The following is a 144,179-nucleotide window of genomic DNA, read 5'->3' on the forward strand; positions in this document are numbered from 1 at the left end:
TATATCTCGGTTCTTCCCCACTCCGGATTTAATCCAGCCCTTAGTTTATCGGTTTTCCAAGGGTAGATTTGCATACATTGTTGTTTATGTTCATGCCTTAATGTTCTTCTCCGTCATTCTATGAGCTAGGCTATGTGTATAAAGAGCTTTTTGTATTGGACAGTAGGCTACTGTGAAGTACTGTGGATGCCACCTGCGAGGAATTATATGGACTCTTTTATCTCCTTACAGGTATTGAGTGACAGACATTCATTTGTACATTAATGGAGCATGATGACAGCGAAACAATAGTGGTTGTGATGAGTGGGCGAGGCTCCTCCTGTCATCTAAGTAGAGCTCCTCTCTCCTCTGTCTCCTCACCCCACCACGGTGCCGAACCACACACACCACATGACCCCCATAGGGAGAAACATGTGGAGGACAGCTTTGCATGCCTTTCATGCAATGGAACTCTCGCATGGTGTATCAAAGCACTAGACTACTCCACCGACTGTGGACTGTGCTTTGGTGCGCAAAGAGAAGATACTTACAGTGGGGGAAAAAAGTATTTAGTCAGCCACCAATTGTGCAAGTTCTCCCACTTAAAAAGATGAGAGAGGCCTGTAATTGTCATCATAGGTACACGTCAACTATGACAGACAAAATGAGAAAACAAAATCCAGAAAATCACATTGTGGGATTTTTTATGAATTTATTTGCAAATTATGGTGGAAAATAAGTATTTGGTCATTAACAAATGTTTCTCAATACTTTGTTATATACCCTTTGTTGGCAATGACACAGGTCAAACGTTTTCTGTAAGTCTTCACAAGGTTTTCACACACTATTGCTGGTATTTTGGCCCATTCCTCCATGCAGATCTCCTCTAGAGCAGTGATGTTTTGGGGCTGTCGCTGGGCAACACGGACTTTCAACTCCCTCCAAAGATTTTCTATGGGGTTGAGATCTGGAGACTGGCTAGGCCACTCCAGGACCTTGAAATGCTTCTTACGAAGCCACTCCTTCATTGCCCGGGCGGTGTGTTTGGGATCATTGTCATGCTGAAAGACCCAGCCACGTTTCATCTTCAATGCCCTTGCTGATGGAAGGAGGTTTTCACTCAAAATCTCACGATACATGGCCCCATTCATTCTTTCCTTTACACTGATCAGTCGTCCTGGTCCCTTTGCAGAAAAACAGCCTCAAAGCATGATGTTTCCACCCCCATGCTTCACAGTAGGTATGGTGTTCTTTGGATGCAACTCAGCATTCTTTGTCCTCCAAACACGACGAGTTGAGTTTTTACCAAAAAGTTCTATTTTGGTTTCATCTGACCATATGACATTCTCCCAATCCTCTTCTGGATCATCCAAATGCACTCTAGCAAACTTCAGACGGGCCTGGACATGTACTGGCTTAAGCAGGGGGACACGTCTGGCACTGCAGGATTTGAGTCCCTGGCGGCGTAGTGTGTTACTGATGGTAGGCTTTGTTACTTTGGTCCCAGCTCTCTGCAGGTCATTCACTAGGTCCCCCCGTGTGGTTCTGGGATTTTTGCTCACCGTTCTTGTGATCATTTTGACCCCACGGGGTGAGATCTTGCGTGGAGCCCCAGATCGAGGGAGATTATCAGTGGTCTTGTATGTCTTCCATTTCCTAATAATTGCTCCCACAGTTGATTTCTTCAAACCAAGCTGCTTACCTATTGCAGATTCAGTCTTCCCAGCCTGGTGCAGGTCTACAACTTTGTTTCTGGTGTCCTTTGACAGCTCTTTGGTCTTGGCCATAGTGGAGTTTGGAGTGTGACTGTTTGAGGTTGTGGACAGGTGTCTTTTATACTGATAACAAGTTCAAACAGGTGCCATTAATACAGGTGACGAGTGGAGGACAGAGGAGCCTCTTAAAGAAGAAGTTACAGGTCTGTGAGAGCCAGAAATCTTGCTTGTTTGTAGGTGACCAAATACTTATTTTCCACCATAATTTGCAAATAAATTCATTAAAAATCCTACAATGTGATTTTCTGGATTTTGTTTTTTCATTTTGTCTGTCATAGTTGACGTGTACCTATGATGAAAATTACAGGCCTCTCTCATCTTTTTAAGTGGGAGAACTTGCACAATTGGTGGCTGACTAAATACTTTTTTCCCCCACTATAGTTAAAAATAAATCCTTGAATGAGTAGGTGTGTCCAAAGTTTTGACTGGTACTGTATGTGTTTATAATGTCACCGTCTTCTGTTCCCATTTTTTCCTCTCAACCCTCCTGTTTTATATCTTAGTTGTGCAGCCCTAGTTTCTCAAGCACACTGACTCAGCAGAAATCAATTGCCTTAATAGCATGGACCCTAATTACAAGGGAGAAAGAACTTCTCCAAGCAATATCTGAAAGTTTGTTACATTTTTTGTGTGCAATATAGTGATTAGCTAGCTAGAATATTTTGTTTGTGTTTATTTGCCAAATGGAAAGTATTATTTTTGCAAGAAATCCCATTTCATATGCATTCAATGCAGTTTCTTCATCAGAGTAAAACAAACACATTATTAAAACAGGCAGCAGAATCCCATTCTGATTTGATTATTTGATGCAACCTACCATTTTCCCCAAAGTAGTCAAACTATAAACAATGTTATTTATGAGCCCACATCTCTGTTCTAAACGGAACAAAGAGAGTAGTGCTAGACAGTAAGAATCATGTGAGGAATGGGGGAGTGTGCTCCGGGACGGAGAGAGAGAAAGAGGTTCAGAGGAAGACACCAGGGGATATCTGCACAGAGAAGCCTCAGTGGAAAGTGTGACTGGGAAACTGAGGCTCTGAGGTAAGTGTTCAGGCTCAGTGCTAGAAAGGGTAGTATAGTTCTTACCTTGATTGAATCAATTGCTCTGTGTAACTAGCTGCTGCACCCAGCCTCCCCTGGGTGACAGGGAGGCCGGCAGAGAGTGAACCTATCCACCCTGTCATGGCCGCCAGAAAACAGGGAAGATTAACAGTGTAATGCATCATAGCTGTGGGCGACCATTGATGTGTAGAAGACTGTATTTATTGACTCATTGACTGTATTGATTGTCTCAATTGATGAAAAGTCCAGAGACAGTAGTAAGACAGCAGACAGAAGCACAGCAAGCTATGCAAAAAGGATGACGGTTCTTATTTCATGGAGTGAAACATAAAGTAACATTTATAGAAAAGCAGAAAAGCACTGTAAAACTCTGTTATTATAATCCGTGCCATGTATACAAACTTGGATGAGGATCAGCACAAGTGGGTTACGATGCGATGATGTGCATAATGTTTCCTCAACAGACAGACTTATATTCCAGTCAGATACATGATACTGTCATAACAATATGGGAGATTTACTGGGTAAACCTGTGCATAATAGCATTTTGTCTGAAGCAAATCATCACTTTGACATTGACAATGCTGTTCCAGGTTTACTTAATTAATCCATGAATCTCTTAATGACAGAAGACTGCGTGGCACCAGATGTTTGTTAACACCCTTCTGTTGGGTCCTCCTCTGTTGTTCTTCACCTCATCGACTTAACCATAACAGGAGAACCCTATTGGCTTGCAAATCTCACTACACATTTTGTTTTGTAGTAGTTCTGTCACATTTATCATATAATAGCTCTATATAAAAAAGTTTTTAGAATAGTTTCCTTCATTTATAATATACTTTGTGCACACCTCAAAATACTGTTACTTCAGATTAGTGGGCATACTTTGAATGGGTGTGACATTTACAGTAATCCCTTGATGTTTGTAAGAAATGCATTCTAGTTGATACAGTATACTGTATGCCAATTCTAGCCTCACAAATGATGATATACAAAACAATTTGAAATATATGTACTGTACATTTGTTTAAAACATGTTATTTACGAGTGCAGGTCAACAAAAATATGGATTCTGAGTAAATTAAAGCTATGCCTTGGTAAACTTGGATTGACAAAAAAGGGATTGTCTCTGTTTATAATACATACATGGACAACCTCAAATACGACATGAGTGTCATGTCAAGGGATTATTGTACTGTAAGACTCATTTATTTTATTTTATCTCTACAGCTGAATGGGAGTGTTGAAATAAATCATCCAGTATACTTCATGGCCTCAGTCATCTGAGTAGTATGACTGTTTTGTACTGTACGCTGGTGGGTGTGGGTGAGAGGGCAACAAACTGCATGAAAACTAAAGGGAGAAGAAGCAGGCAGAATACACCCTTAGGGCTCAGGAGGTAAGGACACTTAACTTATCGCATGCATGCATCGTCATAGTCGACATGATTCATATATCAGCTCTATGTTTTTAAAACAAAAGGAATAAAATAATCTCCTCTTCACAAATATAAATATTATTTTATGTATAGTATGTACAATAATGTTTTGCCACCATCAACAACATTAGTATTGAGGGAGAGAATAGAAGCATGTCAGTAAACTATTTTTTTCTATGGATATAGACACTTTTGCAAAGACAGCCATGATTGATTGACGTACTCAAGCACTCTCTCAGAGGATGAAGAGGTAGGGACAGACAGTAGTTGTGTTATTGAGAAGGCTGGTGGTGTAGCTGTGGCTGTGTCATGGGGCAGCAGTCTGTTAGTTCTGAGAGCTCCAAGAGTCACTGCCCCCCTCCAACTCCCACTCAAAGTTCTGGCCAGTCATTTGGTAGAACATCATGTTAAAGGGTTTGAAGAACTTGTGCAGTCGGCGGATAACGTCTGGGTCAATTTTAGGGTGAGTTCTCCCCTTAGATTTGCCGAGACATCTCGGGGTGCTGCTGTCCTCTGGCTTCTTGAGACAAGGAAATCCCTTAGTTTTGTTGAAGTAAAAGTGTTTATCCGTGACGATCCGCTTGAGTCCCAGAAAGTCCTGTACCTTGCCCATCTCGCCAGCGGGATCAACGATAAGCCTCTCTCCACTGACAAAGTGCATCTGGGCGAGAGGGAAGTACTGCATCCACGTCTCCAAGTGGAGTGCGTAGATCCCTATACGTAGAGCACTCCACGACGCATCTATTAGGCCCAGCGTCCGGTTCTTAAAGGCCAAAACCTCAAAGGTTGGGATCTCAGGTTTTTTGGACAGAGTCTGAGTGTAGTCTGAAATGGCCCTGGTGACGGGGTTGCGGACCACGATGATTAATTTGATGTCCCTGGCCATCGTGTGGATGCGCTTGGGGGCGTGGCTAGTCACAAAGTAGCTGGGTGTCTTCTCCATGGTGATCTGTCCCTCCAACGTCGAAGGCATCAGGTCTCTGTGAACACAAAGCAGCAGTTAGCTCAGCTCCGTTAATACTGAACTCTCTGCACCTACTGCAACACAAATGAGGTACTCAAGGACAGGGTACAAGCAAATGTGGTATTTATGGAGCAATAAATCATTTGAAATTACAAGTGAAATAAATGTTATTATCACTGGACATTATGTAGCGAGGAGAAACATACAGCTTATTTAATCCGTGGAGTAATATGTGCAAGATAAAAGAAACAGAAGATGTAACGGCAAGTGAGCAAGTATGCACATTGCCTAATTGGCTCCATCTGTGTTACTCCAGGAGCTGTTTTGGAACTTTAATAATGAGTTCACTGCATATCATTAATACTGCTGGTGCCTGGGGTATTGTTTTGTCATACATTTATTCTGTGTGCCCCACACTGTGTGCCTGCCTTGAGTTTCATTCCTTAGCATTCACTTCACCTTCTGCATTGTGTGTAAGACACATTCATTTTCTTTCCCTCTATCCCATGTTTAAGGTTAGAGGCTGTTCATTGAAGGGAATAGTGATTAATTATGAGATTCTTTGTGATCATTTGTGGTAGAACAGAAATGCCCCTGCCTTGAGAGATTTATCTCAGGGATAACGGGAAACCATTTGCCAGTGCTGCAAATATTATGTTCAACTTTGTCTCTGAGACTAAGTTGGGGGATAAATCAATGTGGAAGCAAATGTAATTCATACATACAAAAGAGAGATTAGTTCCTACAGTTTCTCTTTTTTCTCTATGGATACCAAAGCATTATGTTTGCCTCAAGCAAATCGATATTAAATGTTTACATTGTTTTTCATTGCAATCCTTGTTCTATTTGTTTAGACATGATTATGCTCTAAATTGGCCACCTTAAAACCTGTGAATTGTATAGCCTTTATATACTTACACCAAATAGAAATATGAAATACAATACAAGTTTATGAACACGTAATAAATGCTATTGATTTGATCATATTTTATAATCTCCTTGCTGTATACAAGTAATTATAATCTTAGTCATGCTATATTTTCTTTGAATTTGTGAAAACTAAAGCTCATAATTGTTCCATTCCTTCAAAATAAATGATTCCACTTTCACAGATACAGAGTGTACGGTGTTCTCCATAAATCTCAGATAAAACAATTGTTTTCTCAATTTAGATTGTCATCAGCATAGACCTAAGATGGTACAATATAGCCACATCAATCATTTGCATCCTGGACACATTCTAAATGAACTGTTCTCTTTGCAAATAATCAAATTTACTGGGAGAAACACATCGTGTTACAGTGAAGGAAAAAAGTATTTGATCCCCTGCTGATTTTGTACGTTTGCCCAATGACAAAGAAATCATCAGTCTATAATTTTAATGGTAGGTTTATTTGAACAGTGAGAGACAGAATAACAAACAAAAAAACATGTCAAAAATGTTATAAATTGATTTGCATTTTAATGAGGGAAATAAGTATTTGACCCCTCTGCAAAACATTACTTAGTACTTGGTGGCAAAACCCTTGTTGGCAATCATAGAGGTCAGACGTTTCTTGTAGTTGGCCACCAGGTTTGCACACATCTCAGCAGGGATTTTGTCCCACTCCTCTTTGCAGATCTTCTCCAAGTCATTAAGGTTTTGAGGCTGACGTTTGGCAACTCGAACCTTCAGCTCCCTCCACAGATTTTCTATGGGATTAAGGTCTGGAGACTGGCTAGGCCACTCCAGGACCTTAATGTGCTTCTTCTTGAGCCACTCCTTTGTGGCCTTGGCCGTGTGTTTTGGGTCATTGTCATGCTGGAATACCCATCCACGACCCATTTTCAATGCCCTGGCTGAGGGAAGGAGGTTCTCACCCAAGATTTGACGGTACATGGCCCTGTCCATCGTCCCTTTGATGCGGTGAAGTTGTCCTGTCCTCTTAGCAGAAAAACACCCCCAAAGCATAATGTTTCCACCTCCATGTTTGACGGTGGGGATGGTGTTCTTGGGGTCATAGGCAGCATTCCTCCTCCTCCAAACACGGCGAGTTGAGTTGATGCCAAAGAGCTCCATTTTGGTCTCATCTGACCACAACACTTTCACCCAGTTCTCCTCTGAATCATTCAGATGTTCATTGGCAAACTTCAGACGGGCATGTATATGTGCTTTCTTGAGCAGGGGGACCTTGCGGGCGCTGCAGGATTTCAGTCCTTCGCGGCGTAGTGTGTTACCAATTGTTTTCTTGGTGACTATGGTCCCAGCTGCCTTGAGATCATTGACAAGATCCTCCCGTGTAGTTCTGGGCTGATTCCTCACCGTTCTCATGATCATTGCAACTCCACGAGGTGAGATCTTGCATGGAGCCCCAGGCCGAGGGAGACTGACAGTTATTTTGTGTTTCTTCCATTTGCGAGTAATCGCACCAACTGTTGTCACCTTCTCACCAAGCTGCTTGGCGATGGTCTTGTAGCCCATTCCAGCCTTGTGTAGGTGTACAATCTAGTCCCTGACATCCTCGGAGAGCTCTTTTGTCTTGGCCATGGTGGAGAGTTTGGAATCTGATTGATTGATTGCTTCTGTGGACAGGTGTCTTTTATACAGGTAACAAGCTGAGATTAGGAGCACTCCCTTTAAGAGTGTGCTCCTAATCTCAGCTTGTTACCTGTATAAAAGACACCTGGGAGCCAGAAATCTTTCTGATTGAGAGGGGGTCAAATACTTATTTCCCTCATTAAAATGCAAATCCATTTATAACATTGTTGACATGCGTTTTTCTGGATTTTTTTGTTGTTATTCCGTCTCTCACTGTTCAAATAAACCTACCATTAAAATTATAGACTGATAATTTCTTTGTCAGTGGGCAAACGTACAAAATCAGCAGGGGATCTTTTTTCCCTCACTGTATGTACATATCGACCCCCCCTCACACCACATGCACACATACATGGACACTGGCCCTCAATTCTGGCCTGGTAATGTCATTTCTGTAACAGTATTGCACTCCTGATTGGTAATTTCCCCCTGGATTCTGTTTGGCTCAAGATACTATAGAGGCTGTGGCTATTTCTTAGGCTGTAATGGGATTTAAAACATACCTACAGATTGCATAGTGACTGGAAGGAGTATTAGTTTTCATTATATTCCATCAATGTTCCACACTTCCTCAGTGGGGTGGGTAATGAATGGCTAAAGATTTTTTTCTCCCTTCAAGGTCTTCAGCTGATGGCTATTTAAAGTCTAAAGCATGTTAGATGGCAGTGAGGGTCATCACTGTGTCTGAGAACTAAAACACAGAGAGAGCAGAAACTCAATAAAACACACCACAATGAATCACCTTGAAACAACCTATGTACTGCACATCCTATATAGAAACATAAGGACAAGCTAGCATGTCTCAATGGTAATGTGTCATGCCTCTTTGACACAAACATCCCATTGACATGACAGATAAATGATGCTCAATGTAATTAATTTAAAAAATTAAAAATTAAAAAAATATGGAGATTGCACAACGCGGAACTTCGGCGATACAGATTGAATCCAGTCCTATCTAACATAAGTGTAAGGACTTCACTCACTTCCTGCTCCTGACGAATATGGGGATGCAGTGGTTATATATAGTACATGGTTGTTGTGCTTGTATCAACTTAGACAGGAGGAAGAACTGTGTGACTACTATGAGGACAAAGCTGCAGTTCTCAATATGAGAGGGTAGAAAAGGTAATTTCAATAAGTACTTTGAAAACATGCTGTTCTGAAGTAGTACATTGTAAACAGGAAAAACAGATTTTCAAAATGCATTTCCTTCACTGCCTTGAAGTTTAAAGCAATTGAATTGCTTCTCTTCATGATTTTTAATATACAGAGGAAAAAAGAGGACGACAGCACTGATCATTACTGCCAGGTGTTTCTCATGCAAATGGAATGTCCTTTGAATCCTCCATCCAATAGATGGCTACAGATGTTGGGCCAGACTCAGACAAACACCTGTTGTAATATAGTTGCTTTGCCAAGTCGGGTACCACTATTAGTGTACTGTGAACTGGGTATAGGTTCACTCCACCAACCATCACAGCTTTAAACCATTTCACATAGAGACAAAACGAATGCTAAATTCACATGTCTGGAGCAGTTACAAAAGATTCAGGAAATGCATCTCTTCTTTCAATACGCAGACTACCAACAGTGCCATTTCATGACCATCTCTAAAACGCCTACTGAGGAAGTATTCTGCTACGCTATGAGTGGGCTCTGGAACATGCCCATGCATTTTCCTCAATGAATATGTTTCATTACGCCCTGTCAAATCCGTTAAAGAATAACATTTTGAGGCATGACGAGTTGGAGGATCATATTAATTTGCATCCCAGATACTAATAAGGCCAAGCTGTTTCTTGGAGCATAGAAAGCATTGCTGCTGAGAGGCTTGGTCATTTCTAATAAACCACTGGCACGGTAATAAAAGCTGCTCCAATCTCTCATTTGGCTTCATCATGGCACTGGTACTGAATCTAACTCCACAAAGCCATGTCATGTCAATGGCATTTGTACAATCTCTGAGCAGTCCACACACAGTGGGTACTATCCAGGGAGAAAACAACATTCATTTTTTTCTCATGAGGTATACTGTAAATGGACTTATTCTTTCTTTGTTAGTGGATGAAGGCATTATTTTGAGAAGAAAAGCGGGGGCATGGTGCAAAACACATTTTTCTGGCATACTTCCATCTCCCAGCTTCAGGAATTTTACTTGGTACGTGTAATGAGCACAACATTGGCGTACCATTTGCTAGTGAGAAAAGAGGGAGAGGTGAGTTTAATTAAAACATAACACAGCCTCCCTGCTGTAAATAAGCCCATTATACTGCAGAAGAACTGTGTGCTTCAATGAAACAGTTAAGGAGAGAACTGACAGCTGGTCCTGATCAAAACCTTTTCCCACTCTCTTCTTGAGATCCCCTGAAGACCATTCCACTTCCAACAGCCTGGCACTTTCTCTACCCACAACAGCAGACTGCTGCACTGAGATCTGAAGCAATGTTCACATGCCCTTTGGACATAGAACATCATGAAATAAAACAAAGGCGAGGAAAAAAAACCTTTATGGATCCTTGGAATATCATAATAAACTGCATGATTAGGCCATTATTATTATACATTGGCCAGTAAATTAGCATATTTTTCACAAGATTAAAGCCAGAGGAGCAATCACATTTCAAGGATTCAAAAGATATTATCGGCAGCTTTCAAGTTCATTTTCTGTGTCACTCTTTTAAGTTCAGTGGCTTAGATCAAAACCAAAACCGTACTCTGCAGATCCATCCCTAAGCAAATATTATTTTCAAACATTACTGTTTTTCTCAGCACTCAAATATACAGGTGTACAATACTAGGAACCTAACACTCATTTGAATACGTATGTTGTTACTTCTAAATCTTCCTCGCTTTGTGTTTGTTTATGTGCATTTGAATGAGAGTGCTTCAGGCTACACACATACAATTTGCTCACAATAGCCCTCTATATTATATGATTGGTGTTGCAATTACAACAACAAGCAGATGTGATGGCCTGTATTCTGCTTCAGAGCACCATAGTGAATAAACAAGTACAAATGATCAGTCTCCCTCGTTGTCTCTCAATGTAATTTATTTACCTTTCCCAAACACAGTCAAAATTGTATTGGAATAAAATAAAGCCCAAACAGTAATTGCTGGTCACACCTGAGCATGTCAGAAGCAAAGAGTAAAATGTACATCCAGGACATTTTTGCAGATCTGGTTCAGTTAAGCAGAGCCAATTAACAATATGACAGATTGCATGGGAAAAACTGCTAGGAGCACTCATCCTGCCACTAAGGAGATTTGGCTGCAGTTGACCATGGATGGATAAAACTCAACACATCTCTCTCATACTAAGGCCTCTGCATGAGTGACAAGAGTGAAGGACATCTATTAGTGCGTGGATAAGCAAGTGGGCATAAAATATATAAAACCACTTCACATCAGAGAAAGCCCCATATGGCTCACACCACCCTCCGAACGAAGTGACATAAAACCATCCATGGATAACACTCAATTTGGGTTACCCATACTGTAAGACATTGTCACCAACCCAGAGTGCTGTTAGACAGTACAGTGCACACTGTAATTTTACTATACATGTTTTGCTATAGGAAGTATTAAGTTGAATTCTTGATCCAGGAATCATGGAATCAAAAAATCTAAGTCTGAGTGTTGAAAAAAAGAGGACTGAGCACGCCCCCATTCTCATTGACGGGGCTGTAGTGGAACAGGTTGAGAGCTTCAAGTTCCTTGGTGTCCACATCACCAACAAACTATCATGGTCCAAACACACCAAGACAGTCGTGAAGAGGGCACGACAAAGCCTATTCCCCCTCAGGAGACTGAAAAGATTTGGCATGGGTCCTCATATCCTCAAAAAATTATACAGCTGCACCATCGAGAGCATCCTGACTGGTTGCATCACTGCCTGGTATGGCAACTGCTCGGCCTCCGACCGCAAGGCACTACAGAGGGTAGTGCGTACGGCCCAGTACATCACTGGGGCCAAGCTTCCTGCCATCCAGGACCTCTATACCAGGCGGTGTCAGAGGAAGGCCCTCAAAATTGTCAAAGACTCCAGCCACCCTAGTCATAGACTGTTCTCTCTGCTACTGCACGGCAAGCGGTACCGGAGTGCCAAGTCTAGGTCCAAAATACTTCTCAACAGCTTCTACCCCCAAGCCATAAGACTCCTGAACAGCTAATCATGGCTACCCGGACTATTTGCCCTGCTCCCCCACCCCCACCCCATCTTTTTACGCTGCTGCTACTCTGTTAATTATTTATGCATAGTCACTTTAACTCAACCCACATGTCCATATTACTACAACTACCTCAACTAGCCGGTGCCCCCGCACATTGACTCTGCACCGGTACCCCCCTGTATATATAGCCTCCCTACTGTTAATTTATTTTACTTATGCTCCTTTTTTCTCAACACTTTTTTGTTGTTGTTTTATTTTACTTTTTTATAAAAAAATAAATGCACTGTTGGTTAAGGGCTGTAAGTACGCATTTCACTGTAATGTCTGCACCTGTTGTATTCGGCGCATGTGGCCAATACAATTTTATTTTATTTTATTATTAATTCAAATGGCTTTAGATTCTGAATTGTACATTTGAGTCATTTAGCAGACGCTCTTATCCAGAGTGACTTACAGTTAGTGCATTCATCCTAAGATACTGTAGCTAAGTGGGACAATCACATATCTAAGTACATTTTTCCTCAATAAAGTATCCATCAGCAAAGTCAGTGCTAGTAGGAAAAAGGCAAGTGTGAGTGTTAGTTCACGAAAAGCAAAGACTGAATGTCATTTAGATTGTAGAACATAGCAATAGCTTGTTCGATTCTCTCAGCTTATGCCAAACCCATAATATCCCCCACTACTCCATGGAAACTGCTTAACTTCAACAAGTGGAGTCCTGATATTGGCTTGAGTCAGCAATCCTAGCCAGAACTATATTTGTCCACAGCACTGCTTTATCCAAACTAGAATTTGGAGCTGGCCAAGACTCAACTCACGCTCTGTGACTGTCAATTTGTTTGTGTAATATGACCGATGTGATATAGCCTCTCGCCCACAAACTTAATATCAAACACTTGTTTGCTGTTCATAGTGTATGGATTTAATAAAAAATTATGCTGATGATATCCCTGAGATCATCTGCTCCAAGTTGCAGATAATTCTATAGTTATGATAAGTTTTGGAATTGTCATCATCATCATTCTTAATCATCGGCCTTAATCATCGGCCTTAATCATTGGCCTTAATCATTGGCCTTAATCATCAGCCTTAATCATCGGCCTTAATCATCGGCCTTAATCATCGGCCTCCAATTTACTGTACTGTTTTTCTTCCTTCCTTTTTTATTGTGTTGTAGTGGGTGTTGATGAGTGCTTACAATATAGAGGTTGCATTGCTTTGAATGTAAATCCACCAATGAATCACCATTCAATTTATTTCTGACTTGTCAATTGTTCCCCCAGTCTTCAAATGAGCTCATGATTCAATGTACTTTCTTCATCTGTGAGAAAAGAACTGGCCTGCAGGAACCTTCAAACATTTACCGTGTTGCTGAGGCATTATTTTGTCGTTTAAGGTATGAAATCAGGACACGTCAAGTTAGAGAAGCTACTGTAGATTCCTTTCATTTATGATCAATTTCATTGGGGGTCAGAATTTCACATATTTTTTGTCAGTTTAACCTGCTTTACCCCTAATCATGATATTGAACCTCCAGTTGTCCTCTGGTCTCTTTTTGTTGTTGATTTATTAATTACCCCCAGGATATGGAGTCATTCATGGAATCATGTACATGGGATGATTCACAATATTCTTCGATTTTTGGTGTCTGGGTGAGATCACACAGAGGTTAGTAGACACACAAAGATGCCTGTGCAAAGAATGTGGAGATAATTCACTCACCTATCAATCTTCTCCATTAAACCAGCATGATCAGTTCAATAGAGCTCCGAATGACACTTTAAATATTGAAAGCTATATTGAGAATTATGAATACGGTTTAAGTCATAACTGTCTCTATACTCTATTAAAGCATGTCATAAAAAATGTATAAATCTCTAAGTTTTGTATACATTATTTCTAAGTGTGGTAGGCTATAGCCTTCCCTTCAAAATCTTGAGCTCTTTTCTGCAACTATTTATAAAGTTACTCAGCAAAGGGCTGCCAGCAAGCCTTTAAACATGCAGTAGAAGGTGGTCACTTAGAATGAAAGCTATTTGCTGCAATCTGAAGATGACAGTATCTGTCCACGTTAATTACGGTATCGGAATACTATTTCAGAATCCTACGCCACTCACAGAAGCTCTTCATATGCAGGAGGCTCCTCAAAAATATATGTTTGACTAAATTAAATATATGAATGGAAGGTATTTGTTTCCTAAGCAGAAGAGGGGTGAACCTTGGTCAGAAGATAATTAGTTTTTATCATGCATTTCTGTTGCAGTGGGAAGGAAGACCATTCCTGTCAAAACATGTCAGCACTGTTCAGTAGCTCATTTGAAATGTCTGCTCTTTACCTGCCCACCTATTTAAGTAGATTTTTCCTATATTATTTGTATTAAGAAAGTTACTTAGACATCTGTATGCGCGGCTTAGTTTCCCTGTCACAAAAAGAGCACACCAGGCCTGGGTTTAAGGGGAAAAGCAACATGATTACACCCTGGTGTTTATTCCGGAACATCTGGCCACAAGGAAATAGGCTGCTAAGAATGTTATAATCATGTACAGAAGGCCTAAGCCGCTCCATTAAGGACTAAGCTGACCTATCAGTGGAACCTTTGCTAATCCAAATTGTGCTTTAGCTGGCACAGATTGCTCAATTCAACCAGTGAGCTGAAAATACTCTGAAATGGTGGACCTGGTTTGTGAACGGCTATAGCCATTTATACAAATATTTATCCTTTCGATTATCTCAGTACACAAAGGCCAGTCTTTTTTCTTTTGATATACAAATGTTCATTTGATGGCATATACAGTGGGGAAAAAAAGTATTTAGTCAGCCACCAATTGTGCAAGTTCTCCCACTTAAAAAGATGAGAGAGGCCTGTAAATTTCATCATAGGTACACGTCAACTATGACAGACAAAATGAGAAAAAAAAATCCAGAAAATCACATTGTAGGATTTTTTATGAATTTATTTGCAAATTGTGGTGGAAAATAAGTATTTGGTCAATAACAAAAGTTTCTCAATACTTTGTTATATACCCTTTGTTGGCAATGACACAGGTCAAATGTTTTCTGTATGTCTTCACAAGGTTTTCATACACTGTTGCTGGTATTTTGGCCCATTCCTCCATGCAGATCTCCTCTAGAGCAGTAAATGTTTTGGGGCTGTCGCTGGGCAACACGGACTTTCAACTCCCTCCAAAGATTTTCTATGGGGTTGAGATCTGGAGACTGGCTAGGCCACTCCAGGACCTTGAAATGCTTCTTACGAAGCCACTCCTTCGTTGCCCGGGCGGTGTGTTTGGGATCATTGTCATGCTGAAAGACCCAGCCGTGTTTCATCTTCAATGCCCTTGCTGATGGAAGGAGGTTTTCACTCAAAATCTCACGATACATGGCCCCATTCATACTTTCCTTTACACGGATCAGTCGTCCTGGTCCCTTTGCAGAAAAACAGCCCCAAAGTATGATGTTTTCACTCCCATGCTTCACAGTAGGTATGGTGTTCTTTGGATGCAACTCAGCATTCTTTGTCCTCCAAACACGACGAGTTGAGTTTTTACCAAAAAGTTATATTTTGGTTTCATCTGACCATATGACATTCTCCCAATCCTCTTCTGGATGCACTCTAGCAAACTTCAGACGGGCCTGGACATGTACTGGCTTAAGCAGGGGGACACGTCTAGCACTGCAGGATTTGAGTCCCTGGCGGCGTAGTGTGTTACTGAAGGTAGGCTTTGTTACTTTGGTCCCAGCTCTCTGCAGGTCATTCACTAGGTCCCCCCGTGTGGTTCTGGGATTTTTGCTCACCGTTCTTGTGATCATTTTGACCCCACGGGGTGAGATCTTGCGTGGAGCCCCAGATCGAGGGAGATTATCAGTGGTCTTGTATGTCTTCCATTTCCTAATAATTGCTCCCACAGTTGATTTCTTCAAACCAAGCTGCTTACCTATTGCAGATTCAGTCTTCCCAGCCTGGTGCAGGTCTACAATTGTGTTTCTGGTGTCCTTTGACAGCTCTTTGGTCTTGGCCATAGTGGAGTTTGGAGTGTGACTGTTTGAGGTTGTGGACAGGTGTCTTTTATACTGATAACAAGTTCAAACAGGTGCCATTAATACAGGTAACGAGTGGAGGACAGAGGAGCCTCTTAAAGAAGAAGTTACAGGTCTGTGAGAGCCAGAAATCTTGCTTGTTTGTAGGTGACCAAATACTTATTTTCCACCATAATTTGCAAATAAATTCATTAAAAATCCTACAATGTGATTTTCTGGATTTTCTTTTCTCAATTTGTCTGTCATAGTTGACGTGTACCTATGATGAAAATTACAGGCCTCTCTCATCTTTTTAAGTGGGAGAACTTGCACAATTGGTGGCTGACTAAATACTTTTTTTCCCCACTGTACAGTCAGTTCCAGAATTATTGGCACCATTGATAAAGATGAGTAAAAATACTGTATATATATATTACAAATACTGAGATATATTACAAATACTGAGATATATTGTATGCTACAATGTTTTGAAAATTATATTATTTTATACTAATACAATACTATAGAAGAATTCTATAGGAATTCCTATATTCCTATATTTTAATTATTAGCATGATATAATTTGGACATTTCATAGTTCTTCCACAGCTGTGTAAAGTTACATCACACACGGATGTACTGAGTGACTGTCCTTTCACAGGCACAGTAGATCTAAGTGAAGCAGAGGAAATGCATGGTTATGTAAGAACGACAACTATGTTTACTTACATCTGGTTAGTGCAGGGATTGTTTTTCCTGGTAATGTCTGACAAAATGGTTTGAGATTATTCAATATGTATGGGCAGATGTGTTGTTGTACTGAGTTCTGGACGTTCTTCAGGGAATAGTCTTATTACCATTACTCTATGTGGGTTGGTGTATGCAAGCCTGGCTCTTTATGGATGGGTTGATGCAGTGTTCAGTTTGAGTACATTTGAGTGAACTGGCTACTTTAATTTTCTGTTGATATGATATATTTAATTGCAATCTGATCTCAAAAGATTGATTCTATAGGAATCCCCATAGAGATTCCACACCTGCACAAGGCAGGAGATGTGGATCAGAAACAGGGCACACTAAGGGAGGGAACGTTGTTCCACAACATAAGGGCAAGAGGGTTAACAACACTGTCAAAATAAACAACTCAAGAGAAAAAAATGCTATGGCCAGACCACTCGATTTAATGTCTCTCTCTATGCTGGACAGGGTTCATGTAACACTAACAGTGTTTTTTTCAGTCTAGGTTCTATTTTCATGTACAGTGCCTAGTGAAGGTCTACACACCCATTGCACTGTTTTTGCATTTTGACATCATGTTATGGTATGCTTGTCACCGGCAGACACTGGGGAGTTTATCAGGATCCAAATAAATATGAAAGGAGCAAAGGTAAAAAGTGAGAGGAAAATCCGCACCAGTCTTCTGAAAATCTTACCCTGGGATAGAGTTTTATTTTTCAGCGGGACAACTACACACATTTTATGCCAAAGACACACCAGAATGGCTTTCCAAGAGGTGTTGAGTGTTCCTGAGTGGTCTAGTCTCAGTCCTGACTTAAATTTGGTTTGAATATTGCTGTCCATCAATGACTCCCAACAGAATTTACTGAGCTTGAGCAATTTTGACAAAACCTACTCTCAGACCATAAGAAACAAGATTCTCTGGTCTGATGAAACCAAGATTGAACTCTTTGGCCTGAATGCCAAGCGTCACGTCTGGAGGAAACCTGGCACCATCCCTACAGGGATGTGAAGACATGCACAATCAAGACATCTTCATTTCTTTTTAAATCACCATTTTCATATCCCTGCAGGGATGGTGCCAGGTTTCCTCCAGACGTGACGCTTGCCATTCAGGCCAAAGAGTTAAATCGTGGTTTCATCAGACAAGAGAATCTTGTTTCTTATGGTCTGAGAGTAGGTTGTGTAGAGTAGGTTGTGTAGATTTGTATGAAAACCCTCAATTTCTTTTTAGATTTAATTTTAAGGCAGTAAAATGTGAAGACTGCAAGGGGTGTGTGGACACACTAGGCACTGTATATTTTATGTTTCTCAGGATCAAAACCTAGCATCTGCAATCCAATTGAACTGTGCTCAAGTACGCCACTTGCAACCATGTTATAAAGAGAATCTTAGACAATATTCCACATTGGTAATAATAAATAATAATATGCCATTTAGCAGACGCTTTTATCCAAAGCGACTTACAGTCATGCGTGCATACATTTTTTTTGTGTATGGGTGGTCCCGGGGATCGAACCCACTACCTTGGCGTTACAAGCGCCGTGCTCTACGAGTAGAATGCTGTAGCAGAGCACTCAGTACAGATTGTTGTTGAAGTTCAGCATTATATCTCCCCAACAGAATGCTGAGCCAACTCAATATAAAGTCATTCTTTATCTTTGGGAAAAGAGACAGGGAACATGTCAGCTGTGAAATGGCCATCCCAAGTCATTGAGCAGACTCACTGTTTCCAATGCTAAAGATGGGTGGAGATAGGTTTGTTATCCTGGAATGGATCTCAGTGCATTCCTCAGAGGCCGGCCTTTGGCCAATAAGCAGCACTTCCAATAAACCACTGTACACATCCTTAATCTCCCCAGCAGAGGTAGTCTGACACTGTGGGTGAATCTGCCATAAACACACATTGCAAATGCAGGATAATGTTTTACAGATATACAGATTAACTTGTGTAATCCCGCTGCCAAAGGGAGAGCTTAAAAAGGAACGTATCAAACGTTTATGGACGAAATACAACCCAAATATTAAACCCTCATCTCAGCTCCGGGACTTTTTTTCTCTTGTTGCTGTAATCTCAAATATTGCTCTCTTCTAGGAGTATCTGCAAGATCACTGACAAATCTTCTCCCTCTCAAGAGAACTGAAAATCTCCCTTTACTGAACAAAACGGGAAAAAATGAAACAGTTGAGGAACTTTACCGACTCGTATAAGACACTGTGTCCATGGAGACAAATGACTGTGATCCCGGGGTTAAAACAGTGCTAAGTAAAAGCAGTGTTTCTCTGACCACAGCTGAAATAAACTATTTAACAGCACATTTCACCAAGGTTATGGGAGAAAATGAGCGTGAGGGTAAATCTTTTCCAGAATGTCAGTGGGCTGGCTCACACTGCCGAGGCTAAACTGAGTTATTCACCATCATCAGCAGCAGTTTTACTGTCTGAAATGCCTGACTATTATTCTAAAGGACTTTTGATGGATTTGAGTTGTGCCTAAATGTGCCTTTTTCACCAAATATTGGTGTTAAAAGGAAGTGAAGTGAGTAAAGCTAACTCAGCCAAGCGAAGGCTTAGAGCCAGGATTTTGCGGGATGAAAAAGTGCTCTAGTATCAGCAAGCATTTCCTAACTGGAAATAAGATACATCTCCAGACACTGATGGAGGATCCTGTCCTTCGATCACCAGCTGCACAGCCAACCTTGAAAAACCTTCATTTAGCAGGCAGGGCGATATAAAAAAAAACTTTAAAGAAAAGTGAAATGGTACATTTACAATTTTCCATGACAGTTAGCTCCTTGAAAGGCTGGATTGAATGAATATACCATGAATAGTATAATAGACAAGCACCATTGTTTTCTATAAACGAGTCTTAATTTTGTGTTTTGTATATTTTCCTCAGCTAGCTACAGTACATTACACAATTTCCATTTTATTGGCCTATATTCCGCTTCTGCAGAAACAAATATTTAAACACTGTTCAAGTAAATGTGTTGACATGGCTAGTGGCTCTGAACTTTCACCGATTTCACGATGCAACTGAATGTCTGTACTTCTGTAGAGTGTCAGTCTATTCCTTCTCCTGTTACAGTGGGGGGAAAAAGTATTTAGTCAGCCACCAATTGTGCATGTTCTCCCACTTAAAAAGATGAGAGAGGCCTGTAATTTTCATCATAGGTACACGTCAACTATGACAGACAAAATGAGATTTTTTTTCTCCAGAAAATCACATTGTAGGATTTTTAATGAATTTATTTGCTAATTATGGTGGAAAATAAGTACTTGGTCAATAACAAAAGTTTCTCAATACTTTGTTATATACCCTTTGTTAGCAATGACACAGGTCAAACGTTTTCTGTAAGTCTTCACAAGGTTTTCACACACTGTTGCTGGTATTTTGGCCCATTCCTCCATGCAGATCTCCTCTAGAGCAGTGATGTTTTGGGGCTGTCGCTGGGCAACACGGACTTTCAACTCCCTCCAAAGATTTTCTATGGGGTTGAGATCTGGAGACTGGCTAGGCCACTCCAGGACCTTGAAATGCTTCTTACGAAGCCACTCCTTCATTGCCCGGGCGGTGTGTTTGGGATCATTGTCATGCTGAAAGACCCAGCCACGTTTCATCTTCAATGCCCTTGCTGATGGAAGGAGGTTTTCACTCAAAATCTCACGATACATGGCCCCATTCATTCTTTCCTTTACACGGATCAGTCGTCCTGGTCCCTTTTCAGAAAAACAGCCCCAAAGCATGATGTTTCCACCCCCATGCTTCACAGTAGGTATGGTGTTCTTTGGATGCAACTCAGTATTCTTTGTCCTCCAAACACGACGAGTTGAGTTTTTACCAAAAAGTTCTATTTTGGTTTCATCTGACCATATGACATTCTCCCAATCCTCTTCTGGATCATCCAAATGCACTCTAGCAAACTTCAGACGGGCCTGGACATGTACTGGCTTAAGCAGGGGGACACGTCTGGCACTGCAGGATTTGAGTCCCTGGCGGCGTAGTGTGTTACTGATGGTAGGCTTTGTTACTTTGGTCACAGCTCCCTGCAGGTCATTCACTAGGTCCCCCCGTGTGGTTCTGGGATTTTTGCTCACCGTTCTTGTGATCATTTTGACCCCACGGGGTGAGATCTTGCGTGGAGCCCCAGATCGAGGGAGATTATCAGTGGTCTTGTATGTCTTCCATTTCCTAATAATTGCTCCCACAGTTGATTTCTTCAAACCAAGCTGCTTACCTATTGCAGATTCAGTCTTCCCAGCCTGGTGCAGGTCTACAATTTTGTTTCTGGTGTCCTTTGACAGCTCTTTGGTCTTGGCCATAGTGGAGTTTGGAGTGTGACTGTTTGAGGTTGTGGACAGGTGTCTTTTATACTGATAACAAGTTCAAACAGGTGCCATTAATACAGGTAACGAGTGGAGGACAGAGGAGCCTCTTAAAGAAGAAGTTACAGGTCTGTGAGAGCCAGAAATCTTGCTTGTTTGTAGGTGACCAAATACTTATTTTCCACCATAATTTGCAAATAAATTCATTAAAAATCCTACAATGTGATTTTCTGGATTTTTTCTCTCAATTTGTATGTCATAGTTGACGTGTACCTATGATGAAAATTACAGGCCTCTCTCATCTTTTTAAGTGGGAGAACTTGCACAATTGGTGGCTGACTATATACGTTTTTCCCCCACTGTATATACGGCACTTATTTACAAAATAACAGTTTAGCAACTAACCCCTGCAAATATTTGAGAAAATAAGATATCCTTTTAAATGAATGAAGATAATTTAGGAGGGGAAAGTCATCTTACTTGTGTGGTAATGAAATGATGGCCAATGGCATCATTTCCACTGATGCTGATTTGCCTTCCTATAATACATGCAGATATATTCAATGTAATATTACAGCCTCCCTCTTATGCACCATTGTAGTTCCATCAGCCTCATTTTAAACACTCGACCCTCAAACAACTCCCTCATGACCCACTTTAGTTTTCCTCAACTGCTGTGAGAGTCTCTTTTGTTTAAGGATGATCCACTGCCTGTCAATTAACCTGAGTGTCAGAATCACTGTATATAATAACAGATCTCAAATCTGACCAAAGGTTGTTTAATGTGATCAAACATTATGGAGAATTTGATGACTTTATGAGCTAAAGAAAAAACTATCCAGGAATTGTGAACTTCTTTTCTTGTTCATTACATTACATTGTCTACATAATAACGCCTTGGCAGGAATCATTCTGCTGATCAGATAAACCACTTCCATAGCATTTCTGAATCATTGGGAGCAAGGAAGGTTCACTAGAAGCTTTGTACTTTACACTTGGTACCTGAGAACTTCCTATAACCTCAGTCATCCCAGTGCCAAAGACCATCCCTGGGCCCCATTAAATTGAGAGAGACCGGGTACAAAGGGATAAAACATCGTGGTAAAGCCCTGGAAAGCTCATGGGGACTGCTATCTGTGCTCCAGCTTGGTTACTGGAGAGCACTTAACACTCATCAGGAACATGTTCCCCATCCAGACTATTGTTATAATAAGACCCTGTTTCTGAGACCACAGCACATGTCAAGCCCCGTCATGCCGCGGAACTGTAGGCTATAAGAATACATTTACATTTTAGTCATTTAGCAGACGCTCTTATCCAGAGCGACTTACACTTAGTGAATACATCTTTTTTTTATATACTGGCCCCCCGTGGGAATCGAACCCACAACCCTGGCGTTGCAAACGCCATGCTCTATCAACTGAGCTACATCCCTGCAGGTCATTCCCTCCCCTACCCTGGACGACGCTGGGCCAATTGTGCGCCGCCCATGAGTCTCCCGGTCGCGGCCGGCTGCGACAGAGCCTGGATTCGAACCAGGATCTCTAGTGGCACAGTTAGCACTGCGATGCAGTGCCTTAGACCACTGCGCCACTCAGGAGTACGATTTGCATTCCATGAAAGTTCAATGATAGTTCATCACCATGCACCTCTGACTGTAGAAGGGCAGTATCCCTCCATAATAATGATATCAGGCCTATTCCTCTGCAACCAAAGTATATATCTATCAATCAATCACATGTATTTTATAAAGCCCTTTTTTACATCAGCAGTTGTCACAAAGTGCTTATACAGAGGGGTACAGTATACAGAGGGGTAAAGGGTAAAATTATCCAAATAATTTGCTATGAACTGAACTGTATATTTTTACATTTACATTTTAGTCATTTAGCAGACGCTCTTATCCAGAGCGACTTACAGTTAGTGAATACATATATTTTTTATACTGGCCCCCCCGTGGGAAATGAACCCACAACACGTTGCAACCGTTGCAAACGCCATGCTCTATCAACTGAGCTACATCCCTGCCGGCCATTCCCTCCCCTACCCTGGACGACGCTGGGCCAATTGTGCGCCGCCCATGAGTCTCCCGGTCACGGCCGGCTGCGACAGAGCCTGGATTCGAACCAGGATCTCTAGTGGCACAGTTAGCGCTGCTGATGCAGAGCCTTAGACCACTGCGCCACTCGGGAGGTAAACCAGTCAGCTATTCCTTGCTGTCTGGTTCATGAACAACATTCAATTAAGTACCGTGATCTGATGATTTGACACAGCAAACTGCATTGCGGCTTTCTGGTGTCTCCCCTACTGTGAGGAATCCTAAACAGATGTTATTTCAAAGAGAATAGTCTTTATAATGAGGGAGGAGGGAGGGAGTGGAGTCAACCTAGATTGAGGACGCATATTTTTATTTTCCCCTGTCTGAGAACTTGCAGACTTTAGTTTAGAGTAAATGTGGATTCTTCATTGAAGATTGATCATAATGAGGAATGCCAATACCACATTTCAACATGACACAGGGGGTGGTCTAAATGGTCAGCATGACTGGGTATACATTTGTCTGGTTGCTTTTAAATATATGTGACCTCTAGCTATACTATAAGAAACCTAGATAGAGCTACTCTCCCTGAAATAGAGCTACTCATCCTGAAACTCCCCATGAAAATGGCTTCAATGTCTACGTGGCTGAAAATTAAACACTCACTACAGCAATGCCCCATGTCTTCATCAACACTACAGTAAGTGGTCCATCTGTATACGTCATTAACTGCTGGGCTTTTTACTGATTTATCATCTAGTAGAAACTTCAGAAAAGCAACAGCCATTACATAAGAGGTAAGATGACAGCCCTTGAACTCCTACTGAAGGCTGCATCTGACACAGGTGGTGTGTTGGATGCATTCCTGCTAGGAGAGGAATGAATACTTGCTTTGAAGAATTTGGTTGGGGCCATCGATCCATAATGCCTCACAGAAGCAACTGAAAATGTGGACCAACAGGGAAGTTAAAGGACATCTGCATAGCACACAGCTTTGTATATTGATTGACTAGACAGACTTTGTTTACTAGCAAAGGGTGGTGTGCAGCTAACGGCAAATAAGTGTACACACACACACCAGTGAATTTTTTAACCCCACAGTTAGCTAAGATGGTTAGCTAGCTAGCGAAGGTTGTGTACAGTTAGTTTCGCAACCATTTAGCGATAGTGAAGCCCCCGCATGCATATTCACTTTCCATGTAATCAAAGTAAAAGTAAAGATTTTGGGTACATTTTCCTTCTAAATTGCCTCAATCAATCCTGTCCTGACTCATATCTTGTATTGAAAACAATCTCAAGCATTCACATCTACTGATGAATAACATTGGTTGGTGTTATTAATGTTTTTAATAGACCGTTTTTATATGTGAGCACAGCAATTAAAAGCTTGTCGAAGGAATTTTCCAGGCAATGAATTCCCTGCTTGCTTATTTCACATGATCACATCTCAAATGAGAAGATTCAAAACTACAGGCAGAAATATCATCTGCTGTACACGAGTGGTAGTTGTTTGCACCGTTCAAGATGGAATCAACATACATAGAGCATTGTGAGCTTGCATAATGTGTCTATTGATTATCCAAGACTGTGGTGAACAATTCAGTTATGAAGAAGGTAGGAGCATGACACGTCCATGCAGGGTTTGTGAGTAAATGGCTTGGCTGTTCACCAAATGAGTACAAGGGTATTATGATGAGGTCCAAGCTCCTGATGGGCTCATTATAAATGGTTTCTACATTAATTCTTGCCTCACACAGGCAGTGAGCTATTACGAGCTTATTTTCTCCCTTTAACTATTCATTATTTCCATCGCACAGTACTCCCAAGTGTCCTGCCTCCTCACATGTCCACAGCATGGTTAGGGTTGAAATTAGCATCATGCAGCTTGGAATTCTTTCACACCATTATACCCAATGACCATGTGTAACGGAGTTAAGAACGTACCGTAAGCACACTCCACAGCTAGCTTGAAATGTCACCGATGGAGCTATCGAATTCGATAGCTCAAAAAGTTGGTACGTTGTCAATGAGGGCGTAACGTGTGTCTGCGAGCAGAGAAACACTGGTTTGAGCCCAGTATGGGGACAGGGACAGTGGAGGAAGCTAAACTGTTATCAGCACACTGACGTCCGTTTCACATGCAGCAATACATTACTTTCCGTGGAATAATTATCTCTCAGTGCATCAGTGCTGCAATCTACACCAATATAGTGTCTGAATCTGTGGTTGTATTGAGGAGGAGTTTGGATTCATAGCAATGTTTATTCAGGTGTCTTATTCAGGGCCGGCTCTAGCCTTTTGGGGGCCCTAACCGAGATTTGGTTGCACCCCCCTGTAATTCTACAGATTTTGCCATAGGTCAGAGAGGATTTTATTAGAATTTTATGAAACATTTTGCCAGGATTTATGCCATGCTATTGATATCTGAGTGAAAGTGACTGACCAAATTAATGGGGGCCCCCTTGAAAAATTGCTGATGCACAACCACATTTCGAACTTGCACCTTGTCTATTCGATTATTGTCTCTCAACAGCAGGTTTTTGGCTTATGCCTAGAGCCGGCCCTGGTCTTATTAGTATGTTTGTACCACAGGAGGCTGGTGGGAGGAGCTATATAAGGACAGGCTCATTGTAATGGCTGGAATGGAATAAATTGAACGGGGTCAAACACATCAAACATATGGAAACCACGTTTGACTCTGTTCTATTTATTCCCTTCCAGCCATTACAATGAGCCTGTTCTCCTATAGCGCCTCCCACTAGCCTCCTCTGGTTTGTACGGTACTCAAAGCCATTCTGTGATTTTATTTGACCATTAGAACAAGAATACTGCAATGCGGGTTCAATTTCCTTGAAGACATTACTACAGCAGCATGATACAAGTTCAATGGGAGGTCTGAATCTGCCTTTCATTATTGATGTGACAACAGCCCCAGTTGGACAGTGCTGAAACCACATGTTGCCCTAATGTGCAGCTGGTGACAGTCATACACAATCGGACCTTATACACATACTCACTAGTGATGCTGTTTTCACACAAACAGTGGTGTAAAGTACTTAAGTAAAAATACTTTAAAGTACTGCTTATGTTGTTTTTTGGGGTATCAGGGCCCGGTTGCATAAAACACCTTAAGGTGAATTCCCCCCTTAAATTAAGTGAAAAAGTTAAGGGTGCCCATGAGGTCCCTTTACTCCTTCATTCAGTATGGATATCAATTTGTGGAGGTGAATGTTGCTTTCATCTGATCTGTTTACAAAAGGAAAACCTCAACCAGCTAGCTATTTAGATAAACAATGGAACGTGCACAATCCATGGCTACAAAGCTAGCTGGCTAGTTAGCTATACTGTAGCTACTCTGTAAGCTAGCTTGATGTACTAGAAAGTAATACAAAAAAGTTGATAAAAAAAGTAGCAAGAAACGTGGTTTATTATCTTCTGAAGCAATTTGGTTATCCTGTCTTGATTGTAGAAGTTCTATTTTTATATCTCACAAAACGAAAGAGATCTCTTTGACGAGATGTCAGTGGTAGCCATGGTAGCCAGATACTCTTTCTGCCATACATGCCTTCAAACTACCATAAAACCCCTTAAGTATGCCCTTACCTAAGGAAATATTTGAGGGGCTCTATGCAACGCCCTTAAACAATTCCCTTAGGTAAGGGAACATTATTTATTAAGGTAAACCCTTAAGGGAAACACTTCAGATGTTTTATGCAACCGGGCACTGTACTTTACTTTACTATTTCTATTTTTGACAACTTTTACTTTTACTCCACTACATTCCTAAAGAAAATGTTGTACTTTTTACTCCATACATTTTCCCTGACAACCAAAAGTACTCGTTACATTTTGAATGCTTAGCAGGACAACAAAATGGTCCAATTCACAGACTTACAGTGCCCTCCACTATTATTGGCACCCCTGTTTAAGATGTGGTCGAGGACTTCCAAAAATTCTCCTTTTTTTTTTAAACAACATAGAACCCAAATGCAAAAAAAGAGAAAAATCCAACCTTTTATTTAAGTACATTACTTTGGTGGTAAAAAAAAAATCACACATTTAGAAAAAAATCAACTTGAAATCATGTGTCCCACAATTATTGGCACCCCTAACAATTCCGCTGAAAATTTTAATTGATTTTTTTTAAAATATATTTTTCTGTAGTTGCTAAAGTTGGTCAGGGTATCTAGGAACTTTTAATTAGTAATTCATGACTTCCTGTTTCCCTGGGGTATAAATATGACCCTAAAGAGGCCTAATTCTCTTACCCATTTGTCAACATGGCAAAGACAAGAGAACACACCATTCAAGTAAGGCAGATTTGTGTCGACCTTCATAAGTCAGGCAATGGCTACAAGAAAATAGCCACTCGCCTTAACTTGCCCGTATCTACAGTCAGAGGAATCATTAAGAAGTTTAAAACAACTGGAACAGTGACAAACAAGGCTGGAAGAGGTCCCAAGTTTATCTTGCCACAACGCACAGTGAGGAGGATGGTAAGAGAAGTAAAAAAAAAGTCCTAAGCTCACTGTCACATAATTGCATCAAAGAGTGGCATCTTGGGGTCACAAAGTCTCCAAAACAACCATCAGACGCTCTCTACATGCCAACAAGCTGTTTGGGAGGCATGCAAGGAAAAAGCCTTTTCTCACTAACACTAACAAACGTAAACGTCTGGAGTTTGCTAAGCGGCACTGGGACTTCAACTGGGATTGTGTGCTTTGGTCAGATGAGACTAAGATTGAGCTTTTTGGCAACAAACACTCTAAGTGGGTCTGGCGTAAAACAAAAGATGAGTATGCCGAAAAGCACCTCATGTCCACCGTGAAGTATGGTGGAGGATCTGTGATGCTGTGGGCCTGTTTCTCTTCCAAAGGCCCTGGGAACCTTGTTAGGGTGCATGGCATTATGAACGCTTTGAACTACCAGGACATTTTAAATAAAAACCTGATGGCCTCTGCCAGAAAGCTGAAGATTGGTCGTCATTGGGTCTTTCAGCAGGATAATGATCCAAAACATGTGGCAAAATCTACACAAAAATGGTTCAGCAGTCACAAACTCAAGGTCCTCCCATGGCCATCTCAGTCCCCAGACCTCAACCCAATCGAAAACCTGTGGGGCGAGCTAAAGAGGAGAGTGCATAAGAGAGGACCCAGGACACTGGATGATCTAGAAAGATTGTGCAAAGAAGAATGGTCAAAGATCCCTCTCTCTGTGTTCTCCAATCTTGTGAAATGTTATAGGAGGAGATTAAGTGCTGTCTTGTTGGCAAAAGGGGGTTGTACAAATTATTAACATCAGGGGTGCCAATAATTGTGGGACACATGATTTCAAGTTTTTTTTCTTCTAAATGTGTGATTTTTTTTTTTACACCAAAGTAATGTACTTCAACAAAAGGTTGGATTTTTCTCTTTTTTTGCATTTGGGTTCTATGTTGTTTAAAAAAAAAGGAGAATTTTTGGAAGTCCTCGACCACATCTTAAACAGGGGTGCCAATAATTGTGGAGGGCACTGTATCAAGAGAACATCCCTGGTCATCCCTACTGCCTCTGATTTGGTGGACTCACTAAACACAAATGCTTTGTTTGTTAATGTTGTCTGAGTGTTGGAGTGTGGCTATCAGTACATTTTAAAAACAAGAAAATCGTGCCGTCTGGTTTGCGTAATATAAGGAATTTGAAATGATTTATACTTTTACTTTTACTTTTGATATTGAAATATATTTTAGCAATTACATTTACTTTTGATACTTAACTATATTTAAAACCAAATACTTTTAGACTTTTACTCAAGTAGTATTTTACTGGGGGACTTTCGCTTGAGTCATTTTTTGTGTGTATTTTACCCCATTTTTCTCCCCAACAGGCTCAGGAGGCGAAAGTAGAGTCATGCATCCTCCGAAACACGCCTAACCACGCTTCTTAACATCCGCCCGCTTAACACGAAAGCCAGCCGCACCAATGTGTCAGAGGAAACACCGCTCAATTGACGACCGATGGTCAGCCAGCAGGCGCCCGGCCCGCAACAAGGAGACGCTAGAGCGCAACAAGTAAAGCCCCCCCCCTCCTCGGCCAAACCCTCCCCTAACCCAGACGACGCTGGGCCAATTGTGCGCTGCCTGATCACGGCTGGTTGTGATACAGCCCGGGACCGAACCCGGGTCTGTAGTGACACCTCTAGCACTGCGATGCAGTGCCTTAGACCGCTGCGCCACACAGAAGGCCCTTGAATCATTTTCTATTAAGGTATCTTTACTTTTACTCAAGTATGACAATTGGGTACTTTTTCCACCACTGCACACACACATGCACACATGCACGCACGCCACATGCACACACACACACACAAGCTGTTTTCATCCCATCCTATTGCAAAGTGTAATTATTCATGCTGCTTAAGTGCTCTGACCCAGACATTGGAATCATTTGTTAGATGGAATTTGCTTCAAAGAGAAAGTCAGTGACTTGGGTTTTTAGTTTCTCCATATAGTGAATACAATGGACTTGAAATTGCTACTTGAGATGAGATCCAAAGAGAGAAACTGATTGAAAGAACAATTTTGGAGCACCTTCTCTTTTCTTCAAGCACCTAAACATTCAATTTACCAGTCAGCCCAGACACAAGAGCAGCACTGACTAAAAATATCCTATACTGATGTAGGATCTTCATTTTATCACCGTGATGCAGGATAACATTCCTGCAATGCAGGACATTTTAAACTTGTAGTGTATTTTACATAGCCGCGGGAAGTAGCGGTGCTGAGGGTGATGCAGCACCCACTGAAAAATCAGAATAATAAAAAAATATGTTTAAAAAAAAACATGTTAAACAAAATACATATACATATATATATATATATATATATATCACAAAGGTAGTGCACTGGCGGACCGATAAAGCCATCTGTAGCGCGGGCAAAAACATTTTTGCAGCACCCCCACCCACAATCTACTTCCCGCGGCTATTGTATTTGAGGTTTAAAAAGGCTTCTGAAGTTTGTAATTTCCGCTGTGTAAATTCAGACTTGATTTTCCCTTACAATCCCTACAAAAAAATCTATTAATTATAATCCACATAATAATTCACATTTCCTGTTGCTGCAGGATCATTTTCCTGCTTTAGCAAACTGGCTCAAATTAAGATCCTTTAAATTTCCCCAACATTTGATCACTTTTTATAATATTCTCATTCAACAGCCTCACTCACAGTGATATTTCTGATCTGACAGCTTGCATGCATATTGCATAAATCAGCCATGGGCAATTTGCTCATCATTGACCAAAGCCCCCCATCTCACCCTCCCTCTCCTCTCTCCTCCCTGTCTTCCCGCTCCCATATGAGATAACACAGCACAGGGCCCTTTGGGTTCCTGATCCTGACACTGAAAGCTGAGTCACAGAAACTCCCAGCTCCTGTATGCCTGCCTGGCTGTCACTGGCCCTGACGATGACAGAGAAGCATAAGGCTGCAGGCCGCTCACACATTCCCCCTGCACTGAGTCTGCTGCCTCAGTCTGTGACAGTCCATCTCATGTGGGATGAGCTATGTTTGAAGGCCCTGGGAGCAACTCCTGGCTGTCTAAAATAGTGGTATGGGGAGGTTCTGAATACCTGTCAAGCTATGCCAAGCTGTGTGTCCTTCACTCTAGCTATTTTAACAACCCTAGACTTAACTAGCTGTATGTACAGCAGGGATCATCAACTAGATTCAGCGGCGGGATGATTTTTTGTTGAGCGGATGGTCAGGGAGCCGGAACATAATGACAAATAATTTGTAGACTGCAAATTGACCACAAGAAGCCCAAAAATATATAATATTTGACTAAAACATAATCATTTCAAACCTTGCACACATTTGTATACGATCACGATCATGTGTGCGAAGAATTGGGAACACATTTCTTAAATTAAAATCACTTGGAGCTGATTTCCTGGTGTATTTACAGTCTTATGTCCAACAATGAAAATGTAATATTTTGGACACACCTAATCATTTAAGGGTTTTTCTTTATTTTTCCATTTTTTTTCCATTGTAGAATAATAGTGAAGATATCAAAACTATGAAATAACACATATGGAATCATGTAGTCACCAATAAAGTGTTAAATAAATCAAAATATATTTTATATTTGAGATTCTTCAAATAGCCACCCTTTGCCTTGATGACAGCTTTGCACACTCTTGGCATTCTCTCAACCAGCTTCATGAGGTAGTCACCCGGAATGCATTTCAATTAACAGGTGTGCCTTCTTAAAAGTTAATTTGTGGAATTTCTTTCCTTCTTAATGCGTTCGAGCTAATCAGTTGTGTTGTGACAAGGTATACAGAAGATAGCCCTATTTGGTAAAAGACCAAGTCCATATTATGGCAAGAACCACTCAAATAAGCAAAGAGAAAAGACAGTCCATCATTACTTTAAGACATGAAGGTCAGTCAATACAGAAAATGTCAAGAACTTTGAACATTTTTTCAAGTGCAGTCGCAAAAACCATCAAGCGCTAAGATGAAACTGGCTCTCATGAAGACCGCCACAGGAATGGAAGACCCAGAGTTACCTCTGCTGCAGAGGATACGTTCATTAGGTAACCAGCCTCAGAAATTGCCTCCCAAATAAATGCTTCACAGAGTTCAAGTAACAGACACATCTCAACATCAACTGTTAAGAGTGGACTGTGTGAATCAGGCCTTCATGGTCAAATTGCTGCAAAGAAACCACTACTAAAGGACACCAATAAGAAGAAGAGACCTGCTTGGGCCAGTGGAAATGTGTTAGACCGGTGGAAATGTGTCCTTTGGTCTGGAGTCCAAATCAGAGATTTTTGGTTCAAACTGCCGTGTCTTTGTGAGACAAGTGTGGGTGAACGGATGATCTCCGCATGTGTAGTTCCCACCGTAAAGCATGGAGGAGGAGGTGTTATGGTGTGGGGGTGCTTTGCTTGTGACACTGTCTATATATATATATATAAATATATATTTATTTATTTATTTAAATATTTTTATTTATTTAAATATTTTTTGTTCAGAAAACATTGGGAGGCCAAATGAAACCAGTTGGGGAACCCTGATGTACAGTATTGTTTGGTCCCACGCATCTCTATCCCATAATGTTGTTAGGGCCATTGGAGTTGTGTCACCTGTGTTATTTCACACAACTTTCCTTAGTCACGTTTTGCTGACTGAAACTATTGATAAAATATTTACATTCTGTTGTGTTACAGACTGAATTTAAAATGGATTAATTGAGATTTTTTTGTCACTGGCCTACACACAATACCCCATAATTTCAAAGTGGAGTTATGTTTTTCAAAATGTCTACACATTAATTAAAAATGAAAAGCTGAAATGTCTTGGACTCTGTGTGTAATAATAGTGTTTAACATGATTTTTGAATGACTACATCATCTCTGTACCCCACACATACAATTATCTGTAAGGTCCCTCAAACCGAGCAGTGAATTTCAAACACAGATTCAACCACAAAGACCAGGGAGGTTTTCCAATGCCTCGCAAAAAAGGGCACCTGTTGGTAGATGGGTAAAAATAAAAAGGCAGACATTGAATATCCCTTTGAGCATGGTGAAGTTATTAATTACACTTTGAATGGTGTATCAATACACGCAGTCACTACAAAGATACAGGCGTACTTCCTAACTCAGTTGCTGGAGAGGAAGGAAACCGCTCAGGGATTTCACCATGAGACCAATGGTAACTTTAAAACAGTTACAGAGTTTAATGGATGTGATAGGAGAAACCTGAGGAGGGATCAACAACATTGTAGTTACTCCACAATGCTAACCTAATTGACAGAGTGAAATGAAGTAAGTCTGTACAGAATAAAACTATTCCAAAACATGCATCCTATTTGCAACAAGGCACTAAAGTAATACTGCAAAAAAATTGTCAAAGCAATTCTCTTTTTGTCCTGAATCCAAAGTGTTATGTTTGGGGCAAATCCAATACAACACATTACTGAGTACCACTCTCCATATTTTCAAGCATAGTGGTGGCTACATCATGTTATGGATATGATTGTAATCATTAAGGACTGGGGAGTTTTTTTTAGGATAAACTAAACAGAATGGAGCTAAGCACAGCCAAAATACTAGAGGAAAACCTGGTTCAGTCTGCTTTCCATTTGACACTGGGAGATGTATTGACCTTTCAGCAGGACAATAACCTAAAACACAAGGCCAAATCTACACTGGAGTTGCTTACCAAGAAGACAGTGAATGTTACTCAGTGCCGAGTTACAGTTTTGGCAAGACCTGAAAATGGTTGCAATGAGCAACAACCAATTTGAGCTTGAAGAATTTAGAAAATAATAATGGTTGCACAATCCAGGGGTGGAAAGCTCTTAGAGACTTACTCAGAAAGACTCACAGCTGTAATCGCTGCCAAAGGTGATTCCAAAATGTATTGACTCAGGGGGTGCTTTATTAGTGCTTTATTTTTCATATTTTTTTATTTATTACAAATGTTAGAATTGTTCTTCCACTTTGACATTAGAGTATTTGGTGTAGTTCGTTGACAATTAAATCCATTTTAATCCACTTTGTAGCACAACAAAATCTGGAACAAGTCAAGGGGTGTGAACACTTCCTGAAGGCACTTTCTCTCTTGGGGATATGAATCCATATCATGAAGTGTCACTCCCGGTAGACTTGTGCACATCTGGATTCATATCCCCCAGAGAGAAAGTTGCACATCTGAAGGACTCCCTAAACAATTAATTACCCCACAACCAAACTAACTTCATCCTCCACACATGGATAGAGGAACAAGGTGTGTGTGTGTGTGTGTGTGTGCATGTGTGGGTGTGAACTAAGTCTAATAAACAAACAAAACCTGGCATAAATGAGACATTGCAAAAACGCCTCATGGCGGCCATTTTCCATTCTGTCATAATCAACTAATGTATTTTGCGTCATATCTCCTGAACCAAACATGATAACACAGAAAATGTCATGTCTACCCCTATGTTTTGATTATTCAGATTTTTATATAATGGTAGACTGCCATGTTAAGCCATGGGAAGAAATCCAATGAAATCGCAGTTGCTAACAACATACGTTATATAATATTATTTATGTTGTATACAGAGCCATACAGTTGTCTACTGCTGTCGTCTTTCCCCTGGCTGTTAATGTGGATACTGTGTGACAATGTCAATTCATGGAACACAGGAAGGCCTTTGAAATTATCTGGACCCAAGCACTTTGTGATTTCATGGGCACATACAGTACCTAAAGTGCTTGTCGGTCCCAAATGCCACTCATCACGCCTCAAAATTATATTTCAGAAGAGAACATTTGCATTTTGGAGCAATTCACAATTCTCCTTTATGATTGCACTAACAGTCAAGATAACATAAATCAAGCTCATTTTGAGATGTTCATGAAGGAAGGATGAGAAAAGGAGCTTCCCACAAAATGATACTTTGGTGCAGCACATCAAAATCAATGAATACAAAAGTTATTTATATAGCCCTTTTCACAACAATGAGTATCACCGAGTGTTTTACAACAACCCGGTCTAGACCCCCAAAGAGCAAGCAGCAGCAAAGGGAAAATAAAGAAAAGATGGATGGAACCTCCTTTAGCTGAACCGAGTAGAAGGTTGGAGTGCATATGACCATCTAGGCCAGACAAATTGACAATTTAGGCAAGAGAGTATGGTAGAGTATGTGACCATTAATGAACCAGTTGTTCATTTAGGCGATATTCACGGCATGGATGACCAACAGGGTCATAGTAGATCAGAGTGTACAAGACACTTTAGCCAGAGGGTTGTCCACATAAGCCGACAAAGATCTCATATTCTAAATAGGCCTCAATCCGCTCAATCCACTTCATCCCCATTGGGACATAAGTCCATAATGAGTCTATATCTGGGCATTCTGAGAATGTGGCCAAGCCATCAGAGTCATGCTGTGACATTTTGGCAACTGGTCTTCTTGTATAGCTTACAGTAGTAAATGTTATTTGTCCACAAGACGCAGCAGATTCTCTTGAGACAACCACTGCTGAAAGACTCCATCCTTCTCATGTTGTTCTTGACAACAGGGCAACACTCCAAATGATACAACAGAACAGATTTTACTTTGCTGTTCTATTCTAGGTGGATATTTGTTTTGAGGCTGTGCTGCTCAGATGTTTGGCAAATGCACAATGAGAGATTGTTGTCTAGAGATCTTCCAGCTGGGAGAACAGTCCACTCAATACCGCTGGGTTTGTATGATTGGTTTTGGTCATGATCCAGTCAATGTTAATAAGGAAGAGGATAGGAGAGATGAGTGACCCCGGGCCTGTATTACTCCAAACTGCACAGGGAACCACATAGAGAGGGTACTGCAAAGAGAATATACATGAAGAGGTCCATAAACTGCTTCTCCAATAGAAATCCTCCATCACACAAAAGTTTTAGAAAACCTACTAATTCAAGGGTTTTTCTTTATTTTGACTATTTTCTACATTGTAGAATAATAGTGAAGACATCAAAACTACTAAATAACACATATGGAATCATGTAGTAACCAAAAAAGTGTTAAACAAATCAAAATATATTTTATATTTGAGATTCTTCAAACAGCCACTCTTTGCCTTGATGACATATTTGCACACTCTTGGCATTCTCTCAACCAGCTTCATGAGGTAGTCACCTGGAATGCATTTCAATTAACAGGTGTGCCTTCTTAAAAGTTAATTTGTGGAATTTCATTCCTTTTTAATTGGTTTGAGCCAATCAGTTGTGTTGTGACAAGGTAGACCAAGTCCATATTACGGCAAGAACAGCTCAAATAAGCAAACATAAATGAAAGTCCATCATTACTTTAAGACATGAAGGTCAGTCAATACTAACAATTTCAAGAACTTTTAAAGTTTCTTCAAGTGCAGTTGCAAAAACCATCAAGGGCTATGATGAAACTGGCTCTCATGAGGACCGCCACAGGAATGGAAGACCCAGATTTACCTCTGCTGCAGAGGACAAGTTCATTAGAGTTACCAGCCTCAGAAATTGCAGCCCAAATAAATGCTTCACAGAGTTCAAGTAACAGACATATCTCAACATCAACTGTTCAGAGGAGACTGTGTGAATCAGGCCTTTATGGTCGAATTGCTGCAAAGAAACCACTACTAAAGGACACCAATAATAAGAAGAGACTTGCTTGGGGCAAGAAACATGAGCATTGGACATTAGACCGGTGTAAATTCGTCCTTTGGTCTGGAGTCCAAATTGGAGATTTTTGGTTCCAACCGCCGTGTCTTTGTGAGACACGGTGTGGGTGAACGGATGATCTCTGCATGTGTATTTCCCACCATAAAGCATGGAGGAGGAGGTGTTATGGTGTGGGGGTGCTTTGCTGGTGACACTGTCTGTGATTTATTTAGAATTCAAGGCACACTTCACCAGCAAGGCTACCACAGCATTCTGCAACGATACGCCATCCCATCTGGTTTGGGCTTAGTGGGACTATCATTTGTTTTTCAATAGGACAATGACCCAACACACCTCCAGGCTGTGTAAGTGCTATTTTACCAAGAAGGAGAGTGATGGAATGCTGCATCAGATGATCTGGCCTCCACAATCCCCCGACCTCAACCAAATTGAGATGGTTTGGTATAAGTCAGACCGCAGAGTGAAGGAAAAGCAGCCAACAAGTGCTCAGCATATGTGGGAACTCCTTCAAGACTGTTGGAAAAGCATTCCAGGTGAAGCTGGTTGAGAGAATGCCAAGAGTGTGCAAAGCTTTCATCAAGGCAATGGGTGGCTATTTGAAGAATCTCAAATATAAAATATATTTTGATTTGTTTAACACTTTTTTGTTACTACATGATTCCATATGTGTTATTTCATAGTTTTGATGTCTTCACTATTATTCCACAGTGTAGAAAATAGTAAAAATAAAGAAAAACCCTTGAATGAGTAGATGTTCTAAAACATTTGACCGGAAGTGTAGGCGATGTCATCGTGACGTTAGTTAGTTAAGCTCATGCACAGAAACACGTAATCAGGTCGAATAGTCGTTTCCCGCCGGTCTGCGCATGTGCAGGCCATCAAATCAAAGGCAAAAACAAGAAGTGGTTCTCAACAGTTTGACAGAGAGGTTGATATTGAATGGATGGACAAATATATATTTCACAAAGACAAAAATTAAAAAATATCTGTTTTGACTCAAATTAAAACGATGTAGTAATGACATATTCAGCTACTTGAGACATTGGCTTTAATCTAGGTTGTGCCTTCAGAGAAAAGTAACAACTAAGGAAGACATTTTCACTCTCCCATTGACTCCCCAAACCCCTGTCTGGTCTGTGTCACACCCTGGCTCTGGGACTCATTATGTTGAGCCAGGGTGTGTTCATTTCTATGTGTGTATTTCTATGTTGGTGTTCATTCTAGTTTGTTGTATTCTATGTTTGCCTGAGTGACTCCCAATCAGAGGCAACGAGTGTCAGCTGTTGGCTGGTTGTCTCTGATTGGGAGCCATATTTAAACTGTATGTTTTCCCTTTGTGGTTGTGGGTTTTTGTTCCGTGTTCGGTCATTGATACCGTGGACGTCACGAGTCGTGTTTTGTTTTGTATTTTGACGCTTTAACTAATTAAAGTCATGTTTGTTCATCACGCTGCGCCTTGGTCTACTCCTTACCTCGACCTTGACAGAAAAACCCACCATGCAACGACCAAGCAGCGTGTCCAGGGGCAGCCCTTGGGGTGGACATGGGAGGAAGCGCCGGGAAAGGCCCTGCGAAAGAGGAGCAGCGTGTCCAGGAGCAGGCAGCCTGGACATGGGAGGAGATATTGGACGGTAAAGGGTCCTGGACTTGGGGGGAAATCCTGGCCGGGATGGATCGCCGGCCATGGAGTGAGACAGTGGAGAGGCGACGGAGAGAGGAGCAACGGCGTGATCAGGGTCGTCGTCGGACGGTCGTGAGGCAACCCCAGAAAATTTTTAGGGGGGGGCACACGGCATGGACGACGGGGCTGACGGAGGAGAAAAGGGGGCGGATCCAGAAGGCCACCAGGCCAGGGGTTCACCGCCCTGTACGTCCTGTGCGGATGCCTCACACAGAGTGTGTGAGGGTAGGCATTCAGCCAGGACGGGTGGTGGCCGCTCTTCACTCCAGGCCTCCTATCCGTCTCCACAGCCCAGTCCGGCCTGTCCCTGCTCCACGCACCAAGCCTACGGTGTGCGTCGCCAGCCCGGCCTGTCCCTGCTCCACGCACCAAGCCTACGGTGTGCGTCGCCAGCCCAGCCCGGCCTGTCCCTGCTCCACGCACCAAGCCTACGGTGTGCGTCGCCAGCCCAGCCCGGCCTGTTCCTGCTCCACGCACCAAGCCTACGGTGTGCGTCGCCAGCCCAGTCCGGCCTGTCCCTGCTCCACGCACCAAGCCTACGGTGTGCGTCGCCAGCCCAGTCCGGCCTGTCCCTGCTCCACGCACCAAGCCTACGGTTTGCGTCGCCAGCCCAGTCCGGCCTGTCCCTGCTCCACGCACCAAGCCTACGGTGTGCGTCGCCAGCCCGGTCCGGCCTGTTCCTGCCACCCGCACCAAGTCTACGGTGCGCGTCGCCAGCCCGACCCGGCCTGTTCCTGCCACCCGCACCAAGTCTACGGTGCGCGTCGCCAGCCCGACCCGGCCTGTTCCTGCCACTCGCACCAAACCTACGGTGCGCGTCGCCAGCCCGGTCCGGCCTGTTCCTGCCACTCGCACTAAGCCAGGGGTGCGAGAAGTCAGCCTGGTAAGGCCCGTTCCTTCTCCACGCATCAAGCCAGGGGTGCGAGTCGTCAGCCTGGTAAGGCCTGTTCCTGCTCCACGCACCAAGCCTACGGTGTGCGTCGCCAGCCCAGTCCGGCCTGTCCCTGCTCCACGCACCAAGCCTACGGTGTGCGTCGCCAGCCCAGTCCGGCCTGTCCCTGCTCCACGCACCAAGCCTACGGTTTGCGTCGCCAGCCCAGTCCGGCCTGTCCCTGCTCCACGCACCAAGCCTACGGTGTGCGTCGCCAGCCCGGTCCGGCCTGTTCCTGCCACCCGCACCAAGTCTACGGTGCGCGTCGCCAGCCCGACCCGGCCTGTTCCTGCCACCCGCACCAAGTCTACGGTGCGCGTCGCCAGCCCGACCCGGCCTGTTCCTGCCACTCGCACCAAACCTACGGTGCGCGTCGCCAGCCCGGTCCGGCCTGTTCCTGCCACTCGCACTAAGCCAGGGGTGCGAGTCGTCAGCCTGGTAAGGCCCATTCCTCCTCCACGCATCAAGCCAGGGGTGCGAGTCGTCAGCCTGGTAAGGCCCGTTCCTCCTCCACGCATCAAGCCAGGGGTGCGCGTCGTCAGCCTGGTAAGGCCCGTTCCTCCTCCACGCACCAAGCCAGGGGTGCGAGTCGACAGCCTGGTAAGGATCGCTCCTGTTAAGTCCAGTCCTGCTCCAGCCGGCGGGGCCAGACTGGACCAGGGGTACTATGGGGGGTGTATTGGAGGGTGGTGGTCAAGGCCGGAGCCAGAACCGCCGCCGAGGAGGTATGCCCGCCCAGCCCTCCCCTGGTTTGTTTAGTTGAGGCGCGGTCGCAGTCCGCGCCTTTAGGGGGGGGTACTGTCACACCCTGGCTCTGGGACTCATTATGTTGAGCCAGGGTGTGTTCATTTCTATGTGTGTATTTCTATGTTGGTGTTCATTCTAGTTTGTTGTATTCTATGTTTGCCTGAGTGACTCTCAATCAGAGGCAACGAGTGTCAGCTGTTGGCTGGTTGTCTCTGATTGGGAGCCATATTTAAACTGTATGTTTTCCCTTTGTGGTTGTGGGTTTTTGTTCCGTGTTCGGTCATTGATACCGTGGACGTCACGAGTCGTGTTTTGTTTTGTATTTTGACGCTTTAACTAATTAAAGTCATGTTTGTTCATCACGCTGCGCCTTGGTCTACTCCTTACCTCGACCTTGACAGTCTGTCGTGTCTACTCCAGACGTTCCCGGTAGTATTGGCCACTTGTAACTCTGGGGTTGAAACCTCTGTGGTATTACCCCTGAGCTTCACTTTCAAACATTATGTTAAAACAAAAGTGTAATCCAATTTTCAAATCAACAACATAAATAATATTATATTTGGTAGGTGGTCAGAAACTGCGATTTCATTGGATTCCTTGTCATGGTTTACCATTGCAGTCCATCACTATATAATAATCTGAACTGTTTAAGGTGTTGTACATGGTACCATTTTAATTCCTTACCATCAAAACATGGGGTTAGACATAATCTTTTTGTTATCATGTTTGGTTCAGCAGATATAATGGAACATACATTGTCCGGTTTTGGCGGAATAGCAAAATGGCGGCCTGGAGTCGTTTCTGATGTTGTGTGTGCATAAAGGACAATTGTGAAGTGCTCCAAAATGGAAATGTTCTCTTCTGATATCTAATTTGAGAAGTGGTGGGTGGCATTTGGGACTGACAAGCACTTGAGGTACATATGTGCCCATGAAATCTCCAAGTCCCTGGGTCCAGACAATTTCAAAAGCTTTGTGTTCCATGAATTTACACAGTGTCACACGGTATCCACATTCACAACCATGGGCAAGATGACAGCAGTAGACAACTGTATGGCTCTGCATGCCACAGAAATAATATTCAATTCTGTATGTTGTCAGAAACTATTTTATTGAATTTCTTCCCATGGCTTAACATGGCAGTCCACCATTATGTAATAATCTGAACTGTTTATGATGTTGTACATTGCACTGTTGTAATCATTGACCATCAAAGCATAGGTGTAAACATAAGCTTTTCTGTGTTATCATGGTTGTTCTACAGATATGACGGAAAATACTTTGTCCGGTTATGGCGGAATCGCAAAATGTCCGCCACGGCTGTCTGGAGTCTTTTTTGATGTTGTGCATGGCATCATTGTAATCCTTGACCATCACAACATATGTATAGACATCACATTTTCTGTGTTATTATGTTTGGTTCAGGAGATATAACGCAAAATACATTATTTGGTTATGGTGGAATGGAAAATGGCCGCCAGGAGGCATTTTGAGATGGCTCAATAAGTGAAAATGTTCAGGCCTCCAAACTGTACAAATTTCATGCTTTAATGAAAAAGTGAACATATCACCTAAAATTTGGCACATTGCCTGGACTATTTGGTATGATGCTGCTTTTACCGTCTCTCACTCTTTTCATTATCAAAGTCATACTTGTTTAGCTGGTGTTTATGTTCAACAGTCTCTAAGGGTTGAAATAGATTATGGAAGAACACTAATGGTGTCTAACTATTTCATAATAACTATAAGCATAATTATGAGAGTAGAAATAATTACAGGTACAGTATACACAACCAGCTAGCCGTATAAATCATTTTGACATGTTTTCAATGGACTATTTAACAAATGTAGATTACAATTACAGTGTGTGCACAGAGTAAAATGCATTTAGCTTGTGAGGGTAAATTGATTTTAGTCAGTATTATGGAAATTAAAGGATTACAGGATATTTCTGATTTGGGTTAATTTTTTGTCAAAATGTGAAAACACATGAGCACATCAGTAGCAATGTTTGTACCTACATAACTGACATCACTGCATGTAAATGGCCACTTGGTATAGGAGAGAAATGCATTGGTTTCATTTCATCATTCTATGCTAAATACTATGTTATCTTTGCCTAATGTCTGTTGCAAATGATTGTCAGTTGCAAATGATTGTCATTCCCTCAGAGTACAGCCATTTCTAAAGCTTGCACAAAGAAGACTACTGCCAGGGGAAAAAAACTATTACCCACATAGGCAGAAGTGCTTTGATGGGTGTCTTCGTGAACTTGTGAAATCTTGTGAACAAAAATGGTGAATAAAATGGCAGTCAAAGGCAGTTAAATGTCATCTGAAAAATGGCACAGATCAGGGCCCTAAAACTTTCTTGCGCCCAATTAAATATAAATATGCCATGGATTGATATGAGAGCCATCAGGTTCAGAGCACTTCCATTTTACAGCAATTAGTTTGCAGAAGACTGGGAGCTTCTCCGACTGCTGAGCAGTTCAGCTTCATGTGAAGAGTTCCACAGACCTGTAACATGACATCAGTTAGTTGGAATCAATGTCCATGACCTTTGCTACCTCCAATATTGCTTGAGTCCTTTATAGAATTGTAGCGAGCACATGCCACGGGTAGGGGTTGAACCAATGTGCCAATCTGCCAGTCATGATCCCCTTTGCTCATTGCTGCCCTTCATGCCCTACAATACATGCCCTTTATAAACTGGCAAAATAAAGACATGCCACAGATGACCTTTCTGAGGCTTTGCCATGGACATCTAAATTGACCTGCAGACACTGTTCTTCCTCTCGCCTCTTTTCTCCTGCACACTAAACAATTCATTTCTGATGAGTCCCTTTCATATGCCACATCGCTTAAGCACAGAGAAGCAGGATGGTGGGGGATGGGGGGGCAGGAATTGCTCACATGAAAAGAATCACACAGATTGCCCCATGAAAAATGCACTTGGTGTTGGATAAACTGATGCCAGAACTACCCTGGCTCAGTGTGGATGGCACTCTGGAGAGAAAGGAAAGACAGAAACAAACAATATCATCAAAAATGCATGATTGTCTTTTCTTCTAAAACACAGTATTTGACCAAGTAAATGGTTCCTTTACATGGTAATCCAGAGAGACACAGAGACAGGGCTATGAAAGAGAAACAATGCACAGAGAAGGAATACACAAGCCCTGGGAGAGTCGCGACTGAAGGAGAGCTACAAATGCATTTTAAACACAGTCATTACTACTTTTACAGTGTATCAGAAAGTTCAAAAAACAGAAACGTGTGATGAAAACATGAAATGACAAGACCTTTTAGTCAGTAGGCTTCATTTACTCTGTGGAAATGTAATGTCAAAAGAATTCAACTGAAATATTAGCTATACAGTGTTATCAAGTCTACATTTCTGAGAACTAATCAGAGATTCTGTGCACAAACCACAGGCACAAATCTGGGCCTCTCCGACGCAATTCGCATAGCACACATTCAAAGTCACTTCTATAAGCCAGGTCATTTGAAATGCTACATCATTGAGGTCAGAATTCAATTTTCCTGCTTTGAATGCAGTCAACTCTTGAATGGTTAATCAATTACAGTTGCTTTACAATTTAATCCTCTTTACATAATACTGTAGCTAACTGTCTTGGCCTTCCTCTTTACAGGCACAAGAGTGGCTGAGCACTGTGCACATCCTTCAATGTCAGTGGGCAGCACAGACTTTTGTTTGAAGAGGTTTGTTTATTTATTGCCACTTTATAGCCAACAATATCTCATATCCATTAACGCAAGATTTGTCAGCCATTACGAACCATAATTGTCATCATCATCACCTTCATCATTATTAATGATAGCATATTGAAACCTCACTACCATCCAGTAGTAGTTACTTTGGCCGTCTTCTGTGTTCTCCAATTTGCTGTATAATAATGAGACATGCTTGTTGTATTTTCCCATTAACTGCAGTTAAAAATATTCTTTCTCCTCATGTCATCTTCAATAAGCTTGACAGAAAACAACCTTGTCACAATTTTCTTTGTCTTCTTATTTCCTGATCAACATTTTACAGTTGCACAATATATGGCTTTTATATAAAGTGTTTCCCAGACAAAATCAAGCCTGGTTTCTTTCATCTCCGGATGAGACATAACCCTTGTGCAATCCTGCTTTCAGACACTGTCTGAAGTGTACAGAGCTCCACAGAGCTGTGGGACTTATTTACCTCTCTCCTCCATCATCTACATGTCAAAAACACTTTTAAACTCTTATCACTTAATCTGGGGGAAATATAAATGAAATGGCGCTTCATTATGACAGCAGCGGCGAGCATGATTAAAGACTGAGGAGCACACTGACATTTCTCTTGACAAGTGTGGCCTTGGAATCAGCTAAAGAACAATATACAGTATACTCATATTTTTTCCCTTATTTAAAGTCTCATCTTTACTGGGAGAGACAGACCTATTGTGGGGGACATGTTTAAAGCAAACTTTCATCTGCTCAGAGTGGTTTCCACAGTAACAATAAGGAGAGGCTCACATCACAGCACATTTTTGAAAAATTGACTGAGATATTGGAAGAACTTAATAGTGGACCCAAAAGTAATCACCAAACCATGGGGAAACCAAATGTAATTCAGGTTTTGAATGTGTTTTTCAGAATACTGTTGATAAAGTCGGGTAACTGTGTGTCTGTGGTGTGTGGGTGAATTAGACTCAATAGAAGTATCAAATCTGTATTGAAAAGGGAAGCATAGGCTAGTTACGCAAACATGCTGTCAGTATGTACATACTGTACCATGTATGAACTGTAGAATGAATGGATTTCCAAGGTCGCTAGCAATTGTAATCTATAGAACATTTAATGTATTGGAAAAAGGTGGGAGACAAAAAATTTAGCAGACGCTCTTATCCAGAGTGACTTACAGAAGCAATTACGGTTAAGTGCCTTGCTCAAGGGCACATCGGCAGATTTTTCACCTAGTCGGTTCAGGGATTAGAACCAGCGACCTTTCGGTTACTGGCACAACGCTCTTAACCACTAAGCTACCTGCCGCCCTGTACGCTCTCATCCTGTGAACATTACTAACTAACAGCCATATCTGCAATGACAAATAGTCATGAACATTCTAAATGGAGGGATCTGAGAGATGAGCAAATTATATAAAATGTCTGGCAAAGTGCATCAATGCTTCTCAAGCTCATAATAATTATAATAACATATATTTTTAGCAGTGTTTGAGCAAAGTACAGTATATCAATCAAATTCACTAACATATAATCAGACTGTACTGGTCACATCTTGAGCTTTTATCAATAGGTCACATGGACTGGCTCTTAAAGGACTGAATGGGAAGCATTGTTTCTGGATGATGTAAGTTTATCTTTGTTTCAGTTTGAAGCAACATGGCTTACAATGACCATAGACAGGTTTATGATTTATGCAAGAGTGCTTTCTTTGCCATGAACCCTATTGATTACAGATACCATTCTCATAATGCCTCTTGAACTAAGGTACCAAACATATTTACTAGAATTAATAGGTTATTCCTAAAATGGAATTGAACACCTTATGAAAAGACACCATATCAGGCTACCACTAAGTGCCTCTTACCTTGCTTTTGACTGAATACCCAATTTCCTACTATGAATTTTAATCAGGTTTTATGTGAAAATGTTCATTTACTAATTGTGACAGTCTCATAAATAGAGCATCTGGCTGTTTATGCTTAAAACAGAACAACAAATGTATATTAGATTACGTATCTCTCCTGCCTCATTTGGATGATAGTGTGCTGACTTAATCTGGACCCCACAAACCAAACGACTAATGTGTCAAAAGGCAAAATGCTTAGAGGAATGGAAAAAGCTCCCCCCTGGCAGGCACAGCACTGAGTGAGTTCTCACTGGTCACAATGAGTCGTCAGCAGGGGAGTTGTGTGTCTATGCGAGGCTTTGTAAATAAATAAAAACAAGTCAGGGTCTAATTAAGCTCGGTATAGCAGGGGTTTGTTCAACTTGTACAGCTGACGCTAATTAAAAGTTAGCTCGCTGAACACATCAGATCCATTTTAATTCATGCACTTTAAATAAAAATGACTCCACAGCAGACTTGTCATATGCGTTGAGTTACCGTGGACCACGACTCAATATGAATAGATTTAACTCTCCAGAAGATTAAAACTGGTCCCCAAGTGATTCATATCTTCTGGAGTACAGTAGTTATTCTCCAGCATGCATTCTGAGTATGTACAAAGAAAACTGTTTCAGCCATTAATAATAAATCATATACAGTCGGAATGTGTTTAACATAAAATGGTGATTAGATTAGAGTCTTAATCATTTTCACCTACAGTTGTTAATGATTTTACTGTACAGCCAATAGAATGTAAAGGATTGCATGTGGTACATCTGTTTTCAGATTCTATGTCAAGGATTATGTTGGGCATAGAGCAAGATTTGTTATAGCTCATATTTTCTCCTAAATCCAACTGAAATGGCTGTAATCCTTTTCCACTTGCCTGTTTAGGAGGTTTAAAGCAATGAAACCATGTCATTCAGCTGGCACATGGAATGACGAGTTGCCCTCATACAGTATACATCATAAACTAGTATGTTAACATGCACACTAATCATTCAATATTAAACTGATTGTGGCAGTATGCCCAGTATGTCATTAGTCATGTAAACACCTTACTCTGCTTATCTTATCGGCATAAGGTCATAATCGAATTAAGCATACACCGATTAAAACACCTGGTTTTCTGAACAATCTTTCAAATTATTAGGACATGTTCATCTGAGTTCCAGCAGTGTATTTGATCTGTGCATGTGCCAGGCAGCACCAGCAGCACAAGCCTCCCTCTTATGTGCGAGTAAAGTGAGTTCGGAAAAACTGAAAGTATGCATCTTAGAAATAGTTTTCCCATACAAACTTTATATGTCCGAACTCAGAATGAAATAGGCTTCCCAAAAATAACATAGTCGCTGTGGTAGAATGTTTATTTGATGTTTTTCTGCATTTATCAAAGTCCCATTAGGTTGCCTGATTTCAGATGTATCCATGTAAACAGGATTATTAGGGAAATCGTTCTTCTATTATATTAATCTGACTATTTACAATAATCGTATTATTGTGTGCATGTAACCATACTCACTGACTATTTAAGATATGTGTACTGATGTTCATACTGTATGTGTGTATGTACTGTATATAGTGTATGTGAAGCCCTTCAGTATGTGTATATTTTTCTATGTTTTGTGTATGTACAGTATATGCAATTTTTTATATTCAATGTGATTTTCATGTGGACATTGTATTTTTTCTTTACCCTTAAAGTCACTGTAGGTTTTTCCATAAAGCAGGGTGTAAAGATAAAAGGAAACATTTACATGGCACTAACCATTAGAATAGGACCTTTCTCACTAATTGCCAGAATGTCAGCTTGGGAAATTGTTTTATCTCAAGACATGCCGTCAGAAGTCCCAGGTAAGACAAACATCCCTTTTTAGTGAATTATCAAAGCAGTTTGGCGGTGATATACCATCATGGACATTGACAAGCTTCCAATTCAACTACCCGGGAAATAACATTTTCATAGATAAAGTGAAATAAAACATAAAAACCACCCACTAACTAAGAGGCAGTAAGCATCAATCATTTCAGCTGCAACATCTGGAAATGGTGGAGCACAACTGAGCTCTATTCTATCAATCCTCTAAAATCCACCAAATTCAGGGAATTTAGGACAATAATCGCCAAGCACGACCACTTTCATCCACTATTTGTCTGTATCTGTCTGCTTTTACAAAGCATTATGGTCCAACAGTGCTCTTAGCATATACAGTAAATCCCAGTTCCACAGATCAATGCAGACCACCAGGTGATGTGTGGCTAAGTCTGTACTCGTTGACATTGTGCAACTACAACAGTCAATTCACCAGAGACCTCTCTCGCTACAGGCGTAATGTTTGGTCTAAACCTTAGTGCAGAGGCTAGCTCTCTACAGCGAGCAGTCATGATTTGATTTGACCATAAAAACAGACAATAATTATTATTAAAAGGAATGACAGCAAAAGCATACACTTAACTAATTGAGCGTGATGAGTATCCTCAAACCAAATGAGCTATGACTAAACGTCTCCTTGGAAATAGAAAGCTCAATTTACTACGGCAAGCAAAGAGAGGCATGACATTGTGCACCACATCCGATAATATACAGGGGCATGCTGCTCCGTGTCAGTTACATAAACACAGCAATCAGTGCAAAACTGAGTGCCAGGGAAAAACCTATGTTGCTTAGACATGTGGTGCTAAAATAGGAATTTTAAATGAGGTGTGTGTTGTGTATGACCATCCTCTTCATCACTGTGGATGCAGTGCCTGGTGTTCAACTTTAAACAGCTAGAGCCACAATCAATCACAAGGAACTTCCAGTAATTAAAATAAATGTGTCACTAAAGCGCCTGCTGTCAAACATCTGAGATGTGTCTTCTGGTATGAAGCATGAGACTGAATTGTTCTACATATTTCGAATGCTGCATAACGCTGTATTTGTTCTAATGCTGTATTTGTTCTATCAATTTCGCTCCTTGGCGACAATGAAAGGCTCTAAAAATAGACACAGCGATCAAAGGCACATCTGGGACTGGCAACGAGGAAAAATAACTCATCATCAGTCAGAAAAAGAGGGGCTGTACGAGTTCTTTCAGAGAGCAGAGGATAGAAAGCTAGCTGTTCCTCACACATCTCCTCAGAGAGGCAGGTGTTCCGCATCACCTGAGGTCACCAACACTCTCCCTACATGGGCCTCCATGTTCTCTGCAGGTATTATCAATGTTTAAAAGCTAAACAAGATGGGGAGAAAGAGACGGGGAGAGAAAAAGCAAGGTGTACATACAAAGCTTGAAGAAAAAAAGAGAGAACGCAAGAAGGTAATATAGTGGGAGAAAGAGAGAAAGAGGCAAAGATTGAGCAGTTGAAAATTAAAAGGAAGAGATGAGATTATTCCAGAAATATAAAGTAGGTCATACATTTTCCACATTTTGCGTTGTATAAATCTAGCAAATCAGTAGGCAACTTCTTCTCTCTCCGGTTAAAAGCTCAAATACGACGTAAGTATGAAAAATGTATGGCTAAAAGAACATAGCCATTCCCAGAATGCTTGCCTTAGAGCCCGGAACAAAAAGCACCATACAAAGTGTCCCTTCATAGCCTGGACATTGAGCTAAAACTGACAAGCAGCACAGTGAATAACTAACTGCCTTGCAGTGCACAACTGTTGTAATTAAATACTCTGTCACTAAATATGCTTAGGACTTAACTGCTCCCCAAAGCTGTGGATGAAGAATGTATTGCTAGAGATTTAGAAGAAGCAATATTTTGGATACAACTCTGCTACTTTGATGTCAGTCAGACACAATGTATGACAGAAGGCTGTGTGTGTGTGCTTCACAGGGGAGAGACTGTGGATGTGTGTTCTTCACATATGGTGTGTGTGTGTGTGTGTGTGTGTGTGTGTGTGTGTGTGTGTGTGTGTGTGTATGTGTGTGTGCTTCAGAGAGGAGAGTCTGTGGGTGTGTGTGCTTGACAGAGGGATGGAGTGTGAGTCATAATTGAGATCCAGAGCCCTGTGGCATCCGTCATGTCAATCACAGCCATCAGTTAAGAGCTGGTTGGGAGGCACACGCATTACTGTACACACATATAGTTTTCACAATGGGCTCTGTATTCATGTCCAGCAGCCAACAACACACCAATGATAATATGGAGCTTGGAAAACTAATTTAAGACAATTGGAAAAAACGTAGCATAAAAAGGTCAAATATATTAGTTTACCGATAATGTAAAGAAATTACATGTATTACCCTGTTATAACTTGTGTAAGACAGTAAGTCGAGGTGTTAGCTTTAGTGTGAAACATAACAACGTTGAATCATTGGAATCAGTTGTGGGTCAGTGACATGACATGACCCAGCCAACATAGCATGCAGCGCAAAGCTCAACCCCATTTTAATTAACACTTCCATTACAGCGCTACAGCACAGCTAGCGACATTGCATATCTCTTTCATGATACAACTTTCCGAGCCCTCAAAGTAGCCTAAGTGGTATAGAAGCACAGCATTCATTACATTACTCAAGGTAGATGTAACCTTGTTTACATCCACTGGAGATTAACATTGGAGCAATAGTCTCTCGTCAAAAAGCTGCCTCATTACCGGTGGCATCATTAAACTGAATGCTCAGACAGCAGCAGTCAGCCATGTGACAATGGTGCCAGGAACACGAGGTGACAAGCTCATCCTTAATGACAAATGTACATCTCAAAACACAGGCAGGCCACTCTGTGGTTCATTTGGAGGTGTTTTATTTATTAATTTTTTATAGTTTCCAGTAGTTGTCAGTATTAGCCACGTCACATTCCTTAGCTAGCGTAGCGGCCTGTGAGCGGAGCGGAGCACCCACTGTGCTGTAAACGAGATGAGACGAGTCCTGTTGAGAGGAGGCTGTGCAAGCTGTCCTCTTTTGTGTGCCGCTGACCTTCTAATGATCGCGTCACCGACATGGGACGGCAGCCCTTGTCTGAAAATGCAACGCAGGACAGTGTCTGAAGAAGGAGACAGGCTACCGACGGTTAAGTCTAGCCTACAGACTACTAATTTCATTTAGCTCTTTGCAAAGCTGATAGTGAAATCTGTTAGACATTGGGGAGGCGGTTGGCTTCCCCTCTTAATTACCTGAAAACACTGCAAGCCAAACAGTTCGGCTATACCCTCCAGATTCTTTGATGGCAATTGCCGTCAAGTAGGCTAACCCCTCTAAACTGGCGCATGGATTTCTAACTAATCCGAGTGGGAGGGGAAAGCCTGATGGATAGTGGATGGAACTGAGAAAACCAATTTAGCTGGGGCTTCAGTGTGTCCTAAAGCAAACACCACCCCCACCCAATAATGTTCATACACTTGTCTTTACCTTAGAAGTGAAACTACCAGTGATTTCACTGTGCTGTTTTAGTTGTTAAAGGACAGGAAATATCTTCACAGAGGGCACTTCTCATAATAGCCTGAAACACTCCTATTAATAAGCCTGGGCATTTCTTATGGAAATACTGTGTTCCGCCATGTAAGCAATATGCCCCGGGTGAAAAGGCAATAAGCTAAGGTTTGCTCAAAGTTTATGCCTGCTCAAGAATACACCTAATGGCATGGAAACAAGTTAGGCCATGGCAGTTGTTTCTTTAGGGTGTTTGTGTTGGTAATGGTCTCCAGTGGTATGGGAAGGAATTATTAACGAGGTCACTGACTCTCTTTATCCCTTTCAAGACTCCCTGTATTCCATCCATCCTGACCTGATCGATGCAGCTTTAAAGTCCACAGTTTCATTGCTAGTTTCTTAAATCCTTTTTTTTTTCGTTTAATGATTCTTATCTCATGAAAGAGGGTTGTTTGTACTATTTTGGGCTGCAATCTGTCCTATGCACGTCTTAGTTCATGTATTTTATTTCTACTGTATCTGACTAGTATGTTTGTGAAACGTAGAGAAGTTTTAGTATCAGCGGAAGCTAATGATGAATGGCACTTTGGAGGCATCCTATTTGTCTCCTTTATCAATGTCATCTTTAGTTTTTCGGAGATGTTCCCTGCACTCCAGTCCACTCGCTCTCCAGTAGTGTCGCTCTTGAGATAATGTCACTGGAAGGGCAGAGGGAGCACTTTCACCTCCCCTCTGTTCTTGAGACGCTCTTCTCTTTTCATCAAGCACCCAACCAGACATGGACAAGCATGTTTAAAGGTTATCAGTGGCCTTCACAGATCTCTATCAAAGATAACTCCCCTAGCACACACTTTGTAAACAGAGATAAACAGCAGGGTGACATGGCAGTAAATGTACAAGAGACAAGAGGCAACAAAACTAACTTTCTGTTTCAAATCATAAGATGTCAGAATTCTTTCCAAGGAGTGTTGCTAATGCAGTAAACAATGCCCTCAAACCCTGACTAAACTGTTTTATTTTCTGAACCCTGAAACAAAATATCTCTCAGGAGATGGGGGAGGAAAAAGGAGGTCTGTACTCATTTGATTTAGAGCACCGACTGCAGAGAAGAAACTTGAAAGATGTACATTTACAAGAGTGAAGTAAGGTTTCCCCTAGCACACAGTAAATAATCATTTTACTGAAAAAGATACGTAGAACTAGAACCACCAAAATCCCCTTTGGGGGGCAAGTTGGACATCTGTGACACATAGCACAACTATGCAAAGAAACCTGTGGTGAGAGAAGCTGAGAAGAGAAAACAAATCACATTTGTGGGAAACGAACATTGAGTGTTTTTATGTCAATAACAGTCCATCTGATTGCCTTCAAACCTGCACTCCAGACATACTATCCATTAACATATAAATATTTTTTAAGTAAAATGCCTGTGAAAAAAATTATAAAAGAGATTATCTCAATAAGTAAATGCTTACATTTGTCCACATTATTTGCATATCCCACAGAGAGTGGGGTCACAGCCAGGGTCTGACATTATCAACAGCAACCCTGGAGCAATTAGGGTTAAGTGCCTTGCTCAAGGGAACATTGACAGATTTTTCCTGGGATTTGAACCAGCGACCTTTCAGTTACTGGCCCAACGCGCTCTAACCACTAGGCTACCTGTAATATTGATGATGAATTGAGTATTGGTTTTAAAATTGTATAAAAAGAAAAAAAGAGCTACAGCAAATATGAGACCTTCGACGACTGCTAAAATCAAAATACACAATGGTTTCAAAGTCAATAGTAAGAGGTGAAAAGGCCTTTCCTGTGATAAATGAAGTTTACCCTATCTGATCTCTGACATGAAATGACATGGTCCACGCTCCTTGCATTTAACAGTTTATACGGACTGTGGTTTCCAATACGTTCACCAAAGTAAAAGGGGAGAGAAAGAGAAAACCAGCCAAGCATTTTATAGGCAGAGCAAATGGCTTGGCCACATGGCGTAATGCTCCCTTCCTGGAGTAGTGAGCACGTGTACGTGGAAAGTAGCAGTGCTTAAGTACACACGCGTCGCTGTTTTTATTTCAGCTGAGTCAGAGGCTGAATCGATGCAGTTTGACAGGTGATGCACTTGGACTAAACCTGCTAAGAATGGCCTCCGGACACCTCTTGAATATTTGAGGTGTAGGGATCCTGGGTTAGAGCATACAAATACCCACAATGCTCCTTTCCACCTTGGTAAAGGTGGACTTCAGTACAATGGGCCTTCCATGTGCAAATACAAATGAGTCAACTGTTTGAACATCTAAACAGGAAGACAAAATGAATGTTCCAGGACAATCATTCCTATCCAGCTTGAAGGACCAGTGAGAGCTGTAGAGGGCTTTTATACAATAAACATCCACAGCGTATCACTAGCTGATATTGCCCCATCTATTGTTCCCGCTTCACTCTTATTGGCTAGATGCTCATGGTCTGTTGCATGCTTAATTAGATAGGCCACGTGAGTTAATTCGTTTTGTGATGAAGACAAAAGCCATAGGTTAGGGGTCACTCTATCCAATACAACTCATCTAATCTGAGGGTCCAATGGAGAAATTAATTGTCTTAAAATCATGGATGCCAGAGTATTGTGTGGATTACACTAATCTACCTCATACGGCTACTTGTTTCAAATGACAATAGAGAGATGAACGAGAGTTAGAATGAAGTAGTCATAACACATGTTCATTACTCAAAATGATGCAGTGTAATTGAGAGTATTACTGTTTGTGTTCTGTGCTAGTGTAGTCAGAGTGCAATCTAATTTCTCCACCCATTTCAAGTGAAAATAGGCGATTCAAAGGTACACAGACTGTCTCTAATTTGTGTTTCTGTCATGCCTTACAGTTAACATTATTTAATAAGTAGCATGTGCATATATTTACTTGAATTGGTAACATATTTTCACAGGATTTTAATACATTACCATTCATTATAAATATTCAGCACATGCAAATAGCTCTCCACAGTAACTATAAGCTAAATATTTGGTTATGCCAGGGATGTATTATACAGTGCTGTTTATTATACACCATAGAATCGTGAACTATAAGCAGCACATACATTTGGTCATAAAAAGGATCAGTGCAACCAACTGCACAATCTCTGCTTTAAAGGTTGGAAAATATTGCCTGGAAGCCTTGCAGTGACCTCACTTTGTGCAGGTTGCAGAAGTAATTTTAGAGGAATTCAAGTCTTCACAGTAGAGCAAACTTTGTTTCGCCCAGGCAGAGATTTAAAACACTAAAGCTAAAACGTCCTAAAACACTTTTACACTTGCTAGATACTATCTGAGACCATACTCTACTGATGCTTAACTGATGATACAAGTCTGACATTTTGGCCAGATGGCATCTTTCATAATCCCAAAGCTATTGTGATTGGCTGAGTAACGGGCCATGTTATTTTTCCTCTGATAACGGAGTCGCCAAAGAATGGAACGAACCTTGCAATTACCAGATTACGCAACACACTGAACAAAAATGTATAAATAATAATTAGACCAAAACACATCATGGTGCCACATTGTTGACAAAAAAATCTGCTCTCTTTAAACATATTTGGCTGCGACTTCAACCCAAAGTGCTGCTTGTGCCATGGTGGGCGAGGGACTTAAGACTGAGCCTTGGCAACAGAGATGAGGTTGAGGAGGCTGTTCTAGATCAACCAATGACGATGCTGCTGAACAACACACTCAGCGATGGGATGGCAACATCAGTGCAGTCATGCCAGATGACAAACACTGGAGACAGCGTGTGCAAATAACCAAACAGCAGGAAAAACCTTGAGAATCAAATTCAGCTAATCTTCCTGCAGATTGCTGTGAGGCAGGCAGTGCATGAGATTGCCTATCGTCTGCGAGTTTAATTAATTGTCGTAGAACTCCCGACTTGTATGCTTTCCACCCAGGATAAGAACAAAAGACCAAAGGATAGGAGGGGAGGGTTGTCTCTCCAATATTGAATATTGCAGAGCAGACTATGCCCCAGGAATCACTAATGAACTTCATCCAGTTTCATTCTAATGGTTATCAGCTGTGATTTGATTCCTCCGGCCTTTGTGTGTAATCATCGATTGTCCCGAGAAAGGTGGGGTGTATAGAGCCCAGTAAACAGCAGATAATTAGTATTGCTGGACCTTTGACAGGATTATACTCAACACATCTTTTATTAGCCTGCATGAATGGAGGAGGGCGGTATTTATTTCCACACGTAGAGAGATAACGCTTGCTTCCACCATAAGTTCTATCCTTATTTTCTTTCCAGGATGTATTGCATGACACAATTGAAATGATTGATCTAAATAAAACTTATCAAAAGTGACGCTGACACATTTAGCCATGGGGAAAGAATATAAAAGCACTTGCAGTTGAATGCCAATAATGCAGCAGGGAAAAAATACACATTATTTTAAGGGCATTAAACATGTTTCTTGCTATGACTCAAGAAATAGATGCCAATATCAGAGTTCCATGCTTTCAAGAACAGTGGGGGAGACAGTGGTACTGGTCTCTCTCTTTTTGTTGTTGTTGAAATAATGTACTGCATCCATTCAAATGACATTTTCCACAGTCTAATTTTACCCTGTAATTACATATCCCTGTATTCATAAACATCAGCTGTCCCTCTCCTGGGGGGAGGGGGGAGGGATGAGCACAGTGTGGTCCTGAGTAAATGTTCCATCAATGTTTAAGCAACACACAATAATGCAAACACTGATTACTGAACTCACAGCGGGTGGGTTTCACAATGTACACTTTGTGCAACCAGAGCATTAATTCACCATTATGATTCTCACACAGTAGGAGCACATTAGTCACAGGGTTAGAGTGTCACTGAAAGCTCTGTTCTTAATGAGTGTTGTTTGGTGGGGGCGATGATAATAATGGTTATTTTGCAGGGTCTGTTGTTGTTTAATGTTTATGGCGGATGGAATTGTTCCTTCGCTCTTCATCATGAAAATGTGTCCTTTTTAATTATAAACAATGTTCAACATGACTTCCCAGCAGGACAAAGTGGTGGGTTGATCTGACCTATGCACTTGGGAGCACTGGGGTCATGTCCTATGATTCACTGATGTCAGTGGGCCTGACTGTATCATACTCATAGCAGGGGGCAGGATGCAAGGGTTAGAGGGAGGGCTGACTCATCTGAAAGCTGATACTCTGTTAATGGCCGGCTACTGTGGTGCCGGATCACTTCCTACAAATGTCACCTCAGTAAGCTGCCTGAGCCTGGCACTCTGCCCCCTCCGGCCATACGACAGAGTTTGAGTCAGGCCAGGCAGGGGCACACTCTGTGGGGCAGCAGACACTGTGCCCTAGCCCCTACGGCTCTACTAGTGGAGAGTGACTCACACCGTGGGAAGGTGGACAAACAAATATCATTCCCACTGCAGGCAAGTACATAACAAACAGAAATCTCACCAAACTTGGCCCACTATATATCTGTGTCTTACGCAGACCAAGTAAGACAGAGAGAGAACCTCCAACTGAACTCTTTCACCTTCACACTATAAAGTTCAGTTTGAATATCCACAGAATTGTGCAGAACTGAAGGTCAATTCTTGAATCCTTCGTCTCCAGCAGCTAAGAAAACTGCTTTACCTGTCCTCGAAGAACAACTCCCACGCGCACAACTCAAGCCTCTAGTGGGGGCGGCTAAAAGAGGCCAAATCACTCCCCTGATGTCTCAGAGAGTAACAATGTTTTCAAATCCTCGGAGTGGAGAAGGCAAAACATCTACCTTTCACCGTTCTACCTGATGCATTATTTAACCGTGTCTTAATGGCACTTAGGAGGCACAGAGGATTGAATAAACTTCAAGAGTGCTCTACCTAATTAAAACAACCTTTTTATTTATGCACACGGCTGTTGAACTTTTACAAGCCTGGTGGAGATCCAGGTAGTCATGGAGGCCAGCTCTGCCTGCACTCCCTGATGGATAGCCAGCCTCTAGGCTCAGCTGTCTCCCCCGACACAGGATAGCCCGATTGATTACGCCTGCTGCCAGTCTTCCTGAGAACTGCCAATACCCCCTATCAAGAGTCAGACGTAGAAGGCCTTGCCAAAATAAAGGCATCAAGTGTGTATCTAGAATTACCAAGCCTACCTCCCCCAGACAGAGGCATGGCCAGCAGATGAATCCAACCGCTGACTGACAGAGGATAAGCCCTGTTCGCCTGAAATTTCATATGCTCCCAGCTCCACTGTCCTGTTAAATATAGGCCTCATTTCCAATAGATTAAAGTCATCAGCAGCTCGGTGGCGCTTTCAGTGACGTTAAAAGGGAGAGGGGAGATAAGCTGGCAAAGTGACCGGCTGATAAGGAGCTATCCATGCAACACAAGGAGGGGAAGTCTTTTCAGTCCCTCTGAAGGTATGGGGATAATTGCTCATCACTTTATGTCCCCTGCTATGTTAGATGTGGGTTTAGACACATTGTAGGAGCCTGATACTGGTGTATTCTTAAGAAAGGAAACATAGAGTTCATACAGCCTGTGTCTCTACCACACAAAGGAACGTTTCCACTGAGAAGATAGAGCCAGGTGATTGTTCATTTTCAATCTGAATATGAGGGACAATGAAAAGTGAACTCAAAAAGGAAAGTATATATCGAGACAACATGCACCTCTTTTCTGCAATTAATTCTGCCACACAGCGTTTACCATAGCATCTAAGACTACAGTGAGCAAATTGTTGTATAATTCCTCGCTAAAAGTAGACAATCTTATTTTCCTTCCACCGAAACTGCTGCATAATCACATGTAAATTAGCTCGGAGGCTGTAACCGCTGACATATTTGAATGGCATTCTTAAATCACAGAGGAGCAGTTTCAGTCTCACATCACTTATTCCACCATTAAGAATAACAACAGATCAGGTAGAAATAAAAAAGTGTTAAGTCATTAATGCACCATGCAGCTTGGAAGACAAAATTCAGTTCTTTTGAGGTTGAGATGAAAGATCTGACATTTGTTACAAACTCTGCAATGGATGTTATAGGGGGTATTCTTTGAGTGAATCCCTCTTTGTGCTCATCCTGTTTATATATATTGTGCTCTAAGTACTAGAATTGGATTTTCACAATCTGTTCCAGGTGTCCCTGAGATTTTCTGTAGTAGGTCATGCGTATATTATGAGGGGTAGTTGGATGATCAGTGTAGACACATCCACCGCCAGCCCAGGTAATGGGAAACCACATGACCCATTGTAACGGGAGAAACCAAGCCTAGATACAGCAGAGAAGTCTCCTTTCCCTGCTCCTTACTGCTGTGTCTCCTGTTGACAGCGTATCAGTAGGCAAATCAGCTTAGTCATTGACCCTGTGCCCTCTGGTGCTCATTAGGCCTGGCTTTGACAGTGATGGAGGGGTGGGCTTGTCCTGAAGTCTGCTATTGACACTGGAAAAACGTGTCAGAGCTGGTGGGTGGCTGGCGAGATTAGCGTGCAGCCAGACAGCTCTCTGGTGTATCATGCCCCGGGCAAGCTTTTGCCTTCTGCATGAGGGGCTGCTTTGGGACTTAGTGGGGAACCCAACACCCCCACCCCCCTGCCCATACTATCTCCGCTCTTGTTACCCTGGATAATGGAGGACAAACTAGAATCGGAGAGAGTGGCTACACAGAGTGATGTCATGTGGCTCAGGCAAGCACTCAAGGCATTATGGGCCCAACGTGCTGAGTGCACTGAAATGAGAGAGAATCAACTGGAGCTTTCTGGCAGTTTCCACAGCATGGGCACACGTTGGAATGGTACATCAGTACCAGAGTACTGGGACACACATCAAACAGTGATCTCTGAAATGCTATTTTTTACTGACTAGTCCTAGGCTAATCCCTGTTTTTATATAGTACATATGACACAATATTCACCAGGATTGCATTACATGAAATTAAGCTCAACTGACTGTAGGGTAGATGTATGCGGTTTCATATAAAAGTGAGGGAAAGCTTGACATGGTGTGTTTGAACTCCTCCTCTCACTTTGAGGCTGCCATTTTATGCTCAGCAGTGTCACAGATTATGGCCCACTTTGATTTTATCATTTTAATATCATCCATCGGCGATAATTGAAAGTTGGCTAAACAGCTCTCCCAGTGTGAAAACTAGCCGAGATCAGTGGAAAAAACAGTGGCTCGCAATTGCATCATGTGCTACATGTGTGTACTGTAAGCACTGTTCTCTTTAAATCAGCCTGAATTACTTTGCATTGACAGTGTAAAAAGGGAGGTTACCCAATACATTCAATGTCAAGTAGTGGCCAATGAATCAATCAATTATGGTAACCATGCCATTAACATCAGTTTACTTTGCCTTTCTTAATGGCTAAATGGTTATATGCTTTATCATTAGTCACTGAGATATCTTAGGTTGGCACATTTCAAATGAATAAAGACACATTACTGTCATCAGGATTCCTGCAACTTGAGTGAGACCTCAGTCAGGATTAGTGGGAGTAAAAAATCTGTTTAGTTTCACAGCAAGCAAAATTATTTTCAGATTCGCAAATTTCCCCCGTCTTTCTATGGATCCCACAAGGGGATTCACAGAGCTGATACTAGCTGCAGAAGCTGACGCATTCAGATTTTTCTGTGCTACTGTTAACTGCACTTCTATAAATACTCCAACGTGCAACGTTAAGACAAAAGGCTTCATGCAATAGATTCGACGACTTGATTGATTGCAGTATAAAAAAAGGACGAGAAAAACAGACCAAGAAGAAAGGCAGAAAGAATGGAGACTTCAGGATCTAAAGATAAAGCGTGCAGGAGGAGTCTTTCTTGGAATATGTGGGATGTGTGGCTAATTTCATCATTTTCTAGGGGCGGGTGTGAACGCTATGGAATGGTGATGCTTCACCCACATACAGTGGGGAAAAAAAGTATTTAGTCAGCCACCAATTGTGCAAGTTCTCCCACTTAAAAAGATGAGAGAGGCCTGTAATTTTCATCATAGGTACACGTCAACTATGACAGACAAAATGAGAAAAAAAATTACAGAAAATCACATTGTAGGATTTTTTATGAATTTATTTGCAAATTATGGTGGAAAATAAGTATTTGGTCAATAACAAAAGTTTCTCAATACTTTGTTATATACCCTTTGTTGGCAATGACACAGGTCAAACGTTTTCTGTAAGTCTTCACAAGGTTTTCACACACTGTTGCTGGTATTTTGGCCCATTCCTCCATGCAGATCTCCTCTAGAGCAGTGATGTTTTGGGGCTGTCGCTGGGCAACATGGACTTTCAACTCCCTCCAAAGATTTTCTATGGGGTTGAGATCTGGAGACTGGCTAGGCCACTCCAGGACCTTGAAATGCTTCTTACGAAGCCACTCCTTCGTTGCCCGGGCGGTGTGTTTGGGATCATTGTCATGCTGAAAGACCCAGCCACGTTTCATCTTCAATGCCCTTGCTGATGGAAGGAGGTTTTCACTCAAAATCTCATGATACATGGCCCCATTCATTCTTTCCTTTACACGGATCAGTCGTCCTGGTCCCTTTTCAGAAAAACAGCCCCAAAGCATGATGTTTCCACCCCCATGCTTCACAGTAGGTATGGTGTTCTTTGGATGCAACTCAGCATTCTTTGTCCTCCAAACACGACGAGTTGAGTTTTTAACAAAAAGTTCTATTTTGGTTTCATCTGACCATCTGACATTCTCCCAATCCTCTTCTGGATCATCCAAATGCACTCTAGCAAACTTCAGACGGGCCTGGACATGTACTGGCTTAAGCAGGGGGACACGTCTGTCACTGCAGGATTTGAGTCCCTGGCGGCGTAGTGTGTTACTGATGGTAGGCTTTGTTACTTTGGTCCCAGCTCTCTGCAGGTCATTCACTAGGTGTGGTTCTGGGATTTTTGCTCACCGTTCTTGTGATCATTTTGACCCCACGGGGTGAGATCTTGCGTGGAGCCCCAGATCGAGGGAGATTATCAGTGGTCTTGTATGTCTTCCATTTCCTAATAATTGCTCCCACAGTTGATTTCTTCAAACCAAGCTGCTTACCTATTGCAAACACTGGGTATTGTCTTCGCTCTAATTCCAGGCTATCTGTTATTAAACCAGCATGACAGACCGGGAAAATGAATCTTTCTTCTGTGACATAGAGAGGAATGTGGCAAGGGAAAAGGAGAGGCATATTCGGAGCAGGTGCATAAAGGAAGGCTAATTTCCCTTATCTCACCCTACAACAGGGATTTTAATTGGCCATTCAACTATTCAATTACAGAGGATTTGAATAGCACTTATTTCTAATATTTGACCTTCTGTTTTAATGACAGGTGTGAAACCCATTAATAGAAACCAATCTTGTTATATCACACTATAGAGCATAGTAAGATATGGCTACAGCTGAGATCAACAATGAAGAATAAGGACTTTTTGAATTTAGAAAAGTTCAGTTCGGACTTGCCGACTTGCCAGCAGACCTGTTAATTTGGGGCTAAAATTCATCTCTTGGCAAGACGTCTGAGGTTAAATACAACAGGCTTTGAGTGCTTGACCGGGTGTCACTGACTGCATCTGCATGTCTCTGTGGGAATGAGCTCTTACAGTGTACTTTAATCACCATGTGTACTTAGTGTACTCTAGTCTTAAGCAAACGATCAGTACATTGCCAGTTATAGTAATATTGGTATGGTGCATTAAAGGGCTGAGAAGGTGTCTTTTAAATCACTAGTAAAATTATTCTAGACCCACCATTACTTGCAGTTCATACATGTCTAAATTAATTCCGAATTGACTCCCGAATAACAGTCTTTGGCCAGAACCAAGCCTGCTGTGCCAGTAAAACTGTCAATTTTGTATTATTTAGATTGCCAATGAATATTGAAAACATGGGCCAACATCCAAGAAACACTAAATATTCGTCTTTAACCTTGACTAATGATTCTGAGGAACAATTTGGTTTTCATCCAAACATGAATGACTCCAATGAAACCATTCAGGAGGAAAAATCATGTAGCTCACATGCAATCAACAAATTCAACAACCAAGAAACATGCCAACCAGAAAACATTTCCTTCGTCAGTTTGGACCAGTTCAAAACATGTATGTTCCTAACTTAACCTACTGTGTGGCGAAAAAAACAATTCCATTGTCACGCATTTCCAGACAAGTCTTCTGACGGAACTCACTTCTGACAGATTAATGTGTGGCGTTTCGGCAGGTGTGAGCTCAACTCGCAAAAATGTCATCGGGTGAGATCAGGACTGGCATGGTAGACTCTCAGTTCTTTCCCTTAGTGTTGGGTTAATGCAGCTGTGCCACTAAAGCTGTCAGGGCTTGTAATATCACTGCAGATGTACAGCTGCCAGCACTAAAAGGCTATTACTGGTGCTACTGTGAAACTCAAATATGTACAGCAACAAATATGATGGCTTGAGAGGCAGGGATACACCCAGAGTGACAGCCAAGATGTGATGGGAAAATATACAGTGACAGAAACTATGCATAATAACATACTGCAGTTCATGTCAAACAAAACTAGAATAAGATTCAATCATTTACTGTACTTACGCTCATCTTGTCTTAAAATAGAAAACAAAACACCCCCTTACTTATCAAGCAAAACAATTGGTTTAATCTATATCTATTGTTTATCAATTAGTCTAAAGACAGACCATAATCTGAACGGGATGTCTGGTTCCTTGTCACAACAAATGCTTTGATAAGTATTCAACTTGACTTTCCTTAGTATTATTTCATATTTTAAATCCTACAATATTCACTCTCCATCCAAATAATTTCCACATACAGCACAATGCCACCAATTATACAAACAGAGATGGTTGTTAGCGTATATTAGCATTTAATTATCTTGTTAAGCACAACATGATGGAATATTAATTTGCAGCCTTAGCATTCTGAACCAGCGCACCACGCTCCATGACATCTAATTAGTCAAAGTCATTGTGCAGGTTAGTCAGGTCACACAAGTTTTAGAAAGGCTTTCATTATCGTTCTGATGCTGATGCTAACCATGATCTGTTCTCCAGTCTACACCTTCATAGTGGATAGAGGATACAGTAAGAATGTAATGACTTGAAATGTGAAATGACTTCTGAAAGCTAAATATCATACTGTCAATATCTCCAATATTTCATCTGAAAGTGGAACACAATGCTTTTCCCAAGATATGCATACTGTTGAATGCTAATAGCATAACGCGTAAGCTTTGTAGCTAGCTATTTCCATTTCCACAGCATAAAGACATGGTGAAATTGAAACATAATGGACAGGCAAAACCAGCCGAGGAATGGCAACATGCCCTAGAGTGTATTTTCTTCCTCTAAACCATGAGTTTCGTTATATCCTTTATGAATCAGAGGCCCTCTGAGGAGAAGACAAAGAGGACTTACTATATTCAGTACAATGTAGGTCATGCGCCTTCAAGCAACGGTCAGGCACCACAGTGGATACTACGGTCATGCTCTGGAAGAGAATCAGAGAGTACCCACCAAACCCACTGAGAACAGCTTGGCCTTTTTATATATTGTTAAAGACATACAGTAATAAAACAAACAACCCCATGTAAAAACTCACATAATTATATTAGGCTGTTATGTAACACATATTTATCCTTGTATTTCAATTTTTGGACCCTACTCGTCTGTGCAGAGATGGAAGATGATGCTTCAGTTATTGTTTTGTTTGTATTTACTGTGTAGTAGAAGTGTATTTAACAATTCCAAGGGTTATGCAATTTATTGTTAAACAATAAAACACAGCCATCATTTTATTGTTTCAAGTTGAGTTATATCACCAATACGGTAGTGAACCATAAAATCAAAAGAGCTTGATTATATTAAATGTAACATTGTCCTGTAAAGTCCACAGTAATATGTTTAACTATAATAATCTATTTTAAGCCAGCCTCATTTTAAAGAGCAACGCAACTATCTCCTAGTTGACAGGGAGCGGTCAGAGCAGACTGACTGGGGGCTATCAGAAATGATGCAGCCGACTGACAGGTATCAACATACCAAGGGTGAACCAGCAAGTCAGGCAGGGAATATTAACATCTCTCATTACCATACTAAAAGTGTGTGTTAGGACCTAGGCTAAGCAACTGCCACAGACCAGAGCAAGGTGGGCGCCCAAGGTCAGAGTCAAAGCCTGATCTTCCACACTGAATCTAAATCAATCTAATGAGATAATATTAGACAATCACATGTTTTTATGAGGAGAGTCATGATCACCATTAAAATGGTAGCAATCAAACAAGGATGACATGCTACTTGGCCTGCGCTCTGCAGATCCATCCCTGAGTGGTGAAGTTTCCAGTAGAGTAGGCTTTACAACTGAGACTGATAAATGAATAAGCCACACTCATATAAAGTTTATAGTCATGGCTGCTCCTTGTTTTCCACCAGTAGTCTGAGATCTTAGTGCTGGAGAGTTGTGTGTGACACGACATCAGCTTCTCCGTGCAACACATGAGTATGAGTGAGCATTCACAGTATAGAACTATACTATAGTATAGGTAAGGACCTAGTGAGCCAGATAGAAAGTATAAGTCCGTATGTTGTGCAGTTATCATGACTCCCCAATCCGTTGGCAGAAGCAATGACTGGAAATCCGTGTTCAACACATAGAGACCAATACAGTCTGATACTGTGACACTTGAGATGTTGTGTAATGTCTCTAAGGAAAATATTATTTTTGCATGTGTGTTCTGGATGTTCAGTGCAATTCCCCTTTAGTGGACATGTTGTCATGACGTCCTGTCAGTTTGAGGAATGGCTCACCATTGTAATGCCGATGGGCAGTATGAATTGGTTGCACAGCTGGAGTTATGTTAAGCGTAAAGCGAAGTGACAGAAATGCTAATCAAGTATCAAAACTGACACCGCATTCCCATCGATGCACATCAGACCTTCAATGATTTATTAGCCAAAGTGAAAGCATGTGTCAGTGTTGTGAGTGTCTCGTGGGTAAACCCAGCCCTCGCCAAGGTGCACCACTTAGCCACTCCCCCCATTCCCCCTCGAGCGTGGTCAGCACTCTCCACCGGGGCCGCTGATAGCGCCGCTGAGGAGTAACTCTCAATATAGATGAGATGCACGCAATCTATCCACCCAACTCACTCCCTGTGTACTAAATGGGCCACTATGAGAGTACAAGGAAGTAGAGGGTGTGTGCATCCCACCTCAAATGTGTTCCACTGCTGAGTAAGTATTTTTGACCTCTTCTCTCCCCTGTCTCCCCTTCCATTGGCTGTCCCTGGATCTGAGAGGGGGATAGAGAGCTATAGCAGACCCCAATTATCTCAGCGTCATTCACAATCCCTCATTCACCTCCCCAATCGCCGTCCACCCCTGCATTCATTTTAGGCAGGATATTCCTTTCAGAGCCTTGGGGATCCGGAGGTGGAGAGCTTAAACACTGCACAGCTCCACTGAATTTGGCAATAGAACCAAGGGGATGAAACTTAAAAAGACAGCTGGCTCTGCTTTTCCCATACTAAATATGATTTGCATTGTGGACAGAGTGAGAAAGGTTTCTGTTTGCTGTGTCTCCACTCTGTTGTTGCCAATTAATACTGAGCTTCTTTGTGAGGATTCTGGAACGAGGCCTGGTTTGATGCATAAACAATGCTACGATGCATAATTTAGATTGGGTGTTAAAAAAAAGAAAGGAAACATGAGATCCTTTTACTCTCCTGGTTGTCTCAGAATTCCTTGCTGTTGACTATAAAGCCCAAATCTAAATAATGAGATCACTTACCATTGAGCAGCTGAGGACAGTTTATTGGGATATTGTTATGCTAGCACAAACACTGCGAACCGAATTTAAGGATTTGCATGAAGTGCAATTCTTAATACCCTCATATTTCATCCTTTAGCATCCATCAACCAAATGTATGCCTAAATATGTAAGAGATATAATGACTTTGGCTTCCCCCGTATGCATTAAAGAATATTCACACATAGTGATAAATATTGGAACAGCTGGTTTCTGCATAATTCATATGTCTTAACATCTGAGAGAATGGCCGCCCCCGCCAAGCCGTTTTATTGGTTCCCCCCGCAAATCAAGACCAAGTCCCTGCTGCCAAGCTTTGCAGCCATAGCGGGCCTGTTCATTTTTAATAGCGAGGGGAGAGAAATAGAATTCATAATGATGTTGGTTATTTAGTGGGGCAGACCAACATGTTGCCTTTTTCCTTGAGCAAAGTATGAATCATCACAGACTTTCCACATCGAAAATACTCTCATTCAGCACAAACAAAAACACACAGACAGACTGACAGGCTGACACAAAAACATATGCATGCACACAAGCAAGCACTAACTCACGCACATGCACGCACGCGCACGCACGCACGCACGCACACGCACACGCACACGCACACGCACACACACACACACACACACACACACACACACACACACACACACACACACTGAATTCTCCAAGGACTATTTGAGTTGAGTCCACCACTACCTTTGATGTTGATCACCATTAAAAAGGCTGCTTTGTTTATGTGTGTAATTAACACCAAGTCTTTGATTACTGACATTTTTAGAACAGGAGAGAAATTTGATATGCCATTCCTTATGAAGTTCTCTTTCTCCACAACATAATCAAGTGACACAGGGATGTGCAAAATCTCAATACTTTTCAATCGCACACAATACCGTCCTCCCTCACTCCTGCTCTTTTGTGACAAGAGGACCACACTGTTGAAATAGTCATGGTCTCCTGTGAGTAAGGTGAATGCTTTTCTGTGTTATGGACAGTGTGAGCCATTGTTGCATGAGAGTAGCCCTGGGCAGTTCATGCTTTCATAAGGAAAGTGAAGGGGAGAATGCAGTGTATAAACAATATGAAGAAGGGTATAAGAAGAGGACTGTGCATTTCCACTGTAATTTTTGTAATTGGCAACACTGTAAATCACAAGCTCTAACAGAGAGCTTCTTGAAAGGTTTTTACTCCCTAGAGTATCTGTTGCTCAAATATGCTACCTGTCTTGCCTAAATACAGACATATGCCTCAGTGATTCAGCATTACCGGAGCTCTTTCTGCCTAGAAATCACTACCGTCCGGGGTTTATACACCTTTATTTAACCTTTATTTAACCAGGTAAGTTCTAATTTACAACTGCGACCTGGCCAAGATAAAGCAAAGCAGTGCGATAAAAACAACAACAACACAGAGTTACATATGGGATAAACAAAAAAAAACGTACAGTCAAAAACACAATAGAAAATCTATACACAGTGTGTGCAAATGTAATAAGTTATGGAGGTAAGGCAATAAATAGGCCATAGTGCAAAAATAATTACAATTTAGTATTCACGCTGGAGTGATAGATGTGCAAAAGATGATGTGCAAATAGAGATACTGGGGTGCAAATGAGCAAAATAAATAACAATATGGGGATGAGGTAGTTGGGTGGGCTAATTACAGATGGGCTGTGTAAAGGTGCAGTGATCGGTAAGGTGCTCTGACAGCTGATGCTTAAAGTTAGTGAGGGAGATAAGAGTCTCCAGCTTCAGAGATTTTTGCAGTTCGTTTCAGTCATTGGCAGCAGAGAACTGGAAGGAATGGCGGCCAAAGGAGGTGTTGGCTTTGGGGATGACCAGTGAGATATACTTGCTGGAGCGCATACTCCGGGTGGGTGTTGCTATGGTGACCAATGAGCTAAGATAAGGCGGGGATTTGCCTAGCAGTGATTTATAGATGACCTGGAGCCAGTGGGTTTAGCGACGAATATGTAGTGAGGGCCAGCCAACGAGAGCGTACAGGTCACAATGGTGGGTAGTATATGGGGCTTTGGTGACAAAACGGATGGCACTGTGATAGACTACATCCAATTTGCTGAGTAGAGTGTTGGAGGCTATTTTGTAAATGACATCGCCGAAGTCAAGGATCAGTAGGATAGTCCGTTTTACGAGGGCATGTTTGGCAGCATGAGTGAAGGAGGCTTTGTTGCGAAATAGGAAGCCGATTCTAGATTTAACCACAACATGATTAATTTACGATCACCGGCCAGTTGGTTTCATATATTTAAAAAAATCGAAGTAAATGGCTCTAACCCATAAGGAAGGCCTTTAAAGATAAGTTACAGAAGGGTTAACAGTTATGCAGCTTTGATTGTTGGCGGCACCTGTGGCGAGTGTAGTGGCCAATTCCCAATACCTAATAAAAAGGGAAGGTTGGTTATGAAAGGTCTCTGAGAAACACTTCAAATACAGTGATGCCTTTACAGTAAATGTAATAGGAGGACGGGCTCATTGTAATGACTGGAATGGAATAAATGGAATGGTATTAAACACATCAAATATATGGAAACCACATGTTGGACTCTGTTCCATTTATCCCCTGCCTAGGATAAACAGCTGATGATTCTCAAATGCTGTAGTCATGACAATAAAAATATTGAATAATGAAGGCTTTGCTATATATACCCTTGTGCTATATTTACAGCCTGAATTATAAGTAAAATGTTTACATTGTGTAAGGAACTAATTTTGCCACTATTGTTGAAAATGATGTTGTGCAGTGCCCCTTAGAAATGCAAGGGGTTTGACTGCAGTGGCACCTGAATGAAATGTGCTTGTTGGATCAAGTTGATTATTGAGGGCAAATTTTTTAAAAACATTTTAGTCATTTAGCAGACGCTCTTATCCAGAGCGACTTTCAGTTAGTGAGTGCATACATTTTCATACTGGCCCCCTGTGGGAATCAAACCCACAACCCTGGTGTTGCAAACGCCATGCTCTACCAACTGAGCTACAATAACTGAGCTACCAACTGAGCTATAATAATTATCCTGTCTGACCAAATACGCATCATTTGATGAAAGGAAATCTTTCGTCATACTGCTGCAAAGCCGAGATGTCATTGGAAGGAAAGGGATGTCTGAGAATAGGTTATTTCCAATTTACAAGCTTTTTCTGTATGGTTTTGACGGCTTCTTATCAGGTAGATATATTTAAGTGATAGTCCCTAAACACAACACATGACTCTCCAAAGCCAAGATGCACAATATCAAAGATTCTGGACTGATATGCTTCTGACTGTCACTGTACACGTTTTGTCTTTTTACAAGGCACAATTATCGAACCTCACTGACGAAAGAAACCCCTTGAGATTGAGCCTCTTGTTTGGAGGAAGAAGTCCTGTGAACAGCAGGTCAGGATAAACAGGCTTTGCTACAAGCCTTTATTAGATCAATAAATAAGTTGATGAGTGACTCTGTACATACAGTACATACTCTAAATACAGTACATATAGTATCTTGCACAGACATACCATACGCATCAGACGATATGTGACGGAACGCTAGCTAAGCTATCCTACTGGGAATAGTACCTCTAATTAGTGTTCACATGGCCCATGTTTTGGACATGTGCTGGAGAGAGAGGGAAAAAAACCTGGCTAGTCTTTTCTAGAGATATCCTTCTTCCCCATAATAAATCTGTCCACGTCTCCCATCCAAACAGCTCCAATATGCCAGGGAGAGAATTTACAGTGCATCTCTGATTTGTTTGCTGCTATTAATGGAGCAGTGAGGAAGGAAGTGGTCTGTGGCTGCCAGCGTAATATCTGACCTCTGAGAGTGCATTAAATCAAGGCATTAGGGGCCGCTGTAATAAAGAGGACAGCCAAGGAAGGCAGAGTGCGCTGTCCAAAACAAACATGCCCCAGCCGGCACAACACGAGGATGGGATCGTAACCGCAGGCTGGGCTGATATGGTTTTATAAGGGGTGCTTTGGTGACAGTCAGTCAATCCAGTGGGTTGTCAGTTATGGTTGAGTACGAGCCAGATAGAAGAACCAGCACAGGGGGCAGCATTGTAGAATGTAAAGCAATGCATGGCTGATGCTGGGGCCAGGAGTTTTCCTAGCCACGTGACCTTTTTAGGAAATCCTCCTGTCCCTATTGAAGCCGTATTTGAATATATGTTTCTGTATAAAATATTTACTTTCATTATAATAAGGAAATACATTATCATTGATGATTATTTTCATCTAGGAGAGGGTGAAGATGACTATTTGGTGTATCTTACCCTTTGCCGCATGCACAGGTCCACAGGCCTGACTGCATTTTAAATAACTGTGTCTGTGCCATAGGAGGAACAAAATTACATTCATTATCACATCACGACTGCTTTGGTGAGTTTCACAAATTGACAGACCATGTGGTGGACTTTTCTGTGTCTTTCAGACTCAGATAATGGACAAGTCTGATAGAAAAAGGCCCTTCACTCGTGAAACAAAAGGAACTAAAATCAGGGAATGCGAGGGCCATGTCTGGCTCTGTGGGGCACCATTTATTTGAGGTGGGGGGCATGCCCTTTCAATGTCAAGGCTTGTCTGAACACTATACTGTTTTTCACTGATATTCATTACCATACTGTGGTCCTCTGTAGCTCAGCTGGTAGAGCACGGCGCTTGTAACGCCAAGGTAGTGGGTTCGATCCCCGGGACCACCCATACACAAAAAAAAAATGTATGCACGCATGACTGTAAGTCGCTTTGGATAAAAGCGTCTGCTAAATGGCATATTATTATTATTATACTCCTGTATTACTAGGGCTATTCTTTGAATTTTGCCTTTCTGTAGACGCTGTCACAATATGAAAAAGGAATTTACAGGGGGCACATCATTTTAACTTACACTGCAATAACCTAAACTCAACCTACACTTCAGCTGCAGTCTGATGGTGGCCTGAGTGGACTGGTTTATAATAACCTAGATTTAAAGGGCCAATCCAGTCGTTTTTATCTCAACATTCAATCATTTCTGGGTAAAAATTAAGTACCTTACTGTGATTGTTTAAATGAAAATGGTAAAAAATTAACAAAAATAGCTTCTTAGCAATGAGACATTTCGCAAGCAAGAATTTCGCTAGGACTGTCTGGAAGTAGTTTGAGTGGAGGGAAAAGGGAGAGCAAGAAGCAGCATACAGTATTTCAACCATATCTAAGGCGATTTTACCAAAAAGTTCAGACATCTACAAGTAAACTGGTGCACTCAGTCAAGCAAAAACATATATGATTCAATTGTGAATGGCATTTACGGTGGAGACACGGTGTGGCTAATCTCAGTGCGAAGGCTCCCGGTGAGAGCAGTAGTCCAATGGAGCTGTTACGTTAAAACAAAAAAAGGCCCGATGCCATCATGCACTGATGATGAAATACTTCAACACGGATTATTAGAATGTAGTAGAACGAAGACAATTTGGGAACTAATGCAGTTTCCATTCAAGTTTAACCAAATGCCATACTGTATGGAAAAATTCATGGAATATTCAATGAGATCTACAAAGACCTTTTCCGCCTCATTATATTTATAGTAAAGCTCCAAAACAAGAGATGATGCAAACAACTGTCTATATCTCCTGAAAGGGAAGATAATCCGAGTTATGATTTTAAGACTGATCTTTTTTGTTAAGTCTGAGTTGGGGGGTGGAAAACTGAAAAGGTTTGGAACTATCTTTATTTTTGGTCTTTTACCTAATTTACCGCCTGGTGATGTCACCAGACAGTCCAAAACTGCATCCCACGAAAACAGGCTGAAATTTCAGGCGGTATTTTTAAACAGCTCTTACACTAAAAGAGCATTATCATCATTTTCACAATTTCACAGAATTATTCCAACCTTATAGTATGGAAATAAACAGTGGGGAGAACAAGTATTTGATACACTGCCGATTTTGCAGGTTTTCCTACTTACAAAGCATGTAGAGGTCTGTAATTTTTATCATAGGTACACTTCAACTGTGAGAGACGGAATCTAAAACAAAAATCCAGAACATCACATTGTATGATTTTTAAGTAATTAATTTGCATTTTATTGCATGACATAAGTATTTGATCAACTACCAACCAGTAACACTTCCGGCTCTCACAGACCTGTTAGTTTTTCTTTAAGAAGCCCTCCTGTTCTCCACTCATTACCTGTATTAACTGCACCTGTTTGAACTCGTTACCTGTATAAAAGACACCTGTCCACACACTCAATCAAACAGACTCCAACCTCTCCACAATGGCCAAGACCAGAGAGCTGTGTAAGGACATCAGGGATAAAATTGTAGACCTGCACAAGGCTGGGATGGGCTACAGGACAATAGGCAAGCAGCTTGGTGAGAAGGCAACAACTGTTGGCGCAATTATTAGAAAATGGAAGAAGTTCAAGATGACGGTCAATCACCCTCGGTCTGGGGCTCCATGCAAGATCTCACCTCGTGGGGCATCAATGATCATGAGGAAGGTGAGGGATCAGCCCAGAACTACGCGGCAGGACCTGGTCAATGACCTGAAGAGAGCTGGGACCACAGTCTCAAAGAAAACCATTAGTAACACACTACGCCGTCATGGATTAAAATCCTGCAGCGCACGCAAGGTCCCCCTGCTCAAGCCAGCGCATGTCCAGGCCCGTCTGAAGTTTGCCAATGACCATCTGGATGATCCAGAGGAGGAATGGGAGAAGGTCATGTGGTCTGATGAGACAAAAATAGAGCTTTTTGGTCTAAACTCCACTCGCCGTGTTTGGAGGAAGAAGAAGGATGAGTACAACCCCAAGAACACCATCCCAACAGTGAAGCATGGAGGTGGAAACATCATTCCTTGGGGATGCTTTTCTGCAAAGGGGACAGGACGACTGCACCGTATAGCGGAGAGGATGGATGGGGCCATGTATCGTGAGATCTTGGCCAACAACCTCCTTCCCTCAGTAAGAGCATTGAAGATGGGTCGTGGCTGGGTCTTCCAGCATGACAACGACCCGAAACACACAGACAGGGCAACTAAGGAGTGGCTCCGTAAGAAGCATCTCAAGGTCCTGGAGTGGCCTAGCCAGTCTCCAGACCTGAACCCAATAGAAAATCTTTGGAGGGAGCTGAAAGTCTGTATTGCCCAGCGAATGCCCCGAAACCTGAAAGATCTGGAGAAGGTCTGTATGGAGGAGTAGGCCAAAATCCCTGCTGCAGTGTGTGCAAACCTGGTCAAGACCTACAGAAAACATATGATCTCTGTAATTGCAAACAAAGGTTTCTGTACCAAATATTAAATTCTGCTTTTCTGATGTTTCAAATACTTATGCATGCAATAAAATGCAAATGAATTACTTCAAAATCATACAATGTGATTTTCTGGATTTTTGTTTTAGATTCCGTCTCTCACAGTTGAAGTGTACCTATGATAAAAATTACATGACCTCTACATGCTTTGTAAGTAGGAAAACCTGCTAAATTGGCAGTGTATCAAATACTTGTTCTCCCCACTGTATATAAAACACAGGAAAATCACACTTTTGACTGCACTGGGCCTTTAAGAGTGTTAGGGCAGTGCCGTGGGATGTCTAGCGACTTTTTGGTTTGGCTTTTAATATTCACTCATCTCGAACACACAACAACAGCACACACTCCTCTCACAGCTTTAGAATTGGGTTAGCCCAACAGACAGGTGAGAGGGAGACTGGTCATATTACACCTGGTGTAGCCTATAAGAGAAGATGCCTCAATCCTATAACATCAGCTAGAATGCAGACCGACCCATCAAGCAGTCAATGGCTGACTGAATGAACTAACCAAACACAGCTTCTTTGTTTTGATCTGATTCCGCCGTGAGCAACCATCAGTGGTTTGTAGGCAGTATTCAGTGTTTTACACTGTCTTGCCACCACAAACCCCCAAAAAAACATCAAATGAATGTGTTTGTGCAGATCCATCTGTGTGGAGGGAAGGAGCCAGCTAAGTGAGTCCCAACCATAAAATAGTGTGAAGAAACACATGCAACATTAGTAGCAAAGCAAATTAAACTATCTGTTATTAAACACAAGGTGTAAAATTCATTCCTCTGGCATCGCTCTGTTGGTTAACTAATTATGAAACCCTGAATCGTTTGTTGAGTTTACCCTAGGTGCATTGAGTACGTGTTTAGTCCTGTAAAAAGTGGGTTTATTACTAAACAGCTCTAAGAGCGAGTGATTCAGCGTGAGGCTGAGACCAAGCAGAGCCAGGGGCTGCTGGGATTGCTTAATTTATATTCCACAGATTGCATCAGAAAATTGTGAGACTTAATTGGAGACAATGTGGCCAGAAACAGATATGGAGAGACATGTGACTACAACAATGGCATCAAAGATAATATTTAGCTAAAAGCCTGTGTTAATGATGACAGCAACAACCCTACCAAGCTGTTCTACAGAATGACATCCCTATAATCATTAGAAAAATACTAGCCCTCACGACTATCCCCCCAAATAAACTTCAGTCGGGTTAGATATGCTCAATTGACTTTCCGTTGGCACGTCTACGTTTAGAATCAACAAGCAATTGTTATTGCAAATGCTCCCTTGCATCCATCTGAGGACATGTTGACAAAGCTTTCATTTATGACTGATTCCCCAGCCCAGCGAGCATGGCCCCAGCGTGACGTTGATTAGGTGGCTTGTACGAAATAAGCTTGAGAGGCCCAATTCACTGCAAACCTATATTCATTTAGTTCTGCAGATTTATACTGGCCTGCTATCTCGGCAACAAAATCCAGCATGACATGAGAGTGAAATTTGCCCTTTTGAAAAGAGGGTTAATCTTTCTTTCTTTCCCACTGCAACTTCAATCTCACTGTGGCCAGCATGCCTCCAATGATCTGGGGGCCACAGCCAGTAAATGAAATTAAATAAACCCATTAGTTACAGCACTGTTACCTTCTCACCTCTGCCCAGATGCGCTTTCATGGTAAGTTGTCCCTTCATAAAAAATAAAAAAAAGGGACAGAGTATAGGATTGTGATGCCAAAGTGACCTTGACAGGGAGGCCTGTCCTCATTGTTCATCACAGAGATCAATTAAAATAGCCTGTTTCAATACAGCACAAGCCCAATATGTTCCGCAGGTGTCTGAAGGTAAATGTATGCTTATTGAAATACTTAACATTCTCCTTCCTCGAATCGTGCAGATGTGAAACAAATGGGAGGTCGATGGGAGTGGAAGGCGACCGTGAGCAGAGTCATCCCAGGCATAATGAAAATGAACGGGGTGAATAACCGAGTGTAGCTTACATATCTAAAGATAAACCTCAGACAAAAATACAGAGTCTAATCAAATCAAATCAAATCAAATTTTATTGGTCACATGCGCCGAATACAACAGGTGCAGACATTACAGTGAAATGCTTACTTAATCCTGCTACAGCCCTGGGTATGGGATGGCATGTTTTCACTCCTCTCTTTTTTCCTGCTCTGAACCATATCTTGTGACTATACTGTAACTATAGTTTGACATCTATGGGATATTTAGAGAAAAACAAGACCATGGGAAACACGTGATTGTATCTGTGATGTCTGACTGTGTACCCCTTTGTACATACCCCCATACATTAAGGATTATAGGATATGTAACTTTTCTTTTAAACACACAATCATCTTTAACATGATTTCACTGAAACACATTTCCTCATGTGTCGCCCTGCACACGTGTGTGTGGCTGAGCATGTTAAAGGCATAAAGAAAAACTATCAGCCACATTAGCTAAGAGTTGGCTTCACATGGTTGGGAGGAGCTAATGTCCCCATTAAATAGGCAGAGCACGTCAATTTGCCCCTAAATCTCTAATGCCAATAATCCAAATTATCCAGGAAAAACAATCACCTTCTGATACACCAATTAGTAATTAGCATAATCCCTAAAAGCAACCTTTTGCATTTCATCGGCTTAGTCCAAGTCTCAAAGGAGCTTGGCACAATGCCGCAGCCTCTATATAAAAATCACTTCCACCAGCCTATACAGAGGATAGAGGACAGCGTTCTCATGGTGAAGGACTGATTAATAAAGTATTCTTGATACAGATGGTTGAAACTTGAGAACCTAAATACTTATAAAGGGTTTCTATAAACAGAACTCCCAATGAAGATTTCCTACTTGAAAATCCCAATCAACACAGAAAGGAAAGGAAAAGGTGCATACCTAGTCCGTTGTACAACTGAATGCATTCAACTGAAATGTGTCTTCCGCATTTAACCCAACACCTCTGAATCAGAAAATCATCTCAATGTAAGGACTGTGTTGTGCGTAGTTTACACGTGTAATACTCAGCTCCTTCATTGTTTCACACTGTGCTAAAATATTCTAGCGGAATACCCCATGGTGATTTCAGGCAAAGAAAGAGTATGAATAAATAAACAACATAAAGCGATGAGAAACTTCAAAGGCAATGGGACAATCACAGCAAACAAGCTCCTGGAAGCCAATGAATGTGTTGGTCTTTGTTTGTGACAGTGACTCAGGGGTGTAAACAGAGGAATTAGCTCACACCTCCGGAGTCTCAGCACATCGCGCTGCCATAATTGAATTAAGCCTGTCAAGATTGTTGTGAGCTGTGGATGGCGTCAGTGATGAGAGGTGCATGTGGGCTCACAGGACCCCCATATATTTCTATAGCTAGAACTGCCTTTTCATTCTGCTCTGTTCTTTGGCGAGTCTTTGAAAAAAAAGACAATTGCTTTCCATGTTCATAACACCATCCCATTCCAGACTATATCTCAAGTTAATTTCTGCATCTTGATACGGCCAAGCTGATGTATTTCCTATGAATACGCTCTGTGTGTAACATGTCATGGGCATGCAGGCGAAATAATGCTACTGGTGGAGCGTGGAGGGAAAAGTTATGATCTCCACTCTCCCCACATCCCTCAGCTTAACACACTCCTGGAGTTCATGTCAGGTTATGGCCACATATTTGAAACATGCTCCCAACAGCCCTTGTGTGACGTCTTGGCTCCATGGCCAGCCCTGTCAGAGAGAACCCTGCTCTGACTGAACCAATGCATCAGCTTGCTTTTGGGTCTGTGTCATGAGACTGCATCCCTCACAACCGATAAGGGGCATGCATGCACAGCACCAAGTGCTCCAGGAGAGGCAAAATGAAAATTGGAATCTTGACAAGTATGATTGACATGCTTATTTGTCCCAAAAGGAAGTCTTATTCAGAGATATTTAAAGATGGCTGTAAAGCAGCATTCTGCCGAATGGAATCATTGTTCCTTCTGACTAGATGCACATCATGGCAATTCTGCAGCAAGTAAATAACCCTGGGAGATAGGAATCCTTTCAAGCTTAAAATGACTTGAGCTTATACTTTATTTTTGGTGCAAAATAAATCATTTAACAGGCGAGACTGGGGCTGTCATTTTCAGGCAATCCATCTATGACATGGAACTGAAATAGGAGTCTAAGAATTCCCTGTTTTCCCATTGGCGATGGAATGGAGTAGAAGGCAGAGTAGAATTCCATCCAGTTCTATTTTGACAGACACAAACCTAAAGGGAGGCTGTGCCTTGATGGCAACCATACCCCACTGCCAATTCATTGTGTTGGCAAATTGAATCAGCAAATTAAATTCTAAGCTCAAGTAAAGTAAACTTTACTGGAATTGGAGAATGATCATTTAGGTGTTTGGTTGTAGCTTTGTCTACGACACAGAATAAGAAATGAATGTCAAAGAGAGAGGGTAAGGTATTGCATGTGAAATAGCAAGTAGAATGAAATTGTCTGCACTAACCCTCTGCCAGAGTGATCGTTCCTCTCTCTAAGCCACAAAGGATGCAGCACTATTACTTCTATTCATAATGTTTATATCACAATAGAAATAGACTAAGGCTGACCCTGGAGTAACACAAAACTAATTGAGTCCACATTCTCCCAACACAAAACACTGATTCAATTACATATATATACATTTTTTCCTAGGCAGTGCAATGCTGTGTGGATGGTGTTCATGACTAGACTTATTTTGATAATAGCTGCTGATATGGTTGAACTGGAAAGATAAAGTGTTGTGAATTGTTCCCACAGTTCCACTGTAGATATACATACACACACGGTAGCTATACACACCTAAATATCTAGCTAGAGGATATTTAGCTAGCTACCGTGTAACAGGTATCGTGTATGTGATTATACACAAGAGTAAATGGCTACAAAAACCTGCCATTCACGGTTGTAGGAACTTGCTACAGAGTGGGTTACATTAGGTTATTTAAGCGTGATCCAATATCCATATTTATCCAGACTGACAGTAATTGGTGGTGCAGCAATCTGAAGGTTCTGATTATTCTCCTTCATATAATCAAGTTTAACAGCCAGACAGAGATGACACAAAGGCTTTCTGCTGTCTGTGTCATAGCGCTGTGCCTTGTCTGCATCCAGTCAAAGGCGCTGGAACAGGAAATAAATATGTTTCTGTTGTGGACGCTGGTGGAATCTGGGCTCTGTGGTGCTTGGGAGTTGAATGTAGAAAAGGGGAGGTGAATGTTGAGACCGACCTGACTGCAGCGGTCCACTCTCTTGACAGGCACTGGGGCATGCTGCTAATTAAAAAGTTGAATTCCACGACTGACGCGTTGGCATCCCAGTACCCAGAGGTGCGTCCTTGCGAGCCTTGGCGTCACCTAATAAGGTATAGGCAGATTACGGCTTGCCGGGGAGAAGCAGAGGACAGCAGCAGCAACACAGGCCCAGCTGGAAGATGGAGGGATGGTCTCCAGCCTGCTGCTCAGGGATCTGGCCCACCTCCCTCCATCCCATCTCCCCGCTGACTGGAGTCACGGGCCCCTAGTCTGGTGGCAAGAGTCAGGGAGCTGAGCTGTGGAGCGGCATGCTGAGGTGGGAGCGCAGGGGTAAACAAGGGACAAATGCAGGATTTAGACTCTGATGCTACTCTCAGCAGTAGATCGCTGTCTCCGACACACACTTCCTGTCAGAGGGTCCTGTCTTACTACACTGAAGGGTGCGGATAAAGCTGGGGCTGGAATTCATGTTATTCTCCTCAGAGTCCCCCACGGGCCTGCAGCAGTGAAAAGACATGGTGCTCTGACATGGTCTCTACACTACCAGCATTTCATATTTACAGAAAAAGAAGAAGCAGCAATGTGGAAATTCTTTCCTTAAGCTTTTTCCACCATTCAGTGGGAAACAAGAGAGCCTCGATAACAAAGTAGATAAAAGAATGAGAGTACTTTATTGCATGGCCTTGGTGGAGTGTAGAGCCTGCACTGTGTGGGCTTCAGAGCTGTGTAGGTCCATATTGATCAGAATGCATTACAACTCACACAAAGAGAGACAGTCCTTGGTGATGGCAAGGCTGATTCTTTGGCATCTTTTTTAAAGGCCACCTCATATAAAAGCCAGCAGGCAGCAACCAAGATGGAAAAAAGCCTCCACCTAAGGTGAAATAGCTTGGGGAAGGGAAGCACTTTCAGAACACTGTGCTGCACTTTATAAGCACCACTGTAATTTAACATTATTGTTTGTCACATTGTGCAACACAGGGCCATAGCCTTGCAAAGGTACAAAACAGCTCAAAAGATTTACAGTCACATTGCCTCAGCTTTTATCTCTTACAAGGTCAAGGTGTCATTCTCCCAACACAATGATAAGGGTCTCGGAGACCTCAGAGCCGCTTCAGAGCCTTGCGTTTCATTGACAGCTCACACAATATGATCTGCAGCACAGTAGAACAACCCAAATAATCTTCCTGGAAAATCAATTGTATTACAAGCAATAGAGTTGTTCATAAATACCAGCTCAATGAATCGTCTGTTGTTTTGCAGCACCTATTTAAACACAAGATAGGCTTCCAGGCAGCGGCGGGATTCTAATGATGGTATAGCTATTATTACACCCAGAAAGAATGACCTACTCGATAAAGACAATAGCTTCTTTTCAAAAGCGGTAAGGAGTTTAACAAGGCATGAGGTCCTTCCCGACAAGCCTTTTAAACATTGTGTCACCCGGTAAAATACACCAAGACGCTGCATCATATTTCAAGAACAAGAAGATTAACTTACTCCTTGTGAAATATATGCCCAGCGGATGGGGTATAAAAATACGTTTTCACTTGATATTTCTACCAGATGAATTCTGTATGCATACCGGGATTCTGGAGCACTGTATAACTGCAAGCACAGAATAGCTCTCTCGGTGCACACCTCTTCAGGCTGTGCATTTATACTGGCTTCTTTTAAATATTTTACAACGGTACCACATTCATCCTCTGCCAGTGTCTAACACTCCAAACCACCACAAAGTATGAAATGGGTCACCACTGCACAACCAAATTGATTCAGTGCTTTTGATGACATTATTGGACTCAACCTCCAAAGCCACTGTTAAATGGTCGTGATCATGATTTCAGTCATAGGATTAGGCACACAGCCTACACAGTAGGCCTGCATACAGATGTAATGTAGTATATTTTTTTAAACAGCAAATATCCACAAAAATGACATGAATTGTCTGTAGCATCGGGACGTGGGCAGATCACGTAGCTCTGAGTGTAACCTTTTTTTCCTTGTCACACTACAACACTGTTCACATTTGGCAGACAGAACAGTCACATTGCTATATCGTCCCCATGGGTGTAAAAAACAACCCTACCTGATACTTACATTTCTGCATACGTCATCCTGAGGTTAACATTACTCAGAGGACGAAACGCAGAAATAAATGTTAAGAGCGCTTAAGGGATTTGGTTGGCTCAGGGGCACTAAAACACACAAGCACACTTTGGTGTTATTTATGTAAGCCTGTCATCTTGTCGTCTAATGAGCCTGACACCGTAAGTGTAATGAAACGTCTCACATTAACACGGGCTAAATGAATAGCCAACAGCCGAGGAGAGGAGAGCATAGCTCCCATCCACACTGCAATGAGTTGAGACAGATGGTCCTCTGTATACCCAAAGCCCAGAGCCACTGTACTAAACTGGATTCACAGCCACAGCACCTCATCGCTCTGGGCACAGGCACAGTCAGGGACTCTGTGTACTACTGGCTGGCTTCATTTTCATTCTCTGCTCACTCAGTCCATTTGAAAACCAGCATTCCCCTGGTCGGTCAGACCATTATCTTGCTAGATGCTGGCGCTTTATTGAGCGAGTGTCACTGCCAAACAGAGGGACAGAAGAACCCTCAAACAGACCGTGGTTCAATGCCATGATTGTTTTTCTTTTAAAAAACTGAAATAAATCACAAAGGAGGAAGTGAGATGTGCAGTGTTGGAAAACACATTTAAAAAAAACATGACTGGGTGATGAACCTGACTGGGGGAATCTTTACCTTGAATGTATTGCATGTGAGAAGACATGGATGGCACAACACTCAGGATCAGTAGAGACACATCTGGATTAGCAGATCAAAATGATGATCTCTCTACCCCCATGCAATCATATAGCAAAAGGCTGGCAATATGGCTTTTAGATAGATGGACTTTAATAGGCCTTTAGCTACATGCATTTGGTTTCAGCTCTGGTGGACATTACACAGCATTTGCTAAATAAACTCAATATTCCATAGTTGGGAACTAGCTAGTATCAGATGAAAATACACAAGGAAATACATTTGGTCGAAATGAGGCAAGATTGTCTATATTTGGGACACCATTAGAACATGGGGTACAGTATGAATACTAACTCAACATCACATCCCAAACCCAGAGTACACTGCTAAGGTACCAGACCTGTTGCACAGGGGCAGTTCTAAACACCATAGAAAGGTAATACCACAACTGTAGGGGGATCTGAATAAGCAAGAGCTTAATGGAATACATTGTTCCAATAAATGCACTCCCACGAACACCTGATTGACTGAATAGTTTGGCTATTGCTGTATGCTATATTCATATAAATTCATACTATGATAAAACACTGTATATTATTGTAAAACTAGGTTCACTGTTCTTCAGAAGCAAGACATAAAGGTATGCTGCATAAAGGCTACTTTGTTCCCTAGGTGTGGTTTCTAAGTGATGTTAATATTTTAACTTATCATCCAAATCAGTCTAGCTCTCATTTTGATGCAGTGGAATATATAGAAGGATTAGGCTATCTGATAAACTGCTTTGTATTGTTGGATGTAAAACAAGTGGGGGATATTTTCCTAGACTAGAGACATTTTTAAGCAGAATTACCTTGGCAGATACCCATCTAATAGTTAGGCTATTTTTAAGCAGAGTTGTTATTTTTATTATGATTATGATTATTATGATTATCATGAATAATGGCATTGATACAGTGGTATAGGCATACTTATTATTATTATTAGAGATAATCAAATGTATCTAATATATCAACTAATAGAGACTACCAACACCTTTTATGTTATGTGGGGTAGTGAGACCTCTGAACCAGATAGAGTGAAGTGAGAGTGGATGCGCGCACCTGTACCAATCCAGCCCTTTCTCGTAGTTCCTGTCGAAGAAATGTGGCTCATTCCCAACGGCTCTGATGTCGGGATGGACCCTCAAAGCTTCGAGCAGAGCCCTGGTCCCTCCTTTTTTCACACCAATTATTATGGCTTGGGGTAATTTTTTCACCCCATAATCCGAGGTGCAGTTCACCCTGAGTTCGTTGTCCGTGGTGCTGAATTCCTGGTGCTCCCTTTCCAGAGCGGGAGATTGATACACCGCGGCAGCTTTAGTTGGAGCCGCCTGATTCCTAACCCAATCCAATGTTCTTTGTTCGGTCTCCACATTATCTTTGACAGTGGAAATTGCAACCGTTTGCTCAGCGGCAGCAGTCACCTCTATCAGCTCCTCGTCCAAATAGCCCTGGGGTGAAGTGGAATAAAGTTTCTCCCTTAATGTCACGAAAGTTGTCTCCTCTGTCACCAGCCTCCCTTGGTACACGTAGTTATCTTGCAAGGGGAACTGTAACGAGTTGTAACAGCTCATCAAGCTATAGAACAAGTAGGTGACAGAAAGGGAGAGGGTGAACATGAATAACATTTTCCGGGGCACTTTAGAGGTAAAAACCGAAGTGCTGGACCAAAATGCCATCTCTGATAGCAGTGATCCTCTCAAAGAAGTGGCCAGACATGTTTCCACCCCAAGTCTTGCATGGACACTCAACAACAATAATCTGTCACTATCAGCACTGCTCCATTTGAAAATGAGAGTAGCTGAAGCACTCCAGCATACCCCCAATTCGCATGGTTATAAGGATAGAGGAAATAGATCTTTAAAATTCCGAAAGAATATCGCGTCCCTTTTTTGAGTAGCCTATCGATTTCTTATTCCAACGCTGACAGCCAATGTCACAATTTATTGGCCTGAATTTGCAGATTAGAAAGCCTGCGGTCTGGCGTCCTTCCAAATGAGCAGCCTGGTTTGAAATGGGCAGTGTGATGGACGAAGTCTTGGCATTTTACTGGAAAATAAAACAGGGAACGGCAAAGTGTTTGAAGTAGTGTGCAAAGCACGTCTTCTTCCCGATCCACTGACAAGCACCACAGTAGATTCAAAACGGCCAATTACAAATCCTGAGGATCTTCCCAACAAGGGTGAAAAAACTGCCACACATTGGTCCTCTCACTGCTAACTTTGTGCAGTAGAAAGTGACCAACCTTTGCATAAATATTCATTGACTCCTCTCTCTCAGTGGCCAGGAATGTTGCTTGCTGTCCTAATGCCTTCTGGTGGTTGGTAGATACGATGTGCACATCAACTGTGTGAGCTCACCGGAACCGAAGCACTATTATATTAGTAGGAGCACCACAAGCTCAGTAAGTGAACACCCACTTTTCGCAATCCGTGCCAGAGTGTAGGAAACTCAATGAGACGTCAGATACGACAGCCAGATAGCACTGAGATGGCATTGGGAAGGCGGGATGACTATTCCTCCTCCTCTCCTTTTTCTATGCCTTATGGTCAGCAAAGATATTGCTGGATGAATGTAAGGGTGAGTAGGGAAACCTAGAAAGCGGTGTATTGCCCTGTATACACTTAACCCAGTAGAGAAGACATCTTAAAGTTAATTTGCTCAACTAATGTAGGCTACATCTGAATTGCCTCAAATTATTTACTGAATAAAATGTGTCATTGTTATTATTATTATTATTATTATTATTATTATTTTACGACTACTACTACTACTAAATAATTATTCTACAAGCAGCTTATGGCTGCTCCCTACTGGTGTTCTCTGGAACAGTGCAATAGTTGAATTTCAGTAACCGTGATCTTGGGAGATTTTACACAAGAAGGTAGGATGGATGGTTGGAGAACAGATCAATATTTTTTTAGATGGAAATTATGTGTGATGAAAATCGTCGTTTCACTCCACCAATTCATATCAAAGAGGTTGTTGCTTCTCATGCATGCTGGTCTGATACACAGGAGGGCCACATGACAGTGCTAGGGAGTGCATTGCAAGTGAGCTGGAACCAACACTGGGCTGTGTAGCCTTACTGAGGTATTTTGCATTGAAGATGCTTATGTAGGGATAACATATCTATACCACATGTATTACACAAGGTGACAGTCAGTATTGTTCCCTGAATTGAAAATTTTTTGACAAATTTGACTTATGCCCTTTTGGGAGGTAAAGTAAGATATTCTAGATTGTGAGCCACTGAGAAATGTCTCCTTTTATTAGAAACTCTCATTCATCATACTCCTCAAACACACCAGAAATATCTGCACCACAGCAATGCCTGGACAACAATAAATGGAGGGCTCACCGCTCTCAAAGCGTAATGGCAGAGGTCATCTTAAAGTTTTAGCATCTGAAAGTATGAGAGAATGCTTATTTGGCCAAATTTCTCTTCCCATCACATCTCTAAGATCGTGTAACCAGTAGTTTGGCAAATGAAACAGTGGCTGAGCACAGAAGAAAAAAGGTGAGACTTAAGATATGTTATTGACAAAACGGTGCACATTGCAAAAAGCAATAATGCTGGAGTAGTGAACAAAAAAATCAAAGTGCAGCTCTTTTGCATTAGACCCATGGCCTCCCACAGGACAGGAAATGCTGTACAATCCAATAGGACATCTCTTACACGGAGAAAGGCAGATAAATTACACTCTTCCTTGTACTTTTTTCTTAGCAGTTGTGGTACATACTGTACAGCCACTTCAGCATACAGTATGTTTTATTATAGTAACATTATGTACAGGTAACTGCCAAAATAATGGAAACACTTGAGTAAATGAGGGATACAAAGTATATTGAAAGCAGGTGCTTCCGCACAGGTGTGGTTCCTGAGTTAATTAAGCAATTAACATCCCATCATGCTTAGGGTCATTTATAAAAATGCTGGGCAGGCCATTATTTTGGGTACCATTGCTATGCACCCATAGGATTACAATGCCCCAATTCACAGGGCAGAAGTGGCCACTGAATGGTTTGATGAGCATGAAAACGATGTAAATCATATGCCATGGTCGTCTCAATCACCAGATCTCAACCCAATTGAACACTTATTGGAGATTCTGGAGCAGCACCTAAGACGGCGTTTTCCACCACTTTCAACAAAACACAAAATTATGGAATTTCTTGTGGAAGAATGGTGTCGCATCCCTCCAATAAAGTTACAGAAACTTGTCAAATCTATGCCAAGGTGCATTAAAACTGCTATGGCTTGTGGTGGTCCAACGCCCTATTAAGACGTTTTATGTTGGTGTTTCCTTTATTTTGGCAGTTACCTGTATCTCCACTGCCATTCAAGGGCTGTATCAGGGATCCTCCAGTCCACACAGCAGTCCACACATGCGTGACATTTGGTTGGTTAGAAGTTATAATAACTGTTAATATAATAATCGTTTATTGGTAATTGAAGGTTGGTAAGTTATAATTATATATAACTGTCACGCCTGCTCCTGCTCCCCCTCCCTGGCACTTGAGGGTGCCAGGCTGCCCATCATTGCGCTCATTGGACTCACCTGGACTCCTTCCCTTTGTTAATTACCTCCCCTTTATCTGTCTGTTCCTCTGTTTGATCCCAGTGTCTGCATTGATGTTGTTTCATTTCCCCTGTCCAGACGCTGTCCATGTTTTGTTCCTGTCTGTTTTTTTTCATTATATGTTCACTCCCTGTACTTGCTTCCTGTCTCCCAGCGTCTGTCCTCACAATAACAACTGGTTGATAACACCTAACTTGAGATAATCACTTTTGCATAATGCATGAATTGGTGTCAACAGGAGATGTGTATGAAAAGTTATACAGTACTTTGGCACAGTGTGGGTTGTTGAATGTGGAGGTAGTTGGAGCTGGCCTAAAGGGATCACTGTGACGCTATATCCAGGACTCATTGTCTCCTGGGCGCTTTTTCTTTTTCTGGAGGATGTCTCAGAATGTCTGTGTTTTAAGATTAGGGAGGAATTATTGCAGTAAATCAACTTTGATTGCATTCTTCAAAATTGGCATGAAATGGAGTCAATATTTCAAAATGAACAGTTCATTTTTAGTGCCTGTCATACCAAATTATATCTATGCATTAGAGAAAAATACTTGCTGTAGAGGATCGTAACCTCAACTCATCAATGTGTTAAATCATTGTTGAAGTCATTATGAGTTTACTGGAATTCATATCATTTCCCAACGATACAGGTGGTTTAGCCTTACACTGACGTAATGAGCTGCTGTGGTGCACCACAAGAGCACTATATAGTCACACAGTCACAGATACAGTATGCAAAAGCAATGCAATGATAGCAGCCATGTCCAAGATCAAAGTCATTCTGTGCCTTAAATTGATTGAAATCAATCGATGATATAAATAATTAGCTAATGTCAGTAAACACAGTATTTATTGTAAACTGTCACAAGAGGATGACAGCAGCGGGCTTTAGAGACATGATGTCTGGCTAAGCATCACTTCAGTGAGATGCTCAGAACACTTTGCTGAAGCCACATAGACTCCCATGGTTAGAAATGGCTGGAGTCTGTCAATGCAGAGGTGAAGTGATAGATACCAGGCCTTTATGTGATCGATAATGCTGTTTTCCCCCAATGTTGACCAGCCTGCCACTCTGTGAACTAATTAGATGATAAAAAGTGATGGATGTGAATTAAATTCAGCTGGCCCCTTAAAACAACCTCCTGTGGGCTTTGGATCATTTCCTGATGACCTTTTAGATCCCAACTTTATTGTATGTGAATGCAATTAAATCAATTTGTTGGATGTTTGCAATGCAGCAGTTGGCTCCAAGGTTGTGGCCAGATAAGAGTGGCCTCTCTGTGCTTCAAAAGCCCACGGAAGCCGGCAGAACAATTAAAGGTGTAAATATGATAAATGAAAGAGAAGTCAAATGAAACTAATCGTTAAGGCAACATCCTACATAGAAAGCAGTTGGAAAATGGACAATGGGTATTTTCCTCTATTCCACTGTAATAAATAAAACAAAAGATAAATCCCTATTGATCCTCATTCCAAACACACAAGATAATGAGGTTTCACAAATTTGCCCTGATAAAAAGTCACCGTCTAGGACTGCAAGAAAAGGGACAAATTATCCACAGTGGGGTTTGTTGGGGAAATAATCCAATAACCTCAGAATGGGTCATACTGTATGTTCGATATAGCAACCAGTGAAGACCAAGAGACCATACTTAGAGGGAGGACAGAGGGAGGACAGAGGGAGGACAGAGGGAGGACAGAGGGGGTCTGATACTCACGCAGCACCTGAGTTGAGATGTACAGGTAACTGCCAAAATAAAGGAAACACCAACATAAAGTGTCTTAATAGGGACAGAACTAGCTTCAATGCGCCTTGGTATAGTTTCTACAAGTGTCTGGAACTCTATTGGAGGGATGCGACACCATTCTTCCACGAGAAATTCCATAATTTTGAGTTTTGTTGAAGGTGGTGGAAAACGCTGTCTCCGGCACCGCTCCAGAAGCTCCCATAAGTGTTCAATTGGGTTGAGATCTGGTGTCTGAGACACACACAAGTACACACAAACGCGCACACACACCCACCCACCCACAAACACTTAAAACCCCCTATGCTCCTTTGAGAACCCTCTTTCAAAGTCACTGAGATCTCTTCTAGCCATGGTAGCCAAACTAAGCATGATGGGATTTTAATTGCTTAATTAACTCAGGAACCACACCTGTGTGAAGCATCTGATTTCAATATACTTTTAATTCCTAATTTACTCAAGTGTTTCCTTTATTTTGGCAGTTACCTGTATTAGGCCTCTCCCACTGGATCACTGTAGGGCCACCATCAGCAGGTGCTTGGGGAGCAGAACTTTTATCCCGGCTCTTGCTTCATTAAGGACTATGCTATGGGTTGTACGTTATCATATTGTTTCTGCCTGACAGACTTCATGGTAATTTGCAATACATTCTGTATGGTCAATCTGTCTTTGAGAGACAGAAGCATAATACCGTCCCTAAACACTAGCAGACCTTTACAGTATTAAGGGTCTTGCACATTGGTAAAACAGCAAGAGAGGATCAAGAAGAATGTTGAAAGAGACAATGGGCCAGAGATCTTTAGACTCATTTGGTCTGTTGATCCACTTCATGAGTCACTTAGCATGGACTATTTTTGGAATGGTTATAGTCATTTTCAGAGAAATAAGGTTAATCAGGAATTGGTCAGATGAAATAATTTCCTTCTCTTTCTCTCATGCTGTATTTATACATTGTGGTACTAATGAGCTATCTTGGGGTCATTGGGTGTGTAGCTGATGCAACACTTGGCCTGCTGAGCACTGTGAATTAATGGAATGCCATTGGAGCAGTAGTGAAAATGCACTGCACCGTTTGAAGCTATATCAAGATAAATAAAAAAAGCTCCTTCGAAGAGTCTCACATTCAGAGAGAAGACCCTGCAAAATCACTTGGCTACTAATGACCTATCATTGTGATATGTCTGGGATTGATGACTTTCTATTTGCCCTTTAAACTAAGTACCGCCTGGGGATCATGTCCCACACATCATCTCCTCCCTGGAGTGGTGACATCAGGAAACACTGTCATCTCTCCCAGGGTGCTTTGGAGCCTCTACTTCCTCATCCAGCAGTAGGCTATGGTGACAAGAGAACAACCTGTAAGCTGCTGCGATGGCTCCACTCCTTCTGAGTCCCAGACAGGCAGCCATCCCTGAATCTGCAAGACGTCCCCACGGTGCGGTGTGGCCCGTTGCCTCCCAGGTGTGGCTCCCTCAGCATAATTAAGGCGGGATCTGCCAGGGCTTCTGGGCCGGGGTCATTCATCAACCAGATCACCTGCAAGATTAATGTGCCCTCGCTGCAGCGCTGCAATGGATTGCTGCCACTTGCTGAGATCATTAGCGCTGGCCTGGCGTACCACTGCAGAGGCACTCCCCCGCTCAGTGGAGAGGCAGATTTGCAGCTTTGCATACTAAATTAACAGTCCATCATTGCCTAATTAAGGGATTATTGGAGACACTTGTGTCCAGTCCCCCGGACAATAAACCATAACTGAAGGGCAAAAGAGATAGATTAGCTCCACCTGCTTGGTAGCACATTGCAAAGTAATAAAACTGCTGACAAAGATAAGCTACAAAGGACAACTGGGAGGAGGGAGGGTGTCAACAACCCACAGCATTTAAAACCCCAAAGGATTCAGAGACACTGTTTAATAATTCACGACTCTCCGTAAAGCAGTAGGAATCTGGACTGCAACATTTCCCCCAGACTACCACATAAACAGGCCTAACATTATTCTTGCAGGTGCAGAAGGTGATCATAGTGCCCTGTCCATTCTAAATGAACATGCTTGGTTTGGGAGCACCGGAGGTAAGATAGGCTAATTATTATTTGCAGACATGAAGTGAACAGTGTATCTCACATACAGATCTCCAAGGTGCTCTGCAGCCTGTATGGGTACACACCACTCATTATTGAAGAATGGGGCATGGCAGTCCTCAAAAGACCAATTGCACAGTGTTGCTCAGAGCTACATGTGAATTGAATACTAAAGACGAGGGATAAGTAAGGGCCGATTCCGATAACTCACATTCAAATCCTCCAGATAATTGCTTGCATTCAATTCTCACTAGAGATCAATTCAATCGGCTTACATTAATTTAAAGTCACATTTGGAGTGAGTTCTACCAAATCTATTTCTTCAACATCATCAATTCCATCCTTTCAATCAACCTCATTATTTTCATATTGATAGTTGACTCCAATATACCAATAACATAGGGTGAGGGTTGGACCTGCCATGCAACAAATCATGACTTATTCAAATTCTTCTTATTTCATATGAAATGGAAAATGGCTAATATTTTCAGATGAATTAACCTCTAGCTCTGAAGCTTTGATGAATTTAAGTGAAAAATGAAGATGACCCTAGCTTTGACATGAAACACAACAACAGAGAAAAAGAGCATCCACTTGTTGTGTAAATCATCCCAGCTCCAACATACACAGTGCAGGGAAGACAGGGCGGGAGGGTTGAGTATGGCTTTGCCGGCTGTAAGCCTCCCAGTGTATGAGGCTTGTTTTTCATTGACTGTGTCAGGAATCAAGAGGGCTAATCCCTCTGAGAATTCAGATGAAAGTTTCAAAAGAAATAATGAAAGCCATACTGCCTGAGGGTGCATATCAGGGTGAACATACAGCAAGCTGGAGTGAAAGGCAGCAGCCATGCACAACAAGCATGCAGCAGAAAAACTGAATATAACCAGCTTCCCCTGCCTGCCTGCCTGCCTGCTTGCCACCACCCCCACTACCAATTAAAAATATACATACTCACAATATTTCTCCAAGACATAAACAAATACGCGCATCAAAAACTTGGCATGCTACTCTACTAAAAAAATCACAGCTTGTTCACTTTCTCCATACGCAGCATTAAAATCTGAATATGACCCTCAAATTGACAAGCCAGTATAATGAAAACATGGGATAATTGGCTGTTACAATTAGCTATACACCAAAAAAGATGATCTTCCATCACATGCGTGTAGTAGACGTCGCATGCATGTGATGTTATTACAAAGACTCTTTGTAGCAGGAGAGATAATAGCAACTGAGCAGCTTGTGTGTACAATATCATGTTTACATATGTTACAGAATTTGTACTGTTTGTATGTGTGTGTGAAGTTCAAAATATTCGCCAGTGTCTGGAGGCTATGCTTTATATCTATGCGTCACAGTATGTATGGTATAAGGGCACTCAGATATATATATTTTTCATGCGATATTCCCAACAGACCCTTTGCAGAACTCCATGAAGCGCTTCACTGTGAACTTCCAGAGCATGGCCTCTGACAACTCCCATCCTCTCTGAATGTGTCTTATTTATCAGAAACACCATGCCAGTCTCGTTTTTCCCCCCAGATAGTGAGCACTGAGCCATGTCCTCTGTGGTTCTCCAGTCTACGTCATTTACACAGCCTCAGTAGGCCACAGCATTCTTTTAGAGGGGGAGTAGTGGGCTGCACAATGTATGGAGGTGTATGATTAATTGGGCATCTGTGACCCTTTCAGGACCTCAGGCTAGGAGTCCTATAAAATGGTGAGTTCCACCTTGCCTTTTTATCATTTCTCATGTTATGTTAGAACTACAAGGTGAAAAATGTTTTCCTGGTGAGGAAGATTTAGCACCCTGAACCACCCAGAGAATCGACACCAGAGATCATCAGCTTTATCATTCTCTAGCAGTGATAATTTGCAGTCGGTGTTAAGCCATTTTTAACAGGCAAATTATCTCTGTGACCTTAGAGGGCTCAGAAGGGTCCTGATGACGACGAGACACAGAACGCTTTATTTCTTCAGCAGAGGAGATGCGTTCGTGCGAAGATTTACAGCATTACGTATCATATGCTACAGAATTCCATTAGCAAAATTCCCTTTGACTTCCAGGGAAACAGAACGTTGTGCTCCCTGTTTAAGTATTTAGTATGGATAAGACATGCGATGTACAAGGTGCTATTCATCAAACACTAAGCGTATAGAGATACAGTACCTTTTCATATAGAGCCTTTGTATACCGGGCGAGTGGGAAGATACACATTTTCAGACAGCGAACTAAGAAATATGATTCTGCCCACAGGAGTTGGATAACACATGGACAGAGGTGGTGAGTTTATCCACTGTGTTGAGAGAAAATATATAAAGATTCAGCTTTAGTTTTTCCTTTTCTACCCAGGATATATTGAGTTCTTATCATTGAAGTGTGACATTTTGTGATGAAGAAAAAACTGTTTTAGCAACCAATTTACCACAAGACCAGACAGTTATTCTAAACACAAAGATACAATACTATTTAAGCAATAATGATTGCTTTTATAAAACGGTTGCCAACATATTTCTAAAAATAAAAATAACATTATTTCATAAATTTTTTTTATTTTAATGAGTAAATGTGTTTTTGCATTCTGAAGTTGCTACCCAAGCGGGCTGGTCGTTAGTTATTTTCTCATGTTTTGACCTAGTCGTTCATTCTAATAATTCTATTCATTCGACGTTGCTATGCTAAACAAATCATTGGCATGTAGCTAGCTAGCAGATATTCAATGATGATTAGAGACAAGAACCTCAATAAATAATGATTTAATAAATATCCAATAGGGCTACATAGGCAACAACTATTATGGTTGGCGAGTCCGAGCTAACCAAGCTAGTTGGTGATGTTAATAGTGACGTTTCCGTTGAGTGGAAGAACTGTCCATGGTCCTGGCGCTGGTTGGTGACGGCCAGTGCTTGCCTCTTCTTTGCTGGTATGGGAGAGATCGCATTAGTAAAATGATATATTGTTGCACAGGTTGTAGAGGCAGACAGATAGATTTATACAACCCCCAACTGTTGCAAACCAAATAGTAGCATTGAAAAATTATGTGTAGATGCTTTTTCCCAAGGGAGATTAATTTCCTGCCTGGGAATTATGTGGAATTATGAGATTAACACGTCATGGTATTTTGTGGGAATTGTTATCCCACAACTCCTGCATATCAACCAATCAGCATCCAGGATCAAAACAACCCCTTTTATAATTATGATTATTCAAAGAATGTTGCTGGTGATCCTATTGTGAGTACTCAAAAAGCTAAATCTCTCTTTTGAAAAATAAACAATTTTTAGAGTTTTCTATTGATCAGTTCAGGTAAACACCCACTCTTCCCTCCAGCCCACAACATCAGCCATAATCCCTTCACTGAGAGGAAACACAATAACAAGTGGCATAATGCTTCCACTGCCTGTCGATTCACTTTGATTGCTCTGCTTTAGGAGTTACAGCACTATCACTGCCTATTGCTGATGGTCAATGAATATAGCATGGAAGAATGGAGACTGTGTTGGGGCTGTGATACTATACTGGACCATGACATTTTCAGCCGGTTCACCTGTGATACAAGTCACTATTCGACGTCCATTCATTGTCTGAGGACGTTGGGCGATGATGTGGAAACTGGCACGAGGGGCAACAGTGAGCGCTTTTACCTTCAGGTAGGTTTCGGTTTTGCAACGGTATTGTGGACTGGGATGGTGGATGGGTATAAGCATCTGCCTCTGATTCCAAAGGTTGCAAGTTTGAATCCAGTGACAGGAAGTTGTTTTTGAGATGTTTGTTTTAAGCCTATCCCAAACCTTAACCCTTACCTTAACCATTTGGAGTTAATGCCTAAACTTAACCTTAAACATTTTATGTTTGCAACAACTTAGAAATTTGACATTTGATAAACATGGATAAAGATCTAATTCAGACTTGAGACCGTGAGAGCTAGTTGGGCGTTTTGGCAATGTGAGCAGCTGATTGATTCATGGAAACATATTTGTTCACAACAACATGAATAGAACAATTATTGCCAAGCTGTTCTATACAAAGTTTATTAACAGCCATCTCTAATGACAGAAAACCCCCTCCATGATGCTTATCCACTATATATAAAAAATTGCATTTCATGTCTGGACAAGGCTTTCAAGGATGAGAAAAGATTCATACTTTTAGAAAGCATAATTATGGCAGAGACAGGATGGAACTTGTTAAAGACCAATGTACTGCTTCCTCTTACTGCAGTCTTTATATTGGCACTGATTTGACCACTAATGACTACTTTAGCGATGACTCAAATCGTTCAGAGAATTCACATTCAGTGTCAGCATATTCCATCCACGTGTCAAATTGGTATGCATCTAAAGCCTCATTTGTCATTGTCAAAAGGAGACAAGGAAAAGGGAAGAAAAAAACTAAGAAATATTGCACAAACATCCCCAAGATCACACAGTACTCAAGGAACCTAAGAAAGACCTTTCATTCAATAATTCAGTCCACATCTTGAATGGAAAGCAACACAAGCCATATAATCAATTCATGAGCCTCTCAACTGTCCAATTAGCCTTATCTGTGCTTTGCAAGAACAAAAATGTGTCATTCAAAAGAGAAATGTGATAATGTAACTGTCCCCAGAGTCAAGCTCAGAATGTATTACCTATTTAATTCCTAATTATATAATAATTCTAATGCACTGCTTATGTCAGGGACTGTTTTATACTGTGGAAGATACTCCAAATAACAAATGAAGATTTCAATTAAAGATGGCTTTCATGAAGGAAAATGATCCTGCTCTGTCTCAAAGCCTCAGTGTCAAGGACCTGTAGGTGTGTTCCTCCATCTTTTTATGATTAACTGCAGTATTGGACTGGGGAAAGAAAAGAGGTGTACATTAGAAAGTAGCATACATTAGAAAGCAGCATACATCAGAGACCATAGTGGCCAAGGGTACTAATTGAAAAACTGCCCTTCAAACTTTCAAACAAAGCGCTACACCAATATGCTTGGCAATATGTGAGTTTGCACAATTAATGCATAGACGAAGAGGCCCATCTCAGAGCACAGCGTTCATTTTCGGACACAATCATAGTAAGTAAGTAAGCCTTATCTAAGCCAGAATGGTCCATATCATCATACATCCATGGAATTCCTACTGTCAAGTTTAGTTGGCAACACATGACATCCCATGTGAGTTAGGATCTAGAGGGTTGTATGAGATTAGGCATTTGAACCACAGTTCTGGCTCTGTAGTGACAAAATACCATGGCACTTATTGCAAAAATTGAGGTGTTGACTGGTGTGCTGGATAAATTCCTAACCTGGCTCTTCCAATTTTCATGGTCATCTAATCATCTCCAGCTTCAATTGGTCATTCCTCACCTCTCCACTGTGATATGTGGTACGTGCTTGGCAGAATGGTTGCCACATTTGGTGGGTGATGTACATTGGTGGTGGATGGAAAGTTAACTCAATGGAGACCTAGTGAAAAGCATAGTAAATACAATCCAGCAACAGTAGATACCGGTCCAAAATATTGTTATTTACAATGTTATTTCATGTGTTTCATATTCAGAAAGAAACATCACACAGCTACGCATCCATAACACATGCCAAGCTTCCTTAGGCATGAAGGACACGTGAAACAATTCCCCATTCCTCCACAGGCGATCCGCATCCCTCTCGGCAGGTGGCGCTTGCTGTGGGAAGTGTATAAATCATCCACCGGGAAGCCTGTCAGGCATGATGACACTAGTCATAAACACTGCTGACCGGTGGCACTGTACTTCTTCACCAGCTAGCTTCCACTGGACAACCACAGAGGAAGGCTGGGAGCTGAAGGCATCCACATCACATCAGTACTGCAGATGAGCACACACACTCCCTGGTCAACACAGACACATCCCAAGAACTATATGTAATGCATTGGATTCCACTGACCCAAATAAACAGTGATTTGTTTCAGCGATCTTTGGCTCAAGAAATACTGTAGTGTCATCTAGCAGTATGATAAATATACACTGAGTGTACAAAACATTAGGAACACCTTCCTAATATTGAGTTTGACCCCCTTTTGCCCTCAGAACAGCCTCAATTCGTCAGGGCATGGACTCTACAAGGTGTCAAAAGCGTTCCTCAAGGATGCTGGCTCATGTTGACGCCAACGCTTCCAACAGTTGTGTCAAGTTGGCTGGTAGTGGATCTCTACTCCGAATAGCTCGTTCCATCTCATCCCACAGATTATCAATTGGATTGAGATCTGGTGACTGGGCAGGCCACTGCAGTAAGCTGAATTCACTGTCATGTTCATGGAACCATTCCTGGACAATCATAGCCTTGGCATGGGGCTTTATCCTGCTGAAAAAATCTATTTGCAGATGGATACACTGCTGCCATGAAGGGATGCACCTGATTGGCATTGATGTTCAGATATCCTGTGGCATTCAAACGTTGCTCCATTTTTATCAAGGGGCCCAATGTGAGCCATGAAAATACACTCCACACCACCAACAGCCTGCAATGTTGACACACGGCATGATGGATGCATGTACTCATGTGGTTTTCTCTATACCCTAGACCTCCCATCATCGTGAAACAGCAGGAACTGGGATACATCAGACCAGGCCATGATTTTCCAATTCTCCAGTGTCCAGTGTTTTCGTTCCTTAGCCCACTGCAACCACATTTTCTTGTTTTTCCTGAAAGAAGTGGAACTCTGTAAGGTCGTCGGCTGCCATACCCCATTCGTATGGCAGCTGACGAGTTGTTCATTCTTTTATAGGTCTTTGGGCACCAATATTGTTATGGAATGTCAGTTGACTATCTGTAGCCCGTCTGTTGCTCTGCGCAATTCATGTCAGCCTCCTTTGTCCTCTTTCATCAATGACCCGTTTTGACCACTGGCCTGCCGTTGGCTGGATGTCCTTTGGGTGGTGGACCATTCTTGATACACACAGGAAACAGTTGAGCGTGAAAAAGCGCTGCAGTTCTTGACACACTGAAACCGGTGCACCTGGCACCTACTACCATACCCCGTTCAAAGGCACTTAAATATTTTGCCCATTCACCCTCTGAATGGCACATATACACAATCCATGTCTCAAGTGTCTCAAGGCTTAAAAAATATTCTTTAACCTTTCTCCTCCCCTTCAACCTACACTGATTGAAGTGGATTTAACAGGTGACATCAATAAGGGATCAAAGCTTTCACCTGGATTCACCTGCCCTGTCTATGTCGTGGAAAGAGCAGGTGTTCCTAATGTTTCGTGCACTCAGTGTATGCTATGAAGTTAGGGGGAAAACTGAGTAAAATACTCTATTAATTACACGTGACACTTTAACTAAAAGGTATCTACCTTGTTTGGCAAAGAATTTATGGATTACATCGACTGAGCTGTTGTGGAGCGAGTCGAGAGCTTCAAGTTCCTTGTTGTCCACTAAGGACTTAACATGGTCCACACACACCCACACAGTCGTGAAGAGGGCACGGCAGCGCCTCTTCCCCCTCAGGAGGCTGAAAAGATTTAGCATGGGCCGTAAGATCCTCAAAAATTTCTACAGCTGCACCATCGAGAGCAACTTGACTTGCTGCATCACCGCTTGGTATGGCAATTGCACCACCCTTGACCGCAAAGTGTTACAAAGTGTGGTGTGGACAGCACAGTACATCACTGGGGCCGAGCTCCCTTCCATTTGACCTCTATATCAGGCGGTGTAAGAGGAAGGCCCAAAAAATTGCCAAAAACTCCAGCCACCCAAGCCCACTCTTCCTGCTCACTCTGCTACCATCCGGTAAACGGTACCAGAACATCTGCTCTCGGACCAACAGGCTCCGAGACAGCTTCTACCCCTAAGCCATAAGACTGCTAAATAGCCAGACTACTAAATAGTAAATTATTGATACCCAAACTATCTGCACTGACTCTATCTTGCACTGACCCTACGCACACTCACTAGACTTTATATACACACCATATCCACACTCACTAGACTTTATATACACACCATATACACACTCACTCACATACACTACACTGTTACACTGACACAAAACCCTCATAAATTCACAAACACTACATACGCACACACACACATAACACACACACGTATACCGACACAACACAAACACACATACATACACACACGCACACACTTTTACAATCATCATTTGCTGCTTCTACTCTATTCTTTATTTTTACTCTTATTATTATCTATCCGAATGCTTAGTCACTTTACCCTGCCTTCATGTACAAATCTACTTCAAGTACCTCATACCTCTGCACATTGATCTGGTACTGGTACTCCCTGTACAGAGTATAGCTCCATTCTAGTGTATTTTATTTTATTCCTCTTGTGTTAGTTACTATTTTATTTGTATTATTATTTTTTAACTCTGCATCGTTGGGAAAGGTTCGTAATCAAGCATTTCACTGTAAAGCCTACATCAGTTGTGTTCGGCGCATGTGATTAAGAAAATTAGATTTTATTTTAGATGTACTCTGTACCATGCAATTTTACACTTGCCTTATTTTTGCCATATAGGCAACATTGATTGGATTTCTCTAGTGCCGCTTAATATTTCACATAAGATTCCTGTGATTACCATTGTAAGCACAACCCTGAGTCGACAAAGTTGCACTCAAGCAGATTAATTATCATTTGGCACAGCAGAGCGACCATTTTTCTGTAATGGAATTCCATGCTAGAGAGTTTTAAATAATGCATTATGGTATGTATGCTATGCAGCAGAATATTGTAATACAATTGGTTACATTGAGATGAATGGGGTGGGGCTGGTTTATCTGGAGAATATGGCTGAACTGAGGCAGAGACGTGCAGGTTAGTTTACTGAGGGCCAACTAGACTGGATTATTTTGTGTGTACTCTCCTAATCCCTCAAAGAAGTTCCAGTCACTTGGCAGCCAACTGTTGTCTTTTGAAAATAAACTCTTAGTTAAATAATGAAATAAATAGGGAGGATTTAAGTTTTCTCTTGGTCATCATTTATTGCTGGACGGCAGCAAATGTCTGATCGCTTGTTAAAAGCCTCCAAATGTCCGGACCCGGACTATGACATTCATTCTTTTCATGTTTCCTCATGTGCTAACCATTTCATCTCAAGTACATACTTTAATAACTTTTCCATAAAAGTAAATGGGATGGGGATTGTGTTAGCAGCGGTCTCTCTTTCCTCAGGGGCATCAGGGACTAAACGCTTGTGATTAATAATTCATATTTCCTATTTGATCCTCATCATCATGGAAATCGTTCCCTTCGTTCCAAAAAAACGGCAGTCTCCTGAGCCCTGCACACCTCGCCTGTCCTGTAAATTAACACATTAATAATGTTTCTATTGCCCTCGCTATCATTGATATGTACTGCAGTTCTTAGACCCATGTGTTGTTGGGAGATGGGAAATTGAGAAAAAAACACACCAATTGCGAGTGCAGATAGACTTCAAGTACCTGGATTAGATATCTTCTAGCAGAGTTATTACCGAGAGCACCCTCCATGTGAGGAGGCATAGAGCTCAGGAGGGATCTGCCTTAGCAGAATGAGCCCAGGACCTGACCATGGTTCCCTTCATAACACCTAGGTGCTCTGAGGGAACATTTCCCTTAACACACCCTCAAGGACACATGATCAAGAACAGGGGGGTGTAGCGAAATGGAATGTAGAACGAAAAAAGCAAAGCCCATATATAAAACGATCGTCTAGCAACCCAAAGGTTGCGAGTTCAAATCTCATCATGGACATCTTTGGCATTTTAGCTATTGAGCAACTTTTAAACTACTTACTAGTTTTTAGCTACTTTGCAACTACTTAGCATGTTAGCTAACCCTTTCCCTAACCCTAACCTTAACCATTTTAGGTAACCCTTCCCCTAGCCTTAACCCTTTAACCTAACTCCTAAACTTAAACTTAACCCTAACCTTAACCCTAACCCCTAGCCTAGCTAACGTTAGCCACCTAGCCACCTAGCTAGAATTCGTAACATATTGTACTTTTCGCAAATTCGTAACATATTGTTTGTTTTGGAAATTCGTAACATATAATACGAATTGTAATTCGTAACATATCATATGAAATGGGTGACGAACATCCACAAATTAATACATACTGTACCATACGAAACGTACGATATCATACTAATTGGAGTATCTCGGATTTACATACAGAATAATAACAAATGCTCTGAGACCAGGTTGCATTATGAGACAGCCAATCCATATCACAGCCTTCCTCTTTTCCTCAGCTAAAATCCATGGAAACAATCAGTGATGTTCTTATACGTCTGTCCCTATGCTGGTGGGGCATCCATCACTAAATCAAATTAGAGGGAAAGTTTCATTGTTTACGTTAACCAGTTCAATTTCATGTATTTACGGCCTTGCTGTATTTAAGGCATGGCTGAGTGGCACACAGATGTCTGTTTAGGACTCCTGCTCCCATGATGTGCCAGGTTCCTGCCTGTCTTTCAGGCCATAATGGGAAACCATAATGGGCAGAGATTGGAGATTAAAACAAATAGTTGCATTTAAAAAGCAATCTGAAAAAGGTTTGCAGCACATTGGTCATCTCGTATTAATTTGAGCTCCGGTTGCTATAAACCTCGGAGGAAATTATACTTCAGGATGAGAGTGCTACATTTTTAGACAGCAAAGCATGACTGTATTGATTGGTGTTCTACGCATTTAATCAAAACAGAATAGAATTCAAATTGTCAGGGGACATGGATAATTGCAGTATGTCTCATATTCTTGAATTATGAGACTTTTAAGTCAGTCAGGAAGGTATATATACATGGGGAGATACGTGATAATGGATGGATGTTAATATCCTCGTGGCAAAGCTGTAGTCTTCAGATTTATCATTTGGGTACTATTGAGAGAGATAAAACCATAATTTCGAGGCAAAATAAAATCCACAGTCACCAAAAAGTATACAGATGCCATGTTGTTTATAGCTGTACATCTGTTGCCTATAACCACACATTTCCTCACAAAACAAAGTGGTATAATAAAACACAACGTCCACAGAATATAAATTCAGACTGACTGATACTGAGATGGTTTGAAATATAGACATCTAGGATGACATTCCCTCTGAAAAGAAATACCTCAGCTGGACACACAGTACCAGTCAAAAGTTTGGACACACCTACTCAGTCAAGGGTTTTTCTTTATATTTACTATTTTCTACATTGTAGAATAATAGTGAAGACATCAAAACAATGAAATAACACATATGGAATCATGTAGTAACCAAAAAAGTGTTAAACAAGTCAAAATAAATGTTAAATTTGAGATTCTTCAAAGTAGCCACTCTTTTCCTTGATGACAGCTTTGCACACTCTTGGCATTCTCTCAACCAGCGACATGCATTTAAATTAACAGGTGTGCCTTGTTAAAAGTTAGTTTGTGGAATTTATTTCCTTCTTAATGTATTTGGGCCAATCAGTTGTGTTGTGACAAGGTATGGGTGGTATACAGAAAATGGCCCTATCTGGTAAAAGACCAAGTCCATGGCTACCACAGCATTCTGCAGCGATACGCCATCCCATCTGGTTTGCACTTAGTGGGACTATCATTCATTTTTCAACAGGACAATGACCCAAAACACACCTCCAGGCTGTGTAAGGGCTATTTGACCAAGGAGAGTGATGGAGTGCTGCATCAGATGACCTGGCCTCCACAATCACCCGACCTCAACCCAATTGAGATGGTTTGAATGAGTTGGACAGCAGAGTGAAAGAAAACCTCCTCCATGCTTCATGGTGGGAACCACACATACAGAGATCATCCATTCACCTACTCTGCGTCTCACAAAGACACGGCGGTTGGAACCAAAAATCTCAAATTTGGACTCATCAGACCAAAGGACAGATTTCTACCGGTCTAATGTCCATTGCTCGTGTTTCTTGGCAAGTCTCTTCTTCTTATTGGTGTCATTTAGCAGTGGTTTCTTTGCAGCATTTCGACCATGAAGGCCTGATTCACGCAGTCTCCTCTGAACAGTTGATGTTGAGATGTGTCTGTTACTTGAACTCTGTGAAGCATTTATTTGGGCTGCAATTTCTGAGACTTGTAACTCTAATTAACTTATCTTCTGCAGCAGATGTAATTCTGAGTCTTCCTTTCTTGTGGCGGTCCTCATGAGAGCCAGTTTCATCATAGCGCTTGATGGTTTTTGCGACTGCACTTGAAGAAACTTTTAAAATTATTGAAATTGTCTTAAAGTAATGATGGACTGTCATTTCTGTTTGCTTATTTGAGCTGTTCTTGACATAATATGGACTTGGTATTTTACCAAATAGGGCTATCTTCTGTATTCCACCCCTACCCTGTCACAACACAACTGATTGGCTTAAATGCATTAAGGAAATAAATTCCACAAATTAACTTTTAACAAGGCACACCTGTTAATTTAAATGCATTCCAGGTGACTACCTCATGTAGCTTGTTGAGGGAATTCCAAGATTGTGCAAAGCTGTCATCAAGGCCAGGGTGGATACTTTGAAGAATCTCAAATATAAAATATATTTTGATTTGTTTAACTTTATTAGCTACTACATGATTCCATATGTGTTATTTCATAGTTTTGATGTCTTCACTATTATTCTACAATGCAGAAAATAGTAAAAATAAAGAAAAACCCTGGAATGAGTAGGTGTGTCCAAACTTTTGACTGGTACTGTACATGTTCACAAACACAACATGTCAATAAAAACAACCTCTTCTATTTCACAACCATAAAAATAAAAAAAATCCGTCATAAAACATGGGATCGATACCAATAATATAACCTCCTGTACAAATACCACCATTTTGAATGTGCAACACAGTTTATTACAATTATGAGATTCCCATCAGGCTTCCCTGTGAAGTCGGTGCAGTTCAACAAATGCTAAAATCTATGATTGCCTGTATGTTTGTAGCTGACCTTCAGCCCTGGCAGTTGTCATCTTTGTTCTGTCCACATCGAACATCTGAGTACTTGGCTTTCTGAATACTAAAGGCTTCCCTCAAACCCAGTTGGAACTTTGTTCTTTAAAGATACACTGTGTTTGATGGCAGATGTCCTATCTCCTTCATTTCTGATGATCAAAGGTATGCCTTGTGATACATGTTCACATCACATTATCAATAGATTTTGGTGGCGACAAGGTCTAATTGAACTGATAAAGTATGCTGTCCGTTCCCAGCACACAGCTTTGGTAGAGCTCCAGATGTCCCTCCCATTTCATGTAAAAAGGAAATATTTTTGGGGGGGGTAATTGTGGAAGGAACACAAACTTTTGAAAGCAAGATTTTCAATATGATTGATCTTAACTACAGAGTGCATGCAATTTACACCCCTGCACATTGAACTGAACAATTTGTTTTGAGACTTGCAGAAAATAAAAAATTCTTCACTCTCAGAAAAACCCATGCCAGGCAAGCTAAAATAAATGGAGTATTCCCGGAGTCAAGGAAGTCTAGTGATATCTGACAAGCAGAGTTGAGAGAAATAAGTAATCTGTTTTTGAGAGTGTTTTCGATGCATCGGTAAGTAACAGCATAGAGGAACCACCTGTAATGCATTGTGAATGTATTTGTAATCATGTATTCAACTGTAAAAGCTGCTACAATATTAGGAGTTGTGAGCTGTACTGAATGCTTATTGCATTGGTACATTTACAATGAATGGTGATATGCCACATCAGTGTGTTACAGAGGCATCTGGGTTCAGTGCAGATGAGTCTATAAGCCTCCCCACTGTACCAATCTACATAACACAGAGTATCATCGTTAGCCTCTAGGTATGAAATATTAAAAGTGGAATTGCCTAGCATTATTGGTATTTGTGCTATAAATATACATTTGAGCTGGTGAATTACTGTCATTAGGGATCAGACAGTGTAGTGTCAAAAGGAATATTAGCAAAAATAAATTGTTGGTGTTTTTCAACTCCATACTATCCTCCTCGATAAAAATGAAACAATATGAACGAGAAATGAATCAACTTCTCAGCTGCCTACACAAGCATGTCTAAAAGAAACATAAGCTTGTGCCGCTAATGGACTAAAGAATGTCTGATGTTGTGATCTTGAGCAGAGAGACACAACAGCCAAGTGGTTGTTAACCTGAACAAAGTATTCTTAACTCACATTGCTAGTATGACAATAATAACATGAAATCACAGTGTGCCTTCTCTCTCTACTCTCTCTTTGCTCTCTTCTCTCTCTACTCTCTCTCTCTCTCCCTCTCTCAGACAGGATTAATTCTAGAGTCCCCTGTGCAGACAAGCCGATTGGGGATTTGCCACACAATAAGCTCAGCCCTTTATAATTGCCTTTGGTAACAGAGAGAGGACCATGTCATATGCAGGAAATAATCTGGACAGAGGGTCTGAGTCTGTGGTATCCAAAGGACCAAAGAAAGAAGACAGTGGTGAGAGCTCAAGACTATATGTTTCTGTCCTGCTGTGCACATAGCAGGCTGCAGGTACAGTACCAGCCTATCTAGTGTTGAGCCGTTGCAGGTGCCGGAGCTTCTGTGTGGATTCTGCAGGGATTGGATGCAGTTGAGCAGCGGAGGGGAGCTGACATGCACCTTTATCACACGGCTTAGGGAGACTGAGGCTGCACAGAGACAGGGCCCAGTGATGGATGTGCTGCAGGCCTCGCCTCCCCTCTTCCTTTGACAGAGCTGCTGTAATCTGTTACAGTGGAGCCACCGCTGCCTCCATTAACTTCCTGACACATGCGCAGCTGCACTCGCCGTCATTGACCCCGCACTGGCTCTGAGGGAGAGGAGATAAAGGCATCTAGATATCTGCATGCAACATGTGGTCCTCTGTAGCTCAATTGGTAGCGCATGGCGCTTGTAACGCCAGGGTAGTGGGTTCGATCCCCGGGACCACCCATACGTAAAAATGTATGCGCACATGACTGTAAGTCGCTTTGGATAAAAGCGTCTGCTAAATGGCATATTATTATGCAGAATTGGTGCTGAGATCCTGCAACCTTGTCTATCCTCTCTGCCGGTTAAGATGGTATACAAGAGCACTTCTAGTGGAGATACCTCAGATCCAACCAATGGTGACTTCTAACATGAGGTACCAGTGTGAACCTCCAAACGACTCATAAAGGGCAGATAATATATCTTTGTTTTGAATCTGCATACTGTAGATTATGTTCACTTCTATGTCTAGGATCAAATCTATGCATAGAGATCTATATCAGTTGAAGCCTGCTAATCCTTTCCTCTTTCAGGTATACATTAAACTGAGACCTGTTTCAGAGGTCCATAATAGCAACAGTGTACAAGGGGTCCTGTAGTCAGAGGTTGCATATGTCCTGGATAAAACCCAATCCTTGGTCTCTGCACCCATCCATGACTGCTCAGTAGGCAGCAAGTGAGTCTTGGAATCTGTCCAAGCTGTGTGATCACTGAGGCAATGTGATCATACCTATACTTACCACTATACACAGGCAACCCTAATGAACACTATTATAATGATATAATATCTGGTGTGGTCCTCTGTAGCTCAGCTGGTAGAGCACAGCGCTTGTAACGCCAAGAGAGTGGGTTCGATCCCCAGGACCACCCATACACAAACATTTATGCACGCATGACTGTAAGTCGCTTTGGATAAAAGCGTCTGCTAAATGGCATATTATTATCTGATGTCTTGCTATGAAATGGCATTAAAGGAGGACACTTGTGGGGTGACAGATGGAAAACGATGATGACGTACTAATGGTGGTGTATGAAACCCAGTCTGATGGTTAGGCTTTAGGCAGGAAAATACGTCCTAACATTTAATAGCTCTATAAAAGTATGGCAGCACTTCTATTGAAGCACTCAGTGAATTGCGTTGGGATGCTACCCATAGATCAAGAATTGATAATCACTCATTTATGTATGCAGAGCCAGATGATTTACTTCCACCCTGGGTCAACTTAATCCCCAAAGCCTATAATTGAAGTCAATCATAGGCAGTAGTGGCAATAGGCTTGAGCTACAAAGGCGACTACCTGCATTTATCTGAAGACACAAACTCAATTAGCCCGAATCTGAGCTTGAATTCTTGAACTCATTCTGTCTTACTAAACAATGAGGCATGCATGGTTGGAGGGATGCACCACAGAGGCCAGTAAATCGCTGATTAAAAAAATCCACTATAATTTTGATTAGGGGATGAAAGACAAAGCTCATTTTCATTGAAATCTCTCAAAATCAGGGATTACCGTGTTTTACTCTCAATCCCACGCTGACCTTTCTGTACCTTCATGTTAAGCACATCCCAATGAAAGTTTCAACATATGTGAAAAGGTCATTTGGGGTACGGCCATAGCACTGGGATTAAACTAAGCCAACACGATGACAATGTCATAACGATTAACATTGTACTTTATCATTTTTCTGTTATGACAGTAAGACACAAGTCTCATTTTAGATATGCATTAATTTCATAAATCGATTTCATGACTACAGTGCATTACAATCGCTCACTTAATTTTTCTCATTGCCGTATGACACAAAGAGGAATGTTCTTATTAGGCTCAGTCTACTGAAAGTCAACTACTATACTATTTTTACTTGGTCTAAAATATATTGATATACGAGGTTTAGATGGTCATGGTTTCTCATAGGCACTATAACATACACATAAAGATGACGGACATGTCTATCCCCAACTGTTTCAGCCACGGGCCACACAGGAACACTGAATATCGATTTAACACCCCATGGTTTATGATCTTCCCTCACCAGGAGTGCTTATACAGCATATGACCTCTGACCCTGGAGTGAATTTTCTACACTTGCTCTCTGCTCTTGTCTTTGATGTAGTCCTGAAAACCCTTTAGGCCAAAACATCACTGGACAACTGAGGTCACTAAATATCCTTTACTTTTATTTCTCCCCCATCCAATTTTCACCACAATCAAATCTCAGATGCAGCCGTACAGTAGGGCATCTGGATCCTGAGGGGGTGGCGATCAACAATCCCATAATAACCCTGAGCATCCTGTAATGAATCGTTGTCACTAACAATGTTGTGTACTTCCTCGCCGTAGCAACAAAGGTGAGAGTTCATTTGTTTTCATGAGGTGTATCCAGGGGAGCAGGAAGACAAATTGCAGACCAGTGTGGGAGCAGCAGTGCTATTTGGCTGAATGCCTTGTCCTGCTGAAACCTTCCCCAGGGTGCCCTGTGCTGGCATCAGGTTCCATACAGGGGAAAGCAGAGGGGCTATCGGCTCCCGCCCACACAATCACAATATAGCATGCAGCATACTTTACTGAGGCAGGCTGCTCAAGTAACTCAGTAATCAAAAACCCAGCATTGCTGGCACATGATAATTAAGGTCATCTGCTGGTATCTGTTTGCCAGCCAACAAAACAATTATGTCAGGGAGATAATGATATGGCCCTGTGTCCATGGTGAGTGATCTAGTGAGAAGGCATTTGACAGAAATTGAGACCTTTGGTTGGGAAGGAAAAAATCTTTAGATTGATCTATCACATTAGTCTCTCGCACTCTAGCTTGTCAACCTTTTTTCACAATATGTCTATTTGTTGGTTGACCCCTCATTTGTTGCTAGAGACTGGAGTTGGAGTATCAGGTCTTCAGTTCATACACCCTTTCGACAATCCCTTTGAAATGAATGCTAAATTGGATTTGCATTTACTTTTGTGCAATGCAATTAATCCGTTCTTTGTTGTTCGTTGTTGACAATTGCAAGGTTACTCTGTATCTTAAAATTATACTTCCAATTGCAACAAAACATTGTATTTCCATATATTCCAGTGTTGGATTTCATATTGAACTGCTTCCATGGGTATCATTCTGAAATTAATTAGTGAATGAATAAATTCATGAATAAATCAATGAAGTACATGCTTACCTAGACGCACAGTACATGTACAGCCATGTAATGGAGAATTCTTAATGGCATGCCCAGTGTTCTTGTAAAGCAGCAGCTAGTGTTTTCTCTCTTTTCAGATGGAGGTTGTAGACTTTTATGGGAATGAGGAACTCTGCCACATGGTGAATGAGGCACTAGACACAGTCAATCTATATTTGCTATTCAACATCTTTCTTTCCGGCCCTGTTTTGAGTTCCAATTTCAACTTTCTTCGCTTCTGCCTTTCATCTATCTTGGAGTTGCTGCAATTTACACTTCGTCTTTCAATTCATTCCTGTCTGATGTAGTCCTTGGTTATCAATTCACCTCATGCTTTTCCTCCTCACTCGCACATCTAAAAGGTTGAGAGATGACTCATAACTCCACTCACTTCAGTGAGTGCCGAGGCAAAGGCCTTTTTCTATCACCTTTCAAAACACCCTCCTCTTATTAAATGCCCACACATACATTCCATTTCATCCAGAACAAGAAGCAGGGGGCATTTTCCCGCTGTTGACATCATAAATCTGAACGAGATTAAAAAGTGCTACTCTAGTGTTCGGGTGGGTTATACACCGTCATTATTCACCTTGGTGGAGTGGATGGACCAGCCAGCCTCAAAGAGAGCTGAGCATGGATAGACTATGCGCAGCTCTCACGCTCATTCCTGCTCAACCAGTGCCATCTGCTGTTCACAGCAGGCTTCGCCACATCTTTCCCTCCCTCACTGCACTCCACACTATTCAATTACTGGCCCTGCAAATCTGCTCTGGATCAGTGATCAACACCTATTTTCTGCAAATGTCAACAAGCATTGTGTTTACTGCTCAACAATTACAGAATACAATAACTAGTTTTCAGACAATGTATATGAAGAAGAAAAACCTTAACCAGCAGTAGGTTGATAAGACTGGAAAATGAGAGTAAAAACAACAAATAACCCTGGTTCTTCTCATTTACTGTGTCAGACCCTGTGTAAATTACCAGTGTACACTGAAATGAGAAGAGACATGCTCTCTAATGGTGTGGGAAAGAGGACTTATTAGAGCCTTGCCTTGTTCGGAGCAACACAGTGATGCATTATAGATACGGGCTGCACACTTGATCACATCCCATAATAAATGGTGGGGATTTGGTGTGGAGAAATCACATTTAGTCTGGGGAAAACGAACAAGCTCAGATAGCAGATGACACTGGCGCGTCCTCTCTTCTTCAAGAGTCATGAGAAATGTAAGACAATATAAATGTTCAATTTATATTCTGTCTATCAGAAAAATAGAAATGGAGAGGTGCAGGGAGACATGAGTCAGAATAACTGAACTTCAAAAGAAATTAGAACAAGAAAAATGAGAAAATAAAAGACAACGTTGTTTAAAAAGTAAAGAAACAATGATACTGTGAAGGCCTTGTCAAATTAATATTCAACCATTTTAAAATGTCAACCATTGTTAGCAGATTGTCCAATGGTAATGTTCCCATTGAGGTGCAACAAAAGGTCTGTTTCTGATGTCTCTGATGTTGATGCTTTATCCAAAATGATTGTGGGCATACAACCACTTCTATGAGCTACATGAATATATGAGTCATATTCAGTTGAAGTGTCTACAAAGGCCATTTATGTACTATTAACTTCATAATGAAATATGATTCAAATGCTCGGTCCGAATTTCCACCATGACCACAGCTCCCCTTTGCTTTCAGTATCTAACGTAGTAGTTCCCTGAGTGTACATAGCTACCATACATGTATTTCATGTTGGTATGGTCATGGTCTAATCCTGACATCGGGACAAATCTGTACTACAGCTGTCCGTCTGACAACAAAATGGCATCTCTGACAAGTCCTGTAGCTGTGTCTTTAACCCCTCTGGCCTGATAGATCCTGGGGAGAAGCTCTTCGTCCACATGTAGTCCCAGACTCCAGACTGAAGACAGAGGATCCCACCGACCTTTGATCCCAGACACACTGTGGCTCTGACAGCTTAACATTACATTCAGCACCTGGCCCTACTCTCCCTAATTAAAAAAATTATACCTGTATGAGACGAGGTAATTGTCCACTCGGAATGACAGTCTTCTTGGACAATGCTCCCCAGATCCTAAATCGAGATTACATGAAAAAGAGATGGGGAATATCTATTCAATATGGGAGGTATTTTACCATCTCAATATCTAGACATATCTATTATTACTTGGTCAAACCTCCTTTGCTTAGATGTGGAAAAAATACATTAAAAAGGGTTTAAATACATAATCAGGTATATCAAATTCTCCATATGGCAAAAAATTCAACCAGAGCAATGCATTCATTTTGAACTCTTAATTTGACTCCATTGCAGTCCTCTGTCTGGTGTATACTGGAAGATTGAAACCGTATGGTCGGTACCAATAATTATACATTTACCTGGAGGTGTCAGCTTTGAACTTTGTTCCTTGCCAGATTTTCCAGCCCCACCAGATTTAATAAAATTACATGGTTCGTGCCAACCCCTGCAGATTGGAGGAACAAGCACCTGCTGGCCAGTCAGGGAAGGCGACAGGCCTGGCAGCTTGTAGATTAAATAAAGCTGTCTACTCTGTGCCAAGGTAATGGCTTCTCAAACATCAGTTAAATGTAACACTGATGCCATGTCAGAGTTGCTTTGTTGGATAGCTCTCTACAGGGTATTGGGGGAGGCAAAGACTGTTGCTGCTGGACAGGCCAAGGCTCACAATAACACTTTTAAATGCATGAAAATGCAAATGTTATGTTTAAAAAATACAGCCACATTGACAAAGAATAAATCCTAAAATAATAACAAATGGGTTCAATTCATTGAAGGAAATGATTCCCATTTGCCCCCAGCTGCTCAATACACATTTGAGGCCCAGTCAAGACCTGTGTGCTGGCTTGTTTACCCAAGGAGACAGAGACATAATTTCAGACTCCATGTTTCTGGCTTGCACTTTGCCAAGGCCTCATGCCATGATGCAACAAAGCCTGTTTTCCGGGAAATATTCTGGGCTGATTTTCACAGCTGTCAGGCCTTTCTCTCTGGCACTCTGCACGTTACATCCCTCACTAGGTTATCAGATGCAGATAATCACTGCGGCCATGATTCAGTTCTAAATGGCAATGTTAAGGAATCTCACGCACACATACAGTAATGTTAACAACCTGCATCTTGGTATACATGATGGGCATGGGATAGATACTGTTTGTTTAAAAGAAAGTTGGCAAATAAAGAGATTGAAGCACTCCCTTCACATAAAAGCATTTAGGCTCAGTGAATGAGTTCAAGGACAGGGACAAATTCATAATCGATAACGGTTAGGTATGCTAATTTAGAGCATTATTCATCTTGACTACTTTGGCCCACAGTTATTGATTGATAGACAATGTTGTCGAAATGACAAAGATGAATGTAGTCAAGTAATATGACGTATCTTGTTCTGAGCCAAAGATACCCATTGTCGTTCCACATGCAAGGCACATCTTGAGGTATCAAAGTAGGTCTACAATAATGTGAAATCGTAACTAAGGACCAACAATAAATCTATATTTTTGCATTTTGCAATTCCTGACATTTAATCCTAGTAAAAATTCCCTGTCTTAGGTCAGTTAGGATCACCACTTTATTTTAAGAATGTGAAATGTCAGAATAATAGTAGAGAGAATTATTTATTTCAGCTTTTATTTCTTAAAAATCACATTCCTAGTGGGTCAGAAGTTTACATACACTCAATTAGTATTTGGTAGCGTTGCCTTTAAATTGTTTAACTTGGGTCAAACGTTTTGGGTAGCCTTCCACAAGCTTCCCACAATAGGTTGGGTGAATTTTGGCCCATTCCTCCTGACAGAGCTGGTGTAACTGAGTCAGGTTTGTAGGCCTCCTTGCTCGCACACGCTTTTTCAGTTCTGCCCACAAATGTTCTATAGGATTAAGGCCAGGGCTTTGTGATGGCCACTCCAATACCTTGACTTTGTTGTCCTTAAGCCATTTTGCCACAACTTTGGAAGTATGCTTGGGGTCATTATCCATTTGAAAGACCCATTTGCGACCAAGCTTTAACTTTCTGACTGATGTCTAGAGATGTTGCTTCAATATATCCACATAATTTTCCTTCCTCATGATGCCATCTATTTTGTGAAGTGCACCAGTCCACCTGCAGCAAAGCACTCCCACATCATGATGCTGCCACCCCCGTGCTTCACGGTTGAGATGGTGTTCTTCGGCTTGCAAGCTCCCCCCTTTTTCCTCCAAACATAACGATGGTCATTATGGCCAAACAGTTCTATTTTTGTTTCATCAGACCAGAGGAGATTTCTCCAAAAAGTACGATCTTTGTCCCCATGTGCAGTTGCATACCGTAGTCTGGCTTTTTAATGGCAGTTTTGGAGCAGTGGCTTCTTCCTTGCTGAGCGGCCTTTCAGGTTATGTCGATATAGGACTCGTTTTACTGTGGATATAGATACTTTTGTACCTGTTTCCTCTGGCATCTTCACAAGGTCCTTTGCTGTTGTTCTGGGATTGATTTGCACTTTTCGCACCAAAGTACATTCATCTCTAGGAAACAGAACGTGTCTCCTTCCTGAGCGGTATGACGGCTGCATGGTCCCATGGTGTTTATACTTGCGTACTATTGTTTGTACAGATTAACGTGGTACCTTCAGGCGTTTGGAAATTGCTCCCAAGGATGAACCAGACTTGTGGAGGTCTACAATTTTCTTTCTGAGGTCTTGGCTGATTTCTTTAGATTTTCCCATGATGTCAAGCAAAGAGGCACTGAGTTTGAAGGTAGGCCTTGAAATACATCCACAGGTACACCACCAATTGACTCAAATGATGTATAATTAGCCTATCAGAAGCTTCTAAAGCCATGACATCATTTTTCTGGAATTTTCCAAGCTGTTTAAAGGCACAGTCAACTTAGTGTATGTAAACGTCTGACCCACTGGAATTGTGATACAGTGAATTATAAGTGAAATAATCTGTCTGTAAACAATTTTACTTGTGTCATGCACAAAGTAGATGTCCTAACCGACTTGCCAAAACTATAGTTTGTTAACAAGAAATGTGTGGAGTGGTTGAAAAACGAGTTTTAATGACTCCAACCTAAGTGTATGTAAACTTCCGACTTCAACTGTATTAGTTTGGGTTATATAATTAATTCACCTAGACTGGTTGCATAGGCATGCTGATAGATATTATTGATCCGACTTGAGGTTTGGACATTTGGGGCTCTCCGGTACAGATGTCAATAAGCATCCATTTAGAAGGGCATTCAGCAAATTGAGAAGAAATTCAATTTGCCATCCTTCATCCAAAAGTATGTTGTTGTGTGGGATTTCATGGCATCTTCCTTCAAGAGAAACCAATGCTGTGGAACTCAGAGGGAGACTAAGGGACTGGCAGTGCATGCTAGAGATGTTGATGGCTATAACCACTCATCCAAGGGGGTTTTCTCCTCTAGTAGTGTTTAGGGCTCTAAACATACATTCAGCAGAACAACATCATTTCAAATTCAATGAATGGAAATTTACATATCCAACTATAATTGTACTTTTCAAAAGAAATCCTGTATACCAAAATGTGAAGTGATACATAACTTTAGTCAGCATTTCACTGATTCAAGATGTGATATCCTTGCCGGTCTGTAGGGGGAACTATATCAACATGAGTACATATATTTAAATGTGCAAGCTGAGACAGGTAGCTGGATAATGAACATGAAATGTCGTCCTGCAGTTAGCTCACTGTCCTTCTGTATGACCTTTAGTGTATATAGAGACAGGTAAAGGGGAATGGCACTGTATCCTTAGTGCTTCACTAGTGCCCATGCTAAGACAAAACATATTGATTGAGTCCATTGATGTGCTCAAGGACAGCGCATTGTCAATATTCAGTCCACATTTTGTTACTTCTATCCAGAAGCACTGTATTCTACTGTTTTTTCCCACTATATTCTAATTTGAATGGATACAAGGATTTCAGTTGGAAAGTTAGCTCCCACCTGGAGTAGGTCTAGTGCTCCCAAACAGATCATCATCAATATCACACCCCTTGTACTCTTCACACATGCACACAAACACACACACCTTAAACATCTGGACACATCATTTATCACTCACCAAAAAGTAGTTCATTTTATTTCCATCCAAGTTATCCTGTTGAAAGTGATCACCCATTAACTTCATCCATTTCTCATACAGCACATGAAAGTTCTAATTCCTAATTCTATAGTGAGAACAACCCCACTTTCTGTCCATGTTAATTATTTTTGTTTGTCCATTTGCAACGTTGGTAGCTAGATAGATAGTAGCTACATAGCTAATGTTAGCAAGCTAGCAATTCTTTCTTATCTACAATGGCACATTTTGTGGGGAAACAATAACTGCTCAAATGAAATGTGATATTTATAACATTTTATGACATTCACAAGCTCCCTAGTAAACTTAACTCTGCGGTTGATACGAGTGTCAGGGTAGTGTACCACCAAGTACATCGAGTCGCTATCAGTCGAAACTTGGAAAAATGTAAATTCTTAAACACTTACCGTGCACCTAATGTATTTCCTGTGTATCTGCGTTCCTTTCTGTGGGTGCTGAAACCCATAGTATCATTTTACGAGACCTCTGCCAAGTGCACTGTTGTTTGTTAACGGAGAAGGAGCAGACTGTTATTACACAGAAGTTTAGTTTTAGCAGGGGACACATAGAAAGCAATTTTTTCTTTATAAAAAACTATGGATTCCAACTCATTCCAGCATTTAGGACAAGCACAGGTATACAGTCAGCATTAAATAATGGATATTTATAAAAGTATCGAGTGGTAGCGCACGTTTGAAGTCACTAACTTCCTACTCCATTGGACAACAGTGGATTACGGGACGCAATTTGACAGACGTCACATAGAATAACGTTTTTATAAAAAACTACAGATTTCAGCACCCAAAGAAATGCTTTCAGTTACACAGGACAAACAAATGTACAAGGAAAGCATTAAAGAATGGGCATTTTTACAAGTATGGACTTGAGTGACTCAATGTAGTTGGTGGTTCACTCTTCTGGGCACATCACGCTAGAACCCTGTATGGAAGATATCCACACAGGTATATAACTAGAGCTACAAGTTCCCATTATCTATTTTGCTGTGGTTGCCAAATGCTAGAATCCTTAGTTGCTACATCCATTTTTGGTCCAAAGACGTGCTCCGACCAACTGTCTGTCATATGACACAGGAAAATAGATCATGCTGCAGGCAGCATACAGTAGAGAAGAAAATATATGTTTATAACTAATAATTGATGAATGAATGCAATTAATTGATTATAGAATGTTATGATGGACACAGCTTTGTAGAACCAAAACATTTACAGCCTCTGCTCAACCAAGTCAAACTCAAAAAACGAATCGTTTGGGTGGCTGAAATTCACAAACAATATTGTGCTTATCACCCTCAGTCAAGCAATGCATTCCATCAAGAGTTGTTCACAATCTAGTCCGGTTGCAGCCACAAATAGACCTTGTTTCAAATGTATCAAGAAATGATCATATTTGTATGCCTAGCAACCAACAAATGTCCATTGTTTAAAGCACACTTTTACAAGTCTCCGTCACAAATGACAGCTCCAATAAGCCCCCTATGGTGAACGACATGTGAACGAGAAGCTTGCAGAATGGCTATTTAGATTGTTTAATTCATCATTCGCCGGTAGGGGGTTTTGCCTGCCCCCTATGGTGAACAAGATGTGAACGAGACGCTTGTAGAATCATTACTCTTTTGAGTTTTCAGTTCATCATTCACCGGCAGGGGGTCCTGCATGCTCTGGGCATTACTGACGCAAATGAACAAAATTAGTTGAAAGATGAGTTATTTTGACTGAACAAGTCGAAACGATCTGAATCAGTTAAAATAGCCAAACTTCACATAACTGTCACGATCGAGGTAAGGAGTAGACCAAGGCGCAGCGTGATGAACAAACATACTTTAATTAGTTAAAGCATCAAAATACAAAACAAAACACGACTCGTGACGTCCACGGTATCAATGACCGAACACGGAACAAAAACCCACAACCACAAAGGGAAAACATACAGTTAAATATGGCTCCCAATCAGAGACAACCAGCCAACAGCTGACACTCGTTGCCTCTGATTGGGAGTCACTCAGGCAAACATAGAATACAACAAACTAGAATGAACACCAACACAGAAATACACACATAGAAATGAACACACCCTGGCTCAACATAATGAGTCCCAGAGCCAGGGTGTGACAATAACTAGTAATGTAGTAACACATACTGTCCACATCAAGGAAAGTAGCGTAATATAAATTAACTAAATATGGCAAAAATAATGTACGATTTTAATTTTGAATGATAGTAAACCCACAGATTTTTAAAAACAAAAAATCACATATATTTCTCACTAATTTAACCAGTTAGAGTTAAAAAATGATCTTATGCGCAATTTAACTGGGAGCTCTGCAAAGAGTTCCCATAGTGACTGTAAAGGTCAGTGTTGCCAATTTAGCAACTTTGTCGCTATATTTAGTGAGTTTGCAGACCCTTCCAGTGACTTTAATTGGTAAAAGAGGCTAGCGACAAATACAGCTACTTTTTAGGCAGATTTTAGGGAGTTATGACACTGAGGATTTCTATGGGGGGGGGGGGGGGGTTCCACTCAATTCTGCCGTAAACGAGAGTGAGAGAAGCTGTCTGTGCAACAGAAGTCACAGCAAAAGAGCACAATTTCATCCAGCCACTTTTAGCGATAAATCAAGGAGCCAATAGTGATTCTCACTGAAAATGTGTTGGCAACACTGGTAAAGGATGAATAAGTTATAAAAGATTGCAGAATGCATTACTTACCAACAACAGCTGCAAATCCCAATAAAACTGCATACGTTTACTTTCCTTGCTTTGTATAACAACACTACAATGAAACTAGCAAATAAGTTTGTTTAGTTTTACAGTACAAATGTTTTCTAGCAAGTTTCTCACACTGGCTTTAGCCAGGGGAGGGGCAGGCCTGCCTGGGCATGTCCAGTGGGGTTGTCTAGCAACACGTGCTTCGGAAGGGAGGCAACGTCTGCATAGCACGATACATTTCCATGATTCTATGCAAGATTCAGACCGAACATTTGACCCTTGACTAAGCCCCTCCCCAGAATATATTCGATGGATAGCAACTGTTGACGAGTCCGACACCTCAGACGAGCTCATGTTTCAAACCCATGGAACCCAATTAGGCAATGGCAAAAACTAAGTTTTCATCAACAAAAATGTTTTGCTGAAATGGCTAAATAATTGGAACAGTGCACCAGGGGTAGTTGCAACTACGATGCCTGAAATACAGAGCCTGTTGGAGAGTGTTTCAAATCCAAAATTACACTGTTGCATTGTTTGCTAGCTAGCTGGTTAGCTAGAGTTCATTGAAAACATTGCTAACGCTAGCTAGCTAGCCAGTTAGTTAATATAACTTGTTTTTGCCAAATGTATCAACGTTGGCTATATTAGGAATATAACTCTGATCTGCTGTCAACATCAGTAAATGATTTGAGAGCACTTGTTAGCTCCAAAAGTGGTTAGTAGCTTTCACTGCATGCACAGTGCATTCAGATCCATCCAGTGGTTAGCCACACTACAAACTTAATTTGACCAGTTCCCATGAAGCAATTGTAATGACAATTCACCATAATCTACACAGGACCTTCTAATCAGCCGGTTTTGCATGGGTGGAGTTTCATCTTGCCTGGTGACTTCACCAGGCAGTACATTAGTTAATAGACCAATAAGAAAGAGAGTTCCAAAAATCTCTACCAATAACAGCTAGTTTTCAGTTTTCCCCTTGCCACTCAGACCACTCCTTGCGGAAATCTTGCTTGAGAAATAGTTTTGCTAAAATGGAAAACTGTTACAGTTAATGGAAAACTGTTACAGTAAGGGACTTAATTGTTACCCATAAATTATTTGATATTGATATAAAAACGTCTGCTTTGGGCCATTAATGGTTGTTTTCTCTGCTTCTTCCTCTGATCAAGCAATAATATGTTCAGACTTTCTCCACTGAGTGTCTCCCTTCTCAACCTTTCTGAATGCTGTCTGAAAAACAGATGTGATATCCAAGCAACGCTAGACCTGAATGCTATTACCTGCCATACTGTAGTGACATTGACAGGACACTGATTTGAGAAACAAAGATTTCTTGAGTACTTTTTAATAGGCTAATTGATTACACTGACGGTCTTCTAACCAAAATGTTGGTTGAAAGTGGCCTACAGTGGAGCATCAGCAGAGAAAACATTTATACAAATAAATTAATGGTGAAATAAAACATGCACTTGACTTTTTCCCCCCCTTACTAGATCTGACTTTGCTGATTTATTGAGGAAAAATGTACTTAGTATGACTGTAATATGTGGTTGCCCCATCTAGCTATCTTAAGATAAATCCACTAACTGTAAGTTGCTCTGGATAAAAGTGTCTGCTACAGTAAATAACTAAAATGTCAATGTAAATTAAAACGAATGCCAGTGTGTTCGAGTTCTGTTTCATAATTATTCTGTATATTTCTCCTAGAACCTAGAACTGCAACAGGCGTGCAACTGTATCCTTTCTGAACTAAAGGTATACAGTTCAGGAAGAAACTGACCAATACATCCTCTCCCAGCTTCCCTCGTCAGTAATTGCCCCAACTAATAAACCTGGTATTGCACAACCAACAGCATAGGATTTCTATCAGACAAAGCAAATATCAAATCAAATGCAAATTCACTTTGGCCATGAGCAAATATCCAAGGGCATAATTCAGTGTGCTTAGGTCAGAAGGAACAAACAGACGACACAATAGAGAAAACAGATGGTTTGCATGGGATCCACGTCCGCTGCTGACCTTTCTTGATTGAGTTTAATAGAATACAGAGCAAATGCAAAAAGGTCGCTGGTACAGACTGCTTTAATAGTATAATTGGCACTTTTTTTCCATGGAGATGGTTCTGTTGCAGGGAGCTAACCACTTGCTCTCGAAAAAATCCATAACTTATTTAGCGCATAATGACAGCGGGCCTTTGTCATATCCACGTGAGCTGTGCTACCTGGTAAATCATGGGGAGTCATTGTTCCAACATGGCATAGGATGTGGAGGAGAACGTGGAGGAGCTGCAACCTGGACTCGTAACATAGTAAATGTAAATCTGTCTCCCTCCATTTAGTATGATACGTTACTAATTGCAATTTGTACAATATGTTACAAATTTGACAAACGTATGATATGCTACGAATTCCAATTTGTTGTGGTTAACGTTAGCTTGGTGGCTAGGTTTAAGGTTAGGGATAAGATTAGGGTTAGGGTTAGGAGTTAGGTTAAAGGTTTGAGATAAGGTTAGGGGAAGTGTTGTACTTGTAATGCTAAGTACTTGCAAAGTAACTAAAAAGTAGTAAGTAGTTGTAAAGTAACTAAACTTGTCCTTGATGAGATTTGAACATGCAACCTTTGGGTTACTAGACATTTGTTTTGCTAGACATTTGTGTTATATACCAACCATCCACCCCGACCAACCACTATCCTTTCATTTTTGCCTTAAATAACCTTCTGTCTTATGTAACCATACCACATGTAAAATATACTAATTTCAGTGTCTCGGATTTACGTTTACTATGTTACGTCTAGTCTATGTGACTAGACAGCATTACTACCTCACAGCTGTAGAGCTTTCTCTCACCTACATCTGTGTGAAAATCTCACTACCATCTCCCAATCCTCAATGGTTTAAAGAAAGATGTGAATTTTAAAAGTCAGACAACTAACTAAGGACCAAGTAAAAAAAAGGACTCTAGGGCCATGCAGATTTTTGTTTGCATTAAAGTAAAATTATATTTTTATGGTCAATGGGCATCCCCACACTATCGGACAAGACTTGATAACAGAGAAATTGAAAATATCACAGCAGAGACTCTGGGGATTACACTACAATAACAGCAATGGCTGCTGTTTACTGATGCATACTCCCAGAATGTTTGTACAGCCCTCAGGCCATGTTGATCGTTCACAGCTAGGTCACAGATCGCATTACAAGTGGTCAACATCTGTGAGATTGACCTCCTTCATCTCATATTAAAATGCAGAACATTTTAATATTTCTGTCAAATCTAATAATTAGATATTTACATTGTAATCCAAACAAAGACAGACAATGAACCTAATCTCTCATATTTCAAGGTGGCTTGCTTTTCACACCAGCTAGCACAGCTTCACAGCAACACTTCCCCAAAATAAATAATATTATATTAATGGAAACAGTAGATGGTAATTACTTTCACAGAAGATTAATAATTGGTTTAGTTCATTGGATTATTTGTTGTGGGGCATGAATATACATTCTAATTAATGTAAATGGGTGAATGGGTAGACATGATTGGGAAACATCATCATATGATGTGGCAGGGTGTGCTGTGACTGTTAAAAAAGGTAAAGCTAATCTAATATTGGCATGGTAACGTGCTTGTGTTAAACAGTGTGTCTTAGTATGCTAAGTATACTTTTCAGAACAGACTGTATGGACGTTGTATGGAGGGTTGTACTGTATGGACAACACATAGTCCCGTGTAGCTCAGTTGGTAGAGCACGGGGCCAGTATGAAAAAATGTATGCGCTCACTAACTGTAAGTCGCTCTGGATAAGCGTCTGCTAAATGACTAAAATGTAAAATGTAATGGAGGGTTGTACTGTATGGACAACACATGGAGGGTTTTACTGTATGGACAACACATGAAGGGTTGTACTATATGGACAACACATGGAGGGTTTTACTGTATGGACAACACATGGAGGGTTTTACTGTATGGACAACACATGGAGGGTTGTACTGTATGGACAACACATGGAGGGTTTTACTGTATGGACAACACATGGAGGGTTTTACTATATGGACAACACATGGAGGGTTTTACTATATGGACAACACATGGGGGGTTTTACTGTATGGACAACACATGGGGGGTTGTACTGTCTGGACAACACAGGGATCAATAAATGTAAATCACTGATTACAGTGACGTACTGTATGTTCAGAGTTTTTCCTTGCCACTGTGCTCCTGCATCTGCATTGCTTGCTCTTTGTGGTTTTAGGCTGGGTATCTGTATAGCACTTTGTGACAACTGCTGATGTAAAAAGGGCTTTATAAAATAAATTGGATTGATTAAAAGGTAAAAAGCTCAATAACGTCCCTCATGTCAATCATGGTTTAGGAATTATTTTTGGCATTTACAAAATAATACTACAGGTTGTCAAGGTGACCCAAGGATAACTATTTGAACAGAATACAGAGCCAGTGCTCAAGAGTGCTCAAAGTAATATGAAAATAAGTAATAATGGAGGGAGTTACTGTGAACACGAGCTGCACTTACAAATTACTGGCTTCTGTAATAAAGTATGCCATTATTTTCTTCAAATAAACCAGCTATCGTAAATGCATCTTTTGAGAAGAGGTCAATTACATTGATATGCAATGTAAGAAATATAAGTCTTTATGAGATTAGTTTTGCAAATAGAAACTTTAGTAAGACACTTATAGTCGCCAATGTCATAACAAGTCCTTCTAAGGTAGAAAGTCCTTCATTTTGCTTTAGTCACTATGATCCAGAGACATCCTAGTATTTTCAATAATCCATGGCCAAATGGTTTTCCCTTACTCTCTTCCTGAGGCAACCTTCACAGTAGACCAACAGATGACCTCTCTGCCTACTTGGACTCGAACACAGTAGCACTCCGATCCAATATAAATGCCCATTTGTCATTGATTATGGATGGCTGTGGATGCTGCAAGCAATGTTTGTGCCTAGCTTTTCCTGTTCACACACTCTCATGTAAGGGCTTGTTTTATATCCATTGCTGTCACAAAGCACTGCTCTGATGTTGCGTGTGAGTCTTCAGACAGCTCTAACACCTCCTCTGCATTATTTCTATACTTTGGACCTGAATACAGTGATCACAACATGGATAGGAATGTGTTGTCTTTCATGTACAGGCTTCTGTGCTCTAGGTCTAGACACAGACTTTGAAGACAATGAGTGAATGTAAAGCTATGCCATTTATCAATACAGTAATTGCTCTTAAAAGAGGTACAGAACACGCTGACATCTAACAGTTATGGAATGGACTAATGGCATCATAATACTGTCTGATACGCCCCAAGGTCATTTGATAATGATTGATGAGTGCATCAAAACACCTACTATAGCAATGAGTTGTCATGTCTATGGAAGCTACCAGTTCCCACAATAAGTACCCTGAATCCCTTTTGTAGCTGTATGGTCTACAGCTATACAGCAGGGTAAATCAATCCCATGTCTATACCTGCATTAAACTTGCATTGTGCACTGCACGTTACACATTGTGGCAGGCATCTTGTTCATTTGTTATATTTACTGAATATTGTAGGATTACAGAGGAATAGAATATGTAGAATTGGCAACACCCATAGTGCGTTATTACACATCCACCATCAAACAGCACCAGCATGCTCACTCACACTCTGCAGATGAGCACCGCAGAGGGAGGGTGGGAGGTGGGAAGCTACTCTGGTCAGTCTTGGGAGCGATTACCTAACTGTCTCCACATGGTGATGTTATTCCACTGACAGTGGCAAGATAAATATGTGTCTGTGTGTGGCGATCGGCCCCCTGTGCTTCCGTGATTATAGCGTTTAATAACTCCCCCTCAGTAATACATTGACATTGTCCGGCCCGGATCCTTGCCAGGAAGGCTTGATTTACCAAACCCCTTGAAGGGGGAAAAAATCTCATTGAGGAGACAGATTGCTGAAAAGGCTCTCCAGCAGAACCATGAATCATTGTTTAATCAGAGCACACACAGTGCCAGGGTAGACACTCAGACCACACAGTAGTACCACTGTCTGTGATACCACTCCTCCTGCACTCAGCTCTCTCTCTCTGTGTGTCTCTAAACACTCTCTCTATTCTCCATCTCTCGGCACAGTCAACATTTAGCCTTTGAGTTCTAAGGAAATTGTTTTTTACGCAATGGAGAAAGCGTGATGGTCTGGAGACAGGCCATCTCCAGGACATCAGACTGTTGAACAGCCTTCACTAGCCGGCTACCTGTCCATTACTCTGCCCTGCACCTTGAGACTAATGCCTCATGTATATACACTCTTATAAAAAAAGGTGCTATCTGGAACCTAAAAGGGTTCTTCGGCTGTTCCCATAGGAGAACCCTTTGAATAACCCTTTTTGGTTCCAGGTAGAACCTTTTTGGGTTCCATGTAGAACCCTTTCCACAGAGAGTTTTACATGGAACCCACAAGGGTTCTACCTGGAACCAAAAAGGGTTCTCCATGGAACCAAAAAGTGTTCTCCTATGGGGACAACCGAAGAACCCTTTTGGAACCCTTTTTTTCAACAAAAACAAATTGGGCTTAACAAGTCACATAATAGGTTGCATGGTTCACGTTGTGTGCAATAATAGTGTAAAACTGGATTTTTGAATGACTAGGCTACCTGGGGCGGCAGGTAGCCTAGCGGTAAAGAGCATTGGGCCAGTAACTGAAAGGTTGCTGGTTTGAGTCCCTAGGTGAAAAATCTGTTGATGTGCCCTTGGGCAAGGCAGTTAAACCTAATTGCTCCTGTAAGTCATTCTGAATAAGAACATCTGCTAAATTGACATAAATAAAATAAATGAGGATAGATCAACAACATTGTAGTTATTCCACAATACTAACCTAAATGACAGAGTGAAAAGAAGGAAGCCTGTACAGAATAGAAATATTCTGAAACATGCATCCTGTTTGCACTAAAGTAAATTCATTAAATGTGGCAAAGAAATTAACTTTATGTCCTGAATACAAAGGGTTATGTTTGGGGCAAATCCAACACATCACTGAGTACCGCTCTTCATGTTTTCAAGCATGGTGGTGGCAGCATCATGTTATGGGTATGCTTGTAATATTTAAGGATTAGGGAGATTCTTTGGATAAAAAGACACCGAATAGAGCTAAGCACAGGCAAGGTCCTTGAGGAAAACCTGGTTCAGTCTGCTTTCCAACAGACACTGGGAGACAAATTCACCTTTCAGCAGGACAATAACCTAAAACACAAGGCCAAATATACATTTGATTGCTTACCAAGACGGCATTGAACATTCCTGAATGACCTAGTTACAGTTTTGACTTAAATAGTCTTGAAAATGTATGGCAACACTTGAAAATGGCTGTCTAGCAATGATATATAACCAACTTGACAGAGCTTGAAGAATTTTTAAAGGAATAATGTGCAAATATTGTACAATCCAGGTGTGCAAAGCTCTTAGAGACTTACCCAGAAAGACTCACAGATGCCAAAGGTGATTCTAACATGTATTGACTCAGTGGTGTGAATACTTATGTAAATTAGATCTTTCTGTATTTCATTTTCAAAAAAATCTAAAAACATGTTTTCACTTTGTCATTACGGGGTATTTTGTGTAGATGGGTGAGAGAAAAAAGTATATTTAATCCATTTTGAATTCAGGCAGTAACACAAAATGTGGAATAAGTGAAGGGTTATGAATACTTTCTATATAGCTCCACATAGCTCATACCTACTACTGTACATACCCTTATCCTTCCAAATTGAATTATAAACTGTCTATAGACACCACATATTGATATTCTGGATTCTGACACATGCTCACTGTAATACTGAATATCTACTCTGGATTCTTAATTGGACTCGTTCTGTCATTTCTTGATTTCTTGTTTAGATTTTAGATTATTTGTATTGTATTTGCAAGACATTGTACTGCAGTGTTGGAGCTAGTAACATAAGCATTTCGCTGCACCTGCTATAACACCTGCAAATCTGTGTACCTAACCAATAAACGTTCAATTGACTATGATTTGAGAGCAGCTCCGATAGAGTATTTCAGTATTTATTTATATATAGTTGTATCTGTACTGTACTGATATTTAATACAGTATTGTCCTTTGAAACACTGGATAATGCATTTAAAATAGTACAATTGGACTCTAGCTTTTGGGGTGTCTAAACCTGCATTAGAATATACTGTAAAATCCTTCCTATCATCCCAAAGTAAAGGGTTAATCTTTCAGAGTGAGACAGTATTCAGCCTTCATCTATTGGGGGATATATCAACATAGTCTGTATACATGCTCTCAGCCTGGTGGTCACAGATGAGCAAACTTGTGCACCAAATCTTCAGTGGGTGGTATGTGTTCCTCCAGCCCCCCTTAATAGCAGAGTGGTACAATTGATAACGTGGCAGCTTGTCAAGCCTCAGTGCCAAGACATCGTAACATGCTTTCAATGGACGTATCTAGTCAAGCAGAGCTTTTAGGGTTGTCATTTCCTTAAAATGGGAGTGCTCTCAGCCTCAGTAGGCCAGGAGTGTTATTCTGTCTTTCCATTTTAAACCATTGACGCTGCATTGAGTTGTTATACTCCATTCTGGGCTATCAGGAGTTTTTTCTAAAGATCGGTTGAAAGTAATTGCTGCTGGCAGATACTTTTCCTGGAATAAGAACCTCGACTTTCATCTTTGTTTTCTTTAATAGTTCTTATCTTTAATATTCTCTTATCTCTGTGAGTTAAGACAAGATCAGTGGGGCATAATACAACTCTGCAAGCAATCTACAAGAATCAATATATTTCATTACATTTTAGAAGTTTAGACCATTACTGAGAAAAGTTATTTATTTTGATTAAAAATAAATAACTTTTCACCTTTATGTGAAGGACTGACAGTAAATACAAATGGTCAGCTTCTCACTCAGATCTAGATTCAGTGTACAACACATTAGGACGTTTTGTACCCCTTTTGCACTCAGAACAGCCTCAATTCGTCTGGGAATGGACTCTACAAGGTGTCGAAAGAGCTCCACAGGGATGCTGGCCCATGTTAACTCCAATGCTTCCCACGGTTGTGTCAAGTTGGCTGGTAGTGGATCTCTACTCCGAATAGCTCGTTCCAGCTCATCCCACATATGCTCAATTGGATTGAGATCTGGTGTCTGGGCAGGCCACTGCAGTAAGCTGAATTCACTGTCATGTTCATGGAACCATTCCTGGACAATCCTAACCTTGTGGCATGGGGCATTATACGGCTGAAAAAAATATATTCGCAGATGAATACACTGCTGCCATGAAGGGATGCACCTGGTTGGCAACAATGTTCAGATATCCTGTGGCATTCAAACGTTGCTCCACTTTTATCAAGGGGCCCAATGTGTGCCATGAAAACACACCCCACACCATCACACCACCACCACCAACAGCCTGCAATGTTGACACGCGGTTTGATGGATGCATGTACTCATGTGGTTTTCTCTATCCCCTAGACCTCCCATCATCGTGAAACAGCAGGATCCGGGATTCATCAGACCAGGCAATGTTTTTCCAATTCTCCAGTGTCCAGTGTTCTCATTCCTTAGCCCACTGCAACCGCAGTTTCTTGTTTTTCCTGAAAGAAGTGGAACTCTGTAAGGTCGTCGGCTGCCATACCCCATTCGTGTCAAGGTACGACGAGTTGTTCATTCTTTTATGGGTCTTTGGGCACCAATATTGTTATGGAATGTCAGTTGACTATCTGTAGCCGTCTGTTGCTCTGCGCAATTCATGTCAGCCTCCTTTGTCCTCTTTCATCAATGACCCGTTTTCGACCACTGGCCTGCCGTTGGCTGGATGTCCTTTGGGTGGTGGACCATTCTTGATACACATGGGAAACTCTTGAGTGTGAAAAACCCAGCAGCGCTGCAGTTCTTGATACACTCCAACCGGTGCGCATGGCACCTACTACCATACCCCATTCAAAGGCACTTAAATATTTTGCCCATTCACCCTCTGAATAGCACACATACACAATCTGTAAGTCGCTCTGGATAAGAGCGTCTGCTAAATGACGTTTGAAAAAAGAAAAAAAGAAAATGTCTGAATTGTCTCAAGGCTTAAAGATCCGTTAACCTGTCTCCTCCCCTTCATTTACACTAACTGGAAAGAGCAGTGTATATCTACCATGCTGTATACTAAATTGGAAATAGTTCCTTATGCAGGTGTCATGGATAGCAAACAGAAAAACATAAATATGCGGTTGTAGCTCAGAGAAGAGAGAGATAGAGAGAGGGATAGAGAGAGCGAGACAGACAGACAGACTGTATCTTAGTTTATTATATGATTCCCATTCAGACATACACTACCGGTCAAAAGTTTTAGAACACCTACTCGTTCAAGGGTTTTTCTTCATTTTGAATGAGTAGGTGTTCTAAAACTTTTGACCGGTAGTGTAGATTCCCAGTGCTTTGAGTGCTGATACCTGCATCTGATCAAATATATTGTGCTCTGTACATGAGAGCAGATGTGTTGCATTACGGCAATATGTGTGTCCGCAGTATATTTGTGTATTTGTGACATGCACTAGCAATGAATGAGACTTCAACCACAACAAAGGAGTCTCTTGAGATGACTGTATAAGTATTAGTATGGGAGGTAATCCAATGCACTGATACGTAGAAGAACACTACGCCCTTCAAAACATCTGTAACAGGACCCAGAGGATCTGATTAGACAAATAAAAAAGAGCAGTATACCTGACTGGGGATCAGGTCGGAGTTTTACTGTTCAGACTCTTGTGTTTAGTATGGCTGGCCTGTATAGAGGGAGGCTCATAGGAGAATGTGGTCTGAATGAGGATGGAATTCCTGGCTGGCTACCATGCTTCCTCCATGTTAACTACAGAAGAGTTGTTATTTTTCTATTCTAAATTAAATCATGTATGATCAGGCTACATTTGATGTTTGCAAAGCTCAAAGTGTGTTTAAATTGTGCACGTATTATCCAAACGGTAACACTTTACTTGACACCCAGTGTCGTAACATGTTATGACACGGTCATAACCATGTCAAAATATGTTATAACCGCTGACATAACTTGTCATAACCTGTCATAATATGGTCATAACACTGTCATGACCCATATATTTACACCTGTTGTGACATACTGCATTATTTTATGGCTGGTTATGACACCTACAATGCCTTGCAAAAGTATTCATCCCCCTTGGCGTTTTTCCTATGTTGTTGCATTACAACCTGTAATTTAAATTAATTTTTATTTGGATTTCATGTAATGAACATACACAAAATAGTCCAAATTGGTGAAGTGAAATGAAACAAATAACTAGTTTCAAAAATTCAAAAACATAAATAACGGAAAAGTGGTGCATGCATATGTATTCACCCCCTTTGCTATGAAGCCCCTAAATAAGATCTGGTGCAACCAATTACATTCAGAAGTCACATAATTAGTTAAATAAAGTCCAAGCATGCGGCACCATGAAGACCAAGGAGCTCCCCAAACAGGTCAGGGACAAAGTTGTGGAGAAGTACAGATCAGGGTTGGGTCATAAAAAAATATCTGAAACTTTGAACATCCCACAGAGCAGCATTGAATCCATTATAAAAAAAAATGGAAAGAATATGGCACCACAACAAACCTGTCTAGAGAGGGCCGCCCACCAAAACTCCCGGACCCCTAAAGGAAGGCATTAATCAGAGAGGCAACAAAGAGACCAAAGATAACCCTGAAGGAGCTGCAATGCTCCACAGCGGAGATTGGAGTATCTGTCCATAGGACCACTTTAAGCCGTACACTCCACAGAGCTGGGCTTTAGGGAAGAGTGGCCAGAAAAAAGCCATTGCTTAAAGAAAAAATAAGCAAACACGTTTGGTGTTCGCCAAAAACCATGTGGGGGACTCCCCAAACATATGGAAGAAGGTACTCTGGTCAGATGACACTAAAATTAAGCTTTTTGGCCATCAAGGAAAACGCTATGTCTGGCGCAAACACCTCTCATCACCCCGAGAACACCATCCTATCATATTTTTCATCAGCAGGGAAACTGGTCAGAATTGAAGGAATGATGGATGGCGCTAAATACAGGGAAATTCTTGAGGGAATTATGCACGCTCAAGTTTTCTGTTTTTTTGTCTTATTTCTTGTTTGTTTCACACACACACAAAAAAGCATCTTCAAAGTGGTAGGCGTGTTGTGTAAATCAAATGATACAACCCCCCCCAAAATCTATTTTAATTCCAGGTTGTAAGGCAACAAAATAGGGAAAATGCCAAGGGGGGTCAATACTTTCGCAAGTGTCAAAAGCCACATTTTATTCAAATTATTTATTTTCCCTGCCAAGAAGTTTCCTTTGAAAGTTTGTTTCTAAATCATTTGTTGTTGTTGTTGTAATGAATTCTTTACAGTCATGTTTTTGACATCATCTTTTAAATAACTTGTGGAAAATACACTTTGACACTGTCATGAAGCATTATGACCAACCTGTGTCACTTTACTTGAACTAAGAAAATACACTTTATGACACTGTCAAGAAGCATTATGACCATCATAATCATAAGCCAGATAGGCATATCACATACCCTTCTATCAGTCATCAGTCAAAAAGAGGGTGTCTTGTCCTGCTCCTAAAAAACTGCTCCTGCATTCATCCCAGTCATCAGCAACTGAGCATTGGGGTAGGTGCATGTCTGACATCAATGTGTGTGCAATTACAAGGATCATTTAATCAATTTCTAAAAATGTTATATAACATAAACTTACTGTTGACAAGTAGGCTAAGGTGTAATGGAATGTTTTGCCTTGTGTGGTAGGTTTTGTATGCAATATATGTCACAACAGGTCAAATTATATGTGTCATGACAGTGTTATGACCATATTATAACAGGTTATGACAAGTTATGTCAGCTGTTATAACATATTATGACATGGTTATGACTGTGTCATAACGTCTTATGACGTTGGGTGTCAAGTAAAGTGTTACCAAACACACAACAACATTCTCCAGCTGACACTTTGGATATTGTGTTCCAGGAAATTCTGCCAACGACCAAATGGTAATGCAATACAATCTCTGACACTACAGTAAGCATATGACAAATGACCAAAAAAAGGATCCCTACTATTTTTGCAGTTTAAGCATTCCTGGACCTTGTTCTGTTGATTCTCCTTCTCCTGCTCAACTAGACATTGGCGCAGGGAGAGATGATCAATGATTGCATTTTTAAAACTGTCCTCCTGTTTTCTTTCTACCACAAGGTACCTAGCTACAGTCCCATCTCCTCCAGCAGACACTGACTGCCTGTCTGACTGGGCTCCATCCAGACAAGACTAACTGGGCAGAAAATGTAACAGCAGCATCAGTATTTGCCACAATCAACTTGTTCTAATTAAATATTTATGTATCCGTCCTAAAGCTGCCTCATGATAAAGACCTCACTAGATGGTCTCTGCGGTGCCTGATCAAATCCCTTCCCAAATCCCAGTAAGAACATTAATTGAGACTAGATTTCAGGAGGATAAAGGTGCCACGTCTGCATGGATGAGAGTAAATGAGTTCTGAATTTGAAGAGGGGACTAAGTAGGATTCACATATAAATAATGAAAACAGTTGAATCTCAGAGTGCTCTAAAATTTGGCCCTCACACATGAATTATGCATATGGTTTGGTGCTTGGCTGATCCATTTGAGATTTTATGCACTAGAGTTTGTGAAAGTGAAAAGCTAAACATCTGTATTCTGTTTGTCTAGTAAGAATTAAATATTACATTTCCCTATTGATGGAGAAGAATGGAATTTGCTCTTCTCCGTCTAAGCAACTTAACATCAAATTATAGTCATTAGTTGCTTGTATGTACTTGGTTAAAAATAGTATAACTTGCTTTTCACATTGTTTGAATGCTGCATTGGTGACACTCTTAGAAAAAAAAGGTGCAACCTAGAACCAAAAAGGGTTATTTGGCTGTCCCCATAGGAAAACCCTTTGGAGAACCCATTTTGGTTCCAAGTAGAACCCTTTCCACAGAGGGTTCTACATAGAACCTAAAATAGTTCTACCTGGGACCAAAAAGGGTTCTCCTATGGGACAGCCACAGAACCCTTTTGGAACCCTTCTTTCTATGAGTGTAGCTCTACAAACATTTCCCTCACCTCTATGATAGAAAGACACTGCAATGACTCAATGGCTTTATTTGTCCCAGCAATTTCAATAAGCACCATATGAAGACCATGAGTCTCACCTCGCCTGGTCATTGCAGGCATGTTTTGATCATGGCCTCTTGCAAATCACCTGTTATTACTGGGATCAATAGTCTATGCCCATTTCACAGACAAGTGCTTCTGTCTGGGGGAGGAGTCAGTGACACAAACAGCTGTGATTTACAAAGACAATAGGGTGGGCTTTAAGGATCACTATGGGCCACTCACCTAGTATCCTAATAGCATCTAATCAAACATCCATTGAAAATATTTTACCAGAGACAAGTCTGCCATAGTCTAGGTACTTTTTGGATTTTGTTCAACAATGCATCCTTCATCTCCTATTGATAAATGATCAATACAATATTGCATTAGTGTGTACCGAACAGTGTGTTACACATATGTGTTACACCTTTCTATGGTTTAGCTGAAACTCCTATTAGACTAATCTAAAGCCACTGTCTGAGTCCAAATGAAAAGAAGCAGATACCATCATCACTTAAGGATGCAGAAAAGAAACAGAGACTGCCCTTTAAAATGCGTTCAGCTAATTACTAAGGAATCCGTTGACAGTAACTAATAGTCATCCCTGGCCTAACTAATGAGAGGTCAAAGTTTGGTTTATTGGGACAGGGAGAGATTCAGCACATTCAATGTCATTATCAGAATAATTTCCGGTCTGAAAGCCTTAGGAAAACCAGTGATAGATGGCCTCATTGAGGGGCAGCTCTCATTCCTCAGCCATTTTGTTTGGATTCAATTTGGTTGGAGGCTCAAAATAGATAACGCTCTGGTTAGGTGCTCTCTGTTTGCATGCATTTCACAGGGTGTCAGCGAACCAGATGCCGTAAAGAATATGTGGAAATGCAATCTAAAAGAGGGGGTAGGAAATGAAAAGGCGTTGAAATCCTCAACACACCCATCAATCTACTCTCATTGCATTTGAGGTTTGCAGAAAAAATGGCCGGATTATGTTCGACAGTATAATTTTCCAAGACAACGGGCTGATTCCTGTTGTTGAAATCCTGACCTATACAGTCAACAACCAAAATGTGGTCTAGCAAGAAATACAACAAAAATATACATTTACCACCTGGTCTATGCTGATAGTAAACAGTATGTTTAGGCGCTGAACAAAATGTTTTTAATGTTAAATATTAACTTAATTAACTGGGTGAACTAAACTCTGCAATTGTGAAAAGGTTTGTTTGCATTTTTTTCATTTAATTCCATCATTTTTGGGTGAGTGTCTCTCACCCCAAAATGCCCCCATTTTCAGCTATGTTGTTTCCCTTGCCCTGTACCATTTGACAGACAGTCACCTATGTCTCAAAATTATGTTTTACCCCGCTAATGAACAGCTCTGTCCCTAAAATGCTGGTGCGTCTAAAATGGTAACCATGCCATGGGGTGTGAATGGAAAGTAAATTAGCAAAACAGTCGACTCAGATAAGATGGTACAGTATTTATATAGGGGTCTACTGTATGTTATTGGTTCTGTGTCTTCCACTGTAAACCACAGTCCATCCACCAGGAGAAGGCCTGTGCTGATAGTTAAACATATAGCATCACATACCTGATTGCTATTGAAAAAAGAAATACAAATAAATGTGTTACCTATAAGTATCATAAACTTCCAAAAGTCCATGATAGTCTCCCACCTTTTAAGAATTCAATGATGCTGGCACCTCAGCGGAAAACCACTTATGGTAGGTGCTCCCATTAAAACTAGAGTTTAATATCAAATGTGTGGGTGGGACAGAGAAGATGTATCGAAGGGCTCTTTATGACAACTAATAACATTTTTATAGTCAAATCCTCCTCAGCTGTCTGGCAGAGACACAACCAGCACTAGACAAACTACCCGCAATTTGAAAGATGACACTTTCCGATTAAGTATGCCATGTGCCGTTGTTAGTGTCATTCTGCATTCTTTGAAGATAGTGTTTTACAATACCTCCGTCATTGTCCACAAACCATCAAGAACTGAGCAAGAAATGCCACTGGGAAAGCTGATTAAATACCATTACTGATACTACAGGTAAGAATATATATTCACTGTCAGACCACATAACAGTCAGTGTTATTCATAACAGTATATTTCATTTTTATTTCCTCATAAAGTTACAGCCTTTGGACATCCGATACAGATGAATAATTCAACATATTCAAATCAACTAAAGACTAATATCAGACAGACAAACCCCTACACCATTACGAATAAAATCCATGTTAATAAGTACTTTTGAGGAGTTCAAAACAGACCAGGTTGAGATTGCATTGATGAACATATACTACATCTTGCCACAGTAGCAAGTCTAGCCTTCTGTAGAAGTGAGTTATATAGTCTCTGCTACCTCTCAGAGAGTTCAGTGCCACTTTCTAAGCTCCGGTGTCTCAGCTCTATGTGAACAGGATATGCATAATGTGACGTTGGGGTGAGTCTTGGCTGGTTGGCATCTTTTTCCCCTGTGCTTGCAAAAACGCTGAGCTCGGACTTTGGACCCTGATCCTCAGTGTGAACAAATTGGAGAGGATCAGACCTGGTCTCTGTACTGAGGATCCTGCTGAACACTGCCAGTATAAACTGTCTATGGGACAATTACTAGTTTCCAGGAAGCACTCCCACTGAGACACTCGGCAGATCAGCAAAAGGGTGACATTTCTAAGCCCATGTTCCTCCTTTTGTGAGAGACATAGGAAATCGATAGATGAAAATTGTTTTGATTTGAACAACACAGACAAAATGTCAGCAACAATTAGCTGAGTCAGTGGCTGGCAGGCAGGGAAATGGCCTGCTGTTCAATGGCCTTTAGCTGGGGTCTGGCTTGTCTATTATTCTGTTGCTATAGATCAGAAAGCAGAAACCAAGATTTTTATAAAAACGAATAAATAAATAAATACCCCTGATAGATGCAGTGAAATGTGTTGTTTTATAGGGTCAGCCATAGTAGTATGGCACCCTTGGAGCAAATTAGGGTTATCTACCTTGCTCAAGGGCACATCGGCAGATTCTTCACCTTGTCAGCTCAAGAATTCGAACCAGTGCCCTTTCTGTTACTGGCCCAGTGCTCTAACCGCTAGGCTACCTGCCACCCAAATGATGCGTTTAAGGTTTTACTGTTGTTGGCTGAACTTAACAAGTGGACTGTTCATAATTCCATGAAAAAAGTCCATGTAAATGTATACACAGCACTGCCTGGCGATGTAGAAGTCAAATAGGTTCATATGAAAACACATTCTTTGGCATCAGCTTCACATAGGGCTCTTATTGAAATGTATCTACAATTGTGCTGCATATGTCATGCATTCTCCGGTACATAATGTCAAGTTTTCCGCTCTAGGTAGCGGCCTTAATGTGGGTGGAGTAATTTTCTCTTCCAGACTCCAAGTGATGCATGCAGTCAAGTCTCCGATCTCATTATAACAAAAAAAAATGAACAGCTGTGCTATGGACAGTACATGGAGGAGTGAGGAGGACAGCTCAGCTAGATGCAAAAGGTTATTGTTATTATAATTATTATAAAAGGTAACAGAAAGGACAGCCAGCAGTTTGGTGGAGTGGTTTGCTTAAATGTATAAAATCCTCCTGCTGTGCTCCCATAGGGTATAAACAAACACATTCAAAGTTATCTCCCAATGCAGAAAAGCACTAGAACTTGTGTATCTCAATGTTCATTGCAACTGTGTGACAATCTCTCATTAGCAGTATTCAGCAGGTAAAAATTACAACAAACATGTAAACAACAGCCAAGTGTCATATATAATCTATACTGAACAACAGTATCAAGTTCCCTACATGCACTGCATTGAGACATCAATCTGTGGTCCTCTGTAGCTCAATTGGTAGAGCATGGCGCTTGTAACGCCAGGGTAGTGGGTTCGATCCCCGGGACCACCCATACGTAAAAATGTATGCACACATGACTGTAAGTTGCTTTGGATAAAAGCGTCTGCTAAATGGCATATTATTATTATTATCCCTTTTACAGCATTGGGGTACAGGAGATAGAGCTCAGAGCAGCATAGAGAACAGGAGCCATTTTCAGCACCATGGACAGCACAATGGGCAGTATTACCAATGTGAACCATTTTCAGCACCATGGACAGCACCATGCACATTATAACTTTGAAAAATTTTCAGCACCATGGACAGCACAATGCACATTATTATAACTTTGAACCATTTTCAGCACCATGGACATCACCATGCACATTATTAGAACTTTGAACCATTTTCAGAACCATGGTCAGCACAATGGGCAGTATTACAACTGTGAACCCTTTTCAGCACCATGGACAGCACCATGCACATTATTTGAAATTGGAACAATTTTCAGCACCATGGTCAGCATCCTAAGTAATACTGTGGGGAAAATGTCTTCCTTCAGATTATTGATTATCAAAGACTGATAAGACATTAACCATCAGCCACCAATCCTTACCACTCCCTCAGAATCTGATGATCGGACCTAATTTATTTGAACTATGAGAATTTAGAAGAACTAGAACCCCCGTGCAAGGACAGGAGTTTGAGCTTTTCATCTGTGTATACAGAGACCTACTGTGTCTACTTTTCCAAATTAAACATTGAAACTCATTATGAAAGAAGAAAGCTAATTGTGAGGCAAGGAATACAGCCAGAGAGGACAGGCTTTTAAAATTCCCTTTGCACTGTCCTGTGGATTCTTCCAATATTAACAATTCTGCTAGATGGAGGTTGCGCTATGAGGACATGTGGGAGCCTCAATACAACAGCCCTCCACCATTCTAAGAGTGATGAACCTACACCACCAGTACAATCTGAGCAGTACACAGTTTGGTAACACTGTAGAGCTCCCTTAGACATGACTGTATAGCATTAGCACTTTGAAGCCCAAGGGTTATCTCTAGCTGGGCTGGAAAGGTTAATGAATCCCCCTGCGCCTCGCTGTATCAATGTCATATTGCTGGGGACTGCGACCCCAATTGATCGGTGGTCCCTAATCACATTTCACTAATAGCTGGTTCAGCCCCATGGCAGAGCCACAGAGTGAAACAGAGAAACAGACTCGCTGGTGCCTCACTAATTTGGAAAATCTAGTGTTTCACTACTCCAACGTTCCCTCTCTGCTCTGTGAGACTGGGAGAGCATCCCCATTAGTTGAGTAAACTGATTAAAATTTGCTCAAATCATGTAATGATGCTAAAATGACTGGAATAAAAAGCTGAGATGGAATTGTGGAATAACAAACATACGGTGTGTGTATGTGTGTGTTTGTGTTTGTGTTTGTGTTTGTTTGTGTGTGTGTGTGTGTGTGTGTGTGTGTGTGTGTGTGGATAAATCTTTTGACTCTTATACTGTCATGGACTAATGGAATGATGCTGTCTGGTGGGTAGACTGTGTTGCTTTACTGGATGACATCTGCTCAATGGGTGTGCTTAGGTATGACACAAAGCAACATGTTTATCTCCTTGACTATACTGCATGGCCCAAGAACACCCATCTGTGAGAGAGAGCACTGAATCATGGAGATTTCACCTGTTCAAATCTAAGCCTTTTATGACTCAGGTCCTAACAGACTAGGAGTATTCAGTCATGTCTCTCAGTTTAGAATATGTCTGTGGAAGCAGAGATCTGTGCAACAGCTTGGAGATTCAAGATTAGACATAATCTTTGTTGTGTACTTTCATGATTGAAAGGGGGCAATTAATGGCCTGCCATTGAGCAATTCAAAGTTATTTTCTAAATAAAAATGCATGGTGTCCTATAAATTCCAAAAGGCTACGAGAACACAAATTCATGTGAGGTATGTGGAAATGTTCACACACAGGTATCCACATGGGCTATCCACATGGGCTATGTTTCACCTGCCAACATGATCACATATAACTATATATGTTGTGTGTCTCTGTAAAATAGGCTACCTGGAGTATTCCTTTAAAAAAGTTAAACGCATGGAGAATATGATCATATGAAGAGTGACGTCAGACGGCATCTTTATATATTTATCATCGGTCCCTGACTGCCGCAACGGCATTCTTGAGAACTTTGAGAAAGCAGCCAAACATGAGCTGAACATCGCAGATCCCGTGAAGGCGAGGCTGAGGCTTCGCACTGATTAGAGTCAATGGCAGATTACACCGTGCCTTTTGGAAGAGATGCAGATTTTAGGATTTTGGCAGGTTTCCAAAGTCACTCATCATTATCCAACGGACGGCATATTTTACCCAGACCAACGGATTGAGGAAAACGATTCATGGGACAAAGGATTATGCTTTAGTTAATATTCCAGATGTAATCATCCTACCACTCAAACTATTTGAACTAATTTAGGCGGGATCATTCTACTTTTTCAAAGAAAATGGCTGAAATCTATTTATTCCAAAGTTATCCAACAGTTGTTTAATTAGAAACGATGCAAATAATGCACAGGTAATTTGTTGGAGGAACATTTACCTGCTTTTCTGTCGTATTGGGATGTTGGCAAAGACAGAGTCCGGTTCCACAGGGAGACACCGCAATCCAGGAGCAGCACAGAAGAAAAACATGCAGTCCCTTGACCCATGGAGACATGGCGTATAGGTTTATCTCAAGCCGAATCGTGCCATCTTCAAATAGGTTGAGCAAACGATTTATTTTTATATTCACCATTTCATTGTCCTTCACATATTTATGCTACAGCATATTTTTTTGTTGTGGTACAATCATGCCAACCCAGAGTAATGAGGAAAAAAGGTGCCTCCATCACAAGAATGTAGGCAGCAAAAAACTTCTGCAAAAAGATTGCATCGCGGACAGGAGGACTGCTCTGGATGAGACTTTAAACGTGGCTCTCACTCACCAAGGATCAAGTAATGTTCGCAACCAAAGTAGAAATTCTGCATTGCCCATGACTCACAAACGAGGTATTGCCTCATCCGAATATAATATTACTGTCGCACAGAAATATGGAAACAAAAAGTTACCTAATGCACTAATCGTCGGGGTGAAGAAGGGGGGCACCAGGGCGGTGCTGGAGTTCATTCGAATTCATCCGGATGTGCGCGCGCTTGGAACAGAGCCCCACTTTTTCGATAGAAACTATGACAGAGGATTGGACTGGTACAGGTACGAAATGTCACGTTGATTTCAATACATAATAAACTAATTTGTCTGTTTATGATATATTTTCATTTTCAATGTTCCTTTTTGAACAAGTGCATGCCCCCTACAAAGGAATGTGTCACAATAAAACAGTAGACTTAGGCTAAGTAGGCTTATAACTTCTTACAACCTAATGTATACAGTGAGGGAAAAAAGTATTTGATCCCCTGCTGATTTTGGACGTTTGACCACTGACAAAGAAATGATCAGTCTATAATTTTAATGGTAGGTTTATTTGAACAGTGAGAGACAGAATAACAACAAAAAAATCCAGAAAAACGCATGTCAAGAATGTTATAAATTGATTTGCATTTTAATGAGGGAAATAAGTATTTGACCCCTCTCAATCAGAAAGATTTCTGGCTCCCAGGTGTCTTTTATACAGGTAACGAGCTGAGATTAGGAGCACAATCTTAAAAGGAGTGCTCCTAATCTCAGCTTGTTACCTGTATAAAAGACACCTGTCCACAGAAGCAATCAATCAATCAGATTCCAAACTCTCCACCATGGACAAGACCAAAGAGCTCTCCAAGGATGTCAGGGACAAGATTGTAGACCTACACAAGGCTGGAATGGGCTACAAGACCATCGCCAAGCAGCTTGGTGAGAAGGTGACAACAGTTGGTGCGATTACTCGCAAATGGAAGAAACACAAAAGAACTGTCAATCTCCCTTGGCCTGGGGCTCCATGCAAGATCTCACCTCGTGGAGTTGCAATGATCATGAGAACGGTGAGGAATTAGCCCAGAACTACACGGGAGGATCTTGTCAATGATCTCAATGCAGCTGGGACCATAGTCACCAAGAAAACAATTGGTAACACACTACGCCGTGAAGGACTGAAATCCTGCAGTGCCCGCAAGGTCCCCCTGCTCAAGAAAGCACATATACAGGCCCATCTGAAGTTTGCCAATGAACATCTGAATGATTCAGAGGAGAACTGGGTGAAAGTGTTGTGGTCAGATGAGACCAAATCGAGCTCTTTGGCATCAACTCAACTCGCCGTGTTTGGAGGAGGAGGAATGTTGCCTATGACCCCAAGAACACCATCCCCACCTTCAAACATGGAGGTGGAAACATTATGCTTTGGGGGTGTTTTTCTGCTAAGGGGACAGGACAACTTCACCGCATCAAAGGGACGATGGACGGGGCCATGTACCGTCAAATCTTGGGAGAGAACCTCCTTCCCTCAGCCAGGGCATTGAAAATGGTTCGTGGATGGGTATTTCAGCATGACAATGACCCAAAACACACGGCCAAGGCAACAAAGGAGTGGCTCAAGAAGAAGCACATTAAGGTTCTGGAGTGGCCTAGCCAGTCTCCAGACCTTAATCCCATAGAAAATCTGTAGAGGGAGCTTATGGTTCGAGTTGCCAAACGTCAGCCTCGAAACCTTAATGACTTGGAGAAGATCTGCAAAGAGGAGTGGAACAAAATCCCTCCTGAGATGTGTGCAAACCTGGTGGCCAACTACAAGAAACATCTGACCTCTGCAATTGCCAACAAGCGTTTTGCCACCAAGTACTAAGTCATGTTTTGCAGAGGGGTCAAATACTTATTTCCTCATTAAAATGCAAATCAATTTATAACATTTTTGACATGCGTTTTTCTGGAATTTATTGTTGTTATTCTGTCTCTCACTGTTCAAATAAACCTACCATTAAAATTATAGACTGATCATGTCTTTGTCAGTGGGCAAACATACAAAATCAGCAGGGGATCAAATACTTTTTTCCCTCACTGTATAGACCTGCCTATGAGATAATATAGATATGCTTGGGTATACTGTATCTGTAGCCATTCTATTCTAACGCTTATCTCTGACATTATTAGTCAGCTCTAAAAGTGTGTACCAGGGTGTATACTTTACTCTCCCACAATTGTGTTCATGAATGCCCATAACGTTTTTCATGATCATTAGGCTAATCATGTACCTTGTGGGATGGAATAAATGGGCAGTATATTCCATCCTCTCTACCTACCACTCTTGTTGAAATTGTTGATAATGATCACTTAGAGCTCACTATATATCCTTTTTCATAACACAATACAGTAGAGAACACTCATAGATATGCTGAGTATACCAAACATTAGGGACACATTCCTAATATTGAGTTGCAGCCTCAGTTCATCGGGGCATTGACTCTACAAGGTGTTGAAAGCGTTCCGCAGGGATGCTGGCCCATGTTGACTCCAATGCTTCCCACTGTTGTGTCAAGTTGGCTGGATGTCCTTTGGGTGGTGGACCATTCTTGATACACACGGTAAACTGTTGAGCGTGAAAAACCCAGCAGCGTTGCTGTTCTTGACACAAAACGTTGCACCTGGCACCTTCTACTGTTCAAAGGCACTTAAATATTTTGTCTTGCCCATTCACCCTCTGAATGGCACACATACACAATCCATGTCTCAATTGTCTCAAGGCTTAAATGTCCTTCGTTAACCGTTCTCCTCCCCTTCATCTACACTGATTGAAGTGGATTTAACAAGTGACATCAATAAGGTATTATAGCTTTCACATGGATTCACCTGGTCAGTCTATGTCATGGAAAGAGCAGGTGTTCTTAATGTTTTGTATACTCCATGTAGATATACTACATGAACAAAAGTATGTGGACACCTGCTCACCGAACATCTCATTCCAAAATCATGGGCATTAATATGGAGTTGGTCCCCCCTTTGCTACTATAACAGCCTCCACTCTTCTGATAAGGCTTTCCACTAGATGTTGGAACATTGCTGCGGGGACTTGCTTCCATTCAGCCACAAGAACATTAGTGAGGTTGGGCACTGATGTTGGTCGATTGGGCCTGGCTTGCAGTCGCCGTTCCAATTCATCCCAAAGGTGTTCAATGGGGTTGAGGTCAGGGCTCTGTGCAGGCCAGTCAGGTTCTTCCACACTGATCTCGACAAACCCTTTCTGTATGGACCTCGCTTTGTGCACACATTGTCATGCTGAAACAGGAAAAGGCCTTCCTCAAACTGTTGCCACAAAGTTGGAAGCACAGAATCTTCTAGAATGCCATTGTATGCTGTAGCATTAAGATTTCCCTTCACTGGAACTAAGGGGCCTAGCCCGAACCATGAAAAACATCCCCAGACCATTATTCCTCCACCACCAAACTTTACAGTTGGCACTATGCATTGGGGCAGGTAGTATTCTCCTGGCATCTGCCAAACCCAGATTTGTCCGTTTGACTGCCAGATTGTGAAGCGTGATTTATCACTCCAGAGAACCAGTTTCCACTGCTCCAGAGTCCAATGGCGGCGAGCTTTACACCACTCCAGCCGACGCTTGGCATTGCACATGGTGATCTTAGGTTTGTGTGTGGCTGCTTGGCCATGGAAACCCATTTCATGAAGCTCCCGATGCTTCCAGAGGCAGTTTGGAACTCGGTAGTGAGGGCTGCAATCGAAAACAGACAATTTTTACTCGCTACACGCCTCAGCACTCAGCGGTCCCATTCTGTGAGCTTGTGTGGCCTACCACTTCGCGGCTGAGCTGTTGTTGCTCCTAGACGTTTCCACTTCACAATAACAGCAGTTGACCGGGGCAGCTCTACCAGGGCAGAAATGTCACAAACTGACTTGTTGGAAAGGTGGCATCCTATGACGGTGCCACGTTGAAAGTCACTGAGCTCTTCAGTAAGGCCATTCTACTGCCAATGTTTGTCTATGAAGATTGCATGGCTGTGTGCTCAATTTTATACACCTGTCAGCAACGGGTGTGGCTGAAATAGTCGAATCCACAAATTTGAAGGGGTGTCCACATGCTTTTGCATATATAGCATAGTTTGTGAGATAATTTATCTAAAGCTTTGATTTCTCAAGGTGTACAAATATTTCGGAATAGCAAGTAAATCATGCCCCAAATCCAGGATGAAGTTACTTTGGCTTGATACCCAGGATGAAATGCCACAGTATAGCTGCAGTGTCAAATTTCAGTAAGAAACCTGCAGATCAACGGTAATAGATATTTTCAGGGGCAGACATTTAAAAAAAAAACTCTGCAGCAGAAACATGGATAATATTGATTAGTGACCTCGGATAAGGTAGGACTCCTCCTGCGTTCCCTCTGACGGGATGGTGCTCCAGTGTACACCGATGAGACGGGACATTGGGTCCAGCCTGGCGCTGTTTCTTACCAATGTGTCAGACCTTGGATAAGGAAGTCCATAGGAGAGTAATACCATTTTCTCACTATTGTACCTACCCCAACTGTACTGTGCTGGCTTGGATATTTTCCTTTCACATGGTTTCTTTCCAGCATGGCCAGATCCAGTAAATCTCAGCTCAGCTTGGCTCAGTTGTGTGACTCTACCTGCCCTCATCCCTTGGCAGCCGTAAGGTCAGTGCTGAAGATGGTACCTGCATGCTTAAAAGCAGGCATTACACAGGTGTCACATTCTCCTCTCTGACAGAACATGGTACCTGTTGAGTGGAACCGAGCAGGGAACTCTCATGGGTCGCGTCTTCACTTAGCTGAGAGAGAACACTCACTGAAACAAAGAATATGCCATTAGAAAGTGTTCTGTGGGAGGTTCTGTCAAAGAGGCCACTCCAGTGAAATCACCCAGCAGCTCTCCCTAAGCCCAGTTGGTTGTGGTGTGTGCTCACTGTCCCATTGCAGTGTGAAGCTATTTATACCTGCTGTGTTTAAGTCAATTGAGTCAGACTCACTCATGGGGAGCTGCTTAAATCAACAAGAGGGACTTTTATTCAGTTCAGGGCTGAGGACTCAGTATCACTCATGACTGAGGATATGACGTAGCGGTGCTTTTTCACACACCTAGCTCTGGGGGTTAAGAATAGTCCTATAATAAATAACGATAACTGTAATAATGCTAACATTAGACTAATAGAACAGTGGCAAGTTTGTGTGTAGTAGGCTCATGCCAATATATTAATTATTAATACACACATAAACACTCACACTTACGCACACACACACACACACACACACACACACACACACACACACACACACACACACACACACACACACACACACACACACATACACATACACACACACACACACACTCCGTCACACACAGGCTCTATATTCATCAGTACTATTTGGGGACTGATTAATTAAAATGCCACAGAGGCCAGGACCTTGCAAACAGTGTCTCTAATCCCCTCTGAAAGCAATTTTAGTTTAGCCACTGACATCCTGCAATAAGAGCCACATAAATGCCGGCAGTAATGAGAAAGATAAAATGGCTGATTAACGGCAAAAGTTCCATACAAATCACCTTTAATAATGTGTTTTAGAGAGTCTTATTTTTCATTTTATTTCAGTCCAGGACATGACAGACACCATCCATTTAAATGCAATGAGTTTTTGCTGGAATGGTTCACCTCAGTCATGGTGACTGAAACTGTAGGCAGACTACTAGAACTAATATAACCTGGTCTCAGCTATAAATAATACGATTGTCACCATCATCTAATGAGGCACTGTGATAGACTTTGTCCTATATTTTTTATTTAAGAGCCACTTGCACATTCCAACTATTTTCACCCCACTGTAAGTGACAGACCTGTGCGACAACAGTGAAATGGTGCAGTGTAAATTACTTGATTTCCAGAATAGAACAAGACCCATTTGGCCTCATTTAGATTGCATGTGAGTGTCTCTCCATCCTTGTGACTATACAAGGGGCAGCTGAATTTGACATTATACTGCAACCAATTCCGCAACACTTCATGGACTAGTTTTTCCATTTCCAACAAATACGTGTCACTACACACCATCACTATCAGAACTTAAAAGGGCATCTCAGTTCTATTGATTTTACAGGAGTCAGAGGCACATCAAGTAGATTCCCTGAGAAGTGTTCAAATTGTGCAAGAGGCCTTTTAGAATTTGCTTCAGCCAAGAGTATTCTCCAGGTCCACCATTAATTGGCTCAGGGAGGATACTGAGCCCCTGAACTCTAGCGTCAGAAAGGTTGACGAGGACAGAAAGTTGGCTGCTGCTCATTTAACAGAGGGAACTACACGTTCCACTGGCCCAGGAATCTCTCTCCACTAGTAATGAGGAGTCTTAATCCCGATATAGCTCAGTAACATGTAGCAGTTAACATTAATTACAAAAACAACTCCTCTCGGGAATATCCCCCAAAGACACCATGGCACAGTGATGTTTTGATATTATGATTTTGTACTGAATAAGTCATTAGCTGGAGTTGCCAGCAGCAAGAGCCAGAGGTAGTGGTACTGTGAGTTTCCTACTCAAAGAGACAGGGATAGGGCCATTACCAACTGTAGGCATCCCAGCTGTACATATCATTTAGAGCTGTTGAGAATGGTAGGCCACCCTGGAGGCAAGGCCACACATTATTCTGAGAGAGGGCCTCTAACATGGCCGATACCATGCCTAGCCATGTGTAATGTGATTATATAAATGTGTAGTTTAGACTGTAGTAAATTGAGTTTGAGTAAATGGGGATATGCACAACTCTGTTCAAACTGTTTTGCCTGGAATCTAGTCTAGTTAGTGCATACATAGTATACATGCATCAAACAATTTCCATGCAAGCAATATTCCAATATTTCCTATCACTAGCAAATGCCAGGTGTCTTTGGAACCATTTGCATTTCAACCACAGACTGAATGAGTCTTTGCAGTGTCTCATTATGTGTTGGTAATGTTTTCATTATTCCCTGCAGTTCAGCAGAAAGCCTTTTGCAAAGACAGACAGGGGGAAATGTGACAGGAGGAAACAAGTTTAAACTGAACAGGATGTGAGGACAGGCTGACATGCACTGAAATAGTTTTGTTTACACTGTGTTCCATTGAAATTGGCAGCTGAGCTGCAGTTAATTAATCTGAAACATTTACACAATTAACTGAAATGCTCATCTGAGGATGTGCAGCTTGCCAGCCATGGATTCCGGGGTCTTCCTGAGAGTGTCTTCATTTTGGGATAGTTGGACACTTTCCCACATCAGAGTCAGACACAGTAACAGCATTTGG

General features: G+C 41.4%; 1 protein-coding gene and 1 pseudogene across 2 annotated transcripts in view; one reads left to right on the top strand and one right to left on the bottom strand.

Annotated features, from left to right (window-relative positions):
* Positions 1 to 4,579: 4,579 nt before the first annotated feature.
* On the bottom strand, positions 4,580 to 82,493 carry LOC311103415 (heparan sulfate glucosamine 3-O-sulfotransferase 4-like; annotated as a pseudogene). Its single transcript has 2 exons — positions 81,815 to 82,493; positions 4,580 to 5,234 (listed from the first exon to the last, which is right to left on the bottom strand). The product of its transcript is annotated as a heparan sulfate glucosamine 3-O-sulfotransferase 4-like (transcript).
* A 54,129-nt stretch (positions 82,494 to 136,622) lies between these two features.
* LOC311103503 (heparan sulfate glucosamine 3-O-sulfotransferase 2-like) overlaps positions 136,623 to 144,179 on the top strand; it is a gene marked incomplete at both ends in the record, with an annotated part of 17,870 nt that continues 10,313 nt past the window's right edge. Inside the window, one exon of the mRNA XM_084145075.1 lies at positions 136,623 to 137,158. Coding sequence (XP_084001201.1) covers positions 136,623 to 137,158 — 536 coding nt within the window. The remainder of the gene's footprint in view (positions 137,159 to 144,179) is intronic.

Source organism: Coregonus lavaretus, assembly GCF_964263955.1.
Source record: "Coregonus lavaretus genome assembly, chromosome: 28".
Taxonomy (NCBI): Eukaryota; Metazoa; Chordata; class Actinopteri; order Salmoniformes; family Salmonidae; genus Coregonus; species Coregonus lavaretus.